This window comes from Apodemus sylvaticus, chromosome 2 (genome assembly GCF_947179515.1).
Source record: "Apodemus sylvaticus chromosome 2, mApoSyl1.1, whole genome shotgun sequence".
Lineage (NCBI taxonomy): Eukaryota > Metazoa > Chordata > Mammalia > Rodentia > Muridae > Apodemus > Apodemus sylvaticus.
Genome location: NC_067473.1, coordinates 5,017,190 through 5,139,085, shown reverse-complemented (window position 1 = coordinate 5,139,085; position 121,896 = coordinate 5,017,190). Strand labels below are relative to the sequence as shown.

Here is a 121,896-nt window from a genome sequence, read left to right as displayed (position 1 = left end):
AAGTGTGGATCAAGGCATCTACTTCTGACTTGAAGACGGACCTTGTGCTGGGAAGTCTGCTTTGTTCACAGGGCAGCATGCCTGGAAAGAGAGACAGGCACCCCGGAATTACTATGACCAACCTGGAAGCAGCCGTTCAGGCCAGAACCATCCTCCAACCCTCCTGCCTCCTGCTACCCCCTGGCCCCGCCCCCCAGCACAGAAGCCTCTAGAAACCCGAGCTCACCTAGTAAAGCACGTCCTCAAAGTCCAGCTGCAGGTAGCGGAGCATGCGCGGAGGCAGGGGAAGCCGAGGTAGTGCGTGGGGCAGGAAGCCCTCCAGGTGACCGCGGAGTGCACAGCGGCAGAGATGCTGCAGTGACCTGGGCTGCCTCACCAAGGCAAAGAGGGAAGAGTAGAATTCCTGGTGCTTCTGGACACAGGAGAAGAGGACTCAGTGGGGACAGCCTTGGGAAGCCACCACCCATTTCTCCTACCTAACAGAGCCAGGAAGGGAACCCCTGGGAGCATCTCCAAGGGCCTCCTACAAACTTTCAGAACTCACTCCAAAGGTGTATTTTTCTAGATGGGAGGAGGCTGTTGAGTAACTTCTATAGAAGACTGACATGACTGCCCCACAAGGAATGTCATCTCTCAGGGCCAAGCTGAGTGATGGGTTAAGGGTCCCGGACGCTGACCTGTAGAATCTCAGGTGGCACTAAGCCCTTGGCCTCCTCAGGAAGCTGAACTACGCAGTATGTGTTCATCAGGACCTCGATGGTCCGTGGGGACATGCACCAGCGACCTAGCACCTGTGAGAGGAAGAGATTTGTTAGAAAACCCTGACCGGCCATGTGGGGTGACTGGAAGAGCTGCTTTCTCCCCCAAATACACTGCAGATCCAACAGCCGATATATATGAGACCTCATTTGAAAAGGAGGCTTTATTTACTTGATTCTGTTTGTGTTTCTCTTTGCTTATGAGTTTGCTTATATGTCTGTGCACCACATATGTGCAGTGCCCATGGAGGCCAGAAGAGGGCGTTAGATTCCCTGGACCTGGAATTAAAAATGGTTACGAAATGGTTTTGAGTTCCAGCACCCACATTGCTATGGTCCTCTGGAAGCCAGGTGGGGAAGAACAGCAAGTGCTTTAAATTCCCAAGCCGCCGGAGCGGGGTGGGGGTGGGGGGGTGGTAGGTGGTAGTGGGGGTGGTGCACGCCTGTAATCCCAGCACTCTGGGAGGCAGAGGCAGGCAGATTTCTGAGTTCGAGGCCAGCCTCGTCTACAGAGTGAGTTCCAGGACAGCCAGTGCTACACAGAGAAACCCTGTCTCAAAAAAAAAACAAATCCACCCCCCCCCCCCCAAAAAAATTCCCAAGCTTTCCAGCCTTTTGAAAATAAATAAATAAAGAAGACCTCAGTCTCACAGAGATCAACCTGCCTTTGCCTCCCAACCACTGGGTTTAAAGATGTGTGTGTGTGTGTGTGTACTAGTTTGTGGGTGCCTAAGGAGGCCAGGGGAGGGGGTCAGACACCATGGAGAGAGATTTACAGGCTCCTGTGAGTGTGAGCCACCGGCATGGCGGAACTTTAATACGTGTGTGCTGGGATCTCAGCCGTGCATGGCCGTGCTCAGTCTGGAAACAGGATGTTTGCAGATCCAGCCAAGTCGACAGTCACAGGGTGGTCTCTATCCAGCATGGCAGTTTTTCTCATATAAAGAATAGGCTTAGAGACAGCTTAGTAATTTGTCTAAGATCCTGGTTCAACCTCCAGCACCACATCAGTCGGATGGAAAGCCTGTAATCCCAGTAAACAGGAGCAGACAATGGGAGGATCAAAAGTTCAAGGCCACCCTTAGCTATATCTCCAAGTTCAGGTCCTGTCAAAGCAAAGGTGTCCCCAGAAGACTGTCAAAGTGATTCCTTGGGCACAAGCCAAGTAACACCAGGGAATCACGGACGCTGAGGAGAGGTGTGTGGCACAGGCCCAGAAGGAACTGGCCTGCTGGCCGCACCTCCATCTAGCTCCAGGCTTCTCCACAGGGAGAGGAAGGAAGCTTGGCGTCTGTAAGCCCCTCAGTCTGTGGTGGTACTTGGCGGGAGCGGCACCAGAAACTTAACAACTGTGTTTCTAGTGTCCCCAGGCTTGTGCCAGACCCTTTCCTAGCACGTTGCAGGCACAGACCCTTAGCCCGCATCTACCAGGTATGGACCGCGATTGTCTTCAACTTGTGAGGGAAGTCGAGGCAGAGCTGCCAGTCCCAGCAGGCATGCTTGGCACAGCGCTCCTCGCTCCCACCTACTACTCTATCCGTCCGTCCATCTGTCCGTCCACTCGCTCGCCTCTCCAGGGCTCTGTCCTGGGTTTTCCTGGTGACTAAAGAGTGGCCTGGCCTGGCTCCTAAGAGGATTAAAAATCTCAGAGCTGGGGCTAAGGCGACAGCTAACTCTCACGCGTCCCTGAGGAGTTTGGTTCAATTGCAAGTGCCACAGACACTCGGTTTGGATCTCAGGTCAGTGACCATAGCTTGTCTGGGCTCCCTGAGACCCTTATTAGGTCCTCCTCATGAAAGCAAAAACCCTCACTGGAAGGACGCCTCAGTGGGTAGAGCACTTGCTGCTCTTGAAGAGGCCCTGTCATCTACTTGGCGGCTCACAACCATTGTAACTACAGTCCCAAGGAATCCAAGGCCCTCTTCCGGCTTCTGTAGACACCAGAAATGTATGTTCTGCACAGATATACCTGAAAGTAAGATGCCCAAACATGTAAGGATGTTTTAAGTTAAAAAAAAAATTATGCTGGCCAGGCAGTGGTGGTACGCGCGCCTCTAATCCCAGCACTTGGAAGGCAGAGGCAGGCGGATTTCTGAGTTTGAGGCCAGCCTGGTTAACAGAGTGAGTTCCAGGACAGCCAGGGCTGCACAGAGAAACCCTGTCTCAAAAAACCAAAAGAGGAAAAAAATATGCATGCCTTTAATCCCAGCACTCAGAGGCAACAAAAGTGCTGTGCCCTGTCTCCCTGGGGAGCATCTCCACACGTACCCAGCCCCGACCCCATCGCAGGCACCACTGCACACACCAGGAACATGGAAAGCCCAAGGAAAACTAGCCCTGCCCCCCTTTCACCCCCCCCCCCCTTGTCTGAGCGCTCCTGATAACTTAGCACGGGCTTTCTCACGCCTCAGCTTTATTCTAGAACATTAGCCAATACGTCCTGAGCACTATGCATAGGCCACAGCCTGTTCTAAGTCACACATGTGAACTGGAGTTCCTACACTAACCCTAGGCTGTAGGGAACAGCCCGATTTACAAATGAGGATACAGGCACGGGAAGATTAAACTTACACACACAGGGACCCAGCATCAGAGCCTAATCTTTTTCTTTTTTGTTTTGTTGTGTTGTGCTGGGTTGGGTTGGATTTTGCTTTTTAATTTTTGTTTTGTTTTCCGGACAGGGTTTCTCTGTGTAGCCCTGGCTGTCCTGGAACTCACTCTGTAGACCAGGCTGGCCTCGAACTCAGAAATCTGCCTGCTTGTGCCTCCCAAGTGCTAGGATTAAAGGTGTGCACCACCACTGCGAGAAAGAGCCGTCTCTTCGTAGTCACCAGGCTTGCCGGCTGTGGTCAGGCTGAACAACCCAGAGGTGCACAATGTCCGCTAGGCACTGGCCTTCTCTGTGATGCTACAGCTTCCAATTCCTTCAGCAGAAACTATACACCAGGCTAGGAACTTGGGAGTCAAAGAATTTCAGAGACTCCCTTACAGCCAGCCGCAGGAACAAGTGTCAAAGACCGACCCCCTCTGGCCTCTCCAGCATCATGCCCAATGCATCGGGTTTCTGGAGAACTGCAGAGGCTGGCTTGCCACGTGGGTGTCTCGGAGATGTCCTTGCTGGGAGGTTGGGACTCTTGTCAAGGCCAGAGGGGCTGAGATTGTGAGAAAGGGACTAACTCTGACCCTTTCCTCCGAGACAGCTAAAGGCCAGAGCAGGCTGGCTCGGGGCAGGGGTGGCAGGGATTCTGGGATGTGTGTCTGCTGTTCCAGGTCCTCTTCCTGCCCTGCCTGGCGGGGAAATCATTAGCTGTCAGTACTGCAGTCAGATCACAGGGATTGCTCGTCTCCTAATTATCTGGTGTTAATAGGAGATTAATTAGTGTTAATTGTTGATTTTCTTGTATTTTCCCAAAGGGGAGACCAATCTGCCGAACTCTCGGGCTGTTTAATTATTTGGTCTTGCTTAGGAATCTAGACAGATGCTGCTACGTTTGAGAGCAAAGGAGAGAGGCAGGGACAACAGGATGGCTGGGGGAGGAGGGGCTGGGCTAGCAGGGACCTGCCCACAGCCATTACCCTTCCAGAAGGCCAATTTAGCTTTGACATATCCCTTTGGAGAACAACTGTCCTCACTCCAGGCCCAGAAGCCTCCATGTTATAATGTTATATAATATAGCTCAACTCAGCACGGGGCAAGACCGTCCCAGGACACCCTAGCCCAGCATCTCAACTAGAACTCACGTCAGGGAAGTTAAACTAAGATTGAAACTGGAAGCCAGGCGGTGGTGGTGGTGGCGCATGCCTGTAATCCCAGCATTCTGGGGGGCAGAGGTAGGTGGATTTCTGAGTTCGAGGCCAACCAGGTCTACAGAGTGAGTTCCAGGACAGCCAGGACTACACAGAGAAACCCTGTCTCAAAAAAAAAAAAAAATCAAAATAAACAAATAAATAAATAAAAGATCGAAACTGGAAGATGACAGTTAAAACTATTTTCAGAGGTTAGTGACAGCTAGGGGGGTGGGGAGTTAGGGGTCCTAAACTTTTAGAAAGCAGGGTTGTATTCCTTCGCAGATGCTCAGAGGCGGGGAGCCTCGGGGAGTAGATTCAAGCTCTGTCCTCAGGGAGGCTCGGGCAGGGCAGATCTTGTCAAACTCTCCCTCAGCTCAGGGCCTGAAGAAGGCCCCTAAGCCCTCATTGGTCCTGGCTCTGCTGTCCTTCTGATCCTTTGTACGACCCTCTACCCTCAGGGTGAACTCTCCTCAAGTGCCTTCACACACGTGTGTACTCACACACATCCATTGACTCGCACTTGGTGCTGCTGTATTCCCTCCTTTACTTTTGATTACTCATCGCATGGAAGAAGCAGCCCCTCTCTCTGTTCAAGCGCTCCAGGCTGCTATGAGATGCAAACCCTCACAGGTTCTCCCCTTCCCCCTGCCCCTCGGCCCCTGTACCTTGGGAAGTGCCCCTGGCCACACTCGGACAGCACCGTGATTGAGCAGATCTCGCACCATGTGTTCAGGGCTGTGGGCCATCGCCATAGTCGGACCAAGCAGAGCACAGTGAAGAGGCGTGTGTCCCCCATAGTCCATGGCATTGGCGCTGACGCCACAGGACAGGAGCAGCTGTACGACAGCTGAGTGGCCGTGACGGCAGGCCAGGTGCAGGGGCCGCTGCTTGTCCTGGTTGGCAGCGTCAGCATCTGCCCCCACCGACAGCAGCAAGCGGCACAGTTGAAAACAGCGGTTGGTGGTGGCCTCCGCATCCCTTGGGGATTGGCAGCGGGCGTCACAGGCAGTCAGCAGTGGCGTCCAGCCTTCAGAATTGCGCACATCGGGACACGCACCCCATCTCAGAAGCAGCTCTGCTAGTTCCACGTGGCCAAGCCGGGCAGCTATGTGCAAAGGGGTCTCTTCTTCATCTTCGGATCGACCGTCCACTTGTGCCCCAAACTTCAGGAGCAACTCCACACACCTAATCAAGGAGAGACAGCGGGTGGGGACAGAGCAACAGCACCGTGGGGCTGTCACCCCAGCACAGTGGACACTCCGTGGGCTCTGCGGACCCCAGGGCCCTATACCCTCCTGTCATCCAGGCTTTCCCATAAACTGGAGGCAGAATCCACAGTGGCTCCCCTGTGTCTGCTCTCAGACTACTGCTGAACTCGGATGATCCCCTGCCTCTGCCTCCAAAGTTCTGGGATTATAGGCACCAGCCGTTACAGCCCACCGTGAAGGTTTTCTAGGCTTGGTTGTGAAAGATTTTTATTATTTTTAAAATCTCTCTCTCTCTCTCTCTCTCTGTGTGTGTGTGTGTGTGTGTGTGTGTGTATGTGTGTGTATGTATGTGTGTGTATGTGTGTATGTGTGTGTGCATGTGTGTGTGTATGTATGTGTGTATGTGTGTGTATATGTGTGTGTATATGTGTGTGTATGTGTGTGTGTGTATGTGCTCAGAGGCATTAGATCCCTGAAGCTGGAGTTACAGGCAGTCAATGTGGGTGCTGAGAACGGAACTCAGCTCTGGAAGAGCTGAGCCTCCTCTTCAGTCCCAACACAGCGGCCTTAAAAACAAACTGAGGGGCTAGAGCTAGGAACACCCAGGTTCAAAACACAGCAACATTATGATGGTCTACAAACATCCAAACTCCAGTTCTGGGAGAGCCTATAGCCTTTCCTGACCTTCCTTGGGAATGGGGTGCACACAACACACACACACACACACACACACACACACACACACACACACATGTGCGCAAAACATTCATATACATAAAATAAAGGAAATCACTAAACAACAAAAACAACCCTCCCCCCAGCCCTGAGCTCCCCCTGTCCTCCTGAGAGCACAAGTGGCTACCACGTGATTGCAGCATGTTCTTCTAACGGCTGGCCTCCTCCCTGGGACTCCCATTAATCTCACAACTCAAAGCTCGCTGAGGCTGCAAGGACTGAGGGTCTTGCACAGGTTTAAACACTAGTCCGAGGTACAGCTGATGGAGCTTAACGAAAGAGCACTGGCTGCTTTTCCAAAAGACCCTGTTTGGTTCCCTTTACCCACGTTATGCCACCATGCCTGGCATGGGATCTGTTGTGTTATATGTAGTTTACTACCACTGCCTGTTTGGTTTGGTTTGTTTCAGTAGGGCTTCCAGGATACTTTAATTTACATGCATAGTTTACTTGTTCTCTCTCTGAGGGTTTTTGAGCCAGGGTTTAACCTGAAGCTTGCTACGAAGCCTACACTGTCCTAAAAGTCACTCTGTAGCTAGGGATGAGCGTGAATGCCAGATTCTGCTGCCTGCAGACCTCCATAGGGTCACAAGTGCACGCCAGTATGACCCGGTATAGAACATGTCTTCAACTGTATTGTGACAAACCCCACTGTGAGGAACTCACTGGTGGGGAGCTTAGCAAGGGGACAAGGTCCTTAGGAGGGGACTCAAGAAGGACGACCCGCCCTTTCTGCAGGGCGTGCAGTCATGGAGGATGGGCCTGAGCTCATGGGGTTTCCAAGGCCCTTTCTGCTCAGATTCTCTTGTGGCCACAGAGTTGTGACTGGAGTCTCATCACCTCAGGGTCCTGGATCGCCGGTCATGCAAAGGAATATTTCGCTATAGAAGATCAATCACAGACACACATGTATCAATCAGTTTCTTAATGAACTTAAATTCATTCTCTTGTTGTGCTATGCTTGGGATAGGACCCTGGGCTCTGGGCAGATTATGCAAACACCCCCATCACTGAGCCACATTCCCAGTCCTATGCAGCCAAGGATGTCCGTGAACTTCTAACCCCTCTGTCCCCGTCTCTCAGATGTTGGTATTACAAGCATTCATCTCCAGGCCTGGTTCTTAAGCTGTCCTGGAACCCATGGACATGACTGCACCCCGATGACACGCGAATCCAACCTGTTACCCTACCCACTGGGACTTAGCCCTTTATAGTCTGGGCTATAGGACAGCAGACTCCCTGGGGGTAGGACCATACTTAGCACATGCCTGGAACATCAAGAACCACACAGAAAGCATTAAAACAGCACAGCAATCCCATCTTCTCTGCTGTGGAGCTAGCCAGACCCTTCAGTGAAGAGTGGAGAGCTAGGCCCCTGCCACAGTTCCTTCCCTTCCCCCAGAGGAGCACAAGTCTCTTGCCCAGGACCAATGGGTGGATGCCTTGGAAGGAACTACATATTGACACTACCAGCCCAGCCCGTGCCCATGGGAGTGGATTCAGGATAAGATGTCACTCACTCAAGAACACCAGGCCCCCGGCAGAGGTGCAAAGGTCGTTTGCCATCCTGGTCAGGGATGTTGGGGTCTGCGCCAGCCACCAACAGCACGTGGACACAGGCAGCATGCCCTGCAGAGCAGGCCTCGTGCAGGGCAGTGCGGCCCCCGGGGGCACTATCCGGCTTTGCCCGACGCCTCAGCAGCAGCCGAAGAACCTCAGTGTGGCCACGGCTGGCTGCCACGTGCAGTGGAGTGGTCAGCTCCTCTTCGTATGTCAGAGACCAGAGTCCTAGGAAGAGAGGGGCAGAGGCCTCAGATCCCAAGGGATAGTCAAGAGCTGCCAGTCAAGAGGTGACGCTGACAGAGGAGGAAGGAAGGGACCCAGAGCTCTGTCTGCAGCCCTCCCCTCTCCCACTCCACCCTCCCACGCCCCGGCCCACACTCAGAGCTCGGATGTTGAAGCGGTAATCTCTCCATCGCTCTGGGTCGCTGGTATCAAAGATGGCATCAGGAGGCAGACCAGTGCTAGAGTTCGAGAGGATTCGAGAGACAGAGTCCGCGTCCCCAGCAAGCACCGCCTGCCAGAAGGCCAGGGCAGGTCCTGAGGCCGTGCGGGTGATGATAGGTCCCGGGCCAGGCTCTAGGTGCGCCTCGGGGCCCCTGTCCGGCTTCTCTAAGAGCCTGGCACAGAGGCTGTGTCTGCCACCCTGAGGCTCTCCCGGGTCCCTGCACGCCTCTGGGGACCAGCTCATGAGCATATGGGGAAAAGGATAGGGCCGGAAGGGAAGAGGGAGAGACTACAGGAGAGAGAGAGGACGAAAGGCAGAGGAGGCAGAGGTCCTGTGTCCCTTGCTGGAGCCTGACCTAGCCATGAAGTCCAACAGGAGCTATTCTGGGCTCCACATGACTTCTATCCTGAGCCAAGGGCTAGGTTGTCGGGAAAGTTTGGTGTGGAGAACAGCAGCTGGGGACTTCAACTTGCCCTCAGTCCTGAGGAACTCGCCTCTCTTCCTGCTGCAACTAGCCCAGCTCCCATCTCAGGCGTTCCCACTCCAGCTGTCCCTCACCCCTCTGGTGGCTGCTCCAGCGAGGCTCAGCTGTCCGGCTCTCCAGTAGCAAGTCAGCTGTGCTGTGCGGGGGGAACAGGTCCTGCAGCCTCGCCAGGTCCCCAGTGTACAGTGCGTTCTGCAGAGCCATGTCACGGCACAGCAGTGGGGGTGACCCAGGGGTCCCCTGGGCTGGAAAGGTCTGAGATCGCCAGGTCTGGCAGGTAGGAGCAGAGGGGAAGCACCCCAGATTGTGTCTCCTGTAGGGAGGGGAGTGTCTTCCCCCAGGCATGGGTTGCTTTCTAGGAGAAGAAGCCAAAGAAGTGAGACTCGGGCCACACTAAAGTTGAACTGTGCAGGCAGGGTTGGGCCCCAGCCAGGAGAAACCCAGTGAGGGAGGAGCAAGGGAGTCATAGGCAAGCTGTAAATAGCACCGGGCTGTCAGTACCTAGCTGAGATGCTCCCTCTGGAGAGAGAGGGGCCAACAAGAGTGAGGGGGAGCGACCGGAGCTCCACTCAAGCAGAATGGCATCGAGGTTGAAGGCATTGCCTCACAGACAGGAAAACCTCCAGAGAAGGAACGGGTGCGCCTAGGGGCACACAAGTAACTTGCCGCACGCGAGGACTGGGACCAGGACCCTAAGGCCTTCTCCTCAGCCACTTGTTCCATCACCAAGTTAGCTCCACGTGCCTGTGTCTGTGACTTCAAGGGAGGCTGCTGATTCCTGAAATACAGCCTTCCACCCCTAAACCCTAAGGAAGCTGGCAGAGATGGGCATCAGACACTTGGTATGAGGCGTCCCCGGAGGTGGGGGTGTCTCTGGAAGCCAAGCTCTGTCCAGGAAATCAGGGCTCTGTCCTCAGGCAGCCACAGAATCACCCCTGTTCCCACTCCAGGCACCCACACCCTGCCCATCCCGAGCTCTGGCCTCCCCTCCCCACCTCAGCTTCCAGCCTCACTCCCTGGGTGACCCCCAGGATCTCCTACAAGGCACCTCTACCCCTCCATAACTGTATGGGTGTCTTTGTTGGAAGTGATCAAGGACGCCTTTCTGGCTTTTCGGCACTATGAGAGACTGCTTTTGTTGAGGAAGGTGGTGGGGAAGGCAGGGAAATGGAGAGAAAGATGATGTGAAACCTCTAGGCTCAGCTCCGTGTCTGCCATCTTGGGTTGCTCTAGCCTGAGGCCCTCACCTGGTCAGGCTCATGCTGACTGTTTTTTTAAAAAAGATTTACTTATTTTATGTATGTGAGTACACTGCAGCTATCTTCGGACACACCAGAAGGAGGCATCAGATCTCATTTTGGGTGGTTGTGAGCCGCCATGTGGTTGCTGGGAACTGAACTGGAAGAGCAGTCAGTGCTCTTAACCGCTGAGCCATCTCTCCAGCCCTCACTCGGATTCTTAACCATGGGCACTGATTGACTTTTCTTGTGCCCTCTGCACAAGTTTGGCATGTCTGACTTCTGAGCAAAAAATGTGTCTTCTTTAGCCCTGGCTGACAGGGGAGTCCTGGTCTCTTGAGTCTCTCTCCCACCCTCTTTGTAGGAGAGAGGTTGTAAGAGTTACTTTTCTCTTCGCAATGACAAAATGAAAAACAAAAACAAAGAACAAACAAAAAACTCTTCACACAACAACAACACATTTGACAAAAACAGCTCAAAGAATGAAGGTTTTATTTTGGCTTCCGGATCAAGGGAACACGGTCCGTGACGTTGGGACAGGCACAGCAGCAGCAGGAGTGTGAGACGTCAGGTCACAGCGCCGCCCAAATCAGCAAGCACAGAGTGAAGAGTAGGAGTGCCCAGCTTACCCTCTCTTGTGTGTTCAGTGTCCCATCCCATGAAATGGTTCCCCTTACATTTAGGGTGGCTCTTCCCACCATAATCTATAAACTTCCTCCAAGATATACCCAGAGATTTGTCTCCAAGGTGACTAGATTCTGTCAGGTGTCAGTCAGTATTAACCATGAACCATCACAGAGAGGGAGACCACTCAGGGGCACTGCCTCTATCATCTCTGTGGTCCACCATGGCCCCTCTAGCCCTCTATCGTCTCTGCTGTCCACCATAGCCCCTCTAGCCTTCTGTCATCTCTGTGGTCCACCATGGCCCCTCTAGCCCTCTATCACCTCTGTGGCCCACCATGGCCCCACCTCCTTCACTCCCTCATTCTGTAAATGCCTAGGCTAGCATAATTGAATCCCAGATCAGGAAGAACCTTAGAGGCTGTTCCGTCCAATGTCTCCTCACTTCATAAAGGAGACCGAGGCATGGACAGGTTATAGAGGGAGTGAGTACCCGTGGGCTAGAGCAGGGCCAGCTCCCTTCTAGACTTGGAATTTCTCCCTTGGATCTCCTCTCTGCCCTTCCCTTCCTGTTATCCCCTCCCTTAAGTTCCTTGAACAACTGAAGTGGAGAGCCAGCGTGGACAAAAAGACAAGATAAAGTCACTGGTGGTAGAAGGAGCCCTGGAGGCCAGAGCAGAGGTTGGAGAGCCAGGGACAGAGGCGGGGCCCAAGGACAGGAAGCTACGAAGATTGAAGACAAGAGAAGAGCGCCCTCAGGAGCCGCCTGGGCCTTTATGTGTCTGCCACACCCTTAACTCTGGAGGCACCGCCATCCACCACATCACACCCCACAGCAAAGACCATCACTTTTTCTTCTTCTTCTCCTTTGCCAGTCGGGCCTCCTCAGCCTCCTGCTGGTCCTTGGTAAATTTCATATTCTTCTTTCCCAGTGGAGTCTTGAAAAACCATTCCTGGGTTGGCAGAGAAGCAGGGATTGGTTCCCTGGATGCAACCCTCCGTCAGACTCACCACTTTCTCCCACCATCCTCTAGGCTTGGGGGGTAGAGCAGTCCACTACAGCAGGGGCTTGTGCTAGTTTCCACCAATTACTTCAGGCCATAGAGTCACCCATGCTCTCCCCCCAGCCCTACAGGCCTCTGTGACACCTAAGGTCAACCTTCCTCTGGGGATGTGTCTAGTGCCAGCAGCCCAGGTGGCTCAGGCCCTCTTCTTTCCTCAGGCCCTCCTTAGAGTTAACTGTTCCTTTCCCAGCTGACCACTAACTGCCTTTGTCCTGACCCTCTCCCAGGATGCAGGGAGCAGCGGGAACCGCCCCAGACCTTCAGAGGGCTGACTCCAGGCTCCAGCCCACAACCCTGGCCTAGCAACGTCACCTTAAGGGTTTCCTCCTCTTCCCTGTATACTGGATCCAGCTTTGCCAAGTGCCCCACAAACTCGGAGGCAACCAGTGGCCTCTTAGTCAGCTGAAGGAGGCGGCGTTCTGTGAGCACTGACTGGATGGACTGTAGAATGTGACCAGGCGTGTAGCCATCAGACACCCTAGCCAGGGCACTAATGTCCAGACTTGGGGTCAGCTGCACTCCCATCCCTTGGCTCTCTATCATCCGCTTCCAGAGCACTGCAGAGAGGAAAGAGCGGGCAACAGGTCAGAGGGCAGCAGAAACGCCAGGCCCACAGCCCCTGCCTTTGTGCAAGCAGCTCTGGGCCTGTGGAGAGCAGCATGTCTCTCCAGCAAGGTGTGGGACCTGGTGAGAGAAATGTTCTTCTAGTTACACGCTCGGTGTCCATTACACTGCAGTCATTAGCCAAGAGAATTGGGCTGCTAGATTATGGCTTTTCCAGACCTGTCATTTGATGCTGGAATTGAGGCTCAGAGCAAAAGTGAGGGGGTGGGGAGAGGGCGGAGACTCCAAGGGGTGGTGGTCCCTGGGTTCCACTCCTGGTCTCACCGTAACGAGAAGCATAATCAGGCCGGGGTATGAAGAGGATGCGCTCGTAGAACCTGCACAGTCCCTTCACCTCAGCCAGCTGCGGGCGCTCCGTCGTCCCGATCAACATCACCCGGTCACCAGGGCTCAGCTGTCTTGTGGCCCTCATGAGGTCCTTCTTTATTCTCTTTGGGTCCATCTGCCCCAAGAATGGAAGGTTGAGGGTTTGGGACACAGTGACAGGGGCTGTGGGACCCCTGCTCTCAGAGCACATGGCCTAGGGCTGTGCTTCATGTCAGTCCTGAGTGGGGCAGCTTAGAGGTAAGGGAAGTGGTTGTGACAAGAACAGGCCACTTGAGCAAGGTGTCAGTGACTTGAGCAGGACTCCCCGCCTGGCCCCGCGCTCTGGGTGTCCATCCCGGCCCTTCTGCCCACAGTCCTCACCTTCCTTTCTTCCTTTGGGACCTTCTTGTAGAAGGTTTTCTCAGTATTTCCAATCCAGATGACAGAGGGCTGGAGGACCCGGGCCACCTGGATAGGTTAGAGTGTAGATACCAAATGCCAGACATCCCAGGCCAAGGGTCACATCTCCAGCTGCTCAGACCCCAGAGGTTCCACTTGCTTCTCCTGTCTCCGTCTCTTCCCACAGTCCCCGGCACGGGGCTTCGGGGGCCGACAGGCTCCCATAAAGGTTACTGGAAAGATGTCAGTTCAGGTCCTTTCATCTCAGTGCAACACAGATCACAGCCCCGCCCCTTCCCCCCCAAGTGTTCAGAAGTCCCAGCCACCCTGCTGCTGTCTCTATCCTGATAAGTCAACCCACGCTTCAAGCTCAAGGTCACAGACCTTAAAGACGATGTGTACCAGCATCTGGGCTCCATTCTTTCCTGGGTATTTGCCCATCACGTTGTCAGGTGACAGGTCAAACAGGTTGGCACCAGTTTCTGTGCACACCGCTTGGACCAACATCTTCTTCCCCATGCCAGAGGGTCCCACCAGGAGGATGGAGCGGACGTGAGGAGCCATGGTGTGTATGTCATGGGAGCCTGAGAGGAAGTAGAGAGGGCTGGGGCAGGCAATGGACCAGACCTGGGCAGTGGACTGCAGAGACCCTGGAGGATTCTGTCGAGGCCTGGGGCCAAGAGGTGAGGTGAGGGTCTGGGCTGCGCTACAGTCCCTGGTCCTCAGTACTTTCCCCAGGTCTGCATCAGCCTGCTTGGCAAACTTCATGGTAGGGAACTGTGTGTAAGGGCCAGTGGGTGATACCGCTTTTCCTTCCATACCATACATTTCCACCCTGGTGGGTGGCATTGAAGAGCACGTGACACACTGTTTGCCTGGTCTCTGGCCTGTAACAAACTTGCAGGGATGGATCCCTGAGAACAAGGCTGTCGGTTGGGACTGAGCAACTGGGTGGGCTCACTTAATCTCTAAGGGGTAACTGCAGAAGGATCTGTGATGCTCCGCTAGGCCTGCACTCTCCCCCAAGCCACGCTCCTGTGGTCCCACCCGGCCCTGGCTTTTCACGCTCCCCTGGAATTCTCACCCAGCCGAAGAACCCCATACAGTGCCATGTTCTGCCGAATATCAAACAGGGAAGGCATGGGCATCTTGTTTGCCAACGTCAGAGTGGATCCGAGATAGAGGCAATCGCCTGTGGGGACCGGAAGGGGTCAGCTGATGAGGGACACTCCTGTGAGTGTCTATGGGAGAGATCTGTTGGAAAAGAGGCCTCAGGACGCAGGACAGGTGTGGAAGGGTGGTCACACCTAGATGCAGGGACACGGAGGGGCTCACCAATGTAGTCATTCAGTGTCACCAGCACAGACTTCTTTATAAGGCCAATAACAACAAGCTCTTCAAACAGCGAGTCCACAGACCTGTGGGAGAGTGGCGCAGAAGGACCCCACGGACGTGAGTGAGAGGGGACAGGGAGATGGGACTGAGCATGAGAAGAGACAGGAGGTAACGTTCCCTGCTCAGAAATGTCTACATGGCTCTGGACAGTCAGAATGAGATGAGGTCCTGACCACTGTGTCAGAGACTAGAGACTCCACAGTGAGTGCCCTGTGGAGTGTGGCAGAAGCCAAGGCCCTCTGCAACAATGCCCACCAGTCTTTCCTTTCCACTATTGGAAGTCTGAGTTCAGCACAAACCTTCCCCCGCCACCCCAGCAGATGGCATTATTGAGTAAAAGGCTTCTAGCGGGTCCCCCACTACCCCTAGGGTATTTAATACAGGCACAGATTGAAGGGACAGCCAGTCAAAGGTTGGGAGGGGGAGGGAATAATATATATGATGATTATAAAGCCATTGTGTGTTGTTCTGCTTTGTCGGTGTGTGAGTGTGTGTGTGTGTGTTATGTAGATGGTGCACATGTGCTTGCAAGCGCATTGCATGTGTGTAAGCATGCATATTGAAGTCAAAGGTCAAGTCAAGTCACCTTTCCTTGCCTGACAGCTCACTCGCTACCTTTACAGAACTAAAAGCCCATCGGTTGTGCCTGACCTGCTAGCCAGTGAGCTGCAGTGACCCCGTCTGCCCACACACGCCTCACCGAGTCACACGGCACAGCCGCCTCACCCAGCTTTCTTTGCTTGCCTGCTTGCTTGCTTGTTTTGTTTTGTTTTTTCAAGGCAGGGTTTCTCTGTGTAGCTCTGGAAGTCTGGTCACTCTGTAGACTAGACTGACCTCACACTCACAGAGATCCTCCTGCCTCCACTAGGATTTAAAGGTATGTGCTACTGCTGCCCAGAGTTATTTTCATTTTTAAAGACAGAAACTTGGTTGGGAAGGTTAGGGGTTCACAGAGGTAAAGTAGCATCCCTAAAGCTACACAACAGCAGGACCAGGTTTGCAGCCTGGCCCCTCCCCCTCCCAGTGTAAGGCTTGTGCTGCGGCAGGCCCACTGCCCACCTGTCTGGGGTCAGATCTTTTTCCTTCTTCTTCTTTCCACTTTTTTTCCCACCTTTTTTCTGGTGGGAAATGAGTATGCAGGTAAAGCCATCTGCTCCCGTCTTACCCCCCAGGTACCCTCCCCCCCAGCCCTGGCCCCTGATCTGCCTTTGGAGACTTGAGAGGTCTGGTCTCCTCCTTGTCCACAGCCAGACGCAAATTCTTCAGTTCCTGTCTCATTAGCTCATCCACCTGGGTTCATAGGAGGGCAGAAAAGGTAAGAAGTGGGCGGGTCGGGGAGGAGCCTCTGGGGAGGTGGGCGGGTCGGGGAGGAGCCTCTTGGGAGGTGGGCGGGTTGGGGAGGAGCCTCTGAGGAGGTAGGCGGGTCGGGGAGGAGCCTCTTAGGAGGTGGGCGGGTCAGGGAGGAGCCTCTGAGGAGGTGGGCGGGTTGGGGAGGAGCCTCTGAGGAGGCGGGGAATCCACAGGCAGCCACCAAGGCTTTCCCACAGGGCAGGTCTCTCTGCACTGCTCCTGTCTAAGTCCATGCCTGGCCCTCTGTGGCGAGGGCAGGCACCCTCTCCAGCCATTAACTTTGGATGGAGTCCACAAAACAGAGCCAGAGCTAGAAACCTTCCCCTTAAAATCCCGGTGCCCTGGGCAGCTATAGGCTTTCTGTGGGCTGCTGGAACCAAGGATGGGTCTGAGGGGTGACATATGCTTATCAGCGGACAGTCCCAGTCATGAGGGGGGCACGCCCAGCACTGTGCCCCGCCTGACCACAGCTCTGAGCCCCTCCCCCTGCCCCCCCCCATCTTTATTGATCCTCGAGGGTAAGGGGACACTGGAGAAGCCAGGGACAGTGTGTGTGGTAGGGGTGCAGGTAGAGCCTGGCCTGAGATGCCAGGGTGGGAACTGGGCATGGGTGGGAGGGCTTCGAAGTGGTGAGGCTTTCGAGTGGTGGGCAGAGGGCGTGGGCGGGAGAGCGGCTGAGGCTGTGCCCACCTGCGCCCGGATCTCCATCTCCACTTGCTTTCTTTTCTCCTCCCGGAGGGTCTCAGAGTCAAAGTTCTGGCTGGGGTGTTTGTTGTCATACCGGCTCTTCCACATACCTAACCACATTAAAAAGGCAACACACACGCACGAGCACGAACACGCGCACGCACACGCACGCACAGAGCCTCCTGTCCTTCCTAGCTGCCCAGCCCTGCTTCTACCTTAGGCTTCACTGCTATCTCAAGACTTCTGAAGAAAGCAAGTGACGTTCCCACCGACTGACCATCACACACTTCTTTAATCTCTTCCCTCTCCTCCCAGGGTCGCTCTTGTAGCAGACACCCACTTTGCCCAGGACCCAGGACCCGGGACACCGCACCCAGGCTCAACACAGCCCAGCCCAGCCGCCCGTTCTTACTTGTGTACTCCTCGTGACCAGCACTGATCACAGGGATGGATTTGGACGGCTGCACTTTGAACATAACTTCTGGCTCCTAGAATGGAAAGGGAGATCAACCGTCTATAGGGGACTGGGAGATCCTCCCCCAAGCTCTGTCCACAGCGAGGCCTCGCCGCGCCCCCCCAGCTCTGTCCACAGCGAGGCCTTGCTCCCCCAACTCGAGCTCTGTCCACAGCGAGACCTCGACGCCCCTGCTCTCCCCCCCCCCCAGCTCTGTCCACAGCGAGGTCTCGCCCTCCCCACTCGAGCTCTGTCCACAGGGAGGCATCGCCGCCCCCGCTTCCCCCATCAACTCTGTCCACAGAGGTTTCGCCCCCCACCACCCCACACGCTCCTCTGCTGGGGCTGCCTAACCTTCTTGGCCTTTTCTTCCTTGCCTTTCTTTTTCTTCTTGTCCTTTTTCTCCTTCTCTCTCTCCTTCGTCTTCTCCTGGTCCTTCTTTTTGCTCTCCTGGGCTTGTGCTTCCAGTTCTAGTCTCACCTGGATGCGGTAACAAGCAGCGTTCTGGGGACTGGGGGACTTCACAGAAGGGACTTAGCCCGCTGCCTGCACCACCTGAATGGACCCGTTCTCACAGCCGAGGTAGAGACAGCAGAGGTGCCGGGATGGCAAACAAGAGAAGGGTCCTGGGAAGGGCTGGTCCCCTCGGAGCCACTGCCCACCCTAGGACCGCCCTCCGTGGCCTTTCCAGACCATTCCGTCTTTGGGGCCATGAGTGGCCTCAGCCCCATCCAGTCCCTTTGCACATGTCTTCCCTCTGGCCACAGTGCTCTCTGGGTGGGCTGCCTCTTCCAATCCACTGCTACTCTGAGCTCATATCGCTGTTGTGTGGAGTCACAGTCTGGGCCTGTCCCACTCAAGATTACCTGCTCTGGGGTCTTGTCTGCAAAGATCAGGTAGGATCCACCTGAAGCCTCGTCTGGATAATCAGGGAACCGACCAGTCAGGGCACTGAGTGGATACAATACAGTTAGTGATGGTGGAGGGGTGGGTGGATGACCGAGGCCTGATGGGTGACTAGGCATCGGATAGGCACGGAGATGGGGCGGTGGGAGGGAGGGATGCGAGGAAGAATGGATGGATGGAAGAGAGGCGGGGGATGGCGGAAAGAACAGGTAGTTGGAGTGGAAAGGCTATGGGGTCATTCGCGACTCTTCCTGATCTGTCCCGATACCTTCTCTTCTCTCAGGGAAATGGGGAGTCAGGTGTGGAGCCGGCCCGGCCCTTACGGTGGGGCTTAAGGCCCACGCGGAGAGAGTTGGGAGAGGATGAGAGCCGAGAGGGAGAGGGGCGGTCTCACGAGGGAACCGGCTCGGGGATGAGGTTGGGTCGCTGTGGCGGTGGACACTGACTGGCATTCAATAAACCACTGTCGGATCTGATCCTTCATCCTCTCCTTCATGTCGGGCCCCTCGGTCTCCGTGAGAGACTCGTGGGTCTTGCCCATGGCTTCCTGGAATTCCTCCTCCTTTTCCACCTGCCGGGTCCTCCGTGACTCCTCCCCCATGAAGGCCTGGGCAAGGACATTCAGGCGCGCCGTCTGGTTGGGCGAGGGGAGCTGGGGAAGTCGAGAGAGAGAGGCCAAGATTTTACAAGGGAGGGCCCAGCCCCCATGTTTAGACACACGTCGGCCCCCACTCGGTTCCAAACATCCCCCACCCCATGCGCGCGCGCGCACACACACACATGCCCCTGTCTCACGCACACGCCCTCATGGACCAACGGACATGCCTGCATCAGGAGAAATTGTGTTTGGAGCTGAAATTTGTCTGTGTAAATTACCCTGGTAATGAGTTTGCTAGATGCATCCGGGCTGTGCTCCCCCCCGCCCCCAGCAGCCCTCCCCCGTGCGCCTGGGGCCCCAGCCCCCACGCAGGCCCCGCCCGCCGGCCGAGTTGGCAGCCGCTCTCCCAGCCACTTTCCCGCCTCATTGGCTCCCAAATGTATTTTAAATATCACTCTGCGCAGAGACAATTACTGAAAACGCTGAGCTCACACTGTTGATGGGCCGGGGCGCCGGCTCGCTCATTCCTCACCCACTGCTCCTGCCCCGCCCCTCCTCTCCCTCCTGGGGGGCCGTTCTGCAGCCTCCTAGGAGTCTTTGACCTCTACTCCTGCACAGCAGCCCCTAGTAGTCATCCAGCATGCACCCCCCAAAAGCCTTCCTTTTAGTCCTTCTGGCCCTGGCCTTGCCCCGCCCGCCTCTGCCAGCCAGGTCTCAAGAGGACCCGTCCAGGGGCAAAGCTCCTTCTCCCAGAGTCTGACCCTCAGCCTTCCTAGCTGAAGGAAGGCTTTGAGAACGGAGGAATTGGGGTGCTCACTCCAACTGGACACACAGGTGAGCCACACACAAGGGTCTCAGCCCCTTCCCAGCACCCCCCCACACACACACACACCTCAGCAGTCCAGAGAAGCTTATCTGGGCTCCTAGAGCAAGTAGGGGAGCCTGTAGCCCCAGAAGTCCTGGTTTAGGGTACATTCTTACCCCAGCATGGCTTCCAAGGTTTTCCTGAGAGGGTTCAATGGAATGCTCTTCCGGACCCACCCCTGCAGCCTCTCCTTCCAGCTGAGGCAGGGGTGCAAGGACCAGGATGCCCCGCGCACCAACGCTTTCCTGTCCCTACCCCACATTCGCTATCCTATGGGATGCTCTACAGCTGGAGGGTGGGAGCACCCAGTGAGTTCCCTGCCTTTCTTTCTCCCCAGGGTCTGCTGCCTTGCTTCCAGGAGAGGGTAGACCCTAGGGCGGAGCTGATGGAGGAGGGCCCTGGCCGGCCAGGGAGGGCTCACTCACCATGCCGATGAACTCCATCTCCACTCGTCGGTCCTGCTCAATGCGTTTTCTCTGTAGGTAACCTTTCCACACCTGGGGTCGGGGGCACATGCCACATGGGTGCTCTCCAGACCTGTGATTTCAGGCCTAGTGGGCAGCAGCAGGGGTGACTGCTGCTGGCTGATGTCTCCTAAGGTATCGCACAGAAGTTAGGGTGGGGCTGGAGGGAGGAGGGTGGTGGATGCCTGACCTGGAGTTATGATGGTTGTGAGTTGTCATGTGGGAACTAAGAGTCAAATTCAGAGCCTCTACCAGAGCAGCCAGTGGTCTTAAGCTCTAGACGCCTCTCCAGCCCCTCCCAGCAGCTCTGACCCACTTGGCTAGAGATGAGACTCAGCTCTATAGCACCTAGGTTACAGGTGAACCCGTGTGCTTTCCTAGGTGCCAGGCACACCCATCCCATGACACCTTTGGTCTTATTCCTGTGGGCATATTGACATTAATGTCCCAGGTTTAGCATCCTGATGTAAGACCACAGACCTGAGGTATTTTTACTCCTGGGATAAATCACTATGCCCAGGTCTTACTGAGAGTGGAGAGTCTACCCTGGCCTTCTTTCTGCCACCCGGGGTTACCTTCTGTATGACAATGGCTCCCTGGTCCTGACTGAACTTCTGTCGCCCGTTCTCCCGAATCCTCCGGTCCCGCTCCTCCTCCTTCCTAATCTCTCGCATGAAGGTGGCTCGCAGTCGGCCTTGCCTGGCCCTCTCAGCGCTTTGCACTAGAATCAGGGCCTCGGTCCGGCTCAATCCTCGAAGATTCTGGTCATAACAGGGGCAAAAAGGACAGTAAGACAGGAGGGGGTGCTTGTACCCAGGGTGGGCTGCTGAGAGATCAGTCAGCAATGATGTCGTGGGGGTCAAAGTCCCAGGTGCTTGAGATATGTCCTGCAAAGCGTCGGAGGGTTCTGGAGAACACAAGAGCAGTCTCGGAGAGGCTATGGACCGCCTCTGAAGTGGGAATAGTAGGGCAGGGCCTGTTTGTGCTGAGAAAAGATGTAGGAGGAGTCGGGGGGCGTGTCCCCACCTACAGAAAACACTTTGTGAGGCACGAAGATGCATGGAAGAGATACCGTGCCCCCTCTTTGGTTGTCAGGTGATTGAGACAATGGACCTCAAGGAACCGGAATTTCCCCTGGAAGATCATGGTAGAAAAAGGAGGCGAGCCTGTCTCCCAGAAAGATGCTTAGAGTTGAACCATTGTCTGACTACCTTGTAGGAAAGATTGGATGATAATGACGATGATGATGATGATGGGCGGGACTTTGAAGGGAGTACTGGCTACTTAGTTATGCTATTTCCGGCCCTCTCTTTAAACTTAAACCCAACGTTATGACCCACAAGGTGAACTTGAAACCTCTTTTTTATGCTTCTTTCGAAGATGGCCACATTGAATATGGCTTTTCCTGCTGTTCATCACTGATTTGTCTGACAAGTGACTTGAGGTACGTAAGTGAACCTACCTACCTTGTTAGACTTTCAGGACTCAGCTTCTGACCCTAGTGCCTCTAGCAACATTACCTCCTGAGAAGTCAGTGGCTCCAGTCTGGCCAGGATCTCAGCCAGCATCTGCTGACGCGCCCTCATGGCGCTGGACTGCTCCAGCTGAAAGTATTTGGGTATGGGAACCTCCAGGTCTGCCTTTAGCACAATATGGGGGAGAAGGAGGGTCAGAGCTCAGAAAACCAGGCCCTCTGACCCATCGTCTGGGTTTCCAGACACTTCTATTTCCCTCCCACCTAGAAACCTGGGGTGGGACCCAAGAGTCACCCCTTTCTTATCCTGCCTCACATTTGTTTGAGATTAATTCTGAGAATGCCAAACCCAGCCATTCCTCAGGGCCCACGGGAAAGCATTTGCTAGTGCCTTTCTCATCCAGACTGCAGCAGGACATGTTATCTGGAGAACCCCTCTTCCCTTCCCCACTCCTAAGTCTACTGGAAGCTGGCTGAGGAAACCTTGAGATTCCTTTGACTATGGAGCAAGTATCAAATCCTGACCTTGATGGGACAGAACTGGAGACTGCCTAGTGCTGTGCCAAGCCTCCAGAACCTGGCAACGCTCACAAATCTCCTGGGTATATTTTGAGAACATGTGCAGATTTAGTAGATCTGAGATATATTCTGCATTTCCAACAAACGCTTAGCTGATGGCCAGGGACCATATTTTGAGAGGCAAACCCCCAGAGAACCCTCCTCACCCACCCTCTGTGGCTTCTAGATCTTCTCAGACACAGTGTGGGAGGCCAGCTCTCTCCAAAGCCCCCCAGTTCCTGAGAGTCTCCATTCCAAGTCCCATCACCTTGTTCGCTAATAGATCTGCCTCAGGCCATGGCCCACCCAGTCCACAAAGGGCCCAAAGCTCACACCGCCTCATCTCACCCACCGGGGTCAACTTGAGGTCCTGCAGCACTCGGTCCAGGCAGTGGGTCTCACACAGGTCAACACGCACCATCTCATCCTTCAGTTCCAGCACACGTCCTGCCACACCGTCCAGAAGGCGCCGCAGCAGCCGCCGCTTCTGTGGCTGCACCATCTGGTCGTAGGCCAGGTTGAAGCGGCGAAGCAGCCCCAGGTAGTAGAGGTAAAGCACCGAGATCCTGTACTGGAAGCTCTGACGCTCCCGGCTGGGCACAGGTTCGAGCAGAGACGGCTCTTTTTCCAGCACCTCTTCGAGAGTCACGTGGGAGGCCTCCCAGAGGCGTTGGTAAGTTCTAAAGAAAGTGCACTAGCTGTGTGCCACACTGCCACCAGAGGGAACAGTGGGGACTGGGGACCGATTTGCCGCCTTTGGAGGAGGCTCATCGTGGTGTCAGTGAAATGAGTAAGGGGCTGTGAAGAAGGAGTGAGCACGACCTGGCGTGGAGGGCTACTGAGGGGTTTGAGACCTCTGATGGATCAGAAAGGACAATGGGGGTCTGGCCCAGGCTTGAGAGTCTGGGGAAACCATAGCTCGGGCCTGGGCGTCCTCGTGAGGATGAGAGTCTAGAGACCGTTGTAAGTAAGGGTCCCCATTCACTCTGAGGTAATGGTCTGGAATAGTGGGGTAAGTGGTGAGATGAGAAATGACATCCATTCCCCCAGAATCTTGGAGCTGGAATAGTCCAGGAGAGTCTGTGGACTTCTGAAACCCTGGCACTGACAGCCAGTCCCAGGAGGTAGAGCCAGGGGCTACGTGAATGCTCAAACCCACGCAGGGCCTGCCAGCACCCAGCTTCCCTCTGCTCTGGCCATTCAGGTCCAGGAAGGTATTTGCTCTGTGCCCCCTCAAGCCCTCAGCTCACCCCTCAGACATGGTGTCTTCACCTCTCGATGCCCTTTGTGAGTTGGCGGAGCCCGCAGAAGCTAAGCAAGGGGCGGAAGAGTCTGGTTTGAAGAATTCCAACCCATTGTGCCTACGTTCTAAAGCTGAGGGGTGGGGCTGGGAGTGCAGGCTTGGGGACACTTGTCTAGGCAGACATCCCTGAGGCTGCACACTCACAGTCCACAGGCAATGGCCATGGGAGTGTCAGGAAGACTGTGGGACAACTCTGGCTACTACTCTTGTGCCTATCAAAAAGTAACACTCCTATGACCAAGGCAACTTATAGAAGAATTTATTTTGGCTTATGGTTCCAGAGTGCAAGTCCATAATGGCGGGTCGGTGGCTGCAGGCCGTCTTGGCAACTGGAGCAAGAAGCTAAGAGTTCACATCGTCAACCTCAAACACAAAGCAGAGAGAGTGAACTACAGCTCCAAGGCGAGGCTTTCAGCTCTCACACCCACTGGGATACTTCCTCTCGCAAGGACACGCCTCCTAAACCTCCCTAAATGGCGCCACTGACTAAGGACCAAATATTCAGATGTGGTAGACTAAAAGAGACCTCCCATTCAACCACGACAAACACTATCGCACCACGACCACCCTCCTCTCCTGTGCACCGCAGCTTTTAATCCTTTGGGGAGATGAAGTATTGGGAATAGAATTAGGGCCTGAAACATGAGAAGCAAACACTTTCCAGGCCTGAGCCACCTCCTCAGCATGGTCTTGACTCTCGTGTATGACACTTGAGGGGTCTGGATGGTAGGAGCAGGGAGAGAAAGGTACAGGATTGCGGTCAGAAAGCCCCGAACTCTCACTTCCCTTGATTTTGGTTGCGAGGGGGTGCTTTGTGGTTCAGTTTTAAGCAAGGGCAAGAAAGAAAGAAGGAATAAATTGAGGAAGAGGGTAAAGAAGAAGGCAGACAGGAAGAGAGGAAGGACCAAGGAGGAGGGAGTAGAGAGTCAACAGAAGGACAGCAGAGTCCCATACTGCTGTGGGCAGCTGGAGGGGGTTGTTTAGTGGGAGACTCCAGCCAGGGCTGAAGTGTGCTCCTCACTCCGCTCGTCTCCCGGGTGCTGCTAACCCATGAGTAGCACCTTCAGCGTCGAAGTGTCATATCAAGGGGTGACGCAGGGCTGAGGCTCAGGCCAGACCTCCTGCCTGCTGGGACTGGAGATGTGCGCCATCACTCCTCTTTCCATGTCTTGAAGAGTAGATTCGCAGACTGAGGCTCTGTAGCTCAGTGGATAGAGTGCTTGCCTGGCATGCTCAGAAGCCCTGCTGAATAAACAGAGCTTGGTGGTGCCATACCTGTAATCCCAGGACAAGGAGGTAGGAGGAGGAAGATCGGAGTTCAAGGTCATCCTCGGCAAAAGGAGATGGAGGCCAGCCTGAGCTACATGAAACCTATTTCAGAAGTTGAATAGTGGTGGCGCACGCCTTTAATTCTGTTCACTAGGGAGGCAGAGGCAGGCAGATTTCTGAGTTCAAGGCCAGCCTGGTCTACAGAGAGAATGATAGGATAGTCAGAACTATATGGAGAAACCCTGTCTCAAAGGGAAAAAAAAAAGCTAACTGGAAAATAAGAAAGAAAAAAAATCAATCACCACCAACACCTCCATTCCAAAACAAATAAATCTGTGTTGTGCTTGGAGACAGTACAGGGGCATGCAACCTGATGTCACAGACCCATCATCCAAGATAACACACCCGAGGAATTGTGGGCCCAGAAATGGAGAGGATCCTAGCTCACTGTATCACTGTATTACTGTGATGCTGTAGCACTGTAGCACTGTACTGCTGTGTTACTGTAATGCTGCACCACTGTATTATTGTAACATTGTATTACTGCAAAGCTGCATCACTGTATCACTGTCACTGTATCGCTGTATTACTGTAACACTGTATAGCTGTATCATCGCAACACTGTGTCACTGTATTACTGTAACACTGTATAATGTATTACTGTAACACTGTATAGCTGTATTACTGCAACACTGTATCACCATATTACTGTAACACAATGCTACTGTATTGCTGTAACACTTTCCGCTGTGTTACTGTAACAGTGTGTCACTGTATTACTATAATGCTATACAACTTATTAGTGTAACACTGTATAGCTGTTACTGTAACAGTGCACCACTATATTACTGTAACACTGTATCACTGCATTACTGAAACACTGCATAACTTATTATTGTGACTCTGTATAGCTGTTTTACTGTAACATTGTATCACTGTATTAGTCATTCACTTACAAAGTCCTGCCACTTGTCTCCAGTCTATGCATGTCTCTAGATAGCGGTTTTTATAGAGTATATTGGGATTCCACTGGTAGCTTCAAACACATGGAAGACACTGTTGCCTCAGACAATACTTTGGTTTACCACATCTCCTTTTCAAATCACCACTGTGCACAAGAATGGACCGTATGCCACTTAGAGCTGGTGTCGCTTGGAGCTGGGGTAGTTAGTGATGTCCTTGGCGCCCTCTAACACACCCTTAGCCAGTTCTCTGGGCCACAACAGACAGGTGCCTGGGCTTTCCAGAGAGTCAGGGTGTCTCAGCGTGGCTGGGACATTGAGAAGATGTCACTCACAAAGGAGTTTGTGATACCTGGGAAGGGGGCCCTTGATTGACAAGGGTCAATCCCTGACATCAGTATTTGTCTGCCAAGGCCATGAGCTGATCTTGCTATGAGCAATATGACACCATCACTGTCCATTGACAATACTATGACTATAGGAGTTAAACAGACATGTAGCTTCCTGTTTGTGTGAGGACTGGATCCTTGGATCCAGGCTCCAGCAGACTGGTTTGTCTCATGTCTGTGACATATTTTTCTTGATTCCTAATTGATATGGGAGGAGCCAGACCACTATGGGAAGTACTATCCCTAGACAGGCAGGCCTAGGCTGTGTAAGTTGTATGAACTTGACCCTGAGGACAAGCCTGTAAGCAACATTCCCCTTTAGGTTCTTCCTCGATTGTGAGTTCCTGCCCTGATTTCCCTCAAGGGTCCCTTGCAAGCTATAAACAGAAGCAAAGTCTTTCTTTTCCGAGTTGATTTTGGTTGTGGTATTTAACACAGCAACAGAAAAACTGGGGCAGAGTTCATGATCAACCTATGGCCCTGGCAAAGATGGATGTCAGGGACCACTGTGTTAATGGGAGCATCTCAGAAGAAGGGTGACTGAGACTCTAGGCCTGACACAAAGAAACAGGAAGTTGCGTTTCCATTTCATTCCTACCATTTTGTTTTTGGCAGCAGATCAAACATGTAGTGAGAATGGTCCCTATGAACACATTGCCCATGGTAGTCTTTGCAAGTTTACTCTGACATTCACATAAGGACGAAATTGACTGAAAAATTCTTAGAAAAGTTCTCGTGTTGTTCAACATGAGGCTGTAAATCCAATGTTATTTTTTTATTTATAGTGTGTGTGTGTGTGTGTGTGTGTGTGTGTGTGTGTGCATGGTGATCATGCAAAGGTCAGAGCACAATGCAGGAGTCAATTCTCCCACCACCGTGTGGATTCTAGTTAAGGAACAAATCATCAGACTTGGAGGCAAGGTCCTTGACCCTGGGAACCCTCTCGCTGGCCCTGTACATAAAGTTTAAACACAGTAAGTGATTCTACCCCTGATAGATCAGCATCTTCAGTGAACTGATGGGCAGTTACATATGCATGTTGATTTTCTTCCCGTGTGTGTGTGTGGGGGGGGGGATCAGAGGTCAACACTGTCTTTCTCATTTTCTACCTACTTTTCCCTTTATTTTTTATGCAGATGGGGGTTGTTCTGCCTAAGCGTATGGCTGTGTACTACTTGTCTGGTCCCGGGAAGTCAGAAGAGGGCATCAGATTCCCTTGGTTTAGACTTAGAGAAGTTGTGAGCTGCAGTGTGGATGCTGGGAATTGAACCCAAGTCCTCTATAAGATTAGCAAGTGCCCTTAACTGCCAAGTCACCTCTCCACCACATCTAAATGTTGACAAATTATTTATTTATACAACAGTGTCCAGTCACAGTATTTCATCACTCTAGAATGTTCCTTTATGTCCCTCCTCATCTAAGGCTGCTATTCTCCTCTCTTCTCCCCCACCCCCCACATAGTTTAGTTTGGCATAAATAATTACACACAAATGTTACATATAGTAGATATTCCTTTGTGTGGGATACGCTCTGGAAGGCCCAGCCCACTATGGGCAGTACTATCGCTAGGCAGGTGGGCCTGGGATGTATAAGAAAATCAGCTGACCTTAAACCTGAGAGCCAGCCAGTGAGCAGCATTTCTTTATTTGTAATGAAAACAGCAAGATGCAGGGGCAGAGTCAGAGCAGTCAGACCTGAGCACACAGACTGGAGAGATGGCTCAGAAGAGTGCTTGCTGCTCTTGCAGAGGTCCAGAGTTCAATCCCTAGTATCCACTGTGGGGGCTGGTGTTCAATCCCTAGTATCTACCATGGGGGCTGGTGTTCAATCCCTAGTACCCACCGTGGGGGCTGGCTCACATCCCTAGTACCCACCGTGGGGGCTGGTGTTCAATCCCTAGTACCCACCGTGGGGGCTGGCTCACATCCCTCTGCAGCTCCAGCTGTCTGTGACTATCTCTCAGCCGTGTTACATAGCCTGCGGTAGCAGCCAGTTTGGTAGGGGTTTGTTGTTGTTGTTGCTGAGACATGGCTTCACGCAGCTCAGGCTGGCTTCAATCTCATTTAAGCCAGGATGACCTTGAACTTCCCCAGGCAGAATCCTAACACACACATCTGTAGCCAGGGCTCCCATTAACACAGTGGTCCCTGACATCTCTGCCGAGGCTATGAAGTGCTCATGAGCATTTATGTCTGCAGGGGATGGAACCTGGGGCATTGTTCATGTCAGGCAAGTATTCTACCATTAAACTAATGTTCAGTTTGACACAATTTTTTTTCTTTTGAAACAGATTCTTATTATGTAGCTTGGGTTGGCTTTGAATTTGACCCCTTCCTACCTCTTCCGTAGGATCAGAGGCACGCACCACCAATCCTGGCTGCTTATGCTTCCCTTCCAGCCCACAAGTCAAGCTTTCTCTATGTAGTTTCTGGTTGTCCTGGAACTTACTCTGTAGACAAGGCTAACCTTGAACTCAGAGACCCACCCACCTCTGCCTCCCAAATACTGGTTTTAAAGGCAAAGCACCACTATTGCTTGGCTTTGTTTATGCCTTTTTGTGGAAATATTTGGGGGGTTTTGATGCTCCTATTTCTTTTCGTACTTAGCTTGATTTAAGTAGATCTGGTGTATTACAAGATTTTCTTATTTTTTGAGACAGGGTCTCTCACTGAATTTTGGGCATACCAAACTGAGCTAGACTGCCTGGCCAGCCAGGCCCCAGGAATCCTACTTCCCCGGTGCTGGGAGTATAGCAGTGTGTTGGTATGTCTAGCTTTTTCATGGATGTTAGGGATTTTGTTGTTTGATTTTATTTTGTATGTATGAGCACAGGCACACATTCCCACAGACCCTGGAGCTAAAGCTACCCGACATGGCAGGTGCTAGGAACGGAACATGGAGGCCCTGTAAGGAGAGCAAACACTCTAAACCACTGCACTCTCTCCAGCCCTGGGCACTCAGGTCTGATGGTATGTGCCATCTCCCTGCCCCTGGATCTTGAACACATGGATGAATAACAGTTCATACCAAGAGTTGCTGTGATGTTCTACACATGCATCTTAGAGTCCCAAGTGAGCAGGGGAACTATCCATCCCTACAGGTGACCTTCTCAGAGGGAGGGTCAGTTTGTTCATTTAATCTGCTATTTGCATAGCAAGGTACTCTGCAGAAGTGCATCTGTATGGCAGTCTCTAGGGCACAGGGTCAGAAGGGAGATGACCTGTGGTCTGGGATTGACTTTGAATAAGGCTCTGCCCTCTGTACCTCCTTTCCGGTCACAGAAGCTTTTAGATGGTAGGGACCTGATGACAACCTCAGTAGTGAGTAAGGGGTCTTGGTTCAATGTAAAGTGGGAGAGTAGTAGTTAAGCCAGTGGGGGGAGTCAGCGCTGGCTGAGGCCTTAGTTACTGCTCAGGCCTTCCTGCAAGCTGAAGGCTGTAGCTAGTTAAGATCTTGTTGGTTATAGCATCATGCTGACAGCTACCCTCTCCTGAGTTCATGCCCGACCCAACCCCTCAGACTTTGAGTTGCGCTGAAGCCACAGGTACTTGAATACTGTGACTACAGGAACCTGGAACAGCTTGACTAGGGGTACTACAGATCAGAAGATGGTAGTGGTGTCGAGGGAGGGCACTTGCCTGCAAGTGGAAACACGCACCACCGCTTCCCAATTCACAAACCCAGCCACAGTGACATCACAGCTGCTGTTTGCTTTGAGGCTGGGCAGTTCTGAATCCCAAACAGGGCACCTCTAATTTTAGATAATTTGCAGACTTTTTAGGCTTTTTTATTTTTTTGGATTTGGTTTTTTTTCTGAGACAGAGTTTCTCTGTATAGCCCTGGCTGTCCTGGAACTCACTCTGTAGACCAGGCTAGCCTTGAACTCAGAAATCTGCCTGCCTCTGCCTCCCAAGTGCTGGGATTACAGGTGTGCGCTGCCACCACCACCACCACCACCACCACCACCACCACCACCACCACCACCACCACCACCACCACCACCGGCATTCTTAAAGTGGTCAAATTGGCTTTTCTCCTGCTGAGTGGGTATAGGTGACACACAGGCTGACTAAGATTAGGAGGCTAAGTACACTTTCTTCCTCCAGATGCCAAGTCCTTCCAACCCGGAGCTCAGGAACCTCAGTCTTTTAATGAAGGAAGGAGGGTCAGAAACCCAGGCTGGCCTCAAATCCTAGTGTTGGGATCTCAAGCCTGGGCCACACCTTGCTTTGAGTTCTGATGACAGGCAAGTGGATCTGGTGGATAGGTTCAGACACCATCTGGGAGTTTCTCTTGCTGCCTTAGATGTACTCTAACCATACTGAAAAATGGCTGGGTGTGTTTTCTCACAAAGATGGCCACTGAGATTCTGGAGGTAGCAGTGCCTGGTGATATGAAGCCTCAAAGTTCCAAAGGACCACAAACTATACAGAACCTTAGCTATAAGCTAGACAGGGCAAATAAAAGGGAGTGTATAGGAAAGAGCACAGCTGCAATAGAACTGCAGATGCAGACCCCAGCTGCATCTCTCCACTGCACTAAAGGTAACTGACAGGTCTAGCTCAAGAACCTGCCTTTTTAACAAGTGTCCTTCCTATGTGGCGTGCAGGTGGCAGCAGTACATCATTCTGCACGGTATGGCCCATGACCTCTAGCTCGGGGTACACACCAGGAAGCCTCTTGGGAATCTCAGTTCCCATCTGCTCCCAGGACTTCCAATGAGTTGGCAAGGTCTGCCTCTTACCTGACAAGCCCCCCACAACCCGATTCCACGAAACCCCCTGAAATACCGGCCTAAGGAAATCTTGATCAGAAAGGGGGTGGAGCAAATCCTCCAGAGGTCTGGCTTCCTGAGGGGAGTGAATGCTGACTGCAGGGAGAGAAAAAGGCTCGGAGACCAGGAAGGAGGGGTCTGTAGCTTCCTCTTTCTTTATTGGACACTTGGTAGATGACACATAGATCTACACTGTTAAATAATTATTAAAATACCGACCAGGACTAGGCCCTGGCCCAGAGCTCCAAACCAGAAGCAATAAGGAACTGGGGTGATGGGCTGGCGGTATTTCTCCAACATCACCAAAACCCATGACATGAGGCTCTTGAATCCTTCCAGGGCCAGAGCAGGGCTTGGGCCCTTGGGTTAACCCAGGTACCCCTGGCTGCATCTTTCAGGGCAAGGTAACCAGCAAGGGTCTGGAGGGAACAGCCAGCCAAGTCCAGACAGACAGACCCAAATGGAAGGAGGATGGGGAACGGACAGGCGCTGTCCAGCTGGAGATATGATGCAGCGAAGGCAGGCTGAGGGGAGAGGCTGGGGGCAGTATTGCAGCAGTGCAGGAGTGCAGCCCCAGGGTCCGGTCCTGAGTGGCTGGTCAGGTGTCAGCTGGCAGTCTCCAGGTGGCATTGCTGACCCAAGCCGCTGAGGGCTCACACGTTGTGGGTCCTCTTGGTGAGCTGGGGCTCCTCACCCACCAGCTTGGACTTGAGGTGCTCCTTGTAGGCTAGGATGTCTCCAGGCCACTTGGTGATCGTCTGTTTCTCACAGACCCAAATCTCCTGTGCAACCTGGAAGCAGATGCTGTACCTGATCTGGCCAGTCCTCGACACCATCCCCACTACCAAACTGGGCTTCCCAAAGTAATGGCTTCACTTGAGGCCTCACCCCAAACTACACCTCGCTTACTGTCACTGCCACACGAGCTCTTTGGAGCTCTGGAATGTCCTAAGGTAGACCCTGCTATGACACCCCTTTCAGGTCCCAGGCAGACCCGATTATGCAGAGGCTTTGTGATGAGGCTTTGTGATCCATGGTTTTCTAGCCTAGCTGCCCAAGCCCAGAAAGGCTGATAACCCCTCCTCCTCCTCCTCCTCCTCCTCCTCCTCCTCGTAACCCAACTCCTTCTTACTACAACACCTACTTTGGGCTGAAGAATCTTGCGAGAGTAGTAAGAGAGAGTTCCTCATTTGGTTCATCTCTACCAAGGTAGCTACTCTCCTGAGTCATGACCTTGCCCACGTGGACCTGAGCCCCTTCTCTGAACTTAGCAGATGCTGTCAGGCCCTCTAGGGGCCACAGCTGTGCCTCAGGCCACACCTCACCTGCTGGATGAGTCTGAAGTCGTGGCTGACTAGCATCATGCCGCCTTCAAACTCATTGATGGCATCGGCCAGAGCATCAATGGTCTCGATGTCCAGGTGATTGGTCGGCTCGTCCAGAAAGAGCATGTGAGGGTTCTGCCAGGCCAGCCAGGCCAGGCACACTCGGCACTTCTGCCCGTCCGACAGGTTCCGGATGGGGCTCACCTACAGGAACCACGAGATGAGGATTTGGTGCGGCACTACAGGTGGTGTGCAGCAGGGGACTGCTCTCCTTTTCCTGGCTTGTTACCATTATTGCCCTTTTCTTTCCGGCAAGTCAGGAGCTTAGGATGACCCAAGACCATACAGCAAGACAGTGGCCAGGCCATTAGTCCTGCCCTGATGAGGGAGGGGTACCTGGCAGCATGACCGTGTGCCCCTCACCCACTCTAACAACAGAAGTCCTTGTGCAACGACGTGATCCTGTGACCCTGCAGTTTCATGTCTGTTTGCTAGGCTGCAATTCCCTTTGCTCCCTTAAGCACTCTGGCTCAAGAGCCGCTCAGAGTCCCAGTCACTGATCTTTCCACAACCCCACAGTTCATGACACTACAGAGGAAAGGAGTGGAGGGGACTCTGGATCACCTCCAAACCTACCAGCGTCCAATGACCATCTGGCAGTAGCCTCTGAGCCATCTTGGGTCCTTCCCACCCCTCGTCTCTCACCTGCTGTTTCCCAGTGAGGCCATATCTCCCAATGATCTTCCTCATCTCCTCCTTCTCCTTGATCTCTGGATAGCACTTCATCATGTACTCCAACGGGGAAAGGTCCAGGTCCAGCTGCTCCTGTAAATGCTGCAGAGAAAGCAAGACCACCACATTTGCGGGAACCTCCTCCGACAGGACGCCACCTAGGTGTGACAGGGGGTACCATAGGAGCCTTCCCAGACACTGCTCAGGACAGACGCAGGGAGGAGTTATGTCCCCAGAGGAGGGGTTTGGATAGATGTGTTCCCTTCTTCCGCCCTGACCCTGAACCTTGACTCCAGGTCTGTACCTGATGATAACGCCCTATCTTGACATGAGAATGCTTCCGGATCATTCCATCTGTAGGCAGAAGCTAGGGAAGAGTATTAAGTAGAATCAGGAGGAGGAGGGAAATCCCAGACAGAAGCAAACACATGTATACTGAGCAGCGCTCAAACCACCCCCTAATTTATCTACTGTGCTAGCTAACACAGACTACCGTCTAGGCACTCTGAGGGTTAGGAGCTGTGCAGAGCTCAGGGGATTAAGGCACTGGCTTGCCAACCTGAGTTGATCTGGAACCCACATGGTAAGTTCACATGACTCCCACATGAATGTGCACACAATAAAACAAATGTAAAAGTACATATACTCAGGAACTCACTAACAGACTCTTAGGGGAAGTGGCGTACACAGCAGCTTACTAGGTAGATAGGAAAGGGCCATTGTACAAAACATTAATAAAGCACAAGATGTAGGCACAACACACATTTTCTCAAAAGAAACTCCACTGTACAGGTTGATTTAATCACTGTTGCATGCATGCATACATTCACATGCAATCTCATTCATAAAAATTCCTCCCACCCAACCTCCCACAGGGAAGACATCCATGGCCTCCACACTGCCCCGCCCCCTCCAGGTGGCTCACTGGACCACCGAGGCACTCACTCATACACGCCTTCCTTAGTGAAGACACCAGTAGAAGCCATGACATGTCACCTTAGCACCATACCTCTCCAGTTAGCAGCTTCAGCAGCGTGGACTTCCCTGCTCCGTTGGGTCCTACCAGAGCCACTCGTGTGTCAAGGTCAATGCCAAATTCTAGATTATTGTAGATGCAAGGCTGCCGTGGATAAAGAGAGAGGAACAAAGGCTAGAAGTTGGATGTACTGCCCAGTGTGCCAGCCGCACAGGTGGGAAGAACGGAGAGGGCACTGCTGTCAAAGCTGACCCAACCCACTGCTTCCATCTGCTAAGCCTGGAGGCCGTCTCCTCCCTGGCAGTCAGCAGTCAGTCAGCAGGACAGAAGGTTCCCACTACCAGTGCACCCGGCCTGGCTACACACGGAGCACACTGAACTCACCCCATCTTTTGTGTACTTGAAGCTCACGTTCTGCACCATAATGACAGGTGGTGGAATCTTACCACATGGTGGGAAATAAAATGACAGCGTCTAGAGGAGGAGGAGGCATTTTCAGGTCAGGGCTGTTTCTTAAACTCATACTCCAGTCACCTAACCACAGTGATCACACCTCACCTTGTCACTCACAACCCTTTCTGTCAGTCCGGATGCCATCATTTTCTGTAGTGTTTTCTCTTTGCTTTGGGCCTGCCGGGCCAGCTTGGCACTGCCATGGCCAAACCTGGCAATATAGTTCTACAAGAGACCAGAAGGGGGATTGGAGTGGGTGCAAGACAGGAAGGGCTTCAAGTGTTTGCAGGACACCAGGAGACTTGAGGTGTGCACAGGAAATGAGAAGCAGCAACTCAACCGTGGAGTAGGCACAACCCACGTCTTCCTAGGCCCCTCAAGTCCCGATCTAGGTGGAGACAAGCAGTAGCTTCCCTACCTTCATGTGTGCTATCTGGTCCTGCTCCCAGTGAAACCTCTTCATCTGGTTCTCTTCCAGCTCCAGCCGAGTCTTCACATACTGATCATAATTACCCTGTGGGGAAACGCGCCCCAGGCAAGACGGCAGCTTTACCCAGAGCTCAGTCCTGGCTTCTCTCTCAGGTCAAAGAGTGAGAGCATCACTCCCTGCTGCTGCTCTAAGGGTGAGCAGGAAACAGGAACTGCGTTCCAGCAGCACTTGCTAACAGAACCTGCTGTCTGTTTTTGCAGTGCTGAGGGTAGAACCCAGGGCATGGCTGGCATGGCTCACGGTAGGCAAGGGGTAGGTAGCACTAAGCCATGCTACAACCCAATGGGAAATGTATGGGTGCGTGCTTTCAATCCAGGCCTCTTGCTCAGCCAGACCAAGCCAGGTTTCATGGCAAATTCTAAGGTTAACCAGAAGAACCCAGTGTCAGCAGAAGCCCTGAACACAGACATGCTGACACCATGAAGCTCAAGTCCTCAACCATCTCTAACTGATGGTTTCAGCATTCATACCAGATGCTGAAGCCACACATGGATAAGGGTTGTCCCCCACAAGAGAAAACAAACCAACCATCCGGTTTAGAGCATGCCTTGGATTGCCATGGTTTCTATCTGAGCCAGACAAAGCCCAAGACTCAAACTAGCCAGTAAAATGACTCAACAAAGGTTGGAGAGATGGCTCAGTGGTTAAGAGCACTGACTGTTCTTCCAGAGGTCATGAGTTCAATTCCCAGCATCCACATGGTGGCTCACAACCATCTGTAATCAGATCCAACACCCCCTTCTTGTGTATCAGATACACCAGCCAGAGTGTACTCATATAAATAAATCTTAAAAAAACCTAATACACAAATCAAGATATCCATACAATGATATTATGTAGGCATACTACACAGGTACATTTATCTAGAAAGACAGTTACTAATTTTAAAAGTAACCCGAAGAAGAGAATGATCATTCAGGATTACAGAAGAGGGGCTGGAGATGGGTCAGTGGGAAGAGCATGGGCTGCTCTTCCAAATCCTCAGCACCCACATGGTAGCTGGCCCACAACCGTCTGTAAGTTGGCCCAGGGCACCTGACACCCTCTTCTGGCCTTCACGGGCACTGCACTCATAGGATGCACAAATACTCTTATATGCAATGAATACATAAAATATACATTTAAAGAAACCAAACAGATTCTAGTTGACTGAAGGTAAAGGACGCATCCATATGCCATTTTCTACAAATGATTGCAAATACAGAGTTTGGGAAGGCACTATAAGAAACTACTAATGCGCCACAGTGACTGTCTAGGAAGAGGACTGTCTCCCTTTCCCCACTGGAGACTGATGTCCACTGTAGAATCCAGGTTGGCCTGACCCTTATACTTCAGCAACCTAGTGCTGGGGTCATGTAGCCGCCGCCACACCTAACTACTATTCGTGAAAACATTTTTATTACAATCCTCTTAGTTAGTAGTATGTGTTGTTCATTTGATTCCCAGCATCCACAGCAGGCGCTCAGAACTGCCTATAACTCGAACTCCAGATGATCAACAACCTGGCCTGGCCTGAGCAGGCATCTGCACTCACCTGCACAAACCCACACACAGATGTAATAAGATCAACTATTTTTTAAGATAAAAAAGACAAGGCACGCCAGGCGGTGGTGGCGTACGCCTTTAATCCCAGCACTATGGGAGGCAGAGGCAGGTGGATTTGTGAGTTCAAGGCCAGCCTGGTCTACAGAGTGAGTTCCAGGACAGCCAGGGCTACACAGAGAAACCCTGTCTCGAAAAAAACAAAAACAACAACAAAAAAAGACAAGAGACAAGGCACAACAGTGAAGGAAGCAAGGCACACACACACACACACACACACACACACACACACACAGAGAGAGAGAAAGAGAGAGAGAGAGAGAGAGAGAGAGAGAGAGAGAGAGAGAGAGGAACGCAGCTGCCAACTGTGGCCTATGGGCAAAAGCAAAGGTCTTTGGGACTAAAATAAAATGGGGTGGAGTTGTTTAAAGGGTTATTTTAATTTTTAATAACAAATCCAAAGAACTAGTGAGCACAGGAGCCAAGGTCCACTCACCGTGTAATACTTCAGCTTCTTGTTGTGCATGTGGATGATATTGGTACAGACCCCGTTCAGGAAGTCCTGGGAATGGGACACAAGGACCAGGATGCGCTTGAAACTGTGAAGCCAAAGAGTCAAATCAGGAAGGTTGCAATCACAGAAGGCTACATGGTGAGACCAGGAAGCCCTCACCTCTCTCACCCTTAGTGAACCCAAGTGCCCCTGAGGCTCCTGCGGCCAGCAGGGACACAGCAAGGCTGCACGCCCTCAGTGGGGCCAGGGGGACACCTCCTGGAGCCTTGTAGTGGTAAGACAGCCCCAGTCTTCGACTGTGTCAACAGAATGGAGTAGGGATGGGCGTGGTCCTGGTGTCAACATCTGCATGTGCAAGTATTTACTAAAAGGTTTCCAGAACTGTGCATGGGGTCAGCCTAGACTCAGTCAGAGGAACAGAAGTCCTTCCTTTTGAAGATAGCACTAAGGCAGCTCCTGTTTCCTTTTCAAGTTGAGACAATATTTACTATTATTTTTCTGTATCACCACACCATGGATTTAAGCATGACACTCACTTTACATGATTTATGTACACATGTGTGCACATGCACATACACAATTAAACAGTGAAGATGCTGTACTTTGGACATAGGGAAAGCCACCCCGATGAAACAGCAAGGGCCAGTCTGCAGTGGCAGGGCCACAGCCGCACCTCTGGCTTCCCTCCACACTCATCAGCTTCTGAGAGCCTAATTCCTTTGTACTCTGCTCCTGCCCCTGCCCCCTCTCTTACGTCTTAAGTTCCTCTTCCAGCCACACACAAGCATCCAGGTCCAGGTGGTTGGTAGGCTCGTCCAGAAGCAGCATGAAGGGCCGAATAAAGAGGGCTCTGATGGATGTAAAAGGAAACAAAAGCATCCTAAGTGCTACCGGGAAGGTGCAGCTTTCCTGTCACAATGCTGGTTAGGCCGAATGAATCCTTAAGCCAATCTGGTTTCTACCTCACAGGAAGGAAGGGCTCCAGAGTTGAGGACTGACAGGTAGAAAGTGAGTTACGGGAATTTGGACCATAGGGACGGCTGAGAAGACCTTTTGCACTGAGGGTTGATGGCAGCTGGTGAGGCACAGGGAACAAATGACTAAAGCAACTAGTGTCAGGGTTTGAAACTTGATGGGGTGACAGACTCCAGCAAGTGGCCAAAGAATGTAGTTTTCTTATACTGGTAAAGCAAGGGACAGGCTGGAGCCCTGGCTTCCGGATGGCAGTCACCAGCCTTAGGGAACTTTCTGAGAGTGCTTCTGAACATCACACCGTAGCCTGCACTGAGAGCTCCTGAACCAGCCAGAGCAACTTGTGACCAGCAAGTGGAGTCACCACACTCATGCTCTAAGACAGGGAGGCAACTCTCGGGGGGCCATGGGGCAGGCTCGCCAGCTCACTTCCCAGGAGCAGGCTTGACTTCCCACAAAGGTGTAGAGGGAGTAAATGCATCTGAAAGTTGGTGAGCAGGATTAGGCAGTCATCAGGGCAGAGCCCACAGAGGACACATGTATGGCTTTGTAAGGAGAGACAAGACAGACACACCAACTTCCTTCTCTCTCATCACACTGTGAAGCCTGCACTACACTTGAGGACCTACAGCACCTGCTGAGCCACCCTGCCCTGTGCCTCGAGCCATGAACAAAAGTGCACCTATTCGGTTTACAGTGTGCAGCCTGAGATAACACACGCGTCTCAGCTGGCCAGGGCGTGGCATAGTGCAGGACTAAATGGACTAAACTCACTTTAACTACAGGTTTACAGGGATAAAAAGGACAGTTAGAACCAATGTGACTAATATTATACTACCATAAATATTAGGACAGCAGCACAAAAGGCAGGAAGGGGGTCAAGGTGAAAACAGACCTTAATTACCATTTTACATGGGTCTGCTCAGAGTACTACTGGAACCAGCACAAAGCATGGAAGTATTCTTCAGTACTTGACTTTTTGTTTTGTTTTTCGAGACAGGGTTTCCCTATGTAGCCCTGGCTGCCCTGAAACTCACTCTGTAGACCAGGCTGGCCTCGAACTCAGAAATCCACCTGGCTCTGCCTCCCAAGTGCTGGGATTACAGGTGTGCGCCACCACCGCCCTGTCGGCTCTCTTCAGTACTTGAGCCAGGACATTCAGTCAGGTCCACACTGACCCACATTACGTCACCAATGGTTATCTCTTTCACCACAGACCAACTCGAGCCCTGTTCTACATTCCTGCCAGGGTGAACATTCCCCTCTGAGACAGGGGCTCCCAGCGATGATGGAGGGGGCTCACCTAGCCAGAGCGACTCTCATCCGCCAGCCACCGCTGAAGTCCTTGAGCTTCTTGCGCTGCATGGCAGGTGTGAACCCCAGTCCGTGTAAGATCCTCGAGGCCCTCACCTCGGCTTTGTCGGCGTCCAGCTCTTCCAGCCGCTCATAGAGTTCCATGAGCTTCTCACACTCCGCTGTGGGTCACACGTGACCATGAGCTCCCGAGGGTTCCAGGAGGAAGCCCAGCCCAGCCCTGGGTGCGGAGCCATACCGTCCTCATGAGCTAAGCGCTCGGCCTCTCTCTCCAGCATGGCCCGTTCGGTGTCCACCTCCATCACACACTGCAAGGGCGTCTTCTCGCTAGGAGGCATCTCTCGAGTCAGGTGGTAGATGTCGATGTGCTCAGGGATGGGCACTTCTCGCTTCCCAATAGCAGAGAGCAGCATGGACTTCCCTGAGGGTGACAGAGGGCACTGCACCTGTTCCTAACAGGCAAACCAGGATCCCATCCTTTAAGTCACCCGCTCGCCCTCAGGCTTTCCTTCAGGTCTAATCTCGCTGTGCCTGTGAAATCCTGTTCATTTATAAAGGCGTCACACCACTACTCCTCCTATAACCACAGGTTTACAGGGGTTGCTTCCCCACCAACCTCTCCAGCACCTTCTGTCAAAACACTACTCCTGTGGTACATGCTACACACAGCTGTGTCATAGCCCCATGTCCCAGGCATGTCTGGTCCCCCACTCATAGTATGTTTCTTGCTTTGTTAGAGCTAAACACATACTGAGTGACAGACAAGCCAAGAAAGGCTCGTCCACCTGACCCCCAAGGCCTCACCAATTCCATTTAAGCCAATGAGGCCATAGCGCCGGCCGGAGTTTAATTCCAGTTTGGTGTCGCTGAGCAGCTCTTGTCCATGAAAGGTGAGGGAGAGGTTGATAATGTGGACGTCAGTACTGTTGGGGTGAGAAGCCAGGACGCCCGTGACAGCTCGAGCAGCAGCTTTCTTCATCTCAAAGTCCTCCAGCTCCTTGGTCAGCAAATCCACTTCTGGGGCAGATGTGGAATTGGGAAGGGTCAGTCAGACAGACTCAGATCTGGGATCCACAGGCAGATCCCACAGGCCCTGAGCTCAGGTGGTGCGGAAGCAGACTCGAGTTCCGAGTACGGGCCTGCGACGCACTTGCCCCATGCCCTGCTTTCACAGACAAGCTTTACTCCGCTGCTTCTGACTCTAAGCTTGCTCTCCTCCCACTTCCTTTCCCTCCCATCGGTTCCCCCTTCCCACCTTCCATAGCGCTGGCCATGGACAAAGCTTCCCACGGCCTAACTTGATCACACTAGCTGCCTTCTAGAATTTTATTCTGGAGACAATTCCTACCACTTGACTCTATCAGTCATTTTTAATCTCTAGTTGCTATATTCCTATTCTCATTGCTAACATATTTCTTCAAATGTTTAGTGCATCTGTGGTGATGGACAGACACACACACACACACACACACACACACACACATACACCCCTCAAAGTACAGTCCCTTAAATCAGAATAAACAACTGCAATAACTAAAGTAGACATAAGTAACACTAAAATGACACATGGATAGCAAATGGGAACACAATTGTGTGTAAACCACAAGTGTGCACAAGAACTTAATGTGTAAAAGCACAAAAACCATGGTAAGTGTCAAAGGACAGTGAGCAGCAGTCTATGTGCCTGAAGGACCGCAGCTCTCCTGGGCTGAAGGCAGGGTGAGACTGGGATGCTCACTGTCACACTCTGTGGTGTCTGCCCATGCAAACACATAGTTAACGCGAGCTGCCAATGCCACATGAGCCTGGAAGAGGAGCCACAACTGAGCAACTGCCTCCAGCAGGCTGGCCAGGGCCACGTCCACAAGGCATTTTCTTAATGCTATTTAATGTAGAGTCCAGTGTAGGCAGTGCAGTCTCTAGCTGAGTGGATCTGTGCTACGTAAGCAAGCTAGCTGAAGGCCCGGTGTGGTGGCCACGCCTTTAATTCCAGCTCTCTGGAGGAAGCAGGAGGATCTCTTGAGTTCAAGGCCAGCCTGGTCCCTCTACAAAGCAAGCTCCAGGACAGCCAGGGTGGTTACAGAGAAACTCTGTCTTGAAACACAAAAGTCCTTGCCTTACTTACTTCCCTAAAAGGTGAACCTGGAAATATAAGAAATGCACTTTTCCCTCTCAAGTTAATTTCTGTCAGAGTGTTCTGTCAGGGCAACAGAGAAGGGAAACTATAAAATAAATGTTCTGAAAGCAAACTGTGTTTATAGTGTGAGTGAGTAGCATTATCTAGTATGGAAAAATGCTACAATAAATCCCCCAAACCTAAGTAACAAGACCGCATAAAGATACATGAAGATATGTAACAATATGTAACCCCTTACTCCTTGGCATAATCACTATCCCTGACATTAAGAATACCATATGAGCCACCTTTAACCCTCCAGCCAGGAAGCAGGGGCAGGTGGGTCTCTGTATGATTTCAAGGCCAGTCTGGTCTACAGAGTTCCAGGGCAGCCAGGGTTACATAGGGAAACCGTCCCGTCTCCAAACTTCAGCCTCCCCCCAAAAAGAGAGCACCATATGGTAAATCCAGACATACTCCTGACCATAGGTAGGAGGAAAAACAGGAAACATAGAAGCTGCCTTCTCTTTTATTGTCTACCACAGCACCAAGGTAGATCAAAAGCTCCCAGCTGGGTTTGCCACCTGAGTTCAGTTTCCTTGAGCAGTAACAAGTTTTAACTCTATAGGTGTGGGTGCCATTAAAAAGTTTCATGGCATATGAAGACATGTGTCTACGGGTGTTTTACTTAAAAAAAAAGGGGGGGGGGAGACAGCCTGGGCTCAAATCCTCCATCTTTACCTTAGCCTCCTGAAGGCTGGGATTAAAGGCCTATGTATCTGCATCCAGAGTCTGATTTTGGTGGAGACAAGCAGCTCAGGAAATTCACCCAACTCACCTCCATCACCAGTGGTCTCTCTGCCATTGGCCTCCTCAGTTTTCTCCTCTGCCACCTGAGGTTCTGTGACAGCATCTCCATTTTCTTCATGTCCCTTTCTGGGCCGCTGTCGAGCTTTAGCAGCTTCCTTCTTTTTGGCCGCCTTCTTCTTGGCCAGGTCGGAAGGCATGGTGATGAGCCGCAGGGGTAGTTACTGTTCTTTTCAGGAGTCTGAAGAAATGCAAACAGATGCTCCGAAATTCTAAACTTACCGGTAAGAACGTCTGAGCGGTATCCCATCCCTCGTTGGAATTTTCCTATCAAGCCTCTGGTGCCCAACTCTTGTCCCCGCCAACTTTGTCGGGGCTTCTCGCTCTCCCGACCGCTCCTCCAGCCTCGTCTCCTCCTCCCGGGGGTTCGCGCGCCAATCCCCACCGCAGCTTCACTTGGACGCGCTCTTCCCCCCGGGCCTTTAGAGAGGGACCGCTCTGCTCAGACCCTCGTCTCCAGTTTCCGAACTTGGCGCTCGCGCACCTCTGCCAGCCGCCTCCTTTTCGGTTCTTCGCCAGGAGTTCGTCCCGGACCTCCCTTCCGTCCCTCTCCTCCACCCCACCGACTGCGGCGCGGTTTCTCTCCGGGAACCCACGAGTCCTCCCCAGCGGGTCCCTAAGGGTCTCCGCGCTCGCTGCCCCTAACCTCCCCCACACCCGGCTCGCCGGCGTCTCTGCCTGGGCCAGTTCTTTCTCTTTCGGCCCTTTCCATTCCGACCCTGAGCTCCCTTCCGTTTCTCCTCCCGCTTCCTGCTCACGGGTCCGCACTCTCCTCCCCTCCGGCGCCCCTTCCTCCTCAACTCACGGGGCCTCGCCGCTCGGCCTCTGTCGCAACAGAGCTGGTCCTTGAGCTCCTCCGCGTGCGGCCGGCTCCCCAGCCAATCACAACCCTGGGCGGCCCTTGGCGCGCTGCCGCGAGGGTTTCTGGAAAATGTAGTTCTCGAATCGTAAGACCCTAGGGCGGGACTGTCCTCCAGAACTACCACGAAGCCCTGATGTTGCGCAGTTATAGTGACGTTATCAGAACGCGCGGGGATTCGGGGGGGGGGGGGAGGATTAGAGTCCAAAAGTCCCGTCCTACCTAGCCGGTTTGAAGATCTGAAAACTGCATATCCCAGATTGCTCCTCGGAGAGGTGGGCTGGTCTTCCAGACGATACCCCACCCGCTAGCAACTAAATTTACCAGGCTGCTCTACTGGTTTAACCAGCAGGGAGTGCGACTAAGCTTCCCAGCTTGCGTCCTAAGTGTGCCGCCGGTCCAAACAATGAGAGAGTTAGACGGTGGAAGGAAAGAGGAGTAAGGTGCTGCTGGGTAGAGGTGGCTCTGAAAGTGAGGTAACCCTTTGCAGACCAACAGAGCTCTGTTCGAGAAAGACATCCCAGTTTCATGGAACCGAACCAGCAGAGCCAAGTCCATCGCTAATCAAACTTTTTGAAAGTGCCAGACGTTGTGCTGAACCTTGGTATCTTAGTCAAGAGTTTCTCGGCCGGGCAGTGGTGGCGCACACCTTTAATCCCAGCACTTGGGAGGCAGAGGCAGGCGGAATTCTGAGTTCGAGGCCAGCCGGGTCTACAGAGTTAGTTCCAGGACAGCCAGAGCTACACAGAGAAAACCTTCTGGGTTCCATCAGAGCCATGCAAGTGTGGTGAAAAAATCTAAAAGGGCCATTTTGCTGAGTTTAGCTCCTTGAACACTTAGCTGTGACTTCTTTCATTTCCTTTGAGTCTCACTGTCTAAAATCTCTAACAGACTTCTTGTTAGGTACATTACTCTAGATCTGTAGCCTCAAAAACAAGGCAACTCTTTAGGACTCTTGTTACCTGTCCAGGGTCCTGCCCACTGGTGCCTTATTATTGATGACGCTGGAGGAAGCAAAGTTATTGCCCGAGTGCACTCTCAGAAAGTGAGCCCCTTTTCCTCTAAGGTCACCGTGTTCCCAAACTAAATAGAAATTAGGCGTGAAGATCGTGAAGGATGAACATCACAGGCAACTTCAGAGCCTGACTCCTGTGTCTTTGGTAGCACACTAATTGTAAGAAGAAAACGGGCTACAGAGATGACTCTGTGGTTAAGAGCACTGACTGCTCTTCTAGAGATCCTGAGTTCAATTCCCAGCAACCATATGGTGACTCACAACCATATGTAATGGAATCCGATGCCCTCTCCTGGTGCAGCTGAAGAGAACAACAGTGGACTCGCATACATAAAATAAAGAAATGGAAGAAAAGGGAGGAAAGAGAAGGGAGGCTTTATGTACACACACGCGTGCACACGACTTATTGGTCCACTGTCCACCTCTGCCTGTGAAGATGCCCTCTTTTGCTCGATGATAAACTGTCTTCACTACTCAGTGCCTCGTTGGAATTTATTCCACAGAGACGCCAATGACTGGGAAGCCTGGGGAAAGTCGGAGGAAGGTCCCTATAAGACTCAAAGCACTGCCTTTTTAATTTTAATTTTATTTTTAATTAAAATTTTAATTTTAATACCACCACCGCCGCCGGCTGATATTTATCTTTCTAAGTCTGGGTTATTTTGCTTAACATCTTCAGTTCCACCCATTTTCTTATAAATAATATAATCACATTCTTCTTTAAGGCTGCATAATACTCCATTGTGGGAATGTATTCCATTTATTTTGTCCATTTTGCTGCTACTGAGGCAATTATTAGTAGGCAGACCCCGGGAATTGGCTGCAGTGGATGATTCTAGAGCCTGGGTGCCTTTGCTTTAGCTTCAGGCAGCTTTGTGGGACAAAGGCAGAAAGCAGCCGCATTCTTCACCATTAGTTAGGTTTCCGTTGCTGTGAAGAGACACCATGACCACAGCAACTCTTATAAAGGAAAACATTTAATTTTTTCATCATGGTGGGAAGCGTGGCAGCATGCAGGCGGACATGGTGCTGGAGAGAGAGCTAAGAGTGCTACATGAGCTACTAGGTCTGACTAGAGCTTCTGAGACCTCAAGCTCAGCCCCTAGAGACATACTTCTTCCAACAGAGCATACCCTCTCCAAAAAGGCTGCACCTCCTAATAGTGGCACTCCATATGGAGCTGGGGGGGGGTCATTTTTGTTCAAACCACGACTCTAGGTATGCAGCTATCTCTATTACATGGTCACTTCGGGTCCTTTAAACATATACCCAGGAGTGGTGTACTAAGATCTGCTTTCAGATTTTTGAGGAACTTCCACACTGAGTTCCCAGTGGTTGGGCTACATTCCACAGACAATATGTAAATGGACAAGGGAGCAAGTAAGGGGTTACAAAACAATAATATCGATTGATTGATTGTGAGTACATTGTTGCTGTCTTGAGACTCACCAGGAGAATCAGATCTCATTACAGATGGTTGTGAGCCACTATGTGGTTGCTCAGAATTGAACTCAGGACCTCTGGAAGAGCAGTCAGTGCTTTTTGTTGTTGTTGTTGTTGTTGTTGTTGCTGTTGTTGTTTTTTTGGATTTTTTTTTCCGAGACAGTGTTTCTCTGCGTAGCCCTGGCTGTCCTGGAACTCACTCTGTACGCCAGGCTGGCCTCGAACTCAGAGATCCTCCTGCCTCTGCCTCCCAGAGTGCTGGGATTACAGGTGTGTGCCACCACCGCCCGGCTGTTCATTGGTGTTTTATCACAGCAACAGAAAGCAAACTAGAACAGCATCAAGGCTAGCTGCAACTTTTAGACCTTGTCTACAAACTAAGCAAACAACAAACAAAAGGACTAACCAAACGCAAACTAATAGAAAATACATGAAGAAACTGAGAGCAGAGGAAGGAAATGTCTAGGCCAGTATTACCCAAGAAGTTAGTAGCTAAGAGGGACCTAGAACTATAGTGCCCAGTGTCGTAGTGTCTGTAACAGCTCTGGTGGCTCATGCTGCCTGTCACCCTGACAGAGATACTGTGAGGGACTGTGTGGGACGGGCTTATTGATGTGGGAAGGCGGCAGTGTTCCCTGGGTCTTAAACTGCAGGGAAAGGAGAAAGCTGGTCGGGCACCTGAACTCAGCCGCCTTTATTCCCTGGTGCAGTGTGATCAGCTCCCTGAAGCCCCTACTGCCAGACCAACTGGTACAATGAACTAAAACAAACCATTTCTACTCACAAGTCACTTTTGCTTAGAGTATTTTATCACAGCAGCAGGGAAAGTGTCTAACACAGAAGATGCAAGGTGAAACACAGTTACTCAGAATTATAAAGTCCCCATGCACATGGAATAAAGCACAAAGTTCTTTCACCAAGCACCGTCTGAGAAGGGCTGTTTTTACTGAGCTGAAACACTTGTGGAAGAGTTCTCTTTCCTGAAGCATTCATCGCTGGGCTTTGGCTGTCCAGGCCCACGCTGCTGCTGCTTTCCTTGTCCCTGTCATTGTCACTGCCTCTGTACCTGCCCAGTGCAGGCTGCCCAAACCTCATCTCTTCTTTTCTGGGAGCTCTACCATGTCTGGCACTCCTGGCTGGACCCAAGCCCCATGGACCCTATCCAACCCGGTTCTGCTTATAGGACTAGTGTCGCAGCACTTGTGAGACTTAGGAAGATGGCTGTGATTTTTTAGATCACAAAGCAAGACCTCATCTCAAGGAATCAAAAAAAGTGATACTGGGTGGTGGTGGCGCACGCCTTTAATCCCAGCACTTGGGAAGCAGAGGCAGATGGATCTCTGAGTTTGAGGCTAGCCTGGTCTACAGACTGAGTTCCAGGACAGCCAGGGCTAAACAGTGAAACTCTGTCTCAAAAGGAAAGAAAGAAAGAAAGAAAGAAAGAAAGAAAGAAAGAAAGAAAGAAAGAAAGAAAGAAAGAAAGAAAGAAAGAAAGAAAGAAAGAAAGAAAGAGAGAGAAGAGAGAAAGAAAGAAAGAGAGAAAGAGAAAGAAAGAAAGAGAGAAAGAGAGAGAAAGAAAGAAAGAGAGAGAAAGAAAGAAAGAAAGGAAGAAAGAAAGAGAGAAAGAAAGAAAGAGAGAGAAGAGAGAAAGAGAGAAAGAGAGAGAAAGAAAGAAAGAAAGAAAGAGAAAGAAAAAGAAAGAAAGAAAGAAAGAAAGAAAGAAAGAAAGAAAGAAAGAAAGAGACTTATTTATGGGGCTGGAGAGATGGCTCAGCAGGTAAGAGCACTGACTGCTCTTCCAAAGATCCTGAGTTCAAATCCCAGCACCCACATGGTGGCTCAACCATCCGTAAAGAAATCTGATGCCCTTTTCTGGTGTTTCTGAAGACAGCTCCAGTGTACTTAACATATAATAATAAATATATCTTTAAAAAATAGAAAGAAAAGATTTGGGCTGGTGAGATGGCTCAGCATTTAAGAGAACTGACTACTCTTTCGAAGGTCCTGAGTTCAAATCCCAGCAACCACATGGTGTCTCACAACCATTCGTAATGAGATCCTACACCCTCTTCTGGTGTGTCTGAAGACAGCTAAAGTGTACTTACATATAAATAATTTAAAAAAAAAAACTTAAAAGAAAAAAGAAGAACTGAAGGACAGAGCCTGGCAGTGGTGACGCACTCCTTTAATCCCAGCACTTGGGAGGCAGAGGCAGGTGGATTTCTGAGTTCGAGGCCAGCCTGGTCTACTGAGTGAGTTCCCGGACAGCCAGGGCTACACAGAGAAATCCTGTCTCGAAAAATAAAATAAGAGAGAGAGAGAGAGAGAGAGAGAGAGAGAGAGAGAGAGAGAAAGGAAAGAAAGAAAGAAAGAAAGAAGGAAGGAAGGAAGGAAGGAAGGAAGGAAGGAAGGAAGAAAGAAAGAAAGAAAGAAAGAAAGAAAGAAAGAAAGAAAGAAAGAAAGAAAGAAAGAAAGAAAGAAAGAAAGAAAGAAAGAAAGAAAGAAAGAAAGAAAATTTTAGTAGAGAAACATTCTTGAGCCGCTAAATAGGCGCTGGTGTTGCGTGGCCGGTTTAGTTGAAAAGTGTGTTCAGAAAAGGGAAGGGCATCTTTCTTTAGCGCTAACGGGGTTGAGCTGAATTGGGAGCATCTCTGATGCAGTCGGAATTCACTGGCCTCGGCGTTAGGCGCCACGGCGCTGGAATCCAGCGGAGCAGCAGCGACCATAGAGAGCGCGCGACTGGAGCGAGGGGCCGGATGCGGTCACCATAGAGACGGGAGACTGACAGGCAGCGGAAGAGGAAGCCGAGGGCTGGGTTGTGAGGTGGCAGCGGCTGCAAAGCGGAGCTCCTCGGCCCGCAACAGGGTGGGCTAACCCGCGAGGCGGCTCCGTCTGCCGTGGGGCTTGGGTGTTCCTGTCCCCCTGACCGGCATGACCTGAGAACCCGCTCGGTCCTGCTCTCCGCCGCCCGAGTTCGCAGTGCAAACCAGCTGGACGCCGGCCTTTTCTGCAGTCGTAGGACGTAGGCGATTAATTTCTGTCTCCAGACGGCCGGCTAGGACTCGCTCTGTGCCTTCTTCTGGGAACTGGCACGGGGCTGTGGTCGCCAAGGGAATAATAAGGCACTGGCTGGCGCAGGCGGTGTCCTGTTGGAAGGTGGTGAGCCTCTGCTGGCCTTCCCAGACCCCCGCGTTTCTCTAACTGCTGCTGTCTCCCGGGTTGCTTTTGCTTTATTTGGCTTTGTTTGCTAACCTCTAGCCACAGCAAGAGTGTCTGTAATTTGTCTCCTGCTGCTCTTAGAAATGTGGGCAGCATAGCTTTGTAGGACGAGTAGGATGGCCAGCAAAATGGCTCCATCAGCCATTGCGCTCCTCCTGAGAGGCCAGCTGTGCTGAGTCACTGTGACTGTTCACCTCAGGTGGGTGGGCAGGTGGGTGGGCACCATGCCTGGCTGGTGATCTTCTCTGACAAGGAGGGGATTTCTAGAGGCTGTGGATTTCTTCGACACTCAGGAGCAGGGCGGAAGGAGGCGCTGACCCCTTCTCTAGTGCAGCAGCAGCAGGTCAGCAGCCCCTTCTGGTGCCTGAGGAGACAGTGGGCCAGGATATCTGCAGGATAGGACAGGCTCTATCCTGTCTGAGGCAGGCCATTTTGGTCAGACTGATCTTTCAAGGGTGCATGCACTTTACCCTAAGCCCTGCGTCATCGGGTGCCGCTGGCCTGGATTAGGCGCATGCTTCAAATGGCTGTAGACCTTTTGGGCTTTGGCTTGGCAGTATTGCACTTTCTTTTCTCTTTTTACTGGACTACAGACTGCAATCCTAGTAGCGGGTGGCATCGTTCACCTAGACGTTAGTATTTTATTGAGGAGTGTATCAGCACCATGGCCACTGAGGACCAGACATAGGGAGTTGGAAGTCTTCGTGGGCATTGCTCCTGTCTCTGTGACTGACCTCATTGACTCCAGATCCTCTGGTTGAAACTGTGGGGCTGCTGCTGGCCTGGGACCCATCAACCTACTAATCCTTGAGCTCGCACCTGGGCGCCCTGTGTCAGGGACCTGCCACCATGCGGCTGAGCTCACTGTTGGCTCTTCTGCGGCCAGTGCTCCCCCTCATCCTAGGACTGTCTCTGGGATGCAGCCTGAGCCTCCTGCGGGTTTCCTGGATCCAGGGTGAGGGAGAAGATCCCTGTGTAGAGGCTGTGGGGAAGCCAGGAGGGCCACAGAATCCAGACTCAAAAAATGGGCTGGAGCCAAGCGATGAAGACTTCAAACCCAGGATTGTCCCCTACTACAGGGATCCTAACAAGCCCTACAAGAAGGTGCTCAGGTGAGGGCGACTGCACAGTCCTCTGACACTGACCCCACTCTCCAGCTGTTTGCGGCTGTGTTTGTGTTGCTACCCAGTGTTAGTTTCCTGGAAGCACCTGTCGTATTTCCTGTCTTGGTTTGCTCCTGTTTCATCCCTCCCGAGTCTGAGAGCGTCTTACCCATTGGTGCTAATGTTGACTGTTCTTGAACAGATCTGTACCTGCACTAACCTGAATAGACCGGAGCAGAGTGTGTCCGCGTAGCCAAGTCCAGCCTTGCCGGCTCAATGGGCACTGTCCCGGCGGGAGCTGGTCATTAGTGAGGAGGGAGGATGTCTCTCCCCTCTCCCAGTCCAGCTCATTTATTCCTAGGGATGTATGTGTAGACAGGCTGGTCCATGCTCGCTGAACGACTCAGGAGCTGACCCCTTATCTTCTGGTCTCTCCATAGGACTCGGTATATACAGACAGAGCTGGGCTCTCGTGAGCGCCTGCTGGTGGCCGTCCTGACTTCTCGGGCCACCCTGTCCACCCTGGCCGTCGCTGTTAACCGTACAGTAGCACATCACTTCCCCCGGTTACTTTACTTCACGGGGCAGCGAGGGGCCCGGGCTCCTGCAGGGATGCAGGTGGTGTCTCATGGAGATGAGCGGCCTGCCTGGCTCATGTCGGAGACTCTGCGCCACCTTCACACACACTTTGGCGCCGACTATGACTGGTTCTTCATCATGCAGGACGACACTTATGTGCAGGCCCCCAGATTGGCAGCCCTTGCTGGTCACCTTAGCATCAACCAGGACCTGTACTTAGGCCATGCAGAGGAGTTCATTGGTACAGGAGAGCAGGCCCGGTACTGCCATGGAGGCTTTGGTTACCTGTTGTCACGGAGTCTCCTATTGCGCTTGCGGCCGCATCTGGATGGCTGCCGAGGGGACATTCTCAGTGCTCGGCCTGATGAGTGGCTTGGCCGCTGTCTCATCGACACTCTGGGCATCGGCTGTGTCTCCCAGCACCAGGTGACAGCCCCTTCAAGGCAGTCCCAGTTTCCCAGAGGTTGTCAGTGGCTGAATGATTGCTGTCAAACTGAATCTCCAGATTGCCCCTCCTTTTGTCCTTCCCAGATGCCAGCTTGCCCCTTCTGGTCTCCCTTGCTCACCTTACAGCCCTGGGGCCATCAGAAGTGCGTATTTTTAGGGACCCCTGAACAAGCCAGGAAGTGATGCCTGAACTCATCCATCTCCCTGTCTGCTGTCCCCCTCTCACCCCCTTTTCCACACCCAGTGCACATCACAGTGAAGGACAATGTGAAAATGTTCTAGAGTTCCCCACCCCACCCCCCAGGTGGAATCTCAGAGATCCCTCTACTGCCCTCGAGAGTGGCTCTGCTCTACCACAGAAGGCTGAGAACCCCAGGCGCAGGCCGTCTTCCACACCAGCCTGCTGGCGTGTCCTGTGGCTGTATTCTCATTGAGCAGTGGGGCTCTTGGGGAAAGAGGAGGCCCGTAGTTGCCCATTTGCCTTTTTATTTCCAAAATGTGGGCCTTAGAAGTAGGAATGGAGGTTGGGGGCCACTGCTTCTCGGTCCCTTCTGGAGCAGTAGCGGTGACAAGTGTGAGTGCTAAGGAGCCTGAGGCTTTGGGCGTCACAGCTTCTGTGTGCAGCATTGATTGTCTGATTGGTCCCTCTAGGGGCAACAGTATCGCTCCTTCGAACTGGCCAAGAATAGGGACCCCGAGAAGGAGGGGAGCCCTGCTTTCCTGAGCGCCTTCACCGTTCACCCTGTCTCCGAGGGCACCCTCATGTACAGGCTCCACAAACGCTTCAGTGCCCTGGAGCTGGAGCGGGCGTACAGTGAAATAGAACAACTGCAGGTGAGCCAATGCTGCGGACTGTGCCTGAGGGAGCCTGGGGAGCCATCTGAGTGGGGCTGCGTTGGTAGGTAGAGAGAGAGAGAGCCTAACCGTCACGGGGACAAGGGACCCTGGGGTCAGGACACTGCAGAGTAAGCCCCGGACCATCAGATTTGTAGGTAAACTCCCAGACGCTTAAACGCCACATTAGTGCTCTCCCCGAGACAACAAGCCACAGCGCCCTAAGCTTCTAGAATTGTGCTACAGGCCCAAAGGATAGAAGGGAGGGGAAGTCGGTAGTCTGGGGCCAGCAGGGGTGAGTTATAGATCAGATAGATATGTCAGAGGATCAGGAAGAGGATGCCGGCCCTGTGAGCCTGGGAGTGAGTGTGTTGAGCTTCACATTTTGAGATCCACAGAGGCCCCGGCAGCAGCCGTGAGGCAGCATTCCTCCCCTCCCTTAAGAATCATTTCTTTATTTTATGTGTGTGAGTACACTATCTCTCTTCAGACACTCCAGAAGAGGGCATCAGATCCCATGACAGATGGTTGTGAGCCACCATGTGGTTGCTGGGAATTGAACTCAGGACCTCTGGAAGAGCAGCCAGTGCTCTTACCCACTGAGCCATCTCTCTAGCCCCTTTCTGTATTTAGATGAAGACAGGTATGGGTTAGGGACTCTGGGCTCCGCTGATGGCGCTCAGAGCCTGGGCATCTGGAGCCGGGTGGGGTCTTAAAACCAGCACTAACGGTGGTTGCGTTCCCTCCGCCATAGGCTCAGATCCGGAACCTGACGGTGCTGACCCCAGAGGGGGCGGCAGGGCTGAGCTGGCCTGTTGGGCTCCCGGCCCCTTTCATCCCACACTCTCGCTTCGAGGTGCTGGGCTGGGACTACTTCACGGAGCAACACACCTTCGCCTGTGCAGATGGGGCTCCCAAATGCCCGCTGCAGGGGGCTAGCCGGGCAGACGTAGGCGATGCGGTGGACACTGCTCTGGAGCAGCTCAACCGGCGCTATCAGCCCCGCCTGCGCTTCCAGAAGCAGCGGCTTCTCAATGGATACAGGCGCTTTGACCCTGCCAGGGGCATGGAGTACACCCTCGACTTGCTGCTGGAAGCTGTGACTCAGCGAGGGCACCGCCGCTCCCTGGCCCGCAGAGTCAGCCTGCTGAGGCCACTGAGCAGAGTGGAAATCCTGCCTATGCCCTATGTCACGGAGGCCACCCGGGTGCAGCTGGTGCTGCCTCTCCTGGTGGCTGAAGCTCCGGCCGCCCTGGCTTTTCTTGAGGCCTTTGCTGCCAGTGTTCTGGAGCCTCGAGAACATGCATTGCTCACCCTGCTGTTGGTCTACGGACCCCGGGAAGGCCGCGGGGCCCCCGACCCATTTCTCGGCGTGAAGGCTGCTGCCGCTGAGTTAGAACGGCGGTACCCTGGGGCGAGGCTGGCCTGGCTAGCTGTGCGAGCAGAGGCCCCTTCCCAGGTGCGACTCATGGATGTCATCTCCAAGAAACACCCCGTGGACACACTCTTCTTCCTTACCACCGTGTGGACAAGACCGGGCTCAGAAGTCCTCAACCGCTGCCGTATGAATGCAATCTCGGGCTGGCAGGCCTTCTTCCCAGTGCACTTTCAGGAGTTCAACCCTGTTCTGTCACCACAGAGATCTCCCCCAGGTGTCCCTGGGGCTGGCCCTGACCCCCCATCCCCTGGTGTGGACCCTTCTCGGGGGGCTCCAGTCGGGGGCAGATTTGACCGGCAGGCATCAGCAGAGGGCTGCTTCTACAATGCCGACTACCTCGCAGCCCGGGCCCGTCTGGCGGGAGAACTGGCAGGCCCGGAAGAGGAGGAAGCCCTGGAGGGGCTGGAGGTGATGGATGTGTTCCTCCGGTTCTCAGGGCTCCACCTCTTTCGAGCCGTAGAGCCAGGGCTGGTGCAGAAGTTCTCCCTGCGGGACTGCAGCCCCCGGCTCAGTGAGGAACTGTACCACCGATGTCGCCTCAGCAATCTGGAGGGGCTGGGAGCCCGTACCCAGCTAGCCATGGCTCTGTTTGAACAGGAGCAGGCCAACAGCACTTAGCTTCTCCACCCCCGTGTCTGCCATAGCCCCAGGAAGGGCAGGGCGAGGTGATGGACAGATGGAGGGCTTGTCACTGTATTTTTTTAAAAATAAGAAATGTTATTAAAAGTATCTTCTACCAAACTGTTTTTAGGTCTAGGGAGAAGGGTAAGATGAAGAATCTGTGGGAGGGCTGTGGAGAGGTTGTCTACCGGGTTCCAGCGCCTTCCCCTTCTCTTCCTCCCTCCCATCCCTGTCCACAACGACACAAGGCTGCAGTCTGATGAGTGACCTTTAATCCAGCCCTCCCCACCCTCAGCACAGTGCGGGAGAGGGAGTGCAGCGCCCAGGGCATGTGCTGGGCGGCGGCTGGTCCACAGGCTGCTGGTCCAAGGGCTCCTAGGTGTTGCGCACGACCAGCGACTGCTCCAGCTCCTGCCTCCGCTGCTGGATCTTTAGAGGAAGTGTGAGCAGGGCAGGGTTACAGTGGTCCTGGTGAGTGACCAGGGCTACACCCTCCTGCCACCCGTCCCCGGGAGCGTCTGGGAGCCAGGAGACCACTGCATGGGGACGTGGGCCGGTGGACAGGTATTGGGCACAGGCAGAAAGGCTGGTGCCAGGTGAGCGAGCGGCAAGGCTTGTAGGGCTGGAGGGGAGGAAGGCCCATGCTCCAGGCCCGCATTACCTTACAGTAGAAGTAGCGGCTGACGGCTTCCTGGGACCAGGGCTGGTGGTAGAACTCAGCCCTGCGTTCTTCTTCAGGGTTACCGGCCACATCTGTCATCACCTGGGAGGGAGCACGGGGCCTGTGGTGAGTTCCGAGCACCTCACACCCGCCCGAGTTGCATGCCCACCTTTCCCTCCCCGTGTGTCTTCACACCCGTGCTCCCTGAACCCGGCCGGTCTTCACCTTGAGATCACGGCTCTGGGAGCGGAGTAGGTCTTGGACGTAGCCTTTGGGGTCTCTGGAGAAACTTAGCATGAAGTCCCTCTGGATCTTGAGCTGGTTTATGGACTCAATTGTCTCATGGATCTACAGGTACAAAGACAATGGTTTCCACCTGGCCTGTGACGTGGGCGAGGAATGCAAGAGGAAGAGGGGGGCGGGCCGGGAGGCTTGCTTCTCCTGTGAAGCAGAGTTCCCCAGAGCTCTTGCTTCCTCTGAGTTCTGTGAGGGGCGTGGGGTGGGCAAAGCTGAACTTGAATGAAGTCAGCTTCTCACAGGAGGGAGGGAGGGAGGGTTGTGTGTGCCTGTGTCCGCCCATGCTGTGGTCTGAGTGCTTTGTCCTCTCTCTTGGTTTAATGTCCACTCCAGCTCTGAGCTCAGGCCGCACCTTACTGTCCAGGGCACTGATCTCCTGCTGGTTGGCCGTGGACAGGAGGAAGCTGCTCATCTGCCCCTTCAGCGGTTCCTCTACCTCCACGTCAATGTCATAGCACGCTGTCTTCTTCTGGTCTGATGGGTCCACACTGCCAGAGAAGTCCAGCTTCTGATGTCCACGGTACACCATGGAAGCCCAGGGCTAGGGCTGGGGTGGGTACAGGAGGAGGGCAGAGAAAGCAGGGAGGGGAGCAGGGAGCCAAGCTCCGAGTCTGTGGGAAGGCTGGGCCACCTCACCTGATGACATGGTTGATCACAATTGGGTCAGGGGGCAGCAGCAGGGCTGTGAGGCGCTGGGGAATCTCAGAAAACTTCAGGCGGGGACAGTCAAAAATCTGAAGCAGGATAGTTGAGAGGGAGATGACTTGTGTGTGTGTGTGTGTGTGTGTGTGTATGTGTGTATGTGTGTGTGTGTGTGTGTTGGAAGAGACAGTAGCTAATAACAATCCTTCCATTCTGGAAAGACCGCAAGAAGCTGAGGGCAAGTGAGACCCTGGGTGCCGATGGCAGTGAGCCAGGCTGGAGGTAGAGAAGCAGGCATGGCTAACCGGGAGGCCGGTGTGCGGTCCTAAGTCTGCCGCAGTCAGTGAGCAAGCCCCCTAGCACCTTGGGTCTTAGTGCCTTCACCTCTAGAATGGGGATATTAACAGCCCCACTTCACAGGTTGACATGGGAATTAGGTGAGTCCGTGTACAAGTGTCTGAAGTGGTACATGGTAAATGCTCAATAAATGCCAACTACTCTTTCTCCTCAGATCTATCTACTGTGTTTATTTAAAATCCATTAGTAATACTCTACTTTGGTAGACTTTTGTCAGGTCATTTTTCAACAATTTCATTTTTCCTAGCTTCCAGACACATGTAACGGCACAGCTTCCACTGCTTCTCATTTCAAAGACAGACAAGAGGCAGAAAGAATAGCAAAGTAAGTTACCCCAGGTCTAGATCCAAGACTGGCCGCGCCTCAGAGATCCCAACTCCAAGGACCAAGAAGATGACATCACAGGATGCCCTCCCCGCCCCTCCCCCAGTAGGGTCCCAGATCTGCTTCCCTTGGGGAGCAGCTAAATAGCCTGGGTTAGACCCTGCTCTTGGCTCCAGGGCCATGACCCTGGACATCTCTGGTATTCAGAAACCCAGCAAGAGGAGAGAGCTGCTTTGGGGAGGTGCCTGCCGGGACACTTCCCTGCTCCCCGCCCGGATCCTGGGCTAAGGACATGTTACCTGCTGAAAGTACTTGTCTCCGTTGATGTACTCCTTGTCATGGGAGTCCTGCAGCCTGTTGGTCTTCACGTACTGCCACAGCGCCTGGACAATGGCTGAGCGGCTCTGCGTGTGCAGCCCCAGCAGCCGGGCCAAGCGCGGGTCCAGTTTGAACTGGGGAGGCTAGGAAAAGGTTACCGGGAAAATGAGATGGAGAGAGAATTGGGCTCTGGCGTGGAGGTTGGGCCTTCAGCGGTGTGGCCCTGGAGAAGCTGCGTAGGAGGACAGCGGGGTGTGTGGGCAGCATGCGGCCCCGGTAGCCAACCTGGTAGTCCAGCATCAGGAGCAGCGTGCAGCGCACGCTCAGGTCCCCTGGTCTCTTTACTTGGAACCCATCTGTCTCCTGGGTTGTGGGCGTCCGGTGCCACTGTCCAGGGGGAAGAGCTAGGTTACCCACAGACCCATGTGTAGTGGTAGAGCCCAGGGCTTTAGGATGGTCCTCAATCCAAATCTGCAGCTGCTGCAGGACGCACAGGATGGGTATGATTCCAGGGCGGGGGCAATCTGTCTTACCTCCACAAGATGGTTGTCTGGGCCATAAAGGTCTTTGTCCAACTCAATGACCAAACTCTTGAAGAAGGAAGAAAACTTCCTCTTCTGCTTACTGGGCTGTGGGAAAGTGACAGGGACTGTGGGGGCAGAGCAGGGACCACGGACACAGAATGGGCCACGTTGGCAGCAGGCAAGTAGTATGCTCAGAGGTAGCCCTCTGTGCGCAGACTGTCCCCAAGCCCACCCGCCCCAGCCCCAGCCCCAGCCCCAGCCCGGGCCGACTCCCAATCCCCAGTGCAGACATTCAGTTCTATCCTTGTCCCGTCCTGTCCTGTACCCACCCCAGGACACCTGGAGAGACCTGGGCCAGAACATACATCATCCAGGAGCTTTCCCTCTACCCGCAGCTCCCAGGAGGCAATGCTGCCATCGGAGTCTTCGGCATCGGGCTTCGCAGGGTTGAAAGTATTGGAGATATAAAGGCGCAGCTTTCTCTTTTGCTGTAGAAATAAAGTGTCTTACAGAAAGAGTGCTGTGTGCCCCGCCCCGGGGCTCCCTGCTGCCTCCCACTGGACAGGGCACTCGGAGCCCTCTTCCGACTCCCACACTGAGGCACCTTCATGGGCCTCTTCAGGGCCTCCTGGATGTCCACCCGCTTTCGCATGATGGTTTGATCCAGTTTCCTCTCGAATGCTAGGAGGTCCATGTAGGCCTGGGACTCGGGGACCAGCTCCCGAATCTGGAGGAGGAGCACAGTGGAGGCAGGGCTCAGACCATCTTGCAATGCAGACCGTTTGTCTGTTGTGTGACACGGGACACAAAGGACACGTAGGGAGCTGTCCGATTGATTTCAGGCTGGGGAATCCCAAGAGTGAAGATTGGACTTGTCCTCAGGACTCTCTATTACAGCCTCATTGTGTGCGGATAAAAATTGCTTCTCCCTCCAGGAAAACCCATGCATCTCATCACTGGGGAGCAGCAGCCACCGGCAGCCCAGCAGGTGCAAGTGCCTGGCCTCATCCTGTCACCCCCTGCTCAGACACCCTGGGTCCCTGAAACGTGCTAAGGGATTCTGGGTACCCCAGATAGTTGGGAGGTAGCGTAGGCTGCCTCAGGAGCTCCACACCTGCTGTCCCTTGCTCATGTCCAGTTTCTCCTGCTACTGTCTGCTCCCCCACCCAGCAGTTTCCGGCCCCTTCTTTGTCCTTTATGCCTTTGGACCACTGGCATCCCGCCCCCTTCACCTCAGGCCCTATGTTCTGCCCCTCCTCCCTCGTGGCTCTCCAGCTCCCTCCCTCAGCCAGCCCCGCCCTCTCAGGAAGGGAGCCTCACTTCCTAATGAGCTTTTAAAACAAAAAGTGAAAGTGGCTCTGAGGCTGAGCCCAAAGCTTTGCTCCTGAGGGAGGAGGGGACGATGGAGGAGCAGAGGGTGGGGGCTGGCTGGGGGCTGCTGTGAAAGGCACTCACCCTTTGAGGGAGGATTTTGTCAGCCATCTTCCTCCTCTTGGCACTGTACATTTTTAAAAGAAAAAACCAGGTTACCATGGCGACAGATCTGGGAGTAACGAGGCCACCTGCTAAATTATCCCGACATCTCCGCCCGCTGGCTGGGGTTCCCACAGCCTGCTTGTCTGCCTGTCTCAGGGCTACAGTAGCGATGTGGAGCTGGTACCTCCCTTGGAAAGCAGGTCCTTTCTCTGGCCTGGTACCCCCTACCCCCCCCCCCCATACCTCACCACATCCTCAGAGCCAGAGAAATTCAGACCTAGGAGGAACTAGTGAAAGAGAAGATGCTGCCAAAAGATGGGGACTGCAGACGTGTTTGCAAAAAGCCTGGAGGAGAGAGGAGATCGCTTCTGAGGAGCCCCTCCTGTCCAAGGGAGCCTGAGCTCCAGGGAGGGAAGAGCTGACTCTTCCACCCGCTTCCCGGAGCGCCTGGGCCGCCATAGTGTGACATGGTGGACACTGGCACTGCTGCGGCTCTGGGCTTGCAAAGGGCAGGAGATGCCTGTGGTCTTGGACCGTCTGCCAACCAAGGGACACACCACAGCCACAAGGACCCTGGAAGTGTGCAGGAGTGTTCTATGTGAGTGTGACTTAGCACTGGGACCAAAGTGGCTGAACCTAGGGTAGATAGCACCTGGTATTGGATGTTTCTCAGTTTCAAAAGCAAGGCAGAAAACCCCTGGCTGGCCAAGAGAGAACACACTGCCTAGAAGATAGCTCTACACTGCCCCCAAGTGGCGTTCTCACTCGCTGCCCCCTCTCTATCCAGAAATCCATTCTATGCCCAGGCAAGAACTCATTAAAGAAAAAACCCAACCCATTCTTAGGCTGGATAAGCCCCTCATGAAAGGATTGATTTATTTCAAATAAGTTGTACACAAAAAAGTCTTAACTTACACATAAAAAATCAAAGAATTACTTGTTATACAAGATAATGATTCACTTTGTAAAAGAATTTATGGGATGCTTATGATTTTCCTTGATGTGTAAAAACTATTTAATAATGAAGTAGAATTGATATTACACCTTGTATAAGAACCCATCTGTTGTGCAAAAGGAAACATGTGTGTTTGGCTAAATACCGATGCCCATAGGGGCATTACTCTTGCCAAGAGCCAGCAGCGACCATGGGAGTGCCACCAACTTCTCAAACAAGGAAATAAGCTGGTCTGGTGGCTGGGGGGTCAGAACTGCTCCCTTAGAGGGGTTATAACGCCTCCTCATGCCCACTGCCAAGGATAAGGACTGCAGAAATCTAGAGGGGCTCTGACGCAGCCCCGGACTCAGGACTGGTCCGGAGGTACCAGAGGACTACATTATAGAAAACACACAGCTAAAACTAAACCTTGGGCTATTGCCAGCCCTGCCTCTCCCCAAAGACTGAAGCATCTCCCAGAACTTGGGGTAAAGGATGGGAGAAAGGATTTAGCATGTGACAAGCAGAAGAATGAAGGGCGCATGCAGCGAAGGGACACTGGCAGCCGACTATCGCAGCCTGTCTTCACTGTGGGCACACAAAAGAACCAGACCAGTGCCCCCAAGCCCTCCCCAGAGAACAGCCAAGCTAGAATGACTTGGTCGCTGCTAACATCCTTCCTTAGCTTCCCAGCTCCACCACTACCCACCTGGTCCCCGAGGCTTCTGCCTGCCCGCCCCTGCCCGCCCTTTCACGCGGGGGGGGGGTATTGGGGGGCACTCACCTGCGGCTCCGCGCTGGGGCGGTGGGCACGGGCTGGCCCTGGCCCTGTGCCTGGCTCTGCCCGGGCGGGGGCGCTGCTCGCTTGCGGGCGGGCTCCATGCCCGCGGGGGCCAGGCCGGGTCGTACCGCGGGGCTGCCCATGTACGGGGAGCCCGGGGGGCCCATGGGCGCCCCCTGGTGGGGCATTCGGGCTCCAGACGGCATCCCGGGGCGCTGGGGGGGTGGGGCGGGAGGTGAAGCAGAAACCGACGCCGGTAGGTCAGATTCGGTGCCGACCCCCAGGCCAGCGCGCCTGCTCTCCCGCCCCTCTCCAAGACCCTGGGCTGGTAACCCTGCGCTGAGCGATGAGTGGGAGTGATTGGTGGGAGGGGCGGGGGCGCGGGAATCTGCGCGGCTCTGGAGGAGGGGGCTCGGCGTCTCCTTGCATGAAGCTAACTGAAGCCAGGCAATTGCCCAGAGCATAGCCGAGTCTCAGAGCCGTGGAAGGTACCCCAAAATGAATATTAATGGCGCCTTTCAACCTTTCAAAGGATGTTCATATCCACACGCTTCTCCGCAAGCCAGTCAGAGCAGGTCTTTTCATCCCCACTTGACAGATGGGGCAACTGGGGCTCAAAGAAAAAAGCGACCTCGCCAAGGTCACCCTGCTCTTCCCGGCAAAGGCAGCACCTGGCCGGGCCCCGCTCGCCACTTGGCTGCGGTGAGGGGCTGATCTCCTGCCCTCATTTCTCATTCCCCGATTTCCACACCCCACTTCTGGGGCTGATGGAAAGGGATTTCAGAGCCCCCGGTTTTGGCACCTCAATCTCGAACATAACTGGTACAGCTAACTCCAGGTCTCCACACCCACTGAATTAGCCTGCCTCTTTAATTTCATTTCTCCCAAGGTGATACAAGAGGCTGGGTAAGGGCACCTGAGGGTCTGGTGCCATCAGACCCTGCCAGGTCTTTCTGAGTGGCAAGTGGGGAGCTGGTCTAGAAGTGAGTGCAGGGATGGTGAAGGAAGCATCATCCAGAAGCATCCATTTCCCCTCCTCTCTGCCCACACCAGACACAGCCCACTCCCTGCCTGGGCCCAGGAAGGGTAGAAATTGGAGGGAAATGATGCAGGTTAATCTTCCCTGGCCACCACCTCTGGGCAGTCAATCAGAACACATGAGGTGCCAATGCTAAGAGGGGTGTCTCAGATTCCACTCACCCAAGTCCAGGAAGGGGGCTGCGGGTCAGGGACTAGTGAGGAGAAAGGACGAGTTCAGAAGACCAGGAAGGGTATTGGGAGAGAGGGTTGAAAACCCTGCTATTTAAACACCCATCTCAGGCTAGGGATGTAGCTTGGTACAGGATTTGTGTGATACATGTGGTGCCCTGGGTTCTATCCCCAGCGTCAAATAAACTGCACGCGATAGCACACACGTGTAATATCAATCTTGAGGTGGAGGAAGAAAACCAAGGCCATCCTCTGATACAGAGTGGATTTGAGGCTAGCCTGGGCTATAGGAGACCAAGCGCACACACGTGCACGCACAGACACACGTGCACACACCCACCCTTCTCATCTTGCCCCCAGGACTAAGAAGCCCTCACTCAAGCCCGCGGGCTTCCTTTTTCCTCTGACACTTCTTACTCCAGAGGTCTCCACCCACAGCCAGCAGCTGTCTCTGCCCATCTCTTCCACAGTGAAACTGGCCTGTCCCTGAATTTGCCTCCCTCATGCCACCTGACTGTGTCACTCAGGGCACCAATGCCACCAGGGTGGACGCTCAGGCCTGGTTCTCCATCACTACAGAGGGGACTCTAATCATCCAAGAACTGAGCCACCAAGCTCGCCATATGCGACTCCATATGCAGAGCCTCCCTCGTCACGTCACGGGATGGAACTCTGTAAAGCAACTACTCTCAAGCAGCTAGGTTAGGACTGGTAACGCCACTAACCCACAGAGATCTCTATGGCTAGAGAACAGGCGGCCACAGAGAAGCCCTCTTCCCTATCAGCCACCTTTGATGACTCTCCTGGTCATCAAGGCCACGGACACTGTCTGCTCTAATGAGAAGGCCCTGAGAAGACGGCTTCTAGGGGCCCCCAGGGACCTGCATCAGAACCGGCCTCACAGAGGTCAGATTCTGGGGCCTCTTGCCTCTCTCACTGAAAAGGTGCTTCCTGGGGTCACAACCAAATTTGGCCATAGTAAATCTGACTGATTCTTCCCTCCAAGGGAAGGACTCCTTCCCAGGCTTGGAACTCCTCACAGGCAGGCTCTCCACTAACTGAATTCAGGTGTCCACCTCATTAGGTTCCTGGGGTACCCTCAGACTCCTCACATGTCTTCATGAGTGTGTGTGTGTGTGTGTGTGTGTGTGTGTTAGAAAGGTATAGTGATAGTGCTATCCCTTTGGTCTCTAGGCCTCATGTCCCCAACTCCACCCCTCTGTCACACCTTTGAGGTGCTAAGGTCATCAACTTGTGGTGGCTGAGCCTGCCAAGGAGATCCTCTGACTGCTTAACTTGGGGTCTCTCAAGTAGACCTCTCTCAGCTCTGACAGCAGGGCCAAGTCTTCAAGGCCCTCCTGCTAGGATGCAGAGGTTTCTCAGCCAGAGAGCTTTTACTCTTAGGTCACCTGCTCCTACTTCCTCAGACCTAGTCCCAGTGACCCTGTCCCAAAGGATGAACAGGGACAACAGGCAGCCCAGCCCTAGCGGTGTGTTCGAGTCACCACCCCACCCCCACCCCCAGGGCAGGGGTAACACCTGAACCCACCAGTAAAAGAATGTGAGACGTGTCAGTTACAGAGGAGACCCCCCTCTGGGGGGAGGCACGGTGCCCACATCCCACCCCTTGCCCCTGAGAAGAACCCAAGCCGACGCCTCTCTTCCCGGCCGCCGCGCGCCCATCCCCAGCCGACCGCTTGGCGACGTGTTCGGATGCCAGGGCGCCGGCAAGGTCCCAGGGTTGGGCCATGACCGTGCGCCCCCCAACCAAGGGGGTGGGAGAGCGGGAGCGCGCCGGCGGCCCCTCCCGATCATCCCTCCATTCAGCCCGAGCCAGCTCGCTCACCCTCCCCCGCTAACTTTCCCCCACTCACCACCCCATGGACCAGAAACTCAAAAAGTTTGCTTTTCGTGGCTTTGCGCGCCCCTCCGGCAACTTCGTCCGCGGCCATCGGGGTGGGCTCAGCGGCTCCTCTCACTCTCTCTCTCTCTTCCTCTTTCTTTCCCTTTTCTGCCTTTTTTTTCCTCCAACTCTCCCCTCTGAGTCCTGCTGGGCTCTCTCACACTTCTACTCGAGCGGAGTGGGGAGGGGGCCCCTTCAGGGCTGCCCTGACGGCCCACGGCCCACGCCGCCGCCGCCCGCCCGCCGCCGCCGCCGCCGCCGCCGCGGCTGCCGCATTCCTGCACTGATAAGACAGAAATAGTCCGGCGGCCCGGGGTCTGCGTGCGACGCGCCGGGCTCAGAGCGGCCCTCCCGTGCACTCCGCGTGCTCCAAGCGGCGCACACAAGCGGCGAGCGGAGCGGATCTGCCCGGAGGCTGCGCGATGGGCAGCAGCGCTGCGCCCAGGCCGCCCGGGGCCCATCGGTGGCGGCCCGGGGAGGGAACGAACGCCACGGGAGGCGACAAGGGGCTTGCCAGCCACTCTGCCCTCGCCACAAATAGTTTCTCGGTTAGGGAGTTCACCGACATGGCCAGGCAGGGAACAGGCAGTCCCAACTTTTCCCCCCCAAGTGGCTCCTGCCGCATTTCTGAGGCCCTTTCCCCAGGGAGCAGGCAGGCCAAGTAGGGAAACATTTGCTGCAAGGAATCTGGGGGGAGCCCGAGCCCGGAGCAGGCCTTGCTCCGGTCCCAGGGCCAGGCGCGGTGGGTGTGCCGGGCTGGGCGGGCTCCCGGGCGCCCGCAGATGTGTGTGCCCTTGTCTCGCACACCGAGTGTCTGCACCCTTTTGTGGCGCGGCGCACAGACTGTGGGTGTGGATGTTTATGTGCGCGCACTGACAAACGCCCCGTCTGTGTGCTTCCCTCCACGAGAGCCGCCGAGCCTGCGCGCGTGCGTGCGGGGCAGGACACGGCCTGTGTCTTTCAGCTCTGTGGGAGTCTATTTCTGGGCTTGGGAGTCTTTGTTTGTCTCCGTGTGAGAGAGTGAGGGCCATAGGGGAAGTATTTCCGAAAGGGGGACTTGGACTGGGCTCATGAGAACAGGAGGAGTACGTAGTGAGGAATGGCGTGGATCCAGGGTGGGTCCTTGGGTGGGTAGGAGGAAAGGGTGAGGCACACGAGACTTGATGGCTTTGGCGTGGAGACCCAGAGAGACTGGGGTTGGTGAAGTCCGCCCCAGAACCGAAGAGAAAGCCGGAGTGTGGGGTAGGAAGACGAGGAAACCCCAAAAGGGACAGTGTGGAGAGCCAACCCCGAGACAGTGTGGAGAGCCAACCCCGAGGGGAGGAAGAACAGAAAGGAGGGGGCAGATCCTGAGATCCCGAGGTTGAGCCCAAGCCCCGCCCATGCCACAAGCCCCGCCTGCCCCCACCTTCGGAAGGAGGAGTCTGCGAGCTTTGGGACAACCAAGGGTCACGTTATTTTGTTTTTTGTTTTTTTTTGGGGGGGGGGTTGGGGGGCTAGCTGGGGCTGCTGCTGAGGGAGGGACAATGCCTGAGGAACTTGTGGGAACACATTACAATTTGAGCCCTCAAGACCCGCTGCCCTAGCCCTCAGGTGTCTTCTGGATCAGGATAAGGAGCAGAGGGAAGGCTCTCCTGATCTATTTGACCTGTATCTTAGTTTCCTGCAGGTCCTGTTAGGATGCCTAGCTGTCATTGTCCTTTCAGGTGTCACCGTGAAAGACTAGAGCGACAGTAGTCCAGGGTAGACAGACCCAGCAGCAACAGGCTATAAAGGTGGTGGCTGGAATGCTAACCTGCTTGGGTCCAGCAGCCCACCTCCAACGCGCCCCACCCCACTCATGGCCTAGTTTAAGGCTCTTCAGCCATTTTGCAACGCCTCCCCTTGGCGTTTCTGCCTGTCCCATCCTCTAAGGCCCAGGTCAGACCCTGGTTCCCTGACTTCACTTATGGCAACGTATCTCCGTCTTACCCAAATGTCCCAAACCGTCCATCTTGTCCATGATGGACGGAATGCCTCATGCCTGCCCTTCAGGTGTTTTGTTTTTGGGACCCAAGGAGGCTGTGACTCCCGAAGGCAGAAATGGCCTTGTGCCCATGTTTCCCTCAGCCTGGCTGGGTACAGGGACTCTATCTATTACATGCAAAGCTTAACAGGCCAATGAACCTGAAGATCGAGTCACCGAAGCTACCGGACCTCTGCTCCTAGCAGGGTTGGAGGTTCTCCGAGTGGGGCGGACAACTCTAGGCTTTAGGAAAAACTGGGCGTCCTCAACTTTTAGAGCTACCTCTGGGGAGAAGAAAGGAGGGTCTGTCGTCTCGGCTTGGGAGGTGTGGGAAGTCTGAAGGCGAGGTACCAGATCTGCGAGGTCTTGGTGGTGGAGAAAATTGTGGGAGGTGGTTTCACCAAGGGCTTAGCGGATGCCAGCGCTGGGGGAATGGGGTCAGTCCTGTAGACAGGCCCTTTTTGAGCTGGTCCCTCTAGGGGTATCATATGTGACCTCGGAGCACACATATGACAAACTGCCACAGGGACAAGGAGCCACACGGATTTGCACATAAAGGCACACCCTGGCCTCCCCACATCCCATACAATGAGATTCGCAAGTGAACAGACACGTTAGCACGCTCTTCTAGCAGGTCTGGTGAGGGACTCGTGGCCAGGGAGCCCTTCTCACAAAGGACAGGAACCCCACCACCTCAGTGCCACCAGGGCGCTGGGCAGTAACGCGTCGCCCACAGTGCCAGCGAAGAACCCGGACTTCTTCCAAACCGACAGGGCGCTGGCCACACCCGGGCAGGCCGAGAGCGTGTCTGGGGCAAGGGGAGGGCGGCCGAGCTGCATCCCGGAGCTGGAGTCCCCCCTGTCGTCCCCCCATCTCTCCTTCCCTCGCAGAAGCACGACCGGCACCAAATGGCAAAGCGCCGCTCCCCGCGCAGGGAGCGCTGCGCCGACCGCGGCCTGCGGGACGGACGGACGGACGGATGGACGGGCGGACGGGCCGCCTCGCCCCCCACCGTGCGGAGCTGGCCCGCGGCGGCGGTGCACTGGGGGCTCCGCCGCCGGCCCGCACCGCCCTGCCTCCGCCCGCACCGCTCCCCGGGCGAGCATGCGCGCTGCGGCCTCCCTCCCGGTGAAGGTCAGCCCAGGGCCCAGCTGCAGGAGTCCACGGCGGCCGGGGAGGCGGAGAAGGGAGGAGGGATGCAGGGAAGGGACTTAACTCCTTCTCCGCGGGAAGATGGCCACCCAGCCCCAGCCGGAGCCCAGAGTCTTGTGCTCCCGCCCTCTATGGAGGTCCCGATTGGGGACAAGGCAGGGGGGGAGCTGAGGGGGTGGGGAAGGGAGAATGAAGGGCTGGAAGGAGAGAAAGGAAGCTTGCTGGGGAGAGGGAGGGAGAGGGAGAGGAACAAAGGAGAGAAGAGGGAGAAAGGACATCTTGCCAGAGAGACCCCTTTCTCTTGTCAGCTTTCCCTCACCCCAGCAGTAAAACTTCCCTCAGAGAAATACAATTACCCTAATTTTATCGGGGGTATGGGGTGGGGGTGGGGAGTGTGAAGAGAGACCCTTTGGAACTCTAACTGCCAGGTCTCCTGATATTTGTGACCTGGCCTGTCCCTAACCTAAGCCCACCTAAGCCTTTCTCCTTTGGTCACTGAATCCTAGGACATGTCAGGGGTCCCAGAGTCTGGTGACGAAACTCCAAGTCCCTTGGGAACTCTGACTACAACTTAGGACCAGGCCCAGTTCCTAGAGGTGGGAGGAGAGGCCACTGAGACCCCAACAGCCGCTACTCCTGTCACCTGAGAGACTCAACTACAGTTCTGGGGAGCCCTCACAGTGGTTCCCGCGCCTGCCCCATGCACCTCCCGATTCGGGTCAGAACACATCTGTGCACAGCACACCTCTTGCTACTGTAAAGGGGCTGTCCCCCTGTGTGACTTGGCCTTTTTATGTTAGTTTTGCATGCATGTGCACACACACACACACACACACACACACACGGCTAATATGAGCAAAGAAAAAATAAAACAAAGAAAAAAAAATAGGACACCAAAATAGTTTTGTGACCTTGGAAGCGTGGCTGTTATCGGCCTGCTTCTGCTTCCTCAGGAGTAAAAGGAGAGAGCGCCTTGGCCCAGGGATTCCAGGGCCTTTCCTGCTCAGAGATCCAAGGATTCCACAAACAGAAAAGAACTGAGGCAGATGAGGGGAGGGTTGGGAGGGAAGGGGCAGAGAGATGTGGAGACACATCCCCACAGCCAGTGAACAGTGGGTGCTGTTCCCAGAGAGGGCCCCGCTTGTCAGCCACTCCTCTGTGAAGTCTGCAGGGACACCGGCCTCCCGCTTCTTTTCCTTAGAGTCACTCTGCCCCCTGCCACACCTCATTTGTACCCTCGGCACACACATCATGCCATGGGCCTGCCATGGGGGTCGTCCTTACCGTGGGGTCCCCAGGGTCCTGCGCCGTGGGCAGGTACATGATAAAGGTTAGGCGAATGCACCGTCCTCCTTCGTCTCTGCCTGCGTGGGTTTGTTCAGCCTAATGGGATGCTCCTTGACACCCCTCCCACCCCCACACACACCGCACACACAATGAACTGCAAACATCGGGGAGCTGAGGCTGCTGGTCGCAGGAGGAGCGCAGAGCCAGCCGGCTGGCCTCTGGGGCTCTGAGCATCCTGTCGGCCTACAGGGAAGGAAGGCAGGTTTGGGATTCACAGACAGTCCTCTTCCATCCCCCCTCAAGGCCTCTATTAATTAGGTGGTCTCTTGGAGCCAGTCACTCTAAATAGCTCAAGGCACTGTATAAATAAATAAATAAATAAATAAATAAATAAATAAATAAATGAATGAATAGGGAGCCACTGAGGCTAGGTGCACATTTCTCTGACAAAATGGCAGGTGTGTAGGGCCCTGTTTCTGTGGGGTCTTGAAGGGTCTGCTACCCTACTGTATAGCCAAGTGTGGCTCTGCCTGTAGTTGAAATTAAGCAGCACCCTGGGAGGAAAGGATGTGCCACACAGACTCACCCACCTCACTCAACCTCCTGGATCCGCACCTTACAGGTTTGCCTAGGGTCTAGGGCTTAAAAATATGAGACGATTCAAATAGAGGGAATATGGCCTGGGTCTGGATACGCAAAGCGGCCGCTTTCTTTCTGCTCTTGGAGAGCTTGGAGCCAACAGAGGCTCTCTGGGCCTTTCGGTGGGGCAGCCCCTCACCCTCACGGTAGGGACTCCTCGGCCTCCCTCTGCCAGCCTCATATGCCCAATGCTCTAAGGTGAGTCTACCATACCGCGTCCCAGAATTCCTGACTGCTATGTCTGCAGATGTTGGTGGAGTCCTCAGTGTTTGTCCCTATGTCTAACACTGTGTCCCTAGGCATGCCTGTGTCTTCCCTGGGAGAAAGAGCTGTCCTCATCTCTAGACAGAATGCTGTCTGGTGTCCCACTCTCCCTCCAGCGAACTCTGGGAATACAGGAAAGGTGCAGACTGACGAGAACTGAACCAGGGCCTTATGTATGTTAAACATGCCACGCCCAGGTCAACTTTATTCTGTATTTATTGACCTTTGACCTTTCTTGATCTACCCCTTGACTATCTTCCCTCCTCCATGTCCCATCAATGATCCATCTCCCCTCAATGATCCATCTCCCATCAATGATCCATCTCCCATCAATGATCTATCTCTACTGAACTCTTCTTGCCAGCACACACATAGAATTGTTTCCCCATCTGCAAAGGACTCTGCTCACCCCACTTCTCCCAGTTGCAATAAGACTTCTCCAGAGCATGTCTGCATTTGCTATATTCACTTCATCTTGAACTCAGGTTCCAGTGGATAAACACCCCACTGAGAATGTCCCACCAGGGACTCCGCTGGTCTCCACATTGCCCCAGTACCACCATTGACCCCTAGGCCTCGTATTGCTTAGCAGACTATAATGCTTGACCAAGGAATCTGTTTCCTTCTCTGCTGTCCTGCCTCCCAGATACTCCTCCTCATCTGTCCTGCTCCTCATGTTCCCCCTCCATATTGAAGCACCTCGAAAGGGTTCAGCTCCTGTGGTCCTCCATCAGGTCTTGCCACAGGTACCACAGCCTCCTGAGGTCTGTTCTCGCTGGTACCCTGCGTTGTCCTCCTGAAGATTCCCACAACCCAGGCCTTTCTCCCAGGCTCCAGCCTCCTCTGATTGTTGGCTTAGCATTTCCATTCCGATCTCTAACAGACTGCTCAAACTTAATCCCACGCATCTACCTCATTCTCTGCTCTTTGTATCCTCCAGTGGCCCAGGTCCCCACTTTAGGAGCCATCCTAAAACCTTACCTTTCTCTCATACCCACATCCAATCTGAAGAAGTATTCTATTCCCCTGGCTCTGGCTCTGGAATCCAACCATTTCCCCTTTCTGCTCCTATCCTCTGAGTCAGGTCAGCTTCCCAGCCTGCTCCAGACACTGCACTCAGAGGGGTCCCCAAGACAGGCACTCAACACTGCAAGCTGCTTTTGTGCTTGTATGTACACACGGGAAGGATGCAAAACGGGGAGACTCCGGCTCTCCTGCAGCTGCAGCGGCTCTACTTGTTCAGTTTTATGATATTCAGGAATAAGAGGCTGTCACCCATCAGTAAAAACCACTGTTGATTTAGAAATCAAGCTGGCTGGGTGGTGGCACACACCTCTAATCCCAGCACGGTGGGGGCAGAGGGAAGCGGATCTCTGTGAGTTCGAGGCCAGCCTGGTCTACAGAGTGAGTTCTGGAAGAGGCAGGGCTATAAAAACCCGGTCTCAAAAAACAAAAACAAACAAACAAAACACAAAACAAACAAACGGGTGGAGTGGGTGGGGACGGTTTTTGTGGGTGCTTGCCCGCTGCCAGGCTCCGCCTCTCCTCTGGCTCCCAGCTTCTTCCCTTGGGCTGCTCTTGGGGCTCTCTTCAGCCTCACTTCAGCTTGCTCCTTGTTCTACGTGGGGAGCCGCTGTGTGCAGGGCTTTTACGCCCCCCCACCCCACCCCCAGGATCTGTTCCCACCCAGGCCCAGTCTGTCTCCCTATTGCAAACCGTAGGCTGAGCAAGAAGGTACAAGGCTTGGACCTCCTCACTGGGGAGGCAGAGGCAGAGGTGACACAGGTTGACTTGTACAAGTTTCTGGCCAGCCTGGTCTGCACAGCTAGTTCCAGGCCAGCTGCAGCTGGGAGGGGGGCCCTGTCTCATATGAAATAAAACAAACTCGAAGTACCTCACTGGAGAGATAATTCAAGGGGGGTGAGTGTGGGCCCCCAAGCTGTAAGTTCAGTCCTCAGAGCACATGTGGTAGAGGGCAAACAAACACTGGTTAGGGTGAGCTATCCCCTAACCTGTGCACTGTGGCCCATGCACATCTCTGCCCACTATAAGTAAATACATTAATTAAGAGTCCTGCATCATCTCTCTTCCCTCCATGTTCCTCGCTTTTACTCTGCTCAGTCTCCCTGACAGTATTTTAGACCTCCCCTAGTCTATACAACCTCCCTCCTGTGTTAACTCTCTCCCCACCCCTACCCTCTACCCCTACCCATTTAGGGTACAGGCTCCCAAAAGATAAGCCGTTTATCAGTCTTCTTTGCTAATAACTCTCAAGTATCTTGGTCTTCACAGAGGCTGCAATCAATCAAAGTTGTAGAAGAGGATACCTACGACAGACAGTTCGGATCTGCAGTATACTTCTACGCTGGCCCAGGTTGCTATCGGAACCAGTGTTATCTTGGTGATAACAACACTGCTTCATTTGCACAGGACTTTTTTACTGTTGACCAAACAATTTCACACGCCGGGACCTGCCTACTCCTCACAGATACCTCAGGCGCCTGCCGGGAGAGGATTTGTAATCTAAAGATAAGAGAATGGTATTCTCAGAAGCCATGTGACATGTCAAAGTCACTGTGCTGTTTACCAGGGCTGCACGCTAGATCTCCTGATAGAGAGGTCCTTGGGTTTGCCCCTCATCTCCAGCTGCCTCCGCAGAATCTCCTGTGGAGGGCACACTTGTCCGGAGCTGCAGAGAGGGGCATTACGCCCTTTCCACACACCTGCGTTGTTAATGAAGGACATCACAGAGCTGGGGAGATGGGAGACGGCTTTAGGGGTAAAGTGCTTCCCAGGAAGAACAAAGACCTGGGGTCAGATCCCCAGAACATGCATACAAATCTGGGCCCAGTGAAGGACCTCTGTGACCCCAGCATGTGGGAAGCTGAGGTGGACAGATCCCTGGAGCCAGTCCAGGCATCAGTGAGCCTCAGGTTCATACAAAGACTCTGCCTCAAAAATAAAGTGGAGCCCAGAAGAGAAAGACACCCAATGCCAACCTCTGCCTCTACACATGCATAAACAGTGGGTTCAGTTACTCACATAGCCATACTACACCCACAGACATACATGCACACCAAACACATAGACATGCAACACACACACACACACACACGCACACACACACACACACACACACACACACACAAACACACACACAGAGGAAGTCAAGACTCCAGGAAACCTGTACATTTAAGCTGATTTACCTTTGATTGTCTCTTAAATACCTCGCCACAAACTCAAGCACATTGCTTCAAACATTGGGAATATAAATCTTCAAAGAGTTACTACCAAGTTGGCTAAGATGATGGAATATTAATACACTTATGGGGTCTCCTTAGCTCCTATGTAAAACATCTCCATTAAAGGGCTGGAGAGAGGGCTCGGTGGTTAAGAGCACTGACTGACTGCTCTTCCACAGGTCCTGAGTTCAAGTCCCAGCGCCCACATGGTGGCTCACAACCATCTGTAATGGGATCTGATGCCCTCTTCTGGTGTGTCTGAAGACAGTGACAGTGAACTCAAATATAATAATAAATAAATCAAGCCGAGTGGTGGTGGCGCATGCCTGTAATCCCAGCACTTGGGAGGTAGAGACAGGTGGATTTCTGAGTTCGAGGCCAGCCTGGTCTACAGAGTGAGTTCCAGGACAGCCAGGGCTATACAGAGAAACCCTGTCTCGAAAAAAAAAAAAAAAAAAACAAATCCAAAAAACCAAAAAAACAAACAAACAAAAAAAAAAAAAAGAAAAGAAAAGAAAAAAAAATTTTAAAAATCTTGGTTAAATTTGTAACAAGCTCCTTGCTCTCTGGATCTTCCTGCATTATAGCTGGACATGTGTGTGCATCTGTGTAAGGTGAGGGAGCATGTATATGAACAGTCATGCCCTGTCCCCATCTCAGGCTCTGTGCATCAGAAGGGCACACCACCTCACTCTGCCTTCCCAGAATTACTTGTTAATCATAAGCTTGGGAACCTCAGAGGCCCTACCCTGGCCCTCAGGAAGTAATGTGCATGGCAAGATGCTGGTTATGCAGAACACACTACGAATCTCTCTCTTCCTCCCTCCCAGTCTCCCCCTCCCCGTGTGCGTGCATTGCATACTGTATGTTTATGTGCATGGGTATATGTGTATATGCAGGTGTTCATATATAGTCACATGTATATGCAGGTGTGTATGCATATGGAGGTCAGATGTCAACCTCAGGGGTCACTCCTCAGGAGCTATATATCTTGAATTTTTGTGTTTATTAATCACCAGGAGCTTGCTGCTTAGGCTAAGCTGGCTGGCGTGCCCTAGAGATGGACCTATAGCTCTGCCTCTCCAGCACTGGGGCTGCAGTGTGTACTAGGATGCCCCAGCTTTTTACAGGAGTTAGGGATCAATCTGAGATCCTCATACCTGCATGGTCAGCACTTTCTCAAATGAGCTATCTTCATGGTTTCCTAGATTTCTTGTTCTACATGGCACAAGCACCAAGCATGTAGTGTTGGAGCAATAGGGACAGTGTGGTGTGTCCAGGACCAAGGGTCTCATGGTCAGCACTGGGTTCTGAATCTCCTTACTCTGGTACCAGGCACACAGGACTTGCTCCTAGAACTGGTCTTGGCCTTGGACACTCTGACCTGCTAATCAACTGTCTTGGGTGAGGGCTTTGACAGCTTGGCTTCCCTTCCCTGCCTTGTCCCGTTCTCTGTGTCCCTAACGTGCTGTCCTGAGTGGGTCTCTGCAGACACCATGGCATGATGTTCTAACCTGAGGCTGTTGAACACGTCTTCTCTTCTCCATTTTGGCACCATGGGCATTGGGGGCAGGATGCCAAGCACAGCCTCTTTAGCATGTCCCGCTCCACAGTGACTGATGGCTACTCTGTATACTGCCGCACACTCGAAGTGTCCCCGGTCTCCAGTATGTATCTTCTACTAGGCTCCTGCTCCGGTGTTACACTGGAGACAAATCCTAGCCAGCCACTGTCCCCTGCTCCTGGGAGGAGGGGCTGCCTCAGGGTGAGAACCTGAGCTCTGCAGTCTTATCCTGGGGTCACATCTGCCTCAGCACCAAGTTCTTTGACACCTCTAAGCCTCATTTTCCTTGTCTACAGTCTAGGAAGCCAAGTCGTGGCTCACGGAGGCTCTGAGGTTACAGTGTGGGTCAATGCGGTACCAGATGCATAACTACTTTTTTAGTTCCCCAGTGCTACTGGTCACCCGGGCTGCCTCCACCTCACAGTGCAGGCCCAGTGTCCTGCTGCTGGCTGGCCTCTGCTAGGGCACAGTGGCCCCTCAGGCCCCTTCAGCTGTTGGGGAGGTGAGGAGGATGGGAATGCTACACAAATGCCCTGGAGGGAGCATGTGAGAGATTGGCTAGGGCTCCTAGAAAAGAGCCAGGCAATTACTCAGAATGACTAATTACGCTAGGCTCTGCGATCCCTGGGGAGATTGGCCTCTTCCCAAATCACTGGACACATTCCAGCAGAGAACAGCCTAGTGCTACAATGCTACGGGTGCAGAGAGGTCACAACATGGGAAACCAGTGGCTTGCAACTTAAGAAGGAGAAGGAAAGGAACGCTCAGGAGCCACACAGAAGTGTATGTCCTGGCTCTGCAGGAACCTCTCCATGAACCTCAAAGCCATGAGACCTGAGTTGGGACTGACAGCAGAGGCACCTGAAGAAAGCTGGGCCTGTGGAGCCAGTTCTCCCCTGCTCTGTACACTATGAACGGGTGAGAAGAGCACCCCCATTCCCTTGGGGACCCTACAGTCCTTGAGTGGACAAGATGGGTGGAGGACTTAGTGCCAGGAGGCTGGGCAGTTCTGCAGAGGTACAGGGATGCCATACCCAGACAGATGAGGTGCAGAAGCCATCGCGGGTCACCTGTGCAGAGCCAGGAGCCAGGGGTGGGAGAAGCCCCATTGGGTGAAGTGAGCGTGGGCTGCAGAGTGCCACGCTGCCAGGGCACAGAGACTGGTACCCTTCCTTTGGGAGAGGCACCTTGGGGCTCAGGCTTTCTATTGCGGAGGGTCTTAGGCTAATGGTGGATGGAACCTGATGGCAGGTGTCCAGAGAGCCTGGTCAGGACCAACCTAGTAAGAATTGCAGCTGCCGCCAGGCTTCTGCTGGGCCAGGGTGGAGCCTGCCCCTAGTTTTCCTTCCTTTGTTTCAGGGAATCCAGGCAGGCAGAGAAACCTCCATGTGGTTGCAAATAATCTTGTACTTTAGATTTTCCGTACCCACCTCCTGAATACTGGGATTCTAGGTGTATGCCGTCAAGCCTGTTCTAAGTAGTGCTGGCAGTTGAGTCTTGGGCTTTGTTCCTGCGAGTGACTGAGTTATATGTCTCCACTGTCACCAGTCTGTATTGTAGCCTTAGGCTACAGGCAAACAGGAGTGGGAGAAGGGAGGGAAAATGTCCCCAAATATTCAGTTAACAAGCAAACAAACTCAGGGGTAGAGGCAAGAAAATCAGATGTGTCAAGCTAACATCACCTACACAACAAGTTCTATGTCTGGGATACATGAGACCCTGTTTCATAAAATAAAACAATAAAATAAAATAGCCAAGGATGGGGTCTGATGCTTCAAATCAAGGTTGAGGCTAAACCTGCAATTCCTCACTTGAGTAAGAGCCAGAGACAGGAGGCTGTATACCCTGCATGCACACAGGCGTGTGCTCCGCATGCACACAGGCGTGTGTTCCGCATGCACACAGGCATGTGCTCCGCATGCACACAGGTCCCACCCACCCCTGCTGCCAGTGACCTCTGCAGCAGCTAACCAACATGCCACACAGTCATGAAGCCCTGTATCTAGTTCCAGAGCTCTACCTGTGGGAAGGTCCAGTTGATCCTCCTTCTAGCGCCATTACCAGGCACTAGAAATCTCAGCAATCTGGCCAGCAATCTCGGGCGAGCCCGGGATCCAGCATTGCCCATGTTTTTCTGTGGGTACTAAGGTCCTCTTCTCCCGAACCCTCGCACCCACTACAGGATAGGGTTGGGGTTCTGTCTCTTCAGATACTCTAAGCCCATCTCTATCATGGGCTCTGCTGCCCTTGGTTGTGGCATGACCATCTCCTCCCTGGACCCAGGTCCTCACCCTCATCTTTCTCCAATTTGTGTCTTACACCATGGCAAGATCAATACTCTAAATGGTGTGACTAGTGTGTCCTTTTTAAAGACTGATGGCGGCTTCCATCACACTAACAGAATCCAACTTCCTTGACCAGCTGTCAAACTCTTTGAGTCCCTGTCACCTCTGGCCTTTTTCACCCGCATGATCAGCTCTGCGGGCCGGAAGTCTCGCTCCTGAAGACAAGCATAGAGAGGAACTGATATCAGCTCCTGCCTTGAGGCAGTGCCCCAGAATGGTTCTGGGCTTGAGGTAGAATGCAGTAGCATCAGCCAAAAGCCCAAGGCATGCGAGGGTGAGGGGGTCTGCAGTACAGTCTTCAGGAAGCCTACAGCTTGGGCTGGAAATGGTGGGAGTTCCTAGGACACAAAGAGGCAGTCATCTCCTGAGTGGCCCTCAGTGAGCCAACCCCCTCAGCACCCACGACAAGGAGATGCTGTGGGCAAACGCTGATGGCCATGGAGCCATGCCTTTACTTCCGCTGGAGGGATCAGCACGCTGGCTGCAGTGGCTGAGCTGGGGGCTCTTCTGATGGGATAGCCCCGAATGCCAGCGACTAGCGCCACATAAGGGTCTGCGTGCCCCCACATGAGGAGGCCTGGAGCCAGGATCTCAGCAGTAGCAGTGTTCACCTGTCCCTCAAGGCCTTGCCCCCTGGATGCCTGAGCCCGGTTACCTCCCCGAGGTGCCTCAAGATCTTCTTTCTGACCAAAGGCACACCCATCCCTGAGGGCAGCCATCATACTTCCCTCCCCTGTGCGGCTTGAATGGCGAACCCCTAATTCTGGACATCTCTAGTACATCTGAATGTGACCTTAGAAAGACTCTGTGGAGTAGCCATGGGGTCACAGGGAGGCCACGGTCCACTGTGACTAGTGCACTACAGAAAGGGGAAACAGCTCAGGGCACCGTGCACAGAGCGGTGTGAGGAAACACAGCGAGACTCCACAAGCTGTGTGGGCCCAGCTGCTGTGCTGTTCTAGGTCACTCACATCGTCCCTTGGCGCTCCAGTGGCGGGTTCCTGAGGCACACTGCCAGTCTGTTTGTGACCCTGACCTGGGACCTGAGCATGGTGTCTGTTCTCTAGAAGGCTCTGGATGTGACACCTCAGACACGTGTGTTCCTGTAGTGCATCCCATGCCAGCACCACGGCACATGGACAGAATCTGAGCTTTCCACAAAAGTCAGGTCACGTGGCTCATCTTCTTCACCGTGAAACTGGGCATGCTCCCTTCTCGCCTGGGTCAGTGCGTCAGCACAGGAGCAATGAGATGACAGGAACAGGCCTTCCGGCCACAGGCCCCCTCTCCCACTATCCTCGCATGCCTTGAAACCTCACACCCTTTCTCCTTGCACTGTGCCTAAACACACCCCACGCTGCAAAGCAGTCCCTCGGACTCGGAAACGGGTACTTTGGCTATTCCTGCCAATATGTATCTTCAGAGAATTAGCTCACTACTCAACGCTGGGAGCCTCTGGATTCCAGAACGGACACAGCCCCCATCTCCAGCTGTCTGGGGAGTGTGGCTACAGGCCTTCGTTCAAGTCACTGCTCATCTAAGACTTTCCACTCGGTATTGAAAAGGAATGGAAGTTGAAGAAAACCTCTGTAGAGATGTCTCTCTGCCCAGCAGGATGTGTTCTCACACATGTATTTTTTAATATATGGATTCTCAGAACCTTATTTTGTAATCCAGGCTAACCTTGAACTCTTTCTCTTTTTCTTTCTTTCTTTTCCTTATTGACAGGAATTCCCTGTACAGCCCTAGCTACGTACTATACTAGCCCTATAACTATAAACAAGTTAGCTTTGCACTAACAGAGATCTACCTACCACCATAGAATTATAGGTGTGTACTACCATGCCCAGCTCATCTTTATTCTTAGCAAACATATTTGATAATAATAACGTGCAGCCAGTATGATGTTCGAGTCCTGTCTCAGTTCTGGAGGGACTACTTATGCCACCGTACCCAGCAGAGGGCACAGAGAAGGCTCACAGACCCACTTCCCTGCCGAGGGACAGGGCTACACAGCCACCAGCATGCCACTGCATCCACCTAGCCCTCCTGTGTGTCATAGCTGAGCCACACTGAGACATGCTTCATTCAATCACCTGCAGATAAACAGGCACTACTGTACAGGGCTTAGCCCCCGAGACGGGTGATTCGGGGTCTGTGCTGAGGAAGAGAAGATGTGGCAGGGAGAAGTGGGGTTCAGTGTTGTTCTGGACAAACAATTTCTTTTTAAAAAAGTATTTATTTTTTTGTATGTGAGTGTGTATGTATACATGCATGTGCATCTGTGCGTGTCTGTGTGAATGCATGGGCATATGTGTGCAGGTGTGTACACAGAGATCAGAGGAGCACCAGCATCCTCCTCTACTGTTCCTTTGAAGCAAGGGCTCTCTCTGAACCTGGGACGCCATTTTCCTTGGCTAGGCTGGGAGTGAGCAAGGCTCAGTGACCCACCCTCAGAGCTGGGGTTCGGGTTGCCGGCATTCATGGGATAGCTGGCTTGTTACACGAGGACTGGGGTCTGAACTACGTATGACACTCACAATGGAGTATCACATCGCTGACCTGCGGAGCCATCTCTCCAGCCCTCACACTGTGTCTAAAAACTTTAATTTGCCACTCCTAAAATGTGGGTGATTTCATGGGAAAGGTTAGATTTCTAGAATCTCTTAGAAACTTAGTAACCTGGTGACTGAAGTCAACGCGTAAGCAGAGGGAGCTGAGGAGAGGCTGTCCCTTCCAGAGAGGCCGCCCCTTCTCCAGGGCCGCATTCTCTGCTCTCCATAATGCCTCCCATTCCTTCTTTTAGAGGTTGCCACCCACATCCTCCTATGAGCCCAGCCACGGTTATAACACAGCGGCAAGGGCTTTGTGTAAGACTGTAAATAACTTTTGACCCTGAGCCTTAATTCTGGGTGAAAAAGAGGAAAGGCTGGGGTGAAGAGGGGGTACACAAAGGGTGGCTGTTTGTCCTCTTGAGGACCAGCACTGCTTTGGGCACAGCATGACTCTGCTAGCCGGCCGGATGTTTCAGAGACACCCCAGCTGGGACTCCTGCCCTAGCCACTGGGAAAATTACTTCGATTTCTGAGCTTCCCTGTGATCGTCTTAAAAGTGATGGCAAATCTAACCACATTGACACCAAAGTGTTCCAAGGCCTAGTAAACCAGGAAACATTTTTAAAACAATCAAGGAAGTCCAAGGACATTGGCTGCTGCTGTCCACCCACCTGCTGAGCTCTACTTCCTGGGTGCTTGGGTGCCCTGCTCCTGGGCCCGGCTGCCGCCCAGGGAGCAGGCAGGTGCTGGCGGGTCTCAAATGCTGAAGAGGCCACTTTCAAACATGCACAAAGTTCTGGGTTCAGACCCAAGAACTACCTAAAACAGGACTGTAGTTCTTAGCAGCCCAGAAGGTCAAGGCCCTTCTCAGATGCACATCAAGTTAAGGCCAGCCTAGGCTACTTGGAACTGTGGTTCAAAGAAGGTGTCTAAGCACTTTCTTCTGAATTAAGAGGCCTGATAGGGCAGTTGTAAAGAGAGGAAACAGGCAAGAGATGACCAAAAAAAAAAAAAATCACAGTGATGTTCTGGGATAGGTTAGAAGGAAAGCTGTTTGGGAGCATGTGACTGAGAGGCGCTTGTCTGTGGTGTAAGATTCATAGGACCACAAACAAGACAAAGTGAAACTTTATGAAAGGCAAGAGAGACGCCCGCTCTGCAGATCCAACAGACTGGGAGGTGTTGTCTATAAAGATGGACTAGACTAAGATCCAGCCAAGGGTACAGGAGAGGCTGAACACCAAGTTGACCAATGACGCAATGCGGACACTGTGAACAGGGGCTGCGACCTTACAGATGACACCTGTGGAGGACAGGGCTGAAGAGTTATCTAACCCACGAGGTTACAGCATCGCTCCCCGCTTAGTTTTGTGCAATGTCGAGTCCTTGCAGAAGAAAGGCTTTGTGTCCAATTCTGCAAACAAGACACTTTGCAAACAAGGCATTTGGAGAGCTGATATCCCTGTGTGAGTGTGCATCTTTAACTTATTAAGTAGTCCATGCTAGCCTTGAATTTAAGACAATCCTTCTGCCTCAGCATCCTGAGGATGGGATTACAGGAATGCATCACCATGGCCAGCTCAGGAGGCAGCACTCCCTCTGGAAAGGTAGAGCGAGTTGCTCCTCAAAGGAGACGATGTGTAGGCGAGCCAGGCAGAGAGAGTGGGAGCAGAGAAGGTTCACACCCTGCGACCCCTGTGGTCCAGGCCCACGCCAGGGACCGGGAAGCTCTCTACCCGTGGCGGTACCTGAACATGGAATGAGTGTGACTGTGAAGCTGCAGGATGCAGACTCCTCACAGTCACACATCTCAACATAACGATTATTTCTTGAAAAAAGTAATCCCTTTACTAGTTTCTCTAAATTTTAAAAATAATAAATTATTTTAATGTGTTCAAGCATTTTTTTTTGTTGTTGTTTTGGTTTTTTTTTTGTTTTGGTGTTTTGTTTTGTTTGTTTGTTTTGCCTGCCTGCAGATATGTCCAAGCACCACATGCATGCCTGGTGGTCAGAAGCAGGCAGAAGATCTCTTGGAGCTGGAATCACAGAACCAAAATGGGATCTTCAGTAAAACCCAGCAAGTGCCCTTCGGAACCTCTGAGCCATTTCCCCAGCTCTAAGGGACTCTAAAGTTTATCTTCAGGTTAAGCACGCTGCATGAAGATCTGTATGGCCAGACAGCATGACACAGCTCACACCCCGGGCTGGGAGACTGCTGGGACATTGTTGAAGACTTTGCTCTATTACACTGTGTTCTTTATATAACTCACAAGAGATGGGCTGGAATAACAGGAGTTTCATCAAGTAGCCGGGTTTTAGCTTAAGGAAGGGGGAGTCTGGACGCGGGAGTCACAGGACCACAGAGTTCATGTTCACACTAGCCTCACCCTGGGCTACAGTGCATTCCCTTCCCCACCGACCCTCAGTCCCAATTTTCCCTGCATCGCTGACTTTGCAAGCTCACCAAGCCCTTTCTGGAACACGGCAGAAAATATGTCCGTCTGTCCATCCGCCTGCCTGCGGCACCTTCCCTCTGCTCCCCTCCCCTCCCCTCCCCTCCCCAGGAGCACGCTGTTCCTCCCTCCAGGCCCCAGAATGTTCTTCAGTCTGGAGAAACGGTTCAAATGGGAATTGATCCAAGTTTGTAAATTCCAGTAAAGGCATGTGCAGAACCATGCTCCGGAGGCACACTCTCAAATTTAAGTTTAGGTCACAAGGAAACTGGTTTCACAGCTGGGAAAGAAGGGAGCAGAGCGTGTGCTACAGCCAAGGTTGCATGGCTTAGGGGAACAGCAGGTCGCTCTCCCACACCTCTCGCCATCAAAGGATACTGGGCACAAGAGCCACCGTCTTAGAAGAGCAGCAGGCAAACAGGGGCCTCAGGTTGGTCCCTGTGTTTACTCCAGAGGCTTAGACTCCTACCAAAGCCCAGGGCCATTCACTCACCCACCTCCCAGAAGCAAAGTCACTTCCCAGTGATGCCTTCAACTCCTTGCTCTTGCCACTGGAAGCTCATTAACACTCCCAACAGCACACTGAGTCCTCAGGGCCAGCAGCCTGCAGAGGCCACACACCCAGCCACACCCAACAGCCCACCATCAAGCCAGGTGGGCCTGTGAGCATCCGATGCCTGCTGTGCACATGCCCTGGCCAGCAAAAGCACGAGGGCTGATTTCATGGTCATGTGATTCTCAAGTCAAATACCAAACAAGCCCTAGACTTGGCCACCCCATCTCTGACAGATAATGAAGGCAGGAGCGCTGGGTGGGGCTCCTGACTCCCTGGAATCATCCAGCGACCCGGGCCACCCCGGGACCAGTTATCACTGCCCCAAACTCCAGTCCTCTCAGGTGTCCTGTCTGTCCTCCACTGGCCAGCCTTACAGTGAGATAATGTCCTTGATGGCTACTGAGAACCTCGGGAGCGTAACTCAGTACACCCCTAACGAGCCGTGCTTGATGAAGCTCATCTCAGGATGGACAGCTTCTGTGCACCTGCTAAAGACGGCACTATCTCCCACTTTCAGCCTCCTCTAACTAGAACCTTAGGACGTGGAGCCTGAGCCTGCGCCAGGGCAAGCCTGCACCAGAACAAGCCTGCGCCAGGGCAAGCCTGCACCAGGGCAAGCCTGCTCCAGGGCAAGCCTGCTGGGTGCACCTGTTCACCCGTTTGCTTAGGGAATCCTCACTAACGACAGTCCCCGAGTCACCTGAGGTGCTGCTGTGGGGAAGGAAGTGGAAGTCCTAACTTTCCCAGACTTTTAGTGTTGATGTGGGCATGCCCACACCACGCTTGTTTCAAGGTTAACTTGCTCACAGTCACCATGTGGTTTGGCTTACTCAGCTGGCAAAGCGCTATACTGTTCCTCCTCCCCCTGCCGGGGGCTTGGCCCAGTTGTGTGGGGGTTGGGTGGAGTAGGGGAGACTATTAGGGACAGGCCTGGGTAGCTTCTTGCCCTACTCTGAGGAAGTAGAGGCCCAGAGAGGCCTCACTGCCTACACATACCCCACAGCATCAGGCCTTCTGAAGCCCTGTCTTTGAAGACTGCCTGGAGGCTACAACCGCTCAGGGTTTCCTGATGCCCTCTCCTTACAGGTCCACAACGCCTACGGTGCTTCTTTGAGCCCTTTCCATATCCAGTAAGGTTCGTGAAAAGTAGCCTTCTGTTCCTAAGCTCAGGAATGTCCCTCTAGACAAGGGGAAACTGGTGTGAGATTCCACAAAGCCACTTAGTGCTCCTTTCCTGGGGAGAGCACATCCAAGCTCGGCGGCTGCCACCACTCCGTCCGTCCGTCCGTCCGTCCGTCCGTCCGTCATGAACAAACCCTGTCTGAGGCCTCTGAGGGGCTTTGCTCAGCCTGTCTGGAGGTTGCTGAGTCAGAGATGTGAAGGACCTGCAGGTTCCTTCTAGGCAATGGGGGTCACGGGGTGAGAGGAAGCATTGGGGTTCCTGGGAGGCACGTGTGAATGGCGAGATGACATGCATCTAAGGGTCTGTGGCTAGTGAGGACTCAGAGGAAATCAAATCCATAAACCCTTGGCATATGAACTTGGTTTCAGACCAGCTTGTTCCTAGACCAGAGTGATTTTGAGAAGCAGGACCTAGGGATTCCTAGGGCGATGCAGGGACACGTAGAAGAGGTAGCACAGACGTGGAGGAAGGTGCTAAATGGTAGATGTCATCAGGTTCAGGAGAGTGCCCCATGCTGTATGAGAGGCACAGAGACGCTGTGTAGACACTTGGGACCAGTGGGCAGACAGTGGGGGAGGGGAGCGAAGCGCGGCCAGAGCCTTGAGCTGGCAGCTTCGTCAAAGCGCCTGCCCCTGGGCTGACAGGGAGGAAAGCACCTACCTGTACCACGGTGGGCGGGTGCTGAACACCTGGAGTCATAGATGGCAGGGTCCTGCCAGCGAGGAGTCATCCAGTGCCCACTTGGTGCCCTGGCCCAGAGCCTGCCACTCCTGTGGCACCAGGGGCCATGCTGAGGAGGATCTGAAAGGAGAACGCTGTGGGAGTGGCCTGGATCCTGAGCCCCAGGGCAGGCTCTCCAGAGCCTGCGGGGAGGCTACAAGCCAGGCACCCTTAAAGGCCCACGGGAGGTCTGAGGAAGGGGCCAGTGCAATACAACCTGAAGCCAGGGGACTCCCAGAGGGCACAGCACGTGCCTGAGGCACAAGAACATGGCTCATGACAGAGAACTTCTGCCAGGGGCTGCGAACCCAGGCACAGACCTGTCCCCAACAGAGTAGGCAGGTCATAGGGGCAGGAATGGGACTTTGACGCTAGAAGAGACCTTCTGGCCAGGACTATTCCTAGCATTAAGGCAGCCCTGGTAACAACCTGCTCCAGGCTCCCCTGCATTTACTGCCTTCTGGGTTCTCCCCTCCCTATCCAGTGGCCACTCCCTCCTGGGAAGAGCAGAGAGGCCTTAGACTTGGGGCAAGAGAATACAGTATCATAGTGGGCGGGGCAGGTTTGAGAGAGGTCCAGAAACATGCAGAGCATACACGGGTGCAAGATGGAGTGGCCAGCTGAGGATGCTGAGGCGGGATGTGGGCGTGTGGTAGGAGAAGGGGAGCGAGGTAGCAATCTAAAGTAGGGAGAAGACTGCAGCCCAAGGCTGGGGGTGGCAGTGTGCAGTCACTGGGACAGAGGGACGACCTGGATGGGAGAGGGCTGTCCAGGAAGAGGGTAGCGAGTGCAGTCTGGGAAGGTGCCAGGCAGTGGGCAGGGAGGCAGTGCCAGGTAGGGAAGGAGTGAGAGGATGCCAGACAGGGCAAGCGGGAGAAGGCTGCCAGGAAGAGCAGGTGGGCAAAGCACTAGGCAAGAGGGAGGAGGTGCCAGGCAGTGGGGAGGAGGGTGGTGCCAGACAGGGAAGGGAAGGTGCCAGGCAGCAGGGTGCCAGACAAGGATGGGGGAGGGGATGCAGGTGGAGGGAGTGTAGGAAGGTACCAAGCTGGGGTGGGAAGAGAGAGCTATGAGGTGTCGTCCTGGATGGGAGTTGGCTAGAAGGGGCCAGGAGAAAGAGGTACTAGGTCAGGGTGGATGCCAGGCGAAGGGAATGGAGAGAATGAGGAGGGTGGGGAGCACGGGGAGAGAGGGAAGATGTCAGCAAGGGAGAAAGAGGATGCCAGATAGGGAGGAGGGGACTGGCCAGGTAAAGGGAAGATGCCAAGCAAGGGAAAGCAGGTAAATGCCAGGTGGGTAGAGGAAGGGATGCCAGTCAAGGGGAGGAGGGATGACAGGTGAAGGGAGGAGGGATGACAGGTAAAGGGAAGGGTGCCAGGCAGAGGAAGGATCAAGGATGCCAGGCAGCGGGATGATCAAGGATGCCAGGTAGAGGGAGGAGGGATGCCAGGTAGAGGGAGGAGGGATGCCAGGCAGCAGGAAGAGGAATGCCGGGCAGAAAGAGGAAAAGGAATGCCAGCAGGAGGAGGAGGGATGCCAGGCAAGGGGAGGAGGGATGCCAGGGAGCAGAAGGAGGGATGCCAGGCAGGGAAGAGAAGGGATGCCAGGCAGAGGGAGGAGGGGGATGCCAGCAGAGGCGAGGCAGCACTGCCAGCAGGGAAGGCGGGGGCGCTGGCGCAGCGCGGCTGGGCGGCGTGTTCGCCTAGGGCCGTGGGGGCCGCGCGGTGCGGGTCGCTCACCTGCTCCCTTGGGACCCCGGGCCCGGAGCGCGGCTGCCCGCCCTCCGCTCCGGAGCTCTAGGCTCGGCTTGGCGCCTGCGCCTCGGCAGCCTGGAGCGGGGGAGGAGCAGGGAGCGTCTGCAAAGAGCTAGGCACTTAATAATGAGTTAGGGATCGGAGCAAGAAGCATTGCCCCATCCTTCGGGCGTCTGCTCCTCAGCTCTAAGCCCTTGCCAGATCCAGACCCACCCGTGATGCACTTCAAGCCTTGAGTACAGCTATCTTTGAAAATGTACCTGTCCATCTTCCACAAATATCTGCAAGCACTCTGTGTGTCCACACAGCTCCACACTGTGGGCGTGTATACACACAGCTATGTGCTCGCACACAGCAGGAGCTTCATAAGTGCTGCAGATATTACCTACCAAGGAAATACCCTCGCCTAAGGTAGTGTTCCGGTGCACACTGAGAGGAAGGCTTTGACAGACACGCTTGTAGCACTCGGGACCCAATCAAGATCTCCGGCGGAGCTTGGCTAGTCGACATAGACATCAAGGTCTTTCAGAATATAGGGTCAGCCAAATCTCTCTCTGGTCACCTGGTCTTCCTAGAGTCCCACCTCCGAAAACCAGATGCCAGCTAAGTAAAATATCTGACACTCTGACCTGCAGAGCAAATGAGTTCAGAGCTCGGCAGGAGCCAGAGAGTGTGGGAAGAAGCCGGTGAGGAGGAACCAGAGGCCACTGAACAGAGTGAGCCGGCTGGCTTCCTGGGAGCAGTGCCCCCCAAGGACAGCAGACAGCAGGTCGCTCCGAGGAGGCTGAGGGCAAGGCCTTGCCCAGCTCCCTTAGGTTTTCCTGCCACAGACACCCTGCCACTCTGCCAGTGAAGGACACTTTGGGATCCAAGCCCTGAGCCCCGCCTGGTTGCGCCGACCCTGGGACCCAGGGGTCTTACAGGCACGGGCAGACCTTCCCCATCCTTTCTTTTTTCCTTTTTACTGTCTTAAAGCTTTATGAAAATATAGAGATAATAAAAATATATCTTTTTTTAAAAAAATTATTTATTTATTATATGTAAGTACATTGTAGCTGTCTTCAGACACTCCAGAAGAGGGCATCCGATCTCATTACAGATGGTTGTGAGCCACCATGTGGTTGCTGGGATTTGAAGTCAGGACCTCTGGAAGAGTGGTCAGTGCTCTTAACCTCTGAGCCATCTCTCCAGCCCACAATACATCATTTAAAAAAAGATGACTTTTATTTGAAATTTGTGTGTATGTGTGTGGGCATGTTTAGCTGCCTGCAAAGGCAGAAAGGTGCTGGATCTCCTTAGAGCTGGAATTAACAACGCCCCTGGGAACTAAACCGGGGTCTTCTGTAAGAGTGGCTGACTGGGAAGCCCCTCCCCCGCCCCTCTACTTCTTTGTTGAGAGAGGATGTCACACAGTCCAGCCTGGCCTCACTCTTGCTATGCAGCAGAGTATGCTTTTGAACTCTTGATTCTCCTGCCTCTCCCTGAGATCACAGCACAGGCCCTTATCCCCCTGACCCTTGTCTGCAGGCTGTGGCACCCCTCTCTGTCCTCCTCAGAGCTGGTAGGGAAGCCATGCAAGCGCCTCAGTCAGAGATGAGTGATGGAGAGTGAATCTGGTTCAGTCAGTCGGCAGGGAACAATACCAGAAAAAGAAAAGTCAGTGAGATTGCCACCGTGCTTACAGCCTCGACTGTGAGTGACTCTTCTGTCTCTCTGCCACTCTGGACAGGGGCTCTGTAGTGGCACCATAAAGCTTGGCAGCCTGGGCTTCCTGACCACACCCAGCATCTGACATCAAATAAGAGGTAGGCTCAGGGCATCAGGGCCAGCACCATGTCTGAGATGCCTGTGCTGGGCGAGGCAGCTAAGGGGGACCAGGCTAGTGTGGGACTGGCTAGAATAGAGGCTCGCTGTACCCCAAATGCTGCATTTATGGTAAGACTTGGGAAACAATCTGAATTTCATCAGCACATAATAGATTAGATAGTGTCAGCAGAGTGACAGCCATGAACAGGTGCCTGGAAGACTTAAAGCCTTCCAAGGACATATCAATAAGGAGATATATATTGATCTAGAGGGATCTCAGCTACAAGTCAAGGGGGAAAAGCAACAGGTACAGGATAGTGTGTAAAGAATACCAACTTCTGTGAGTGCGGGCATGTGCGAGCACACGTGTGACTTGCAGGCTTCTGTGTGTCACATGCAGTCTACACATCTGCAGGGCACTCCTCCAGATGGAAAGAGCGGCCCCAGCTTGTCACTTTTCCCTGTTTTACACTTTATTTATTAATTATTTATGTATCTGTCTCTGTATGTGTGTTGTGTGCGTGTGCTAACATGCATGCTTCATTGCATGTATGTATGTAGACGGAAGTCATTGAAAGAACATCTGTGAACCAGTTTCTTTCCTACAGTGTCAGTAGCAGGGCTCAACCTCAAGTCATCAGGCTAGGTAGCAGGGACCTCTACCCTCTGGGCGATAGCAGTCCGTCCTTCTTTCCTTCCTTCCTTCCTTCCTTCCTTCCTTCCTTCCTTCCTTCCTTCCTTCCTTCCTTCCTTCCTTCCTTCCTTCTGAAACAGGGTCCTATGTAGCCCAGGATGGACTTAGACTTGCTATATAACAGAAGATGCTGGGCGGTGGTGGCACACACCTTTAATCCCAGCACTCTGGGAGGCAGAGGCAGGCGGATTTCTGAGTCCGAGGCCAGCCTGGTCAACAGAGTGAGTTCCAGGACAGCCAGGGCTACACAGAGAAACCATGTCTCAAAAAACAAAAAACAAACAAACAAAAAAACCCAAACAAACAAACCCCCAGATGATGCCCTTGAAGTCCTAACCCTCTTGTCTCTATCTCCGGAGTGCTAGGATCATAGGCATACTTCTCCAGATCTGTTTTTGTTTTGGTTTTTTTTGCTTTGTTTTGTTTTGTTTGCCATACTAGGGATCAAACTCAGGGTCTCACACTCCTCCAGTGAGGCAATCCCCAGCCTCCAGCTCCCACTAACAGTTCCACAAGCTTTGACAACCGTGTAATGATATGCACCCATAGGTGGTGTCCTATAGAGACTGAAGGCAGCCCCCTCCCCCGCCCCGTTCCATATATTCATCCCTCTCTCCCACTCCCAAGCCCCTGGCAACGCTAATCCTTTATTTTTTCCATATGCCAGTCCAATGCAGTAGCACAGTGCACTCCAGGGGCTCTTTCAGGTCACAAAGCAAGTGTCACTTTTGCTATTTATTTATTTAAGCCTGGATTAAGATCCTACTGCATATCCCTAGCTCTGTTTGCTTATGTTCCTGGGTACCATCAAGTCAGCTCACAGTCCTGGCTGACCATGAAAATCCTCCCTGAAGGCATCCAGACTCACCAGGCTCTCCTGTGGCCTCTGGCCTGATCCTGTCATAAAGACACCTCACCATCGTTTGGGAAGGGCCTCCACCTCTCTTCTATTTATTCGATAAAAGAGTGTGGTGTCCTTATTAGTAATATCGTTGTTTAGAGTCAGGCAATAAAGCACACAGAACAAAACGAACCCCAAGTGTCTCTGCCCACTTGGAACTTATCAGATGAGAGAGATGGGTACGACTCGTCCACCGTAGCCATGCACGACTGGCTCAGCACGCAAAGCTCAGTTCAGGGGGTAGAGATAACTTAACCAAAACTACACTACTTTGTAAGCTAAGTTTAAAATAAAATAAAAAAGAAAGTCAGGTGTGGTGGTGTATGCCTTTAATCCCCAGCAATCAGGAGGCAGGGGAGGATGAATCTCTGAGTTTGAGGTTAGCCTGGTCTATAGAGAAAGTTCTTTCCAATATGGCCAGAGTTATGCAAAAACAAACAAAAAACAAAAAACCTGTCTTGAAAAATCACTCACTCTCACACACACACACACACACACACACACACACTGCTACATTGCTACATTATGGAAGTCAGTCAGCAGGAAGGTGTTTTGTAGTTGGTTCTAGCTTGATTTCTTTATATCCTGCACCTGCATCTAAATGTACAGTATCCTCAGAAATAGGGTCTTACCATTTATTTCTAGTAAGTAACCAGAAGTGCAGTAGCCTGATATATATACACACATGATTACAGGTACCCTACCTGGATGGACAGTGCTTCCCCCAGAGGATATAAGTGAGATATAAATCTCGCTGTCAGGCATGGGACTGTTGGCCAGCGAGGCCCCAGAGCAGCCGTGTTTTTGTCCCTGCATTAACACTGCTTTCCCCTCAGTCAGAGAGCCTTCCCTCTGCGATGGGCAGCCACTAGTGTAGAAATCCACAGTGGGTGGGACAGCTGAGAGAGTGGGTGGCTACAGAGTGCTCAATCCTGAGTTTGCGGTGCGCACCACCACTAGCCCAGCTCAGGTAACGTTACAGGAGATGGGTGGAAAGGATGCAGACGCCAAGGACAAGGCTAGGAAGTGCTGTCTTCTGGGCATAACGTGTCCATTGCACTTGTGGCCCCCACGAAGTCATTGTCATCTGCACAAGCCAGCAAGAACAGTGAACACTCCAGCAGGCCGTGCTAAATGAATGAAAGAGAGAGAGAGAGAGAGAGAGAGAGAGAGAGAGAGAGAGAGAGAGAACCAGTGATATGGAAAGGGGTGTTGGAGATAGATAGGATGAACATGTGTTGTGGACTTGTATGAAACTGTCAAATACAGAAAAGATATTTTAAAAACTCAATTTGACCTATCCCATTAATGAACTTAAGAAGAAACAGATTTCATCAACCAATGCAGGACAAAGAGTCAACAAAATTCAATATCCATTCACAGTAAGAACTCAGAAAAAACTGGATGAGTGGTGGTGGTACACGCCCTTAATCCCAGCACTTGAGAGGCAGAGGCAGGCGAATTTCTGTGAGTTCAAGGCCAGTCTGTTATTTATAAAGTGAGTACCAGGACAACCAGGGATACATAGAGAATTCCTGTCTCAAAACAAACAAAACCACTCTGGAAAACGGAGAAAAAGTACAGCTGACTACTTCATTACCTCTGTCTGAGCATTGCCCGCAGTGGGACAATGACAAGACTGGAAAGGGGACGAAGACAAGGACCAAGAAGAAGAAACAGAAGTGCCCTGTCTGTACATGACACCGTGGTACAGGAAAGCCCTGTAGGTCTGCAGAAGAACCTAGTGAGAAACTCACCAAGGCCCAGGACATAAAAGCATGCAGAACTCACTTGCATTTCCACACTCAAGAAAGACCAACTGGATCCTAGCACTGAAGTGTTAATTCTACCTTTTATTGCTCAGGATGGTGACATCCACGCAGGTCCATCAGGACCCGCACAGGACTTGTCCGTTGACAGCTCTGTGCCACTAAGGAAAGGAAGCAAAGAAAACCATCACCACAAAGCGGCAGGGCTCGCTGCTTTAGGGACATGGTGACTGTCCCCAGTCTGATACTGATACGCAGGCTTTCTAAAGGCGGGGTTTCATGTAGCCCAAGCTAGCCCCCAAGTCTCTTATATAGCAAAGGATGGTCTTGAAATCTTTGATTCTTCTACCTACCTCTGTCAAAATCCCAGGGAGTATTTTTGTAGAAATAGAGAAAATTATCTAAAATGAAAGATGGAGGAAGGGGGGGAAGCGGCTCAGCAGTTAACAGCATTTGTTGTTCTTCAAGAGGACCCAGGTTCAATTCCCATCCCTACATGGTGGCCCTTCCAGGGAATCTGATGCCCTCTTCTGATTCCCATGAGCACTGGGCACATGTATGGTGGGCAGACATACATGGAGGTTAAAGCACCCATACACATGAAATAAAAATAAATAAAGAACAAGGAAAGTCAAAGAGATACAATTTTGAAATAATAGAATAATGTAGCCCCACTGAGCTGAGCCCCATAGATTCCTGGAATCTATGCAACTCCAAAATGTCGTCCTCTAACCTTCAAAAGTGCACTTGGCACACGTGCACATATATGTATCATGTGAACACAAAACACACACACTTGGTGTGAGTCTACCGTTTAATGTCTGAGCCATCTCCCCAGCTGCCCTCTCCACATATAATAAATAAAAATTAAAAGAATACCGTTGGCGGACTCATGCTGCCCCAGGCTAATGCTCATTGCCCAAGAGTCAGTCACCTTTAGAACTCTGTGTGCCTGGCAAGGAGGTGGAGACGGATGAACAGAACAGAGAAAAGAGCCCAAGGACAGACTCCAGCAAATATGCCCACCTGAGCTTAGTAAGATCCGAAAGTTATCAGTGGAGGAATGTCGGAATGAGCACACGCCCAAGTCAGAACCCCCCTAGGCTCTGTAGAATGTGGACTCAGCAAGTCACAATCTAGTGCAAAAGAGAAAAGTATGAGACTTTTAGACACAGCCATTCAATCAACTGTACCTTTGAGACCAGGGCTCAGTGAAGAACTAGACCTGATGGTTGGGTAAGCAATGGATTGATTTTCATTAAATAGGAAGTTTGTTAGAGCTGGGCAGTGGTAGCGCACGCCTTTAATCCCAACACTTGGGAGGCAGAGGCAGGAGGATTTCTGAGTTCGAGGCCAGCCACTACAGAGTGAATTCCAGGACAGCGAGGGCTATACAGAGAAACTCTGTGTCAAAACAAAACAAAACAAAACCCAAACAAACAAAAAGGAAGTTTGTTAGAGCATAGGAGGAAAAAAATATATCATGTTGTATCAGTCAGGAGCTACTTAGTAAAGAACTCGGAACTCAGAATTCAGAGGGAGGGAAGAAGGGAGGAGGGAGGGAGGTAGTACACCTTTAATCCCAGCACCTGGGAGGCAGAGGCAGGCTGGTCTCTGTGTGTTTGAGGCCAACCTGGTCTATAGAGTGAGTTTCAAGACAACTGGGCCTTTACAGAAAAACCCTGTCTCAAAAAACAAAAATGAAACAAAGACAGACAGACAGACAGAAAGAGAGAGAAAGAAAGAAAGAAAGAAAGAAAGAAAGAAAGAAAGAAAGAAAGAAAGAAAGAAAAAAGAAACAGAAACAGAGGGCTGGAGAGATGGCTCAGTGGTTAAGAGCACCGACTGCTCTTCTGAAGGCCCTGAGTTCAAATCCAGGCACTCAAATGGTGGCTCACAACCATCTGTAATGAGATCTGATGCCCTCTTCCGGGGTATCGGAAGACAGCTATAGTGTACTCACATATAATAAATAAATAAATCTTTTAAAAAAAGAAAAGAAGCCAGGAGGTGGTGGCACATGCCTGTAATCCTAGCACTCTGGAGGCAGAGGCAGGTGTTCTGAGTTCGAGGCCAGCCTGGTGTACAAAGTGAGTTCCAGGACAACCAGGGCTACACAGAGAAACCCTGTCTCGAAAACACCGAAAAAATAAAAAATAAAAGGAAAGAAAGAAAGAAAGAAAGAAAGAAAGAAAGAAAGAAAGAAAGAAAGAAAGAAAGAGAAACAGAAAGAAAAACCAAGAAGAGACACACAGTGGCTTGGGGAAGTGTCCCCTGTATTTGCACACTGCGCAGAGCAGCTGGCCTGCCACTAGGACACCAGTAGCTGCTGGCTGCATGTGGAGAGAGCATGCTACCACATCCTCCAGACAGGGATGCAGCAGACCTCGGTCAGCAGGGAGTATGGAGTCTTATTATGACTAAGAATTTGCTAACCCAGTGTGTGCAATCCTGAGTGTTCCTCACAGAGAAATGGAATCTCACATTCACCCCCAAACCTGCCCATGAATGTGTTCACAGCCGCTTTCTCCAGGACAGCTCCAAACTCGGGAGGACCCAGTGTCCTTTAGTGGAGAATGGTAGACGGCTGCACTCACAGGCTGGGGAATGTTACCTATCTAAAAAGGAACATTCTAATGCTACACATAGTTCCACAGGGGAGCCTCAGCACAACCGAGAGCTGGTTTCAATCTTTTGAGTTATTGAAAAGTGTGAAAAAAAAGCCAAGTAAGTAAAAAGAAAAATCACACACTGCATGCTTCCATTTATATATCATTCTTGAGATGGCAAAATTATAGATATAGGGAACAGGTTGGTGGTTGCCAGGAGTTAAGATGGGGTTGTGTGGAAGGAGGGCGAACAGAATCCTGGAAGAGAAAAACCCTGTCTACAGAGCTGAACTAGGCTGATGCCGGCTCCTGAAACCTTGCCCACATGCCAATGCCCCGGACCTATGCCATCCATTTTGGACTTGTTACTAAGCTAAACTCTGGAGAGAAGATCCTGGCTTGCCTGGGTGAGCCCTAAATGCCAGAAGAGGCCTTATAAGGAGAGCATAGGGCTAAGCAGCCGACTCTATTGATAAAGTGCTTGCCTCACAAGTCTGGGATCTGAGTCCCCAGAATCCATATAAAAGACCAAGTGCAGTGGTACACACTTGTAAGCCAGCGATGGTGAGATGGGAGGCAGGGACAAGTGGGCCCGGGGAAGCTTACTGGCCAGCTAGCCTGGACCTTGTTTTGAACAATACGTGAAAGGTGCCTGAGAAATGACACACAACATCTTCCACACACAGGTACTCACATGCACACCCACATACACCCCCCCCCCCCATACACATACACACACAGACGGATTGAAGACAGAAGGCAGAGAGGAGCCAGCCCTGAAGCTGAGAGCTAAGAGACAGGTTCTTCCCTTGAGCCTCTTCGAGCACAGCTTTGTCTACACCCTGACTCGAGTTGCCTTACCTAGTTCGTGGCCAGTACAGCAGCCACAGTGAACTAACTTGAGCACATGGTCAACAGCGTGACTGCAACGTCCCTATAGTTTTGCATGGCGTCGCCGTTGGGAACAAGGGGTACAGACACACAAGACTGCTCATGCTCTCTCATGGTCGCATGTGAATTCATAATTATTTCAAAATAAAAACATCCAATAAAAAATGAGCCAGGGGCGTGAGGGCGTGGCTTGGTCGGGAGAGCGCTTGCCTACTAGCATGAAGCCCTGTGGCTGATTCCCAGCACTGTATAAACTAGCATGATCTTACGCACCTGCAATCCTAAAGACAGGAGAATCAGAGGCTTGAGGCTATTCTGGGCTACAGTGAGTTCCAAGGCAAAGCCACCCTGAATGACACAACCACAGAGAGCTGCAGCACGGGCCCTACAGTCAGGCCTACTTTCTGTGCAATCTCACAAGTACCCTTGAGTTAAGATTCTAGCACTAATGTAACCAGTTGGGCATCCTGTATGTGCCTGTGACCTCGGCTCCCCAGTGATAGGCAGGAGGATACCTGGGGCTTTGCTGGCTTCCTGTCTGGAGGAGAAATGGGAGCCCTAGGTTAGGGAGAGACCTTGCCTCAAACAAATAGCTGGGGGGTAATAGAGGAGGGACACCTGACATCTTCACTGCTCCCCATACCTGTACACACGTGTGCACACACAATTCCAAAGACAATAGGTAAATAAGGAATTAAGCAAGGAAGGGAAGGTTCTCTCTCTCTCTCTCTCTCTCTCTCTCTCTCTCTCTCTCTTAGACAGGGCCTGTAACTTCCACTGGCCTGGAACTTGCTGTATAGATCAATCTGACCTCAAAATCACCAAGATTTGCCATGGCATGTGCCCACACATTGGGCTTGGGAGGGAAGATTGTGTGTGTGTGTGTGTGTGTGTGTGTGTGAAGCTCTGTAGATCAGGTTGACCTTGAATTTATAGAGATCCACCTGTCTCTGCCTCCCAAGCCTTAGGAATAAAGGTGTGCACCGCCGCCGCCGCCGCCGCTACCACCACCAACCACCAGCCTTTGGTTTGGTTTTATTTTGGGGGAATTTTTTATATGGGTTAGGGAAGGGCTAGCAGTACAAGTTTCTTGGTGCACCGGGTTTGGTGTTAGGAGAAACTTGCTGTGTCTGTGGGGTCAGAGGAAGACGTCAGATGTCCTGGAGCTGAGCTGGAGTCACAGGTGATGCGGAGCAGCCTGAGGTGGGCGCTGGGAGCTGAACTCCCAGGTTTGCTCTTGACCACTGAGAAAACTCTCCTCTCCTCTCCTCTCCTCTCCTCTCCTCTCCTCTCCTCTCCTCTCCTCTCCTCTCCTCTTCTCTCTTTTCTCCTCTTTCTTCTCTTTTCTTCTCCTTTCCTTTCTCTTTTCTTTCTAAAAAACAAAAAACAAAACAAAAACAAAAAACCAACCTCCCATGTATCCCAGGCCAGCCTCAAGCTCACGAGGTAGTCCAGGCTGGCCTCAAACTCTTGATCTTCCTGCCCCAATCTCCCCACACGCTGAGATCACACATGTCATCACAGTCTGGCTAGGTTTTCTGTTTTTCTTATTTATTTATTTATTTATTTATTATTTACTTATTCATTCATTCATTCATTCATTCATTCACTTTACATCCCAATCACAGCCTCCCTTCCTGGTCTCTCCTTCATACGACCCCTCCCCCATCCTTCCTCCCATTTTCCACTGAGTAAGTGGAGGCCTCCCCTGGGTATCATCACACTGGTGATTGGGACTAGGATGTCCTCTCTCAGTGAGCAAGACAAGGCGGCTAAGTTAGGGGATGGTATCCACAGGCGGGCAACAGATTCAGGGAGAGCCCTGGCTCCAGTTCTTGGGAGACCCACCTAGCTAGTTTTTTTTTTTTTTTTTTTTCCAAGACAGGGTTTTTCTGTGTAGCCCTGGCTGTCCTGGAACTCACTCTGTAGACCAGGCTGGCCTCAAACTCAGAAATCCACCTGCCTCTGCCTCCCAGAGTGCTGGCTGGGGTTACAGGCCTGCACCACCGCCACCACCACCACCACCTGGCTAGCTAGTTGTTTTTAAAATAGGGAGCCTGGGCTGGGAAGACGAGACCGTGAGTGCAGCACTTCCCTGCAAGTGTGAAGTGTGAGTTTGAATCACAGACCCACACACAGCTGGGCACACCAGCATGCATCTCCGTTCTGAGTGCTCTAGCAGCAAGGCGGCGAGGTCGAGATGGGAGAATCACCATGTGAAGGTCAGAGCACAACTTCTTCTACCATGTGGATTCTGGGAATTGAAGACAGGTTAGCAGGGTTAGCCGCAGTCACCTTTACCTACTGAGCCCTTCTGACGTCCCTGTACCTCATCTTGCTCTGCTCCTCTCAGCACTGCGGACAGACCCCTCTCCTCGCCTCACTTTCTCCAGAGCAGCTTTCTCAGTCACCAGCTCTGGTCTGGGGCCCTCCTCTTTTAAGGCCTTGCTGCAGCACTCCATCAAAAAAAAAAAAAAAATATATATATATATATATATATATATATATATATATATATATGTAGCATCTGGCTTGCCTCACAGGCGCTGTCTCCGGTGTCCTCCCCTGTGTCCTCACAGGCTCTCACCAGTGTCCTGTCCCTGCACTGTGCGTGATGACTGAGGACATCGGGACAGATGGCTTTTCCAGGCTCCTAAGTGACATCATCATCGTCTTCAGAGCAGCTCGCCACACTCTCTCATAACTTCATTTCTTACATTAAAAATAAGTTTTGTCTGGAGCTGGAGAGATGGCTCAGTGGTTAAGAGCACTGGGTGTTCTTCCAGAGGTCTTGAGTTCAATTCCCAGCAACCACACGGGCAAATCTGTAATGGGATCCAATGCCCTCTTCTGGTATGTCTGAAGACAGCAACAATGTACTCATATACATAAAATAAAATAAGACTCATCTTTATTGCTTTTAATGATGTGTGTGTATGTGTGTGTGGGGGGGAGGGGTTACACATGTGTGGGCTGCCTGTAGAGGTCTCCAGAGTCCCTGGAGTTGGGATTACAAATGTGAGATGGGAACGGAACATCGAGAGGACCTTAGCCTTCAGCCAATGACCTACCCTTCCTGGATATTCTCACAGCCTTCCCCCCAAAAGAATATAATCTCTGGGTCACCACAACTAAAGTGTACGCATTTACATTCACCCCAATGATGAAGCATGAACAAGCTAAGATCATCTCAGAGGGCTGCTTCATTAGAGATAGACACAGGGAAGGCTCTCACCTGAAAGAACCCTTAAAGAAGGTCTTTCTCCTCTCCTGCCATCCAGCATTCGGCACTCCCAACTAGACCGCATCCTGCCCAGCGTGCAGACATCCCGAGGGGATGTGGACCCGTTCCTGACTTCCTCCAGGTCCCGTGCGCCTGCGGCATCCTGGCACCCCAAGAGGAAACCTTGGAACCACAGCATTCACCCCAGACCCTGTTCTCCCCGTTCTGAACTTTGCCCTGCCTTCTCTGCAGCGGTACAGAGGAGACACACCTTTTGGCAGAGAGGCAGAACATGGTACCACACACGGGGGCATGTGGCCACGGCCAAAGTCACTAAATGTTCCCAGATCCACCTTTCTCCTTATCTTCCGCCTCCCACAGACACTGTCATTGGTCAAATACAAATAGAAGCCGGAAATGGGAGTGGCCAAGGTCCCTCTGCCCCGCAGCCTGAGGCGGGTCAGCACTCAGCCCGGGCACAGTTCTCATGGAGTCCAAGGTTCCCCAATAAATTCTCCATGGCATCGTCGGTCTCTAATGTCAGTCCTCACCTGCGGTGGTCAGAGGCTGAGGGGCTGTGGTGTTTGTTCCTCTAAGTAAGAGCCAAACTGTCTCATAGCGCCCGCTCCAAGGTCCACACCCCAGCCTTCTGCTGCCCGCTGTCCACTCAGTCTGTCTCTCCACTCTTTGGACGTTGTCCCCAGTTTGGCTTTATTTCCCGTGTCAGTCCGGGCCTTTTAGCCACAAACTATTGATGGCCCTGTCCTTTTAGGAGCTACTGCATTTTCAGCCTGGCCATTGCTGTTGTAAAAAGAGAGCATGGGTCTGCCCACCCCGTTGGGCACTGGCAGTCACTCCACTGAGCCTGGGGCCCATCCACCTGCCAGTCCAAGGACTGTCTAGGCTGCGGCTGTTCCGGCTGCAGGAAAAGCCAGAACTGGCCCATAGGAGTCGTGCCAATCAGAAGAAGCCCAGAGCGTGTTCCCGCTACAGAATGGTAGAGAGGCCTAGCACACATCCTTGGGTTGGAGTCCCAGCACCGAATGAGCCAGGCTTGGCAGTGTACACCTGTGATCTCAGAACTCAGGGAGCACAGTTCACAGCCATCCTCGACTGCTTTAGGGAAGCCCAGACCAGCCTGAGCTATACGAAAGTCTGTCAGAAGAAAAGAGAGAAAAAAGAAAGATAGTAAATGTGTGTATTTTGTCTGTGTTGGGAGGTGAGCTGTGCATAGACAGCCTGGTGTCCGGTCGAGCACTGACCTTGAACCCCAGTGACCCTGTAGGTGGCTTCTGCCTGCATGGGACAGAAGGAGTTCTGTCACGCCCCCTGGGGCCCTGGCTCCTGTCCCAGTTACAGCCCCCACAGTCCCTCCCACAGGAGAGGTGTGTGGCTCTCAGTCACTTAGGAGCAGCACCAAACCTTCCCACATGCAAATAAGGTTTCCCCAAGCTCTCAGGCCAAGCCAATGAGAAGTATGTGCTGTCAAACCCTGAACCACCTCCAAAACTGTATATAAATCCTATCTAGGGAATGAAAGGTGTGCAAGAACTACTCCTTCGACTGAGCGCTTCTGTCAAAGAGCTGTAACACTTGGGAAGAGGTCTGCTCTCCTGAAACACCACCTGCGGCTCCACTGCACTCCTCCTTGGAGAGTCAACCTTTCGTTGACCCAGCCCAGCCCAACCCGACTAAGTGCAGGACAAGGGTAACCAAGACGGTGGCACTGCAAAGACGTGGGACCAGCTTCAGTGGTGGAAACGACTTCCCCCTGCTCCCACCCTCTTCCCTCTGCCAGAATTCTCACACCCAGCCAGGTCAGAGACCTCTGTGGAAAGCCTCAGTACAGAGGCCCACATGCTTGCACCATCACACACAAAAAAAGCAAAATTATCATAGCTACACCTGTTATATGGATTAAAATCAAGAAGTCAGAGCAACAAGGGTACCAACGGAAGACAAGCTAGTCCAGCCCTGTGCACTGCTGCAGGGAACTGGATCCTGGCCTGCAGGTTTGGGGAAAATAGTCAGGCAGCCTCTCAGCAGGCACCAGGCACCTGCTCATGACCCAGACATCCTATCCCTAGGGATAAGACACCTCAGGAAACATGCGCTCAAAACTGTGGAAACGCAGTCCGGAAGAACTCTATAGCATGAGGAACACATTTGAGCTCTGTCCTGAGTTCCTGAATAGCAGCGACCTTCTGTCATTCCTAAAGGGCCTCTTCTATAGCGCCTCCATGCTTTTTTACTGAGATGGCTTAGACACCTTAGCATGGGCCACCCTGGAAAACCACAACAACTAGAGGAGTCAGAGTTTTCCATCTGCCTACCTGGCTGTCGCTACCCTCAAGAAACGAAGCTGGAGGTCAAATTTTTGAACCAACCAGCAGAGTCAGGAGCTTCCAGTTTCCAGTGGCGTGGCCTGTAGAGAAGGGTGCAACCCCCACCCCCACCCCTGCCCCAGCCCTCGCTTGTGGTGATCATTTTCCTTTTTATCCATCCACATACATCTTCGTTTGTTGATCAGAGTCAGTGTCTTGCAATATAGCTCAAGTTAGCCTTGAATTCATCACCTAGGACCAGGATGCCGGTTTCAGCCAGGTCTCTTACACACGTGGGTATGTGTAGACAGAGCACATTCCTGAGTTCTGTCAATTGTCCCAACAAATCAGTCAAGGGGGAGGGGCAGAGGAGGGATGACTTGTAGATGGTCAGACGGAAGTGACAGCCTGGGACTTGTTAGCATGGGAAGCAGGACAGTCTCGTGGGACTGACCCTTCCAGCTGCAACCTCTGACACTGCATCCTGGTAGACAGTATGCTTTAGCGTGCTTTCTGATACATTATTCTGACAAAAGCAACTTGGAGAGCTCAGTGGTGGTGGTGGCGCACTCCTTTAATCCCAGCACTTGGGAAGCTGAGGCAGGCGGATTTCTGAGTTCAAGGCCAGCCTGGTCTACAGAGTGAGTTCTAGGACAGCCAGGGCTACACAGAGGAAAAAAAGAAAAGAAAAAAAGAAAAAAGAAAAAAAAAACCAAACAAGCAAAGCAACTTGGAGGAAGAAGGGTTATTTCAATTTACAGTTTTCAGTCCATTGTGGAATGATGCCCTTGGGCCTGCGCCTTCTGCCCTCCGAGTCCCTGACTGACTGTGGCACCGCTCACAGTGGGCTGGGCCCTCTCACATCATCCATCCATCAAGAAAACACCCCAGAGGCTTATCTAAAGGCCCACAGAACTGAGGTTCGCCTTTCTCAGTCAAGTTGACAAAGAAACTAACCAGGACCCAGTGTCAGCTGAGTTCTATTCGAAGATTCCAGAAGCTGCACAGAGGTTAAGAGCTGCCCAGCTGACCTGGTCACGGGCGCTGTGGCAGCTGTTAACTAGAGAGCAGCAGGGTGCTTTTAGCCCAGACATCCCTCAACAGGAGAGAGGGCGAGGCTGGCATACTGTTCTACAACACAGAGGGACTGACCGTCGTCCACGCCCCCACGCCCCAGCCTATATTTTCTGGGAAAGTGTCCCTTTGGCCCACTGTGCAGAACTCAAGGTTCTGGGGAGGGGAGGCAAGCATTTGTAAGATGGTTATACAGAAAAATGCTGAACGAGGCATTCCTACCCCTGCCTTGACCCTCGGCTGCTCCAGCTCCTAGATGCACCCATGTAAGGTTTCTGGCCTCCTCTCTTCAAATCTCTAACATCTCGACCTGGGCTTAGTCTCAGAGTAATGGAACGAGTGTCTCCTGGGATACCCTGTGCACAACCAGACTGAGGACTCTGTGGTGGGGGAAGGAGCCAGTTGCTTGGCCACTGCCCTAAGGTCTCTTAGTGGACGGGCAGTGTAAGACCATGGATTCCATGGACACTCATTGCCGCGCGCATTTTTCCATCATGAATTCTTTGGTTGGAGAAGATGTGCGAGTTACCATGACAACATATAGGGCACTATGAAAATCTTCAGATGGTGGTGCTGACGGAAGCTGTGTAAGCAGGGAGAGTGGGGGGTGCCTTCATGAAGGAGCGATACAGTAGCCACCAGCCTGTCCCTGGCTGGCTGGCTGTCCCCTCCCCCTGTGGAGGGTGAAACATCAGGGCTTCACCTGCTGACCTCTGCTCACCCGTAGCAATCTGAGCACTTTCCTCTGTAAACCTCAGTGAGGGGGTTACATAACAGAAGGAAGGGGCTGAGTGACATCACAGGAGAAAACTGTGACCTCATGACCCTGACTGCCAGATGCAGAGAGTGCAGGAAACCTGCACAGCTTCCAGGTGTGTCCACAGCACACACACACACACAGGCGCTTCCCCTCAGACTCACTGTCTTCAGCCATCTGGCCAAACAGTTCCTGACCATCATGGCTCATCACTGCTCAGCAGTGTAGAGTCACACCCAAGCCTGCTTATCTCTAAAGCAAGCTACAACAGCGGTGGCAGATTGGACGCAACCTTTCCCAGGACTCCTCCTTGTGGGCCTGCAGCTCCAACCCGCACTTTTATGAAACAGTTGGGCTTCCTCGGAGGTTGAGTAGGAACCCCAAGAAGCCAGGCAGAGAGTGCGCTGAGGAAGAGGCAGGTCTCGTCTGGGACGCTGACCCGGATTTATGTGAGCCTCACCGGTCCTTATCATAACAGACCCTGTTTCTGCCTGATTCTGCTTTCCCTCCCCCAAATAAGCCCTTGAACGCCAATCTGTTTGTGAAAATTCTGTTTGTTTAAGTCTTCATGGGCATGGTGGCACCAGCCTATAATCTTAGTCCTGAGGCTGAGGCAGGGGGATCCCCTGAGTCAAGAGTCTGAGGCCATCTTGAGCATGAGATTTTTATCTTAAATTTCTAAAATCAATTCATTATTGCTCCAGGGTCTCACCATATAGCCCTGGTTGACCTAGAGCTTGCAGTGTGGACCAGGCTAGCCTTGACCTCGCAGAGACCTGAGCATGCTGCAATTAGTGGCATGTGCCCCCATCTGGCCTTCTTTATTTAATGTATTTTCATTTTCAATTTGCAGCCTTTTGTGCTTGCACCTGTGTGTTTCCTCTCCTTCGGCGTTAGTCTTTGATGTTGGCTTTTGTCAGTATGCGGCAGGCAGTGTGGGGCAGGGTGTGGCTTTTGCTGTATTTATTCTGCTTAGAGGTCATATAGGACTCCATATCTTTCTGTGGCTGCATACCTTTCTTTATGATTTAAGTTCTCTGTCTCTCTGTCTCTGTCTCTCTCTCTCTGTGTGTGTGTGTGTGTGTGTTTTGTGTGTGTGCATGCATGTAGATGGCAGCGATCAGCTTTAGTGCTCTTCCTCAGTCATCCCTACCTTGGTTTTGGAGGCTCGGTCTCTCACTGAACCCAGATTCAGTGTTTGGCTAGACTCACTGGCCAGTGGACTCAGGGACCCCCAGCCCCGGGCTTTCAGATGCAGGCTGCCACAGCTAGCTTTTCAGTGGGTGGGTGCTGGCAATCCAAATTCAGGTCCTCAGCCTGCACAGCAGGCACTGAACCAGCTCAGCCGTCTTCCCAGCCTATGTTTTGAAAATTCTTGGCAGCTGTTTCTTTATACATGACTCCATCATCTTTCTGCTGTGCTGGGGACACCAGTATGAAAGTAGGCTTCCACTGGGACCATCGTTTCTCAAGCTCTTTTCTGTATATGCTTTTCTTCATTTAGTATGTGTGTGTGTGTGTGTGAGTGTGAGTGTGTGCGTGTGTGAAAGTGTGTGTGTGTGTGCGTGTCTGTGTCTGTGTGTGTGTGTGTGTGTCTGCATGTGTGTATGCCTGTGCGTATCTGTGTGTGTGTGTGCCTGCATGTGTGTGTGCCGCGTGTGTGTGTCCGCGTGTGTGAGTGTGTGTGCGAGTGTGTGTGTGAGTGTGTGTGAATGTGTATGCGTGTGGTGTGTGTGTGTGTACCCGAGTGTATATGTGCGAGTGTGTGAATGTGTGTGTGTGCGCATGTGTGAGTGCATGTGAGTGTGTGTGTGTGAGTATGAGTGTGTACGCATGCGTATGTGAGTGTGTGTGTGCCTGCATGTGTGTGTGCTCGCACGTGTGTGTGAGTGTGCGTGTGTGTGTTCCCGAGTGTGTGTGCGCGAGTGTGTGAATGTGTGTGTGTGCACGTGTGTGAGTGCATGTGAGTGTGTGAGTGTGTGAGTATGAGTGTGTACGCATGCGTATGTGAGTGTGTGTGTGCCTGCATGTGTGTGTGTTCGCATGTGTGTATGAGTGTGCGTGTGTGTGTTCCCGAGTGTGTGTGTGCGAGTGTGTGAATGTGTGTGTGCACGCGGACCCATGTGCTTACAGAGTCGTGTGGAGTCATAACTTCTAGGAGTCTGTTCTGTGCCACGTGATATGAGGAAAGCAGATGGAACCCGACACCAAGCTTGACGAGTGAGGCCTTCCACCTGCAGAGCAGCTCAGCGCCCGTCTTGTCTGCATCTTTGGAGCGACTACGCCTTTCAGACTGACCTGCTGTTAGCAGACAGACCCCTGATTTGTTCTTCTAGCGGACTGTGCAGCCTCTCTTCTAGAGTCTTAATCTCAGCTATTATATTTTCAGTTTATTAATCTATTTATGTGTTTAAACTTCTTTATTGATTCTTTGTGAATTTCCCATAATGTCCCATAATCCCGCTCATCTCCCACAGACCCCTGCTGGGACAGGGCCACACAGGCTACTCAATCAGGCTCCGGCTCCCTCCCCCTCCCCCTCTCCCTCCCCCTCCCCCTCCCCCTCTCCCTCCCCCTCTCCCTCCCCCTCTCCCTCTCCCTCCCTCTCTCTCTCTCTTTCTCTCTCTCTCTCTCTCTCTCTCTCTCTCTCTCACACACACACACACACACACACACACCACATCTCCAGCTCCCCCTCTCTTCACAGTGCACAGATTTCTGCTTCCCTTTCCTCACCACACAGTGGCCCCTCACAGTGGCATGTCCCCAGCCCCAGCACCGTGTGGCAGTGGGCAGGCCGCTCTTAATTCATTTTTTGTTTTGTTTTTTGTTTTTTGGATTTTGTTTTGTTTTTTTGTTTTTTGTTTTTTGTTTTTTTTTTTTTTGTTTTGTTTTTTTTGAGACAAGGTTTCTCTGTATAGCCCTGGCTGTCCTGGAACTCACTCTGTAGACCAGGCTGGCCTGGAACTCAGAAATCTGCCTGCCTCTGCCTCCCAAGTGCTGGGATTGCAGGCGTGTGCCACCACCGCCCGGCTCAGAATAGATTTTCATAAGATGTATTTATTGCTATTGTATTTGTATGAGGGTTACCTGCGTGTATGTCTGTACCATGTGCAGGCAAAGCCTCTGGAGCCCACAAAAGGGATTTGGACTCTCTAGAACCGGAGTCACAGGTGGCTGGGAGCTGCTGTGTGGGGACTGGCAGTGGAGCCGGGTCATCTGCAGGAGCAGACGTGCTCTTAACTGCTGAGCCACCTTTCTTGAACATCTTTATTTTGACTTTTGTCTCTTTTCTCCTTCCCCTTCTCTTCTTCTCCTCCTCCTCCCTCCCCCTCCCCTGCCCCTCCCCCTCCCTTCTCTCTTACATAGGGTCTGGCTGTATAATCAAGGTAGCCAAGTCACCTTGAACTTGTGCCTTTCCCATCTCGGAATCTGAGCACTGGGATTCCATGTGCTCACCATTACACTCAGTTAACAGATTCATTTTAAGATGTGTGTTCACTCACTCTAATGTCTAGAATACCTGTGAGTCTATTCCGATTTTTTATTCTTCCTTTGGTTTTCTGCAATCAATTCTTGTTTTTGAAATATCTAGTATTTTATTCTAACGGCTTTATTGAGAGATAATTGACATTCACCAAATTGAAAACATTTAAAATATACAATTTAATGATGTTTACCATCATCATAGTTGTAATGGTTTGTATGTGCTTGGCCTAGGGAGTATCTCAGTTGGAAGGTGTGGGCTTGTTGGAGTGGGTGCGGCCATTGTTGGATGGGTGTGGCTTTGTGGGTGTGGGCTTTAATACCCTCGTCCTAGCTACCTGGAAGCCAGTCTTCTCCTGTCTGCCTTCAGATGAAGATGTAGAACTCTCAGCTCCTCCTCGTGCACCATGCCTGCCTGGATGCTGCCATGTTCCTGCCTTGAGGATAAAAGACAGAATCTCCAAACCTGTGAGCCAGCCTCAATTAAATGTTGTCCTTATAAGAGTAGCCTTGGCCATGGTGTCTGTTCACAGCAGTAAAGCCCTAACACAGTAATCTAGGTGGAGACCGGATCCAATCAAGATGGAGACTGTATCCATTACGCCCTGCAGTTGCCTTATGTCTCATGGTGATCCATCCATCTCCATTCCCAACATCTCTAGGCAACCGTTGAATTATCATGATAGCAAACTGAAATAAATCACCAGCACCACGTTTCCATTTTGTCCTTTCACTCAACTTTATTGGGGGAAGTTCCTGTGCAGCTGTGTGTATCGATAGCTTGCTTGGCTTCATCGCTGACTAGCACTCTACTACGTTTTTGCTTTTAATGGAAATGTGAGTACTTCCAGTTTAGAACCATTTTAAGAGATTCCCTGTGATGTTCTCCTACAAGTCTGTTTGTAGAATCGCGTCTTCACGTCTCTTGTACAAATGCTTGGATGAGGAATGGGTAGATCATATGACAGGTACATGGTATTGTTTGACCCTAAAATGTTCTAAGAAGCCTCATAGGGTAAGGGCTCCATGCCAGCTGATGGGCTTTGGACATAACTGTATCATAAGGGCTCTGACCTTATCAGTGGTCTAAGCCATTTATGACATCATAGTTGAGTGAACTGCTCAAGACAGGGCATAGTTGGAGGGCGTAGGCCACTGGGGAATATGACTTTGAAGGGTCTATCTAGTCCCTGGTCTCTTCCTCTCTGTCTCTGCTTCCTGGCTTTCACGAGGTGAGCTCTTTTCCTCCACCATGCCCTCACCTCACTACAGGTGTCAGAGCAATGGAGCCTCCTGCCATGATTAAGAACCATGGGCCAAGAGAACCTTCCTCCTCCAGTTATGCCGGGCACTTTGTCACAGTGAGGCAAGCGGCCTTCAGAGTGTGCATTTCACTTTTCATAATTACTAGGCTCCTCTGGAGGTGTCTCTTGTGGTGATTAGTTACCCTGGGATGGACCCTGTGTCTTTATATCTTGTTTGCTTTAATTTTAACTTGTTCCTCCCAGGGCTTAGAGCCTCACAAATGCTAAGTAAGCAGCCCTACTGCATTTTTAACCCTTAAAAAAACCCCAAAACTATTAAGTGTGCATGAAGAGATGGGTCAGTTGCTTTCCAGGCAAGCTGAGGATCTGAGTTCCTATCCCACATTGAAAGGCTGTGTGATCCCCTCACTGGAAAGGCAGGCACAGAAGGCCTAGGGCTTGCAGGCCATCAGTCTAGTTCATTCAGCAAGCTCTATATCTAACGACAGATCCTGCCTTCTTAAATAAGGTAGAAATCAACTGAGGAACAAATCTAGTATCAACCTCTGGCTTCTACACACATGCACACACTATCTCCAAAATATAAAGACTAAGCTTGTATGTGTGTGTGTGTATTGTATCATATATATTATATAATATAGTTACATGCTAAATAATTATATAATTTAATATAATACATAATATTATATATAATAACATTATATTATACATATTATATGTAATGTTTTATAATGTATAAATATATATTATATGTCATTTATATACTATATCATATATCATATATCAATCATATATCATTATACATAATACTGTAATAATAATATATAATCTATAATTTTATATAGGATCTCTATATGTAGTTCTGGCTAGCCTTGAACTTGTTATGTAAAACAAGCTGACCTTGAACTCACAAAGATCCACATGTCTCTGCCTCCTGAGTGCTGGGATTAAAGACTTGCATCACCACAACTAGCCCTTCTTTTTATGATATATATGTGGGGATGTAACTCAGCTGATAGAGTATTTATCCAGCATGAATGAAACTCTGGATTCAATTCCCAGTACCACATAAACCAGGCATGGTGGTATATGCTTCCAAATACAGCATTCCAAAGGTGAACATGGGACTATCAGAAGTTCAAGGCTAGCCTGAAAAACAGGAGACCTTGCCTCAGAACAAATTACCTATAAATATATTGCAATCATAATTATGCTTTTAAAAATCATATTATTTTCATAATTTTATCAAATATGCAAAGTTTAAACATCAAATCGCCTTATAAATGTCTTTTGATTTGACTTCTCCATCCATTCATTTATTTATTTTGAGTCACGGCTTCAAACTATTGGAGCTGAGGCTGACCTTGAACTTCTGATCCTCTTGTCTCTGCCTCCCAGTGCTGGAGTCACTCACAGACACTCCCTAGCACACCTGTCTTAGGCAGGGCTGGGGCCTCATGCACACTAACCAAGCACACTACCAACTGAGCTATATCCAGCCTTCCTTTTTAAATGTCTCTATCTCCTTTGTTTTCAGATAGTCACTCTCCATAGCTCAAGCTGTCCTTAAACTTGAGTCAGTTCTCCATCCTGAGCCTTCATGTCCTGGAATTACCATCATGAGCCACCACACTCGGGTTGTAAGTGTCTTTTTAAAGCAGGTAGAGAGGCAGGCAGGGCAGGGTGTCTGCACACTAGACAAAGCAGGTGGTGGTCAGCAGCCGGCTGGGAAGCCACCGTCCCCACAGCAGGATGTCAGCCTGGAAGTGGCGGCCGAGCCTCTGAAGGTGAGCATCGTGGGCTCAGGGAACTGGGCGTCAGCTGTTGCAAAAGTCATTGGGAACAATGTGAAGACCACGAAGAAGTTTGCTTCCCCAGTCAAGATGTGGGTATTTGAAGAAATAGTCGATGGCAGGAAGCTGACAGACATCATCAACAGCGACCATGAAAACATTAAGTACCTGCCTGGACACAGACTGCCCGAGAATGTGATGGCCACCCCCAGTCTCGGCCAGGCCGTGCAGGATGCAGATCTGCTGGTGTTTGCATTCCCACACCAGTTCATTCGAACCATCTGTGATGAGATTGCTGAAGTAGTGCCCAGGAAGGCCCGCGGCCTCACCCTCATCAAGGGCATAGACGAGGGCCCGGAGAGCCTGAAACTTATCTCCGACATCATCCGGGAGAAGGTGAACATAGACGTCTGCGTGCTGATGGGGGCCAACTTAGCTAACGAGGTGGCCGCAGGGCAGTTCTGTGAGACCACCATTGGCAGCAGGGTCCTGCAGAATGGCCTTCTCTTCAAAGAGTTGTTTCAAACGCCCAATTTCCAAGTTACTGTGGTAGAAGATTCAGACACAGTAGAGCTGTGCGGGGCCCTGAAGAACATTGTCGCCATAGGGGCTGGCTTCTGTGACGGCTTCTGTAGTGGAAACAGCACCAAGGCTGCTGTCATCCGCCTGGGCCTCATGGAGATGATTGCTTTTGCCAGGACTTTTGCCAAGGGCCAGGCGTCCACAGCCACTTTCCTGGAGAGCTGTGGGGTGGCTGACCTTGTCAGTAGCTGCTATGGGGGGCGGAACCGAAAGGTAGCAGAAGCCTTTGCCAAGACAGGAAAAAGTTTTGATGAGTTGGAGAAGGAGATTCTGAAGGGACAGAAGCTGCAAGGGCCACACACCTGTGCCCTGGTGTACCGCATCCTCAAGCAGAAGGGGTTGCTGGACAAGTTTCCATTGTTCACAGTTGTGTATCAGATCTGTCACGAGGGTACACCAGTTGCAGGGCTGATACCATGCCTACAGAACCACCCAGAGCACAGGGGAAGGGAACTGGGGACGGGGAGCGCTCTACCTCCCCAATCTCAGGATCACGTAGAAACCAGGACGTGACAGTGAGCCGGTTGCCTGGCTATCTCCTATCTTGGACACATATGAATTAGTATGGCTTCATTTCTGGGTCATGAGAGATGACTCACTGGCTGATGTGCTGGGTAACAACTACTCATACACAGCAAAGCAAAGAAAAAATACAGCTTGGTAGCCGAATCAGGATCCTGATGAGATTTGGTGTTGTTTCTTGTGTCTGTGTGTATCTGTGTGTCAGTGTGGCAAGCAGGGGAGCATATGGGTCTTTGTGGGTGGGATATGTGTTTATGGTTTTGTTTGTTGGTTTGTTTGTTTGTTTTTTGAGGTAGAGTTTCTCTGTACAGCCCCGGATGTCCTGGAACTCACTCTGTAGACCAGGCTGGCCTTGAACTCAGAAATCTGCCTGCCTCTGCCTCCCAAGTGTTGAAATTAAAGGTGTGCCCCACCACTGCCTGGCTGGGATATATGTTTATAAACAAGTCATGAATTGTGCATGAACAAGTGTATGATGTGTATGTATGTGTGTATATGTGTATGTGTGTGTTCATGTGTGTCAGTTGGGGGGTGGCATATAGGTCTTTGTTGGTAGAATATGTGTTTACATACACAAATGTGTGTGTGCGTGAACAAGTGCATGGTTGTGTGTGTGTGTGTGGGTGGGTGTAGGAGCTGGGTCATCTGTTAGTGTCCTCCATGCCTAGGTGGCTATCCCACTCTATGGTGACACACTGCCCCATGGGGAAGGACATCCTCCATGTATGACTTGTGTGACATCAACAGAAGTTGACACTCAGCAATGGAGTAGTCCCTTCAGAGTTCAATTTTGTTGTACTGCCTCATTTTTTTGTCAACTTGAGACAAACTAGAGTCACCTGGGAAGAGGGGCCCTCAGCTGAGGAACTGCCTCCATCAGATTCTCCTGTGACCATGTCTGTGGTGCATTCTTTTGATTGATCGCTGATGTGGGAGGGTTCAGCCCACTGTGGATGGTCCCATGACTTCTGTCTCTGAACCTGCTGGAGTTCCTGCCCTGACTTCCCACAATGAGGGGTTGTAATCAGGACAGAGAAGCCAAATAGCCCCTTTCATCCATAATTTAGTTTTGGTCACTTTTATCACAGCAACAGAAAGAAAACTAGGACAGAAATTGGTAGCAGACACCGATTATTGCTGCAGCAGACCTGGCCGTGTTGTTTTGGGCAGAATTGTGGGAACACTTGGAACTTTGGACTCGAATGGCCACTAAGTGCTCAGAATGGGAAATAAAGGTGAGATTAATGGAGGCCTGGCCTGTGGCAGTTCAGAGGGAAGCGAAGACTCCATTGGCGGTTTGCCAGATGGCAGCAGAGCAAGGTTTTTTTTTTTTCTTAAAGATTTATTTATGATATGTGAGTATACTGTCCCTGTCTTCAGACACCAGGAGAGGTGTCAGATCCCATGGCAGATGGTTGTGAGCCACCATGTAGATGCCAGGATTTGAACTCAGGACCTTGGGAAGAGCAGTCAGTGCTCTTAATCTTAGTTCGTGCAAGGCCTTTAATTCTAGCACTCAGGAGGCAGCAGCAAGTGGATCTCTGTGAGTTCAAGGACAGCCAGGGCTACACAGAGAACCCCTGTCTCAAATATAGACATAGACATAGACGGACATAGACAGACATAGCCGTAGATATAGATATAGCATTGGGGTAAAATCTTTTGAAAAAGTATTTCTTCAGGATCAGAATACAGAAGCTACAGTTCAGAGCAGGCCAAGGCTGCATCTCTAGCTGGTGGCTGAACTTGGTAGCTTATAAGAGTCTCCTCAATGTTCCTGGTTTTAAAGGCACGAAGCGGGTATTGTCCAGGACTGTGGAATAACCACCGAGGACAGTGGCCGGTGTGGTGCGGAGCCGGCCTGAGCCCATCAGACAGGCACGCTACTGATGGTAGAAGTAGAGGTGGACCTATCCAAGCCCTTTGGAGACCAGACAATTTTTAAGTCCCAGACATCAGTCACCGAACTATTCAAAATGGTTAGGGTCTAGGTTTGCTCTGATCTGATTGTGACTGCACTCTCGTTATTCTTAGAATAAGAAGTGTGCTAACTTTTTCTTTAATAGGAGCCCAAAGTTAAGAGACTACATTTTTAAAAACAAATCCAAAAAACAAAACAAACAAAAACAAAAAACAAAAAAAAACCCTCAAAAAAACCAAACAAAAAAAAAAAAAAGGAATGACCTAGAGAGACACTTCAAGGAGTCTCAGTCTCTCTCTCTCTCTCTCTCTCTCTCTCTCTCTCTCTCCACACACACACACACCACTAAAAATGTCAGGGAAAGGTGCTTGTTTTATTGAGTTAAGGACTGAGATTTTTTTTTCTTTTCTCTTTTTTTGGATTTGGTTTTTTCGAGACAGGGTTTCTCTGTGTAGCCCTAACTGTCCTGGAACTCACTCTGTAGACCAGGCTGGCCTCAAACTCAAAAATCCACCTGCCTCTGCTTCCCAGAGTGCTGGGATTACACTGCCCGGCAGGACTGAGATAATTACAGATGGAGCAGTTAGTAGGAGCTGGGGCTTTTAGAGATGAGCAGGGGCCTAGGCTGAGGTCTAGGAAAACTGGGTTAGCCTTTCCTCCATACTATCCTGTCTGCTTCTGTATATACAGGAATTTCTCCTTGGAAAGCAGTGCCTCCCAATTCCAGAGGAGAATTTGCTTGAGACTTGCTGCAGCCGGCTGCACGGGCTCTGGCGCCACGTGGCGTCAATCTCGGGAATGACATCCTGGGGTGCTCCAGACCCACTTGGCACTGCTTGGCTCTTTTGCCATCCAAGTTGAAGCAAGGCTGCAGCTGCTGCCTCAGGCCCACTCGGTGCTGCCAGTACCGTAGAAGCCTCTCTGGCACCCTGGTCCAACCACGTTCTCTCAGGCGTGTCTAATCCTCAGGCTCCGCTGCCGTCTGGACCAGTATAACTCTTCCCATCTCACTGAAGATTTGCTGCCCCCCCCCCCACACACACAAAAGTTCTTTGTGTATCCTTGGCTGTTCTAGACCTAGCTCTGTAGACCAGGCTGGACTCAGGCTCTTCAAATTTGGCACAAAGACTGTGGCTCCCTTTCTGTGAATATATATATATATATATATATATATATATATATATACATATATACACACATATATATGTATGTATATATATACATATATATATATGTATATATATATACCTCATGGCCCCCAACTCTGCAAATCGGAGGGGAGACAAAAAGCAGAAAATAAAAATCTATGATGTACAAATTGGAATTTTAGAAACAAGGACAATGATTTTGAAAATAGATAAAATTAAAAATAAGACATCTCACCGGCACGCCTTTAATCCCAGCACTCGGGAGGCAGAGGCAGGCAGATTTCTGAGTTCGAGGCCAGCCTGGTCTACAAAGTGAGTTCCAGGACAGCCAGGGCTACACAGAGAAACCCTGTCTCAAAAAAACCCAATATGTATCCAGTTGTAGAAAGAAATATTGTATATATCGTATATATATTTGTATATATATTTGTGTGTGTGTATGTGTGTGTGTATATATATATATATATATATATACACAAAAAAATAAAAAATTTCCCAGAACTAATTATCTTAAGAGTATAGACTGAAAAGAAAGACTCATTACATGGCATGTGACAGTGGTGTTTTTTGACTGGTTGGAACCTACCTGCATGTGGACACTGTATGAATTGCTAGGTGGATTTCCTTCCATAGTCTGGGCAGCAGGTGCTACCACTACATTAGGATGCATCCTGCATGGTGAAGCCAGCTAGCCTGCAAAGTATGGGATGCACTCTGCACCTCAGTCAGCTTGTAATGACCCCAAGATGCCTGTACTCGCCACGCCCTGAGTCGGGGGGGGGGGGGGCACCTTGCTGAGGTTCATAGAAGGTGGTGCCTATCTTGGGGCTGGCCCAGATCCATCTGTAAAAGTCAGGTAGGTTCCTTATCTGAGACTTGTACAGATATGCAATGCCCTACCCCTGTGTGCAACCTGAAACCAGTCACGCCACAGTGGTCGAGGGACCTCAGGCACCAGGTACAGCCTGCAGGCAAAGCCCATTCCCACCTGGGCTTTCTCTAGAGCTGCCAGGTAGGGGACCCTGCTTAGGGGTTCTCTGAGACCCTTCCAGCTGTCCCTGATAGAGTCTAAGTCTTGGCATGAGAAGGGACCTCAGAACCACTAATGGAGCAGTCAGTGTTGGGATGGGATTGACCCATAGTTCCCCTCCACAGCACAGGTGGTTTTGAGGACAAACCCAGCTGAAGGTCACCTTCCTACGCATGCTCAGTCCTGTGGCCTTTACAGAGTAGTATCCAGTTGTAGAAAGATGAATACATGTGTATGTGTGTGTGTGGGGGGGTGCTGTTTGCAGAGTGGGTCTTAACTGTGTTTTAAGCTTGCATGGAAGGGGCAAATTTTAAGAATGGTCACCCTAATTCTCCAGGTCAGGTCCTTAGGCTCAATCCCTCCCAGTAACAACAGGAAGGTCTCAGAAAGGCTGCCTGGGTTTCCACTAGCCACGAAGATTGACAGGCAGTGAAGTGGGCCGTGAGTGTTCTTTGGGGCTGGATCAGTTTCTGCAGGCTACTGTGCCTGTCCCATCCCCTGCCCCTCTGTGGCCAGATGCTGTTTTGTTTTGGTTTGTTTATTTGTGTTCTTTAGTTTTTGTTTGTTTTTGAGTGACGGTTTCCCTGTGTAGCCCTGGCTGTCCGGGAACCCACACTGTAGAGCAGCCTGGCCTTGAACTCAGAGATCCACCTGTCTCGGCCTCCTGGGTGCTGGAATCAAAGGTATATGCCACCTCTCGCTTGGATTATTTTATTTTTTAAGGTGTGTGTGTGTGTATGTTCACATATATGTACATGCAGATGAACATGCGTGTACAGTGTCTAGATGTTGAGAGTCTTCCTCATAAAAGTTTTAAAATATTTTTAAATGTTTTGTTTTGAGACAATGTTTCTCCGTATAGTCTACGCTGGCCTTGAACTCAGAGACTTGCCTGCCTCTGTCTCCCAAGTGCTGGGATTAAAGGCATGTGCCACCATACCAGGCTTTGTTCCATTTTATTTTTTTTTAAAATTATCTGTGTGTATGGTCGTGTGGGTACAAGTGTCTGGATTCCAGAGTTGTGAGACCCTCCCTGGAGCTGGAGTTACAGGCAGTATTAAGTATTGGGACCAGAACTCAGGTCCTGTGCCAGGGCAGAATGCACTCATACCCATAAGTCATCTCTCCAGCCCCTTTCCAGCTTACTTTTGGAATAGGCTCTCACCCAGAACTGGCCAACCCCAGGCATCCTCCTGTCTCAGCCTTTCTGGTGCTGGGATCACCAGGTGCATTCTGCCATGCATCTGTGCTGGAGTCCTGTAATACGTGGTCAGTGTAGACGTGGCATCCGCTGTGCTAGAGCCCAAAGTTGCCACACTGTGGGCTGCAGCACTGTTGCAGTCTGCTTTCCATCTCTGTGATAAAATCATGATGAAGTAACTGGTGGGAGGAAAGGATTGCTTGGCTTGCAGGTCCTGACTGTAAGGCTCACTGACGGAAGTCAGGGCAGGAACCTGGAGGCAGGAACTGAAACAGAAGCCGTGGAGGGGTTCTGAGAGGCCATGGAGGGGTGCTGCCTCCTGTGGCTGGCTCGGCCTGCTTTCTTATAGCACCCAGGACCTGCCCCAAGGTGGCCCCACCCACAGTGTGCTGAGCCTTCTCTCCACAAAAGGCTCACTGACGGAAGTCAGGGCAGGAACCTGGAGGCAGGAACTGAAACAGAAGCCGTGGAGGGGTTCTGAGAGGCCATGGAGGGGTGCTGCCTCCTGTGGCTGGCTCGGCCTGCTTTCTTATAGCACCCAGGACCTGCCCCAAGGTGGCCCCACCCACAGTGTGCTGAGCCTTCTCTCCACAATCATCAGTCAAGAAAACATCCCACAGGTTTGCCTACATGCCAATCTGATGAAGGCTTTTTCTCAGTTGAGGTTCCCTCTTCCCACATGGCCACCGCTTGTGTCAAGCTGAAGGCAAATTACTGTCAATCCCTCTGGCCGTCCTTGGCCCTGTGACACTGCTCTGCCTGCCACTTCCATCTCTGAGAAAGGATGATCGTCCTTGTTCTAGTCCAGCCCTTGCCGATTTCACGTCGTCGCATCTGCAGCCTTTTAGGTTTATTTAACTTGTAAATTTCCTGAAATGAGTCCTGATTGCAGCATTTAAATTTTTTAGTATTCTGTGCACCGTGTCTGAGAGGTGCGGGCGGGCGCCGCCCTCACCAGGGCAGCGAGAGACGCGAGGAGCACAGATGGGCATGGTATGGCTTGCTGCTCTCCTTACTCTGTCAAAACACCTGACAAAAGCTGCTCACGTGCAGGAGGATTTGCCATCCAGTGGCCATGACAGGGTGACAGGCGCCAGAACAGCTGGTGACTTCTCTCCTCAGCCAGGAGCAGAGGTGAGTCTCCTGTTCAGCTCACTTCCTCCTTGTTGCCTTTCGTCTCTGTTTCCATTGTGGGGCCTGAATCCATCATGAGGTGGCGTCCACACTCAGCGTGAGTCTTTCCTCAGAGAAACCTCTCTGGAAGCATCCTCACAGACGGGCTCCAAAGTGTATCGCCTAAAAGACCCTTAGTCCTGTCTGGTTGATAGGGCGGTTACCCACCGAGGGTGTCTGCCCACCCACCCCACCCTTAACTGTACTTGGGACATTTGGCAAGGTCCTCCTACACCACTGTAGCCACGATGGTGCCATTTCTCACACTAGGCTCAACATTAGAGTAACTGCCCCACTTTAGTAAAGGATACTTGCTACACGTGGCCACACTTGCCAGCCCCATAGGACAGTGACCCGCTCATATTTTCATGTCCCTCCCTCCTCCCGTGGAAGGCAGATCAGCGTGGAAAGACGTGTGTTTCCGCATCTCTCTCCTCCATGACCAATTCCCTTGAGATGCCCATGACACTGCCCTTCAATCCTCAGGCCCCTCACCCCCCCAAACCCAGGGTTATAGTTCTTCCTAATACCACTGGCTCCTCCTTCAGGCCTTGGGGAACTCACCATGACTGCTTCCCATCCCAGCACCTAAGTTCCTAACAAACCACCTCAGACTTACTAACATCCAGTGTTGCTCTCTTGTGCTCTCAGGGTTCAGGAGGTCAGGAATAAGGAGAGGGCAGAGGGAGGGGCAAGTTCTCCCTGCTCTGCCAGACTGGAGTAAACTGGGAAGTCTGGAAAAGAAGGACACATACATGCATGTGTGAGTGTGTGCATATGTGCGTGCGTGTATGTATGTGTGTGTGTGTGTGTGTGTGCGCGTGCGTGCGTGCGTGTGTGTGTGTGCGCACACGTGTACATGTGTGTGCGTGTGTGTGCACGTGTACATGTGCGTGCGTGTGTGTGTGTGTGTGTCTGTGCGTGTGTGTCTCTGTGTGAGTGTCTGTGTGTGTGTCTGTGTGTCTGTGTGTGTCTGTGTGTATGTCTGTGTGTGTGTCTGTGTGTGAGTGTCTGTGTGTGCGTGTCTGTGTGTGTGTCTGTGTGTCTGTGTGTGTCTGTGTATGTGTCTGTGTGTGTGTCTGTGTGTGTCTGTGTGTGTGTGTCTCTGTGTGTGTGTGTCTCTGTGTGTGTGTGTGTGTCTGTGTGTGTGTGTGTCTGTGTGTATGTGTGTGTGTGTGTGTGTGTGTGTGTGGCTGGGAACACGTGGGACCATCTTCTCTCACATATGGCCTGGCAGCTGGGGCTGACAGTCAGCCAGAACCTTGCATATGTCCTTTTCGCAAGCTCGGGGTGTACCAGCTGGCTTGGGCTTCCTCACAACCTGGTGGCTGAGTTCCCAGAGACAGGGCCCCAAGGACAGTGCTGGAGGAGTCTGTGTGTATTTATGCTGCAGCCTGGGCAGTTACATAGTGTCCCTTACACCATGCCTCCTAATTTCAGGAAGCCAAGGTTGCTACTGTAGACAGTCAGACATGACCCAGCTACACCAGGGGCTCTGGCCTCCTCAATCACTTGTCCCGGGCTTGGCTGTTCTGCAGCTGCTGGGAACAGGAAAAGCAGGAGTTTCTGGCATTCTCTACCTCTGGACAGATGAGTTTGCCTGAAAAAGATTTCCCTAGATCTATGAAGACGGGTGCTTGATGACCAGGAGGATCTGCATGTTTTGGGCCAGTACTGAGCCCAGAGGAAGGAGGCCAGAGAACCCCGATACCTTCTGATCTGTCTGTAGGCAGTAATGTTGGGGACACCATGCCTGCATCCCTTCAGGAGAGGACAGAATTAAAGGCCGTGTGTATTTTTCTTCTTTTTCAAATAAGGAGGCTAATTCAGGTGCAAGGTTTCATGAAGTTAAAGGGTTACAGCTGGCAACAACCGTCTTGCTGGCAGAGTCCTGTGGGAGATGCTATGCACAGCAAACAGGATGTGTTCGTGAACTCCACTCTCATTTTCTTTCTAACCCACTTCTTTTCTTTTCTTTTCTTTTTTCTTTTCTTTTCTTTTGTTCTCTTCTCTTTTCTTTTCTTTTCTTCTCTCTCTCTCTCTTTTGTTTTTTTGGTTTTTTTTTTTTTTTTTTTTTTTCTGAGATAGGGTTTCTCTGTGTAGCCCTGGCTGTCCTGGAACTCACTCTGTAGACCAGGCTGGCCTTGAACTCAGAAATCCACCTGCCTCTGCCTCCCAAGTGCTGGGATTAAAGGCATGCACCACCAACACCTAGCATCTTTTCTCTTTTTATAGGAATGCAATGTTTTGTAGAACTTTAATACTGCCTTTTTAACTGCTGTTTCAAAAGTTGCTTTTGCAATATTTTAGTAAGTCAGAAATGATAAACTTTGGCTATGGGGTATATATTGAAGGCACCTTCTTTTGTTGTCTTTAAATTTAACTTGAGATTACTAAGACATGAAATAGAAGCCGTAATAGTGCAGAGCTGATTCTGACACTGAGACTGCTCTGAGAGAACCTTTCGCTCTCACAAAGGCAGCGGCTGGTTCAGGACAGGGGTGAAATTTCACGGAAACAATGGATCCGCTTTGGGGTTCTGATTTTTAACTTGAGATGCTGGGAACTGAGTGTTCCCTCACACGAGTGCCTGCCTATGTCTAACTACGGGAACGGAGCACCTCATTTAACTATAGCTCATTACCAGAGGAGCTGGACACGCACTGTGTGTGCATACTTGTGTTTGTGAGTCTGTGAGAGCACGTATATGCTTACATCAGAGGACAGGTAGATGGAGGGGTCGTTCTTCACATGCGATTCACCTTGGCTTGGTTTGGTGTTCTGAGACACAATCTCTCACTGGCCTGGAGATGGCTGGCCTTTGAGCCCAACAGATCTACCTATCTCAGCCTCTCCCAGGTAATACGCCAAGCATACGCCAGATGCCCAAGTCTTTCCAAGGCTTTGGAATTCAGGTCTCTTAAGCTTGCTTGGCTTGCACTTAACTGGCTGAGTAATCTCCTCAGCCCCCGGGAAAAACAAAGCCTGGGTTTCTTAGTTATTGGCAGGTTCCTCTTTTATTTAAGAATGTTTTCAGGTAGTACACACCTTTAATCCCAGCACTTGGGAGCCAGAGGCTGGTGGATGCCTTTGAGTTCAAGGCCAGTCTGCCCTACAAATTGAATTGCCGGATATTTAGAACTACATAGACAGGCCCAGTCTCAAAACAAAACAAAACAAAACAAAACAAAACAAAACAAAACAAAAGGGCTTTCAGGGTTGGAGGGATGGCTCAATGGCTAAGAACACCGCCTCTTCCGCTGGACTCAGGTTCTCATGCCAGCACCCAGGTGGTGGCTCATAACCTTCTGTAACTCCAGATCCAGGGAGCTTCCTCTGGCCTGTGAGGACACCGGGCACACAGGTGGCGTATAGACTTACATGTGGGCAAAACACCCATGCACATTAAAATAAATGAATACATTTAAAATGGTCTTTATAAGACACCACTTGAGGGGTCCTACCCATGGCCATCAGCTGAGCCGATGCTGGAGAACCACGCCTGGCATACAGGAGCCACTGTGTAATTGGGAATACCAGAGGAAGGGTTGGCTCGCTAGCTTCCTCACGGGGGCTGTGAGCCAGGATAAACTCTGGTGCTCACCCTCAGAGGAGCCCTAAACTCAGGGTGCTTCCAAACTAGTCCTGCCAGAGGTTTTAGTTGTTGTTGCTGCTTTGTTTGAGGGTAGGGAAGGGTTGGTTTGGTTTGGTTTTTTGTTTTTGGTTTTTTTTCCCGAGACAGGGTTTCTCTGTGTAGCCCTGGCTGTCCTAGAACTCAGTGTGTAAACCATGCTGGCTTCGAACTCACAGATCCACTGCATCTGCTTCCCAAGTGCTGGAATCAGAGGCCAGGGCTGCCACCGCCACTGCCACCCAGCTAGTTTTATGTTTTAAATTGTAGATTAATTTTTGTTTCAAATAATAATCCTGAGTATGTTTACCCCCCCTCTGCTCCTCCCAGTCCCTCTTCACCCCACCTCATCTGGATCTACCCTGTCTGTCTCTCTAGAGGCCTTCTAGGGATAATAAAATTGACTTGAATTTAGTTAAATTAAAAAGATAAGATAAAAACAAAACCTAGCACATTGGCTTTGGACAAAACATACAGGCAGAAAGGAAAAGAACCTAAGAGAAGGCATGGGAATCTGAGGCCCACTTGCTTGCATATTTGGGAATCCCATAAAAAGATGCTAAACCGGCAGTTGTACTATACACGCGGGAGGAGCTGGTGCAGACCCATGCAGGCCCCGGCCTGCCACGTGTCAGTCTCTGTGAGGTCATAGGAGCTCTGCTCTGTTCTGCCGGTGCCCTCCATCCCCTCTGGCTCTTACAGTCTTCCAGCCTCCTCTTCCACCAGGTTCCCTGAGCCCTGAAGTGGGGATCTGAAGGAGACATGCCTTTTAGGGCTGAGTGTTCAAGGTCTCTGCTTAATTCCAGGCTGTGGGTGGGACTGGGGGGGGGGGAGCAGCTCTGACGACTGCAGGAGGCCATTAGGAGTCATTTTATCAGTTTTTGGTGTTGTTGCTTTGGTTTTTGTTTGTTTGTTTATTTGTTGGTTTGTTTTTAGAATAGTAGTATTTGGTTTTACCCTAACCCTGGGCTATCTACTATCAGGTTGTTAATCACCTAAGCAGCCCTGGGTGTCAGTTCTGGAGTGGAAATACCAGAGTTTTATTTATATACACCTCCCAACACTTACTTCTCCCAAGGTTGTTAAAATGGTAGCCGAAGGCATGGCTCCATCTTACTGTGAATACAAATATTTTGAAGTGAGACTATTGTGTAAACCCGTGGCCATGTTCCAGGTATCACAGCAATCTGATTCCTAGAGAAGCTGAGGCAGGAGGATTGCTTTGAGTTCAAGGCTGGATTGAAATACATAACAAGACCCTGTCTCAAAACCTAATAAAACTAAAATTACATGCTGGGCGGTGGTGGCACATGCCTTTAATCCCAGCACTTGGGAGAGGCAGAGGCAGGTGGATTTCTGAGTTCGAGGCTAGCTTGGTCTCAAACAGAGTGAGTTCTAGGACAGCCAGGGCTATACAGAGAAACCCTGTCTCGAAAAAAGCCAAAATAAATAAATAAATAAATAAATAAATAATAAAAAATAAGATAAAATAAAATTACACAAGCAAGTTTTTCTCTAGCCTTTGTTTCCTTCACAAAGTTGCCCTCCAATACGTTTTTCTCATATAATTTCATTAGAATGTATCTAGTACATGGTTATTCTCATGATACCTCTAAGCAACAAAACTGTTTATAAATTGACATTTTATTTACGGGGTCCTATGATCACATGTCTGCTGAAAAGTTGTCTTTGAACTGAGTTATCACTATTATTAGTACATTGTGAAAGGAATGCAGAGCCAACATGAGGCTCAAGGAATAAAGGTGCTTGCCATCAAGCCTAACAACATGAGTTCGATTCCAGGGACCCATGTGATAGAAAAGAGCTGACTCCTACAAGTAATCCTCTGACCCCACTGACTAGAACTTCACATGACGCAGGTGCAATACCTTAAAGAAGAGTTTATATATATATATATATGTATATATATATATATATACATATATGTATGTATATAATTCTAAATCTGTATCAATACACAAAGTCCCTTAGGGAAAGAAAGAAACAGAAAGAAAAAGAAAGAGAAATCCCTGAGTCTAACTTCCTATACTTTTCCTCCCTGATTAAGACCATTGATATGAGTCTAACTTCCTATACTTTTCCTCCCTGATTAAGACCATTGATAACTTGTAACAGACCCCCTTTAATTGTTGACAAATATCCATCATCCATTGAAGACCAAGTCCCATCTGCCCCACCTCTTGGGAATGGGGGCATCACTCTTAAAATTGCTCCCTGCTGTCTGGAGGTATCGTTTTCTTTTAGGAACCCAAAGAAAATTGGGATATTGGTTAATCTTAAGAAGGCTAGCTGCCGGGCGGTGGTGGCGCACGCCTGTAATCCCAGCACTCTGGGAGGCAGAGGCAGGCGGATCTTTGAGTTCGAGGCCAGCTTGATCTACAGAGTGAGTTCCAGGACAGCCAGGGCTATAAAGAGAAACCCTGTCTGGAAAAAAATCAAATTCCCCTCCCCAAAAAATTAAAAAACAGTCCGAGAGGCAGGACCAGTTGGAGTTGTCTGGGGTCAGCAGCTTTCTTTGAAGCTGTCCTGGAATCAAGTTTTGATGACACAGCTATAAGGCAGTATAAGGTCACATCCAGTAGGATGCCAGAACAATCAGGTCTCGGCATCTCAGCATCCTCATATAATATTCACAGGTAATATACACCTTTGCATTAGCAAAAGTATGAAATGTGTGGTGTGCATAGTCAGGTAAAGTTACACCTCTGCTCTCTGTTAGAGCAGGTAAGACATCTGTCTTGTAAGTTAGTTTGGACTGATAACTAAACTGTAATTTCATTTTCTAGCTATACTATTTGAAACGACGGCATGGTAAGTCCTGAGAAGCCTATAGCCAACAAGATTTATTGGTTGTGTATAGGCAAGTTCAGGCTGGACCATTTTCCTGTCTCAGCCAGTCTCAGACTTGTTCCCATTTAGAGGGATCAGCAATTATGTCACCTGTTTCTTCCTTCTTGTTTCTTGGTTTCTTCCATCCAGACACCAAAGAAGACAAGAGAAGAAGCCCAGGTGATCCTATCTCAGACTGTTTCAATGTTGTTTCTTAAAAACAAAACAAAACAAAACAAACAAACAAACAAACAAAAAAAAAACAAAAAAAACCCTACATCCAGAACAACGTCAAAACAGCTAGGTAGTCTAGCATCACAGACGGTTCTTAGTTTCTTCCTTCATAGGTGTAGCCTAGATCTTCAGGAATCTCCCCCTGTCAAATCTGATTTTTATCAATTTGGAAAGAAAGAACTATAAAAATCTCTCCTCCAAAGTAATATAGTTCCTTCCTTCCATTCTGATATTTAGAACATCCTTAATATAAACAAGCTCATTTAATTCAGCAGGTTTTTTAAATAACATAATGCAATGTCTCTCATCAGCTGTTTTATCTGTCTT

At 51.8% G+C, this 121,896-nt stretch overlaps 6 protein-coding genes and 1 long non-coding RNA gene across 13 annotated transcripts; 3 read left to right on the top strand and 4 right to left on the bottom strand.

Annotated features, from left to right (window-relative positions):
* Positions 1 to 226: 226 nt before the first annotated feature.
* Positions 227 to 9,327, bottom strand: Asb10 (ankyrin repeat and SOCS box containing 10). Of its 3 annotated transcripts, none has more exons than XM_052173031.1 (5): positions 9,057 to 9,327; positions 8,011 to 8,278; positions 5,213 to 5,732; positions 678 to 791; positions 227 to 412 (listed from the first exon to the last, which is right to left on the bottom strand). In XM_052173031.1, the coding sequence occupies exons 1-5, from the start codon at positions 9,325 to 9,327 to the stop codon at positions 227 to 229; spliced, it is 1,359 nt and encodes a 452-aa protein (XP_052028991.1). The 3 variants fall into 3 exon arrangements, with proteins under 3 accessions (XP_052028991.1, XP_052028989.1, XP_052028992.1); XM_052173029.1 differs by lacking the exon at positions 9,057 to 9,327 and adding an exon at positions 8,432 to 8,747; XM_052173032.1 differs by lacking the exons at positions 678 to 791; positions 9,057 to 9,327 and adding an exon at positions 8,432 to 8,747.
* Positions 9,328 to 11,688: 2,361 nt separating this feature from the next.
* On the bottom strand, positions 11,689 to 23,248 carry Iqca1l (IQ motif containing with AAA domain 1 like). The gene is made up of 19 exons (XM_052173021.1): positions 23,238 to 23,248; positions 22,340 to 22,667; positions 21,476 to 21,595; positions 20,531 to 20,716; positions 19,917 to 19,988; positions 18,475 to 18,680; positions 17,989 to 18,073; positions 17,477 to 17,602; positions 17,081 to 17,153; positions 16,672 to 16,778; positions 15,838 to 15,921; positions 15,691 to 15,749; positions 14,572 to 14,654; positions 14,321 to 14,428; positions 13,621 to 13,820; positions 13,219 to 13,305; positions 12,796 to 12,973; positions 12,220 to 12,464; positions 11,689 to 11,796 (listed from the first exon to the last, which is right to left on the bottom strand). The coding sequence occupies exons 1-19, from the start codon at positions 23,246 to 23,248 to the stop codon at positions 11,689 to 11,691; spliced, it is 2,466 nt and encodes an 821-aa protein (XP_052028981.1).
* Positions 23,249 to 30,815: 7,567 nt separating this feature from the next.
* Positions 30,816 to 42,891, bottom strand: Abcf2 (ATP binding cassette subfamily F member 2). Of its 2 annotated transcripts, none has more exons than XM_052173022.1 (15): positions 42,791 to 42,891; positions 41,957 to 42,166; positions 39,807 to 40,019; positions 39,241 to 39,423; positions 38,992 to 39,163; positions 37,471 to 37,566; positions 36,699 to 36,801; positions 34,589 to 34,684; positions 34,276 to 34,395; positions 34,102 to 34,191; positions 33,751 to 33,861; positions 33,046 to 33,108; positions 32,715 to 32,843; positions 32,010 to 32,213; positions 30,816 to 31,475 (listed from the first exon to the last, which is right to left on the bottom strand). In XM_052173022.1, the coding sequence occupies exons 2-15, from the start codon at positions 42,123 to 42,125 to the stop codon at positions 31,338 to 31,340; spliced, it is 1,887 nt and encodes a 628-aa protein (XP_052028982.1). In that variant the 5' UTR covers positions 42,126 to 42,166; positions 42,791 to 42,891; the 3' UTR covers positions 30,816 to 31,337. The 2 variants fall into 2 exon arrangements, with proteins under 2 accessions (XP_052028982.1, XP_052028983.1); XM_052173023.1 differs by lacking the exon at positions 42,791 to 42,891 and adding an exon at positions 42,470 to 42,741.
* Positions 42,892 to 48,089: 5,198 nt separating this feature from the next.
* Positions 48,090 to 53,668, top strand: Chpf2 (chondroitin polymerizing factor 2). Its single transcript, XM_052173003.1, has 4 exons — positions 48,090 to 49,633; positions 50,065 to 50,629; positions 51,302 to 51,484; positions 52,239 to 53,668. The coding sequence occupies exons 1-4, from the start codon at positions 49,371 to 49,373 to the stop codon at positions 53,538 to 53,540; spliced, it is 2,313 nt and encodes a 770-aa protein (XP_052028963.1). The 5' UTR covers positions 48,090 to 49,370; the 3' UTR covers positions 53,541 to 53,668.
* A 132-nt stretch (positions 53,669 to 53,800) lies between these two features.
* Positions 53,801 to 84,731, bottom strand: Smarcd3 (SWI/SNF related, matrix associated, actin dependent regulator of chromatin, subfamily d, member 3). 4 transcript variants are annotated; one of them, XM_052173006.1, is made up of 13 exons: positions 84,671 to 84,731; positions 82,875 to 83,015; positions 59,861 to 60,072; positions 58,122 to 58,164; positions 57,271 to 57,393; positions 57,032 to 57,154; positions 56,676 to 56,771; positions 56,428 to 56,529; positions 56,124 to 56,285; positions 55,138 to 55,235; positions 54,854 to 54,989; positions 54,430 to 54,552; positions 53,801 to 54,306 (listed from the first exon to the last, which is right to left on the bottom strand). In XM_052173006.1, exons 2-13 carry the CDS (start codon positions 82,911 to 82,913, stop codon positions 54,001 to 54,003), a joined length of 1,563 nt encoding a protein of 520 aa, XP_052028966.1. In that variant the 5' UTR covers positions 82,914 to 83,015; positions 84,671 to 84,731; the 3' UTR covers positions 53,801 to 54,000. The 4 variants fall into 4 exon arrangements, with proteins under 4 accessions (XP_052028966.1, XP_052028967.1, XP_052028965.1 ...); XM_052173007.1 differs by lacking the exons at positions 82,875 to 83,015; positions 84,671 to 84,731 and adding an exon at positions 62,941 to 63,221 and having other exon boundaries at positions 53,801 to 53,972; positions 54,205 to 54,306; XM_052173005.1 differs by lacking the exons at positions 82,875 to 83,015; positions 84,671 to 84,731 and adding an exon at positions 62,941 to 63,525.
* Positions 54,462 to 56,168, top strand: LOC127678210 (uncharacterized). The gene is made up of 3 exons (XR_007976540.1): positions 54,462 to 54,558; positions 54,835 to 55,021; positions 55,748 to 56,168. It is a non-coding gene; the product is annotated as an uncharacterized LOC127678210 (long non-coding RNA).
* A 22,372-nt stretch (positions 84,732 to 107,103) lies between the features above and the next one.
* LOC127677297 (glycerol-3-phosphate dehydrogenase 1-like protein) lies at positions 107,104 to 108,372 on the top strand. Its single transcript, XM_052172398.1, has one exon. It carries the CDS (start codon positions 107,104 to 107,106, stop codon positions 108,370 to 108,372), a length of 1,269 nt encoding a protein of 422 aa, XP_052028358.1.
* The last annotated feature ends 13,524 nt before the right edge of the window (positions 108,373 to 121,896 follow it).

Excerpts from the sequence above, each read along its gene's own strand:
- Asb10 (XM_052173029.1), bottom strand. The coding sequence starts at position 8,747 with ATGCTCATGAGCTGGTCCCCAGAGGCGTGCAGGGACCCGGGAGAGCCT. Across the intron at positions 792-5,212 it reads GGCCAGGGGCACTTCCCAAG|GTGCTAGGTCGCTGGTGCAT; the intron begins GTACAGGGGCCG and ends TTCCTCTCACAG. Across the intron at positions 413-677 it reads TGCCACCTGAGATTCTACAG|AAGCACCAGGAATTCTACTC; the intron begins GTCAGCGTCCGG and ends TCCTGTGTCCAG.
- Iqca1l (XM_052173021.1), bottom strand. Across the intron at positions 21,596-22,339 it reads AGGACCTCAAGTTGACCCCG|GCAGACCTGGAGGTTCCCAT; the intron begins GTGGGTGAGATG and ends ATTGTGCTAAAG. Across the intron at positions 11,797-12,219 it reads AAGAGGAGGAAACCCTTAAG|GAATGGTTTTTCAAGACTCC; the intron begins GTGACGTTGCTA and ends CTGCCAACCCAG.
- Abcf2 (XM_052173022.1), bottom strand. The coding sequence starts at position 42,125 with ATGCCTTCCGACCTGGCCAAGAAGAAGGCGGCCAAAAAGAAGGAAGCT. Across the intron at positions 33,862-34,101 it reads TCAAGTACACAAAAGATGGG|CCTTGCATCTACAATAATCT; the intron begins GTGAGTTCAGTG and ends TATCCACGGCAG. Across the intron at positions 31,476-32,009 it reads ACTTCAGACTCATCCAGCAG|GTTGCACAGGAGATTTGGGT; the intron begins GTGAGGTGTGGC and ends ATCTGCTTCCAG.
- Chpf2 (XM_052173003.1), top strand. The coding sequence starts at position 49,371 with ATGCGGCTGAGCTCACTGTTGGCTCTTCTGCGGCCAGTGCTCCCCCTC. Across the intron at positions 50,630-51,301 it reads GCTGTGTCTCCCAGCACCAG|GGGCAACAGTATCGCTCCTT; the intron begins GTGACAGCCCCT and ends TGGTCCCTCTAG. Across the intron at positions 51,485-52,238 it reads GTGAAATAGAACAACTGCAG|GCTCAGATCCGGAACCTGAC; the intron begins GTGAGCCAATGC and ends CCTCCGCCATAG.
- Smarcd3 (XM_052173005.1), bottom strand. The coding sequence starts at position 63,018 with ATGGCCGCGGACGAAGTTGCCGGAGGGGCGCGCAAAGCCACGAAAAGC. Across the intron at positions 56,530-56,675 it reads CAGACAACCATCTTGTGGAG|TGGCACCGGACGCCCACAAC; the intron begins GTAAGACAGATT and ends CCCCCTGGACAG. Across the intron at positions 56,286-56,427 it reads TCCTGATGCTGGACTACCAG|CCTCCCCAGTTCAAACTGGA; the intron begins GTTGGCTACCGG and ends ACCTTTTCCTAG.
- LOC127677297 (XM_052172398.1), top strand. The coding sequence starts at position 107,104 with ATGAGCCACCACACTCGGGTTGTAAGTGTCTTTTTAAAGCAGGTAGAG.